General features: G+C 50.8%; 3 protein-coding genes and 3 long non-coding RNA genes across 11 annotated transcripts in view; 3 read left to right on the top strand and 3 right to left on the bottom strand.

Annotated features, from left to right (window-relative positions):
* Positions 1-8,041, top strand: part of LOC122173474 (C-type lectin domain family 4 member K-like) — an 8,566-nt gene extending 525 nt beyond the window's left edge. Inside the window, exons 2-8 of one of the 2 annotated variants that reach the window (XM_065597394.1) lie at positions 877-1,046; positions 1,204-1,396; positions 2,108-2,212; positions 3,203-3,352; positions 4,147-4,298; positions 6,587-6,705; positions 7,602-8,041. In XM_065597394.1, coding sequence (XP_065453466.1) covers positions 1,393-1,396; positions 2,108-2,212; positions 3,203-3,352; positions 4,147-4,298; positions 6,587-6,705; positions 7,602-7,752 — 681 coding nt within the window. In that variant the 5' untranslated portion in view covers positions 877-1,046; positions 1,204-1,392 and the 3' untranslated portion in view covers positions 7,753-8,041. The remainder of the gene's footprint in view (positions 1-876; positions 1,047-1,203; positions 1,397-2,107; positions 2,213-3,202; positions 3,353-4,146; positions 4,299-6,586; positions 6,706-7,601) is intronic. The other variant, XM_065597393.1, reaches the window with a different exon arrangement.
* An 11,725-nt stretch (positions 8,042-19,766) lies between these two features.
* LOC122172845 (C-type lectin domain family 4 member F-like) lies at positions 19,767-62,577 on the bottom strand. 2 transcript variants are annotated; one of them, XM_065598415.1, is made up of 7 exons: positions 61,927-62,561; positions 54,913-55,029; positions 45,070-45,177; positions 43,837-43,935; positions 42,895-43,046; positions 41,896-42,014; positions 38,641-40,996 (listed from the first exon to the last, which is right to left on the bottom strand). In XM_065598415.1, the coding sequence occupies exons 1-7, from the start codon at positions 61,985-61,987 to the stop codon at positions 40,858-40,860; spliced, it is 795 nt and encodes a 264-aa protein (XP_065454487.1). In that variant the 5' UTR covers positions 61,988-62,561; the 3' UTR covers positions 38,641-40,857. The 2 variants fall into 2 exon arrangements, with proteins under 2 accessions (XP_065454488.1, XP_065454487.1); XM_065598416.1 differs by lacking the exons at positions 38,641-40,996; positions 41,896-42,014; positions 42,895-43,046; positions 43,837-43,935 and adding exons at positions 19,767-20,340; positions 21,132-21,272 and having other exon boundaries at positions 61,927-62,577.
* LOC122172806 (C-type lectin domain family 4 member F-like) lies at positions 37,067-128,121 on the top strand. 4 transcript variants are annotated; one of them, XM_065598417.1, is made up of 7 exons: positions 37,067-37,217; positions 118,094-118,210; positions 119,373-119,480; positions 124,722-124,856; positions 125,648-125,799; positions 126,681-126,782; positions 127,680-128,121. In XM_065598417.1, exons 1-7 carry the CDS (start codon positions 37,157-37,159, stop codon positions 127,695-127,697), a joined length of 693 nt encoding a protein of 230 aa, XP_065454489.1. In that variant the 5' UTR covers positions 37,067-37,156; the 3' UTR covers positions 127,698-128,121. The 4 variants fall into 4 exon arrangements, 3 of the variants coding, with proteins under 3 accessions (XP_065454489.1, XP_065454490.1, XP_065454491.1); XM_065598418.1 differs by lacking the exons at positions 37,067-37,217; positions 118,094-118,210; positions 119,373-119,480 and adding exons at positions 84,813-85,104; positions 90,630-90,737 and having other exon boundaries at positions 126,681-128,121; XM_065598419.1 differs by lacking the exons at positions 37,067-37,217; positions 118,094-118,210; positions 119,373-119,480; positions 126,681-126,782; positions 127,680-128,121 and adding exons at positions 84,813-85,104; positions 90,630-90,737 and having other exon boundaries at positions 125,648-126,671.
* On the bottom strand, positions 69,549-72,529 carry LOC122173280 (uncharacterized). The gene is made up of 2 exons (XR_010601975.1): positions 71,366-72,529; positions 69,549-71,123 (listed from the first exon to the last, which is right to left on the bottom strand). It is a non-coding gene; the product is annotated as an uncharacterized LOC122173280 (long non-coding RNA).
* On the top strand, positions 93,746-97,832 carry LOC135984043 (uncharacterized). The gene is made up of 4 exons (XR_010601972.1): positions 93,746-93,882; positions 94,629-94,787; positions 96,622-96,891; positions 97,132-97,832. It is a non-coding gene; the product is annotated as an uncharacterized LOC135984043 (long non-coding RNA).
* On the bottom strand, positions 104,566-118,100 carry LOC135984044 (uncharacterized). Its single transcript, XR_010601973.1, has 2 exons — positions 109,574-118,100; positions 104,566-106,224 (listed from the first exon to the last, which is right to left on the bottom strand). It is a non-coding gene; the product is annotated as an uncharacterized LOC135984044 (long non-coding RNA).
* Positions 128,122-140,681: the final 12,560 nt, after the last annotated feature.

The following is a 140,681-nucleotide window of genomic DNA, read 5'->3' as shown; positions in this document are numbered from 1 at the left end:
TTTAGATAATGGCATAGAGAGGACACTGATAAAGTTTGCGGATGATACCAAGCTGGGAGGGGTTGCAAGTGCTTTGGAGGATAGGATTAAAATTCAAAATGATCTGGACAAACTGGAGAAATGGTCTGAAGTAAATAGGATGAAATTCAATAAGGACGAATGCAAAGTACTCCAAATGCAAAATGACTGCCTAGGAAGGAGTACTGCAGAAAGGGATCTGAGGGTCATAGTGGATCACAAGCTAAATCCGAGTCAACAGTGTAACGCTGTTGCAAAAAAAGCAAACATCATTCTGGGATGTATTAGCAGAAGTGTTGTAAGCAAGACACAAGAAGTAATTCTTCCGCTCTACTCCACTCCAATACGGCCTCAACTGGAGTAGTGTGTCCAGTTCTGGGCACCACTTTTCAGGAAGGATGTGGACAAATTGGAGCAACACAAATGATTAAAAGTCTAGAAAACATGACCTATGAGGGAAGATTGAAAAAATTGGGTTTGTTTAGTCTGGAGAAGAGAAGACTGAGAGGGGACATGATAATAGTTTTCAAGTACATAAAAATTTGTTACAAGGAGGAGGGAGAAAAATTGTTCTTCTAAACCTCTGAGGATAGGACAAGAAGCAATGGGGTTAAATTGCAGCAAGGGAGGTTTAGGTTGGACATTAGAAAAAACTTCCCAATTGTCAGGGTGGTTAAGCACTGGAATAAATTGCCCAGGGAGGCTGTGGAATCTCCATCATTGGAGATGTTTAAGAGCAGGTTAGACAAACACCTGTCAGGGATGGTCTAGATAATACTTAGTCCTGCCACGAGTGCAGGGGACTGGACTAGGTGACCTCTTGAGGTCCCTTCCAGTCCTATGATTCTTCTCTCCCAGATTTACAGGAATTGCCTTACCAGGGCAGGTCCATGGTCCTTCCAGCCCACTGAGCTGTCTCTGATGGTGGCCAGTTCCAGATGCTTCAGAGAAAAGTGAAAGAAACCCCATATTGGGCCGTTATGGGAAAAAGTTGCCCTGAGGGGACATTTCTGCCTAAGCCCAGACAGGTAATGGTTGGGTGATGCCCCCGAAGTGTTTTTAATCCCTTATATTTAACCGTAGATATCCATCTAACTGCAAACCTTCTTTAAATTATACTGAGCTCCTCCTACGTAAGTGCAATGTGGTTTTGACTTTCTATCGACTGGGATGTCTCCTCACTAGTGACGATGAGACCTGGCACTGCAGAGCTTAGATGGGCTTCAGCTCCCATGGAAATATTCCTCTTTTCCCCCACAAGCCAAACCTCCTGAGACGCCAGCTGCGCCATCTCGCAAGACCTCAGACATCCTCTGCGCCCTGCTCGTTGTTCTGAGCGTGGCTTTGGGCACCTCCCTCCTTGCAGTGACCGTCATGTGTAAGTTCCACCCAAGCGCAATGTTTAATTCCAGGTTCTTGTTTCGAAACACAAGCAAAAGGGATGTAACGTTTCTATTAATGGAAGGGGCAGGGGGGTGGGGATCCAGGCTCTCCGCAGCATCCATTCAGTAGGTGGTTCCCCGCCAGGTCAGACTACAATATCCACCTTGCTGAGCCGGGGAGATGTGAAGGTTCTTGGAGTGTTTCTATAGATACTTAGGGGCACATTATGTCTGGCCCTAACATGGGTTTGCAGCCGGCCCAGGGAGGGGAAATCATGCAAGGGCCAGTGTTCGGGGAGCACACGGCTGCTCTCTTGAAGTGTGTCTGCGGCTGCAGTTACCCCACAGGGGATGGAGAGGGATAGCGAAATCGTGAGCCACCGGCTCTGCCACACCTCTCTGCACGGCCCATGGACCTGGCTGGGCGTGCCAAGGAAGTGAGCTGTACCCCCAAAGGAACAGTGTCATGTGCACTCGCAGGGTGGGGGTGCCAGGGAATATTCTGGGGTTCCCCCTTCCCAATGCGGACATGAGGCTAAATGTCAGTGAGGCTCATGGGGAGGAATTTTACCGATTCTGGTGTTCGTGTTGCACAGACAGTAAAAACCTCTTAAAGAATAGAGAGCAAATCATTCCCCGCACGCCGAGAGTCTGTTCCCTTTCTCTCCTAATGAAGCGCTCTGATCCCATGAACATGCGATTCCTAGATTTCCAGGGACAGAAAACGCTACGAGACGTAGAAGAAGCGGTTCACAAAATCAGAGCCTCTCTGCAGCCCAACACCACCTTGGACACCTCAAAGGAGCTGGACAGTAAGTGGGGGAGCTAGGTGTGAGCTTTCTGCCTTCTCTAGCACGGGGACTTCTCCGGTCCCCATCACCGCAGTCTCCGAGCCCCTGGCACTCTCTGATGTATTTATTCTCACAACACCCCTGGGAGACGGAGCCCATTGTACAGATGGGAACTGAGGCACAGAGAGGCTAAGGGTGTGTCTACACTGCAGCTGGGGCCGGGCCTAACAGCCCAGGTAGTCAGATGTGTGAGCTCTGCTGGAGCCACTGCACTAAGACTAGCAGCATGGACATTGCAGGGTCGGCGCCGAGCAGGCCATGGGACTGGCTGGATAGAAATGAGCAAAACCAGTTTAGTGCGAGTCCGTCAGCTCTCAGCAGGACTTGGAGCGTGGCCAGTTTGTATTTGAACCACACTCTTCATACGGGAACTTTAAACTCACGCAGGCTATTGGCTTTTGTTTTGTCAGACATCACGGGTGATACTGGAAATGAGCTAAAGGCAAACCCAGTTCTGTTGGTGTGAATAGTGATGATCTGTGTTTAGTACAGCAGCCGCCAAGGTGTGCCGAGTGCTGCACAGACCCGGAGGCAGACCCAGTCCCCGCGGGAAGAGATCACAATCTGGGACTTGAACTTTCCTGTTCTGGAGCTCTGGGCGTATCTCACACAACCCGAATCGTACTGATGGGATCAGAGCACCTTCCAGCTGGGCTGAGTAAACATTCTTAACACTCTGGCAGTGACTGAGCGTAAAAGCCGATCTATGGATGAGATTTTTATGTGGCACACGAACAGGAGATGGGCCTGAACCAACACCCTGGTACTGACCAGGCCTGAACGCTGGCGGGTTCCAAATCCCGGCCTGGATCCCAGCTATTGAGAGCAGGGACTGTCCCCTCCTGTCCGTACAGCGCCTGTCACAGAGGGGCCTGCAGGTGCTGCTCTACCACATGTGCTAATAATCAACTGTTCTGCATCTCCACTGAAGTCGCTGTGACTTTCTTCTAGGTCTGCAGCTATTGGATGAAGCGCAGGCAGGAGTCCGGATGCTGAAAGCCCAGCTGGGTAATGTCAGTGCAGCGTATGGAGAAATCCAGATCCGTCTGGACAACGTCAGTGCAGCGTATAGAGAAATCCAGATACGTCTGGGCAACGTCAGTAAGTACTAGCTGCAGCGCTGGCTGGTGCCGTTTCTCCTGGTGCTGAGGATAAACGGAGGATTTCAGGCTCCAGGGCTGACAGCGCAGCGCCTTTCACCAGCACCGAGTTCTCGTCCATTAAAAATCACCGGTGGCTGCACCTGGGCCCACACCGTGGTGATCAGTGTGGAGTTAAATTACACCCTGGGCCTCGTTAGCCTAATGGGAGCACCCAGCTACCAGCTCTTCTTAGATGCTCCAAACCCATCAGCTCACAGGCAAAAAGTGATACTGGCATTTCAGCGTATGGGGCGTTACTTTCAGACCCATCACTGAGCCAGCGCCCCCGGCAGGGTGTTGGAGGGGGGACGCTGATGTGCAAATGACCCAAGACCTCAATTTCTCATTATCATTGAAAATATTTGATGCAGAACCAGGGGATTTTCCACCTTGGGCACCTATATTCCCCCTCCTGAATTCCCCCTGCCAGCTCAGCTGAACAGTGAGTCTCCCCTTTCCCATTACAGCCGTGCTGCTCTGTACTGGGACCAGTGCCCATGCTCCAGCCCAGATGCAGCTGCATTTCAGTGCTGGGGGAGTGACCCTGTGGTGTCTGCTTTCTGCAGCGCTCTTTGGGATCCATCATGTGGCCACAAATGTTCCTTATTGTGATGCTGGAGAACCAGGATTCAGAAGTTCCCTGAGCTTGGGGCAGCTGAAGGGCAGGGGAAATGCAGCACTAGAAACCCTGAGCTCCCTGCGTGTGTCCCTGTGACTTTAGCCCGGGCGTCTCACCTCAGTCTCTGCTCCTAGGTGACTTGCTAACAAAGGTCTCCAGGGGCTGGAGGTTTTTCGGTGGGAACCTCTATTACTTTTCACAAGAAAGGAAGTCGTGGGACGAGGCCGAGCGGTTCTGTGTGTCTCAGGACTCGCACCTGACCTCCGTCTCCTCCCAGGCAGAACAGGTGAGTGCAGGAAGCTCCTAGAGGCTTGGACAATGGGTCAGTGCCTTGTCTCATACCAGAAGGAGGTGGAAGGTGGCAGCTGAGGTTGGAAACCATCGGAGAGGATGCCAAGCCTTGGAACGTGACTCGGGGGATTCAGTTTAAAAGCAGAGATGGGCAGAGGAACAGTGCCAGGATCTGAACTTCCCGGAGTCTGGGGTGCCGGGGGAGGAGGGTTTGGGGTCAGGCTCATTTCTGATTTTCCCTACTTCCAATGTAGCATTTCCTGCAAACCCAATGACCTTTCCCAGTGATGACCCACTTTGATCCCTCTCCCCAGTCCGAGGGCTCAGACAGTGGTGGATTGTCCAATGGGCCGACAGGGCCTGTGCCCCGGGGCCCCAGAAAAATGGGTGCCCCACTCCCAGCAGAAATCCACCATGGGACGGCGGAAGCCCATAGCCTCGGCAGAAGTACCGGGCAGGCACGTGGGGCGGGAGAAGCCCCAGCGTCCCGACCCCGCTTCCCAGCAGGAGCACCAGGCAGCAGGGGAAACCCCCCACCCCGGCCCCCATGCTGTGGCCCTGGGACTGGAGGAGCACACGCTCCCTGTGAGGCCTCAGGGCTGGGGGAGCTCATACTCCCCACTTCAGCCCCAGGCCATGCTGAAGGTACAGAGCTTCTCCAGTCTTGGGGCTGCCATGCGGTGTTGGACAGAAAGGAGTAAACAGTTGCCGGGCCGCAGTTAGGGTTGACGGGTGTCTGGTTTCCGACCAGAACACCCAGTTGCAAAGAGACCCTGGTGGCTCCGGTCAGCACCACTGACTGGGCCGTTAAAAGTCCGGTTGGCACAGAGCTGGCAGACTCCCTACCTGGCTCCACACGGTTCCCGGGAAGCAGCCGCCATGTCCCTCCGGCTCCTAGGCATAGGAGAAGCCACGGGGAATCCTGAGTGCCGGCTCCGCAGCACCCATTGGCTGGGAACGACGGCCAATGGGAGCAGGGGTGCTGGAACAGTTTGAATAGTGGGGGTGCTGACAGCCATTGAACTAACCTTTAAACCCTGTACATAATGGAAGCCACTTGAAGTCAGGGGGTGCTGCAGCACCCCCCCACCTCTACTTCCAGCACCTATGAATGGGAGCTGCAGGGGGGGTGCCTGCGGGTGGGGGCAGCATGTATAGCCCCCTGGCTGCACCTGCGCCTAGGAGTCAGAGGTCATGCCGGCCATTTCCTGGGAGCCACCTCAGGTAAGCGCCACAGAGAGCCTGCTCCCCGCATCCCCTCCCATCCGCCAACCCTCTGCCCCAGCCCTGAGCCCACTTCCCCCATCCAAACTCCTGTCTGGAGTCCGCCCCCCACCCTCTAGTCCCCTGCCTCAGCCCTGAATCCCCTCCCACACTCCGAACAACTCGGCCCCAGCCCGGAGTCTGCTCCTGCACCTCAAAACTCTCATCCCCGGCCCTAGCAGGAGCCCTCACCCCCTCCCTCACCCCAGCCCCTACCCCAGCTTTCAGCCCTTCCTGCACTTTGAACCCCTCATTCCCGGCCTCACCTCAGAGCCCGCACTCCCAGCCGGAGCCCTCACACCGTCCCGCACACTCCACCCCAACCTCCTACCTCAGCCCGGAGCCCCCTCCTGCACCTGAATCCCTCATTTCTGGCCCTGAATCCTTCATTTCCGACACGTCTCTCTGGCCCCCCACTGGCTCTGGCCCAGGGCCCCAGCAAACCTTAATTCTCCTCTGGGCTCGGGCCTGAGCTCCTGCTGGACAATCTAGAAGCCTGTATCTGGAGGGCTTGTGTACAAGGGGCCATGCACCTCTCAGAGAATCCTCTCTCCAAATGTGCCCACTGTAGCCCTCACCCCAGGCCTCTGCGGCACTTTCGGAAGAGGAAAATCCCACCCTCCGGCAGGGCTAGACTTTGCACCCAGTTCTCTGCTCCGAGCTTTGTCTCCTCCAAGGGCAGGGCGCTGGTGTGAACTCTGAGGTGCCCGTCAGTCACGGCCGCAGCCCAGCTCTGAGGGGCTGTGGGGGGAGTGTTCTGAGACAGGTCGCTGCTGGTAGCCCCAGGCAGATACAGATGCAGACACAGACACAGAGATGCTCCAGGACTCCCTCAGGGTCTCCCAGCTAGTCACTGTCAGCGTTGGGGGCAGGACACCATGTCTCCCGCTGCCCAGTGCCCAGCTCCCACCACCAGACGCCCTTTCCTCTCCCCCCAAATCTGTTCAGCCCAGGCAGCTGCGGCTGCATCCTGCAGCCTCTCTTGGGTGACCTGGACATGCTGCAAACTGTGTTGTGCAGGAGTTTCTCTCCAACGAGACCAAGGGAGAAGGTCACTGGATTGGACTCACCGACCGGGAGACAGAAGGCAGCTGGCGCTGGGTGGATGGCACAGAATACAGAGCAGACGCAAGCAGGGGGTGAGTAAAGCTTGAGAGAAGTGATTATTTATTACACGTTTGGTCACAAGCTCTTTTGGGCAGCGTCTGTACGGCCCCTGGTATCTATGCAGCACCCAGCACAGCGGGTCTGATCCTGAGGGAGGCCCCCGGGCGCTGCCACAACAGCAATGAATCCTCTCAGGAATTACTGCTAATTCCCCTTTGCTCAGAGCAGGAGCCTAAACACGGAGCGTGTGTTCAGTGCCACTGAGACCCAGGGCCAGAGCCTCCACTGGGGTAACTCGGCATTGACTTGAATGAGCCACAGGGATTTACACCAGCTGAGGATCTGGCCCCAAGTCAACTCAGTACAGCCAGGTGAGTCTGGAGTGAGCGGCAGGTTCACGCTCTCCTTGGGATTGCACTGCGCTCTCCCCTCTGTCAGGCTGGGGAAGGGGAGGCTGTGGGGCGGGGGCATGGCCGGAGCCAGCTGCAGTCGGGGCAGTGACCTCAGTGGGCTGTGGACGAGGCCCATAAGCAGGGCCATGAGAAGTTAATGACTGACCCCCGCTGCCCTCTCTTCCCGTTCCTGCGTTCCCATCTCGGGGGTGCCTGGGACGTGCTGTGCCACGTGCTTTGGTTCTGGGCACTGAGATCGGGGTTGCTGCTGTCAGCATTTGGAGCCACAGACTGACTTGGGCTCTTTGCTGGCCTGTCAGGTTCAGGGCCGTTGCTACCCCCAGCCGTCAGAAGCCCTTCGTTACCATGGCCACAAGAGCTGTAGAGAACTCTGAGGGGTGGCCGGGGGGTGGATCGATTCACCGCGTCGTTGCTGGGTGTCTGGGTCCCCTGCCAACAACAGAGTCCACAGAGCAGAACTGAGCTCAGGAATTGGCTGTGGTTCTCCCCTGAGACATTAACACTCTGATCCGTAGGTTCTGGATGCAGAATGAGCCAAACAATGCCAATGGTGAAGAAGACTGTGTTCATACCGAGCCAGAAAAACGGAATTTGTGGAATGATAACAACTGCATTCGGCCTTTCAGGTGGATTTGTAAGCAGGCCCATGGACAGGCTGGGCTGTGATATGCAGGTCCCAGCACCTCAGAAAGCGCCTTCATTTCTAAGCTATGGAGCATGTTTTCCAGCCACCTGCCGATGAGGAGCCCTGTGCACTGGAGGGGGGCACATGGGATGTGCATCGCGGGGATGCTTTGTCTTGGTGTGATATTTCTGGCTGTAGCAGAGACAGCTGCCTGATGCCGCTCAGTGAGGCTGGCTCTGTAATTTGTTTGTTTCCAGGTCTGTCACTGAATAAAGTCCTTGGATCATGGAGTTATTGTTTCACAATCACCCAATAAATAATGATTTGCTTGACTTGAATTTCTAATTTTTGTAGCTTTGGATCAGATGTTATGATGATGTCAGAACCATCTATATATACATTTAAAACGTCCAGTTGTATCTGGTAAGCAAGGTATGTCGCACAATGTGTTTGAGCCACTGAGGAGATAAATTCAGGCTCAGCTGCGCGACCAGCTTCAACAGCTTTTCAAATTCTCCTATCCCTGGGCCTCGTTAGCCTAACCTGAGCACCCAGCTACCAGCTCTTCTTAGATGCTCCAAACCCGTCAGCTCACAGGCAAAAAGTGATACTGGCATTTCAGCGTATGGGGCTGGAAGGACCCCCCGCCGCAGAATTGCCGACAATGACCGGGAGCGCAGAAGGACCCCCGCCTAGGGCGCAAAAAACCCTGGCACCGCTCCTGAATCCAAAGATGTCAAGAGATGGAGAATCCACCACATTCCTCAGTAAGTTGTTCCAATGGTTAATTGCTTCTCCGTATTCAGCATTAACTAAGCTCTGAGATGACAGACAGGGGGTCAGAGTTCTTTAAAATACTCACATATTTTTGCTATTGTGTCCATTTGAAAGTAAAACAGAACACTGAGTGAAGTAGACTGCAGAGGTACCAAAAACTGCCCAATAAACAAAGAATTGCCCATTTCAGACACGTTTGAAAGGAAAAAAAGTTATTCTAAATTGGGCTGACCCTCATCCCAGCTATGCCCAACCTGCCCAGAACCTGCCCCAATAGCCAGAAGGCCATTAAAAGCATCCCCACGATTTTTGGAAGGGACAATGTCATGACACACTCCTTAAGGCTGCAACCCTCAGGCCAGGCTGCAATTAGATGGGAAAAGAATCCTGAGCTGGGTTTATACGCTGGGGGTCGGATTCTGGTCTCTCAGACACAGGAGTAACTCATGACAATAGAATGAGACTGGTGTGAGAACAGAACCCGGCCCTTGCTTTTCAAAGTAATAGCCCAGTGCCAAAGCCAGCACGACTGTGTCTTGACAGCAGAGTGAGTCTTCAGCATCCCTTGGAAATTCTTCTTCCTTGAGGATGTGCTGAGAGCTGCAGCGGTAACTGCTTTCCTTCGGGACATGGGAGGGGCTAGTTTCCTTAAAGGGCCAGGAATTAGACTGGAAATTGGTTGTATTTGGAGTCGGGTGACCATATTTCCCGGATAAAAGAATGTTATTGTCTCAGTGGAGAATCAAAGCCACTTTCTGAGCTGGGTTCTGCTGCGCAGACTCTGTTGTGAGCAGGGGACCAAGAGCCCCAGAAACAATGTGGCAAAACCTTCTGCCCCTTTATCTGCCCATTGCAGAGCTCGCTGGGATGAAATTCAATAGTGCACATGCAAGGTCATGCACTTAGGGACTAACAACAACATTAATCCCTATCTTCTCCAATTTGACTCATAATTCCCCATGTGGAACTGTATCAAATGCCACTGAAATCCAGATAGATGAGACCTGCTGCATTGCCTTTGTCTGAAAAATCAGTTATCGTCTCAAAGAAAGAGATCAGGTTGGTTTGGCACGATCTACCTTTTGTAAAACGGTGTTGTATTTTATCCCAATCACTGTTTACCTCTATGTGGCTAACTACTTTCTCCTTCCAAATTTGTTCCAAGACCCTGCATACAATTGAGATCAGACTAACAGGCCTGTAGTTTACTAGGTCACTTATTTCCCTTTCTTAAAAATAGGTAGGATGTTAACAATTCTCCAGTCACAGGGCACAACCCCCGCATTTATGGATTCATTAAAAATCATTGCTATTGGGCTTGCAGTTGCAAGTTCATTTAATAGTCTTGGATGGAGATTATTTGGTCCCCCCAATTAGGTCCCATTAAGCTGTTTGGGTTTGACTTCCACCTCAAAGGTGGTAATTTCTACTTCCATATCCCCATTTCCATTAGCCACCCTGCCACTACCCCGAAACTCATTTCCCTTATTAAAATCTGATGCGAAGTATTTGTTCAGGTGTTGGGCCATGCCTACATTGTCTTTAATGTCCACCTCATCCTCCGTGTTTGGCAGTCCCACTCCTTCCTTTCTTGTTTCCTTTTTGCTTATATGGCTATAGAACCATTTACTGTTGGTTTTTATTTCCTTTGCAAGGCCAAATGTGCTTGGCTGTTAAGAGTTCACGTTATCCCTGCACTTTCTGACCTCCAAGAGGTAGCTTTTCTTACTGATCCATCCCATCTTCCATTCCTTGTAGGATTTCTGCTTTCTCTTAATCACCTGTGTGAGATGCTTGTTCATCCAGCCTGGTCCGCAACCCTTCCCTAAGAAGTGTTTCCCCTTGCTTGGGATGCAGGCTTCAGAGAGCTTCTGCAACTTTGACTTAGAATTACTTTAAGCCTCCCCCATTTTCAGATCCTTGAGTTCTTCAGCCCAGTCCATTCCCCTAGTTAATTGCCTTAATAATTTAAAGTTTCCAGTTTTCAAATCAAGGCCCCTAGTTGCAGACCTAGTTTTGTTTATCCTTCCATTTAGTTGAAACTGAATTAGCTCATGATCACGCAAAACAAGGTTGTCCCCTACAGCCAGTTCTTCTCTGGAGGTCCTCCCTACTCACCAACACTCAATCTAAAATGGCATCACCTCTTCTTGGGATTTTTAGCCTGTGACGGACCACCTGGGGTTTTAAAGCTGCAAGCAAGTGCAGATTGCCCCTTAAGAGCCTGCAGCCTGCTTGAATCAACATTTAGAGTGAGAATTTGCTACTCATATCCAATCCCTTTAGTATATTAAGCTTAGATTGTGTTTTTGTTTATTTTCTAGGTAACCTGCTTTGATCTATTTGTTATCCCTGATAATCACTTACAATCTATCATTTGTAGTTAATAAACTTGGTTTGGTCTTGTCTAAAATCAGTGTGTGGAAATAATAAGTTGGGGCAGAAAGCTGTTGCATGCCCTTCTCCACCTTGAGGGAGGGGTCGAATTTCATGAGCTTATGCTGTACAGTTCTCTGTGCAGCACAAGACGGTATCATTTTGGGTGGACACTCCAGAGAGGAGGTGCGTGCCTTAGGAACGAGGAGGTGGCCTAGCTGTGCTTGCCATGCAGATCTGATTGCAGTGTCTGTATGTACTGCAGCTGAGTGTGTCCCTACCTGTATGTGTGCTGGTAAAAGTGAAGCCTGGGAAAAGTCTTGGCAGGCTGGTCATGGCAGTACAGTGTAAAGGGAGCCCAGGCTGGTGGGCCAGGGGGCCCAGTGGTACCCAGTTCCAGGTGGCACCCGGAGGGGGAGCCTGTCACAGTGGTGCAGCGAGCAGGGTAATATGCACAGCTTCTTGCTCTGAGTGAGACGTGCACTTCGCACACCGGTGGTGATTTTAATTGTGGTGGCTAGAGATCCGTCAAAGTCGTTACCAGTTTGTTATTTTCTCTTTGCTTATTTCGGGCGAGGGAAGTAGGGACAGAAAACCAGGAACATGAGTGAAAGTGGAACTAGAAAGAAGCTGGAGCTAGGCAGATTGCAGGCAGACGAGAGGGAGAATGAACACAAAAGAAAAATGGAATTAAACCAAATGGAGATTAATGCAAAAGAAGCTGCACACCAGAGAACCACAGAAGCAGCAGAGGCCAAGCAAAAAGCTGCCCTGGAACTGTAAGACAAAGAGCTGGAGGCTCGGAAGCTAGCCATGGAGGAGAGGGAAAACGGGAGAAAGCATGAACTTGACTTGATAGGGAGGTGGTGTGACGAAGTGGGGGGTTTTCTTGTTTGTTTTCTTGTTTTCGGTGGGGTTTCAATGGTTTGCATGCGGAGGGGGGGGGACTCAGTTTCCCTGGGTGTTACTGGTTTAACGAGGGGAGGGGAGAGGGAGTTTGTTGTTACAGAGGACCGGAGAGGGAACGTGGGACCCCAGCCAATGGCCTGGAGGATGGATACCCCAGAGACCAGTGACCTGAGACCCCAACCCGGAGACCCAGCTCAGGAGTTGCATCCGGTTCTGGACAGCGGGAGGACAATGGGCTGCAGAGTGAGAACCCAGTGACCTAACCAGCCGGTTCCAGCCAGAGGACAGAAGCGAGGAGAGGAGGCCCCAGTTTACGGCCCTGTTTACCTGGAGAGAAGACAATGGACAGAGGCGGGGCTTGGGGCCGGGCATCTCAGATGCCCAACTGGGAATCAGGGGGCTTGGGGCTGGAGGGGGGGAGCAGGCAGAGCCCACCTGGATGCAGAGAGACTGGGATGTGCTGGGCGGAGGGAGGCCAGGCCTGAGGCCCTGAGAGTTTCCTGTGCTGTGTTCAACTCTCAATAAATCCTCCTGTTTTATGCTGGCTGAGAGTCACTCCAGTCTAGAGAACAGGGTTGCATCAACCCCTTCGGGGGTGGAGGCCCGGGGGGTCAAGAGGGAGTAGACTCCCTGAGGGGGGCCCACGGCAGTGACAGACGTCCTAAGACTCAGAGAGGTGCGGCTCCAGGAAGTGGAGGGGCCTGACCCTGAGAGAGAGTGGACCCCCGAGAAGGGCTGTCGCACTGAAAGAGGCACCCCCCACAGACCACACAGGGCCAAGAGTGGGCACGATCTGTGAGTCCGTGATAGGCGGAGCCAGCACCCCCACACACCAGGAAGTCCCACCTCTCCAAAAATCCACAAATGTCAACGGTTGTGTTCTGCATACAGTGAAATAGGGGACATTGCTAAACATTTCATCACCTTTGAGAGGCCCCGAGGAGGAAAGTGGGGAAGGAATAGTGGGGATACAGGAATGTCTCCTCATTGGTCACTTGGGAGAGGATGCCCAGGACAGAATGGCTGATTCAGCATCTGGGCACCCAGGTACTCAGCCTGTGACTCAGAATTCGAGAGGGAAATGTGTAACTGATCTCCCGGAGGGGAGCAGTCACGCAACTGACCTCTCAGGGAGAGAGAGAGAGGTGACAGAGGGTACCTCAATCCAGGTCCTGATTTTTCAGGACGCTGTTCCTGATATGCTTGTGGAAATTAACTCTCTCTCTCTAAGACAGGATACAGATCCTACTGAAGGAATAGTGGTCTGTGAGGATGCAGATGACCCATCTCACAGAGGGGAGAAGGGAATTCCCTGGGCTGATAAGATACAGAAAGCAGCTAAGGGAGAGCTGCTAGGAAGAGTAGACACTCTTAGCCAAGACAGCACAGATCACAACCCTCTAGGAAAAGGGCACAGACAGAGAAGGTCCCAGTGCTGGGAATGGGGATCACAGGGTAACCCCAAGATGGGAGATGAGTTTTTTGCATGGCTATAACCTGGGGGTCTGGAGACAGCTACACAGGGCCAGCCAACATGCAGAATTCCCCTACACCCTTACCCTGTGACAGATTTGGGCCTGTAACAACCTCACCAGATCCTGGAATACCAAGGCCCCAGACATGCCAGAGGTTTGTAGCTTGTCACAGTACCACAGTGTGAGAGGAAGCCCAGTCTGGGGGGGGCAGAGGGCTCAGCAGTACCCCAGTTCCAGGTTGTACCCCAGGGATCCGGGCACAGCAGGGTCCCGTGGAAAAAGTAATATGTGATCATGTAACTGGAGCCTGCCCCCTAACTCAGCCTTCACGATGTTTGTGTGACAAACCAGGTTTGTATTGGTATGTGGGGGTGTTTGTTCTGCCTTTGCTCCAAAGCCAAAGACGATTCACTAGCTAACTAACAAGGGAGGAGAAACTGCTTCTGTGGTTGGCTAGCCATTCACAGTCTTCTCTCCAAAGAGAAACTGCTGAACTCCAGTTCATTTGCAAATTTGACACCATCAGATCAGGATTAAACAAAGACTGTGAATGGCTAGCCAACTACAGAAGCAGTTTCTCCTCCCTTGGTGTTCACACTTCAACTGCTAGAAGAGCACCTCACCCTCCCTGATTGAACTAACATCATTATCTCCAGACTGATTCTTGCCAGCATATTTATACCTGCCTCTGGAAATTTCCATTACATGCATCCGACGAAGTGGGTATTCACCCACGAAAGCTTATGCTCCAATACGTCTGTTAGTTTTAAAGGTGCCACACGACTCTGTTGCTTTCTAGAGTTGAGCCATTGATAGCAGTGATGCTGCTGTTCCTGACCCTCAAACGAGATCCAGGTTCATTTCAGGCTCCATTCAGTTCATGGGGTGATAAAAAAGTGTTTCTGAACAGAAGGGAACAAACTAAATGGGGGGAAAGTAGGCAGGTTAGTCCTTTCATCATCATTATCAACGACGATGGGAACATAGATGGGAACAACCCAAAACTGCATATTGACTATGCAGAGAAATATGAAGGTTTCTACCCGGGTGCAGTACAATCTAGTTTCTAGCAGAGAAAGTCACTCAAAATACAAGCCATTTCCAATTTAACTCCTGGCCCTTTTTGGAAACTAGCCCCTCCCACGTCCCGAAGAAAAGCAATTATTGCTGCAGCTCTGAGCACATCCTCAGGAAACATTCCAAGGAACGCAGGAAACTCCCTCTGCTGTCAAGACCCAGTGGTAACGGCTTTGGAACTGGGACAGTTCTTTGAAAACGTATGTACCTGAGACACAAATCAGAGCCTAAGAGTAGAAACCCAGTTCAGTTCTCCCCCATCTAGCTACCGCCGGCGGTTAGGGTTGCAACATCTAGAAATGTGTCATGATATTGCAACATCAAAAAAATATGGGGATGCTTTTAATGGCCTTCGGTCTATTCACCTAGTTTATGTGCAGTGCTAGAGGGCTTTCCCTCCACCCTCCCATTTCCCTGGTTCTTGTCACGCAGACACCAAGCAGCAAAAGACCAGAAGTCTGAAGTGCAGACCATGAGATGTTTATTGGGGTTAATTTCCAGCAAACATGATTCCAGTTTTCCTACCTACTTCCTGTTTGACCCCAGTTTATATATTAATATTCTCAGCTATACCTTAACCAAGCATTGTACTGAAATCTATCTAACCAATCCTAACATATTGTAACATAATTCTCTAACCAATTATATCCCACTACCCTAATTAACTTACACCTAGCAAAATTAATTATACAGCAGACAGAAACAATTAGAAAACCAGACAGATTAACAATAGAAAAGTGGGGGCCATAAAGATAAAACATACAGAAATGAGGGTTTCACAACCACAACCATTGATAAGAGATTTCTTGCCAGACAGGTGCTATCAAACTACGTTTTCTTTAGCCATCTTTATCTGGTGGTGATGGGCACTCTCAGGACAGGATTGTATTCCTAACAGCCCAATAGCACCTTATTTCACTGTGACTGGTTTGGGATGTGACCGGTCGCTTCCCGGCTTATGGCTGGCCTCTGCTGCTTAGCCAAAGGCCTTAGCCTAAGAACAAGGCCTCAGACTACCCGAGGGAGAGAAGGCCCATACACAGGTGGACTGTGATTTTGATTCTTTGTTTTATATCTCTATAACTAGCTAAGTGATAAAAATACACTTAAGTTCATAAAGCAGGGGTGGGCAAATTACGGCCTGCAAGCTGTTTTAAGCCGGCCCGTGAGCTCCGGCTGGGGAGCAGGGTTTGGGGCTAGTCCAGCTCCGGAGATCCAGCCAGGGCGCTGGGTCGGGGGCCACATCCTACGCGCTCCAATGGCCCCTCCTGCGCTCGAACGGGAGCTGCACGGGCGGTGCATGTGGATGGGGCAGCATGCAGAGCTGCTTGGCACACCTCCGCGTAGGAGCCAGAGAAGGGACATGCCGCTGCTTCCGGGAGCCCCTTGAGGTAAGTGCCGCCCAGAGCCTGCACCCCTGAGCCTCTCCCCATGCCCCAATGCCCTACCCCACCCCTGATCCCCCTCCTGCTCTCCAAATCCCTCGATTGCAGCCAGAAGCACCCTCCTGCACCCCACACCTTTCATTTCCAGCCCGAGCCCAGAAGCCGCACCCCCAGCTGGAACCGGCACCCCTTCCCGCACCCCTGCCCTGATCCCCCTCCCGCCCTCCAAACCCCTCGGTCCCAGACCAGAGCCCCCTCCTACAGCCCAAACTCCTCATCCCCAGCCCCGCCACAGAGCCCACACCCCCAACCAGAGCCCTCACCCCCTCCCGCACCCCAACCCCAATTTTGTGAGCATTCATGGCCTGCTATACAATTTCTATTCACAGATGTGGCCCTCAGGCCAAAAAGTTTGCCTACCCCTGTCTTAAAGTAAAGGCCTTTACAGGCAGGCCTGCATCTCTATATTCTAACAGGCAGGCTCTGTAATCTGGTATGGGGGTCAACCCAGTTTAGAATTAGATTTTTTCCTTTCAAAGGTGTCTGAAATGGGCAAATCTTCATTTCTTCATTGGGCAGTTTTGGTACCTGTGCTGTCTACTTCACTGGCTGTTCTGTTTTCCTTTCAAATGGGCACAATAGCAAAAATATGGGAGTATTTTAAAGAATTTTGACTCCCTGTCTCTCATCTCAGAGCTTAGTTAATGCTGAATACTGAGAAGCAATTGACCATTGGAACAACTTACTGAGCAATGTGGTGGATTCTCCATCTCTTGAGGTCTTTAAATCAAGATTGGATGGCTCTTTAGAATCCTTGTGTAGCTCAACCACAAGCTCCGGGAGCAGGATCTGGCTCGAATCTCATCGGGAAATGCCGTCCTTGCTCCTTGCCAGCAGCTCCATGGGCGGTAGCTGGAAGTGAGCTGGGAGCTCACCGCACCTCCCGCAGACTGGTGGGGCTAGTCCTTTGCCACATGTGCCCTGGAAGCCACTAGGAGGAATTCTGGCTGGGTCCTCCAGGATTCCTCTTAGGGGCTCCCCCTGCAACGCCGGTCCCACACGGCCCCTCAAGTGCACAGGGCTCCTCGGCAGCGGGTGGCTGGGAAATATTCTAGCTTGGAAATTAAGGCACTTTCTGAGGTGCTGGGATCTGCCTTCTCACAGCCCAGCCTGTCCATGGGCCTGCTTACAAATCCACCTGAAAGGCAGAGCGCAGTTCGCATCATTCCATAAATTCCGGTTGCTTGACTGGGTATGAACACAGTCTCTCCACCATCTTCCCCCGGATCATCATTGTTTGGCTGATTCTCCTCCCAGAACCTACAGATCAGAGTGTTAATGTCTCAGGGGAGAACCACAGCCAATTCCTGAGCTCAGTTCTGCTCTGTGGACTCTGTTAAGTGGAGACCAAGACACCCGAAATAACGTGGAAAAGTGATCCACAAACCCCCTCCAGCCACCCCTCAGAGTTCTCTACAGCACTTGTGGCCATGGTAACGAAGGGCTTCTGACGACTGGGGGTAGCAACTGCCCTGCGCCTGACAAGCCAGCAAAGAGCCCAAGTCAGTATGTGGCTCCAAATGCTGACAGCAGCAACTCCGATCTCAGTGCCCAGAACCAAAGCACGTGGCACAGCACGTCCCAGGCACCCCCGAGATGGGAACGCAGGAATGGGAAGAGAGGGCGGTGGGGGTCAGTCATTAACTTCTCCATGGCCCTGCTTATGGGCCACGTCCACAGCCCACTGAGGTCACTGCACCGACTGCAGCTGGCTCCGGCCATGCCCCGGACCCCACAGCCTCCCCTTCCCCAGCCTGACAGAGGGGAGAGCGCAGTGCAATCCCAAGGAGAGTGTGAACCTGCCACTCACTCCAGACTCACCTGGCTGTACTGAGGTGACTTGGGGCTAGATCTTCAGCTGGTGTAAATCCCTGTGGTTCATTCAAGTCAATGCCGAGTTACCCCAGGGGAGGCTCTGGCCCTGGGTCTCAGTGGCACTGAACACAAGCTCTGTGTTTAGGCTCCTGCTCTGAGCAAAGGGGCATTAGCAGAAATTCCTGAGAGGATTCACTGCTATTGTGGCAGTGCCCGGGGGCCTCCCTCAGGATCGGGCCCGCTGTGCCAGGTTCTGCATAATAAGTAATCACGTATCTCAAGCTTTACTCACCCCCTGCTTGCATCTGCTCTGTATTCTGTGCCATCCACCCAGCGCCAGCTGCCTTCTGTCCCCCGGTTGGTGAGTCCAATCCAGTGATCTTCTCCCTTGGTCTCCTTGGAGAGAAACTCCTGCACAACACAGTTTGCAGCATGTGCAGGTCACCCAAGAGAGGCTGCAGGATGCAGCCGCAGCTGCCTGGGCTGAACAGATTTGGGGGGAGAGGAAAGGGCGTCTGGTGGTGTGAGCTGGGCACTGGGCAGCGGGAGACATGGTGACCTGCCCCCAACGCTGACAGTGACTAGCTGGGAGACCCTGAGGGAGTCCTGGAGCATCTCTGTGTCTGTGTCTGCATCTGTATCTGCCTGGGGCTACCAGCAGCGACCAGTCTCAGAACACTCCCCCCACAGCCCCTCAGAGCTGGGCTGCGGCAGTGACTGACAGGCACCTCAGAGTTCACACCAGCTCCCTGCCCTTGGAGGAGGCAAAGCTCGGAGCAGAGAACTGGGTGCAAAGTCTAGCCCTGCAGGAGGGTGGGATTTTCCTCCTCCGAAAGTGCCCCAGAGGCCTGGGGTGAGGGCTACAGTGGGCACGTGGGGAGAGAAGATTCTCTGAGAGGTGCATGGCCCCTTGCACACAAGCCCTCCAGATACAGGTTTCTAGATTGTCCAGCAGGAGCTCAGGTCCGAGCCCAGAGGAGGATTAAGGTTTCCTGGGGCCCTGGGCTAGAGCGAGTGGGGGCGTCGTCTCACCCCTTCTGTCTGTGGCCCCACCCATGTTCCACCCACGGTCCTGTCCCATTCCACCACCCGCTACTGCGGCTAGGACTGTAAACTTTCTAATCGCACAAAACCGAACACCCTTGCAATGCCCTCTCTCCCTCGCCTTCTCCGAAGCCCCGCCCCCACTCATTCCATCCCCCTCCCTCTGTCACTCACTCTCCCCCACCCTCACTCACTCACTAATTTTCACCAGGCTGAAGCAGGGGTTAGGGTGCGGGAGGGCTGAGGGCTCCGGCTGGGGGTGCAGGCTCTGGGGTGAGGCCAGGAATGAGGGGTTTTGGGTGCAGGAGGGGGCGCCGGGGTGGGGCCAAGAAATTCAGAGTGCAGGAGGGGACTCAGGGATGAGGAAGGGGTATGGGAAAGGGTGGGGGGCGGGCTCCAGACAGGACTTTGGATGTGGTAAGGGGATTGGAGCATTGGAGGAGGTGTGGGGTGCAGGCTCCCTGTGGCGCTTACCTCAGGCGGCTCCCAGAAAGCGGCCGGCATGTCCCTCTGGCTCCTAGGCAGAGATGCGGCTAGGGGGCTATTCATGCTGCCCCCACTCGCAGGCCCCGCCCCCGCAGCTCCCATTCACAGGTGCTGGAAGTAGAGGTGGGGGGGTGCTGCAGCACCCCCTGACTTCAAGTGGCTTCCGTTATGTACAGGGTTAACAGTTTGGTTCAATGGCTGTCAGCACCCCGACTATTCAAACTGTTCCAGCACCCCTGCTCCCATTGGCCATCGTTCCCAGCCAATCGGTGCCATGGAGCCGGCGCTCAGGGTGAGGGCAGCACATGGATTCCCCGTGGCTTCCCCTATGCCTAGGAGCCGGAGAGACATGGCGGCCGCTTCCCGGGAACCGCGTGGAGCCAGGTAGGGAGCCTGCCAGCTCTGCGCCAACTGGACTTTTAACGGCCCAGTCAGTGGTGCTGACTGGAGCCACCAGGGTCCCTTTGGGACTGGGTGTTCTGGTCGGAAACCGGACTCCTGGCAACCCTAACTGCAGCCTGGCAACCGTTTGCTCCTTCCTGGCCAACCCCGCACGGCGGCCCCAAGACCGGAGAAGCTCTGTACCTTCACCATGGCCCTGGGGCTGCAGCGGGGAGTATGAGCTCCCCCAGGCCTGAGACCACACAGGGTGTGGGTCTGGGTGGGGAGGCCTTCTCCTGCTGCCTGGTGCTTCTGCTGGGAAGTGGGGTCGGGGCACTGGGGCTTCTCCCGCCCTGAGCCCTCGGACTGGGGAGAGGGATCTAAGCGGGTGGTCACTGGGAAAGCTCATTGGGTTTGCAGGAAATGCTACATTGGAAGTAGGGAAAAATCAGAAATGAGCCCGACCCCAAACCCCTCTCCCCTGACACCTCAGACTCCGGGAAGTTCAGATCCTGGCACTGTTCCTCTGCCCCATCTCTGCTTTTAAACTGATGGGTGAATCACCTGAATCAGGTTCCAAGACTTGGCATCCTCTCCGATGGTTTCCAACCTCAGCTGCCACCTTCCACCTCCTTCTGGTATGAAACAAGGCACTGACCCATTGTCCAAGCCCCTAGGAGCTTCCTGCACTCACCTGTTCTGCCTGGGAGGAGACAGAGATCAGGTGCGAGTCCTGAGAGACACAGAACCGCTCGGCCTCGTCCCACGACTTTCTCTGGTGAAAAGTAATAGAAGTTCCCACCATAAAACCTCCAGCCACTGGAGAGCTTTGTCAGCACGTCACCTGGGAGCAGAAACTGAGGTGAGACGCCCGGGCTAATGTCACAGGGACACACGCAGGGAGCTCAGGGTTTCTAGTGCTGCATTTCCCCTGCCCTTCAGCTGCCCCCAAGCCCAGAGAACTTCTGAATCCTGATTCTCCAGCATCACATAAGTAACTTTTGTGGCCACATGATGGATCCCAAAGAGCGCTGGAGAAAGCAGACACCACAGGGTCACTCCCCCTCACTGAAATGCAGCTGCATCTGGGCTGGAGCATGGGCGCTGGTCCCAGTGCAGAGCAGCACGGCTGTAATGGGAAAGGGGAGACTCACCATTCAGCTGAGCTGGCAGGGGGAATTCAGGAGGGGGAATGTAGCTGCCCAAGGTGGAACATCACCTGGTTCTGCATCAACAATTTTCAGTTATCTTAAGTGGTGAAAGTCTCGGGTCTTTTGCACTTTGACATCTCCCCAAACACCCTGCCGGGGGCGCTGGCTCAGTGATGGGTCTGAAAGTAACGCCCCATACGCTGAAATGCCAGTATCACTTTTTGCCTGTGACCTGACGGGTTTGGAGCATCTAAGAAGAGCTGGTAGCTGGGTGCTCCCATTAGGCTAACGAGGCCCAGGGTGTAATTTAACTCCACACAGATCACCACGGTGTGGGCCCAGGTGCAGCCACCGGTGATTTTTAATGGAAGAGAACTCGGTGCTGGTGAAAGGCGCTGCGCTGTCAGCCTTGGAGCCTGAAATCCTCCGTTTATCCTCAGCACCAGGAGAAACGGCACCAGCCAGCACTGCAGCTAGTACTTACTGCAGCCATCTTGCACTGCTCCTCGCGCTGCACTGACGTTGTCCAAACGGATCTGGATTTCTCCATACGCTGCACTGACATTACCCAGCTGGGCTTTCAGCATCCGGACTCCTGCCTGCGCTTCGTCCAATAGCTGCAGACCTAGAAGAAAGTCACAGCGACTTCAGTGGAGATGCAGAACACTTGATTAGCAGCACGTCTAGTAGAGCAGCACCTGCAGGCCCCTGTGTGCCAGGCGCTGTACGGACAGGAGGGGACAGTCCCTGCTCTCAACAGCTCACAGTCAAAATCGACTCTAGGTGGGAGAAATAAAGGATAATTTTCCCGATGGGGAACTGAGGTGCAGGGAGACGTGCCCAGAACTTGAAACCAAGTTACCCGAATCCCAACCCAGCACCCTATCCACACAGCCATCCTTAGCCTTAAACCACAGCCCCCAGCCAACCCAGGGCACAAGGAGATGAGCAGTGCCGCCTCTTCCCCACTCCCTCCTGCCTCTGGAACTCCGGGTGGGTCACCTGCAGCCTGCGGACAAACTGGGGCTACAGGAATGTCCCTGGGCCTGAGCCATCCAGGCCGGGATTTGGAACCCGCCAGCGTTCAGGCCTGGTCAGTACCAGGGTGTTGGTTCAGGCCCATCTCCTGTTCTTTTGCCGCATACAAATCTCATCCATAGATCGGCTTTTACGCTCAGTCACTGCCAGAGGGTTAATAATATTTACTCGGCCCAGTGCCTCCTGGACAGCTGAAGGGCACTCTGATCCCATCAGTACGATTCGGGTTGTGTGAGATACACCCAGAGCCCCAGAACGTGAAAGTTCAAGAACCAGAACCTAATGTCCCCAAGCTAGAGAAGGCAGAAAGCGCACACCTAGCTCCCCCACTTACTGTCCAGCTCCTTTGAGGTGTCCAAGGTGGTGGTGGGCTGCAGAGAGGCTCTGATTTTGTGAACCACTTCATCTATGGATGCTGCGGAGAGCCTGGATCCCCACCCCCCTGCCCCTTCCATTAATAGAAACGTCACATCAGTTTTGCTTGTGTTTCGAAACAAGAACCTGGAATTAAACATTGCGCTTGTGTGGAACTTACACATGACGGTCACTGCAATGAGGGAGGTGCCCAGAGCCACGCTCAGAACAACGAGCAGGGCGCAGAGGATGTCTGAGGTCTTGCGAGATGGCGCAGCTGGCATCTCAGGAGGTTTCGCTTGTGGGGGAAAAGAGGAATATTTCCATGGGAGCTGAAGCCCATCTAAGCTCTGCACTGCCAGGTCTCATCGTCACTAGTGAGGAGACATCCCAGTCGATAGAAAGTCAGAACCACATTGCACTTACGTAGCTATTATTGAGGCCAGGAGCTCCGTACAATTTGAAGAAGATTTGCAGTTAGATGGATATCTACAGTTAAATATAAGGGATTAAAAACCCTTCGGGGGCATCACCCAACCATTACCTGTCTGGGCTTAGGCAGAAATGTCCCCTCAGAGCAACTTTTTCCCATAACGGCCCCAATATGGGGTTTCTTTCACTTTTCTCTGAAGCATCTGGAACTGGCCACCATCAGAGGCAGCTCAGTGGGCTGGAAGGACCATGGACCTGCCCTGGTAAGGCAATTCCTGTAAATCTGGGAGGGCAGAATCATAGAATCATAGGACTGGAAGGGACCTCGAGAGGTCACCTAGTCCAGTGCTCTGCACTCTAGGCAGGACTAAGTATTATCTAGACCATCCCTGACAGGGGTTTGTCCAACCTGCTCTTAAACATCTCCAGTGATGGAGATTCCACAACCTCCCTAGGCAATTTATTCCAGTGCTTCACCACCCTGACAATTGGGAAGTTTTTCCTAATGTCCAACCTAAACCTCCCTGGCTGCAATTTAACCCCATTGCTTCTTGTCCTATCCTCAGAGGTTAAGAAGAACAATGTATCTCCCTCCTCCTTGTAACAACCTGTTATGTACTTGAAAACTGTTATCATGTCCCCTCTCAGTCTTCTCTTCTCCAGACTAAACAAACCCAATTTTTTCAATCTTCCCTCATAGGTCATGTTTTCTAGACTTTTCATGACCTTCATTGCTCTTCTCTGGACTTTCTCCAATTTGTCCACATCCTTCCTGAAATGTGGTGCCCAGAACAGGACACAATACTCATAAGAACATAAGAAAGGCCGTACCAGGTCAGACCAAAGGTCCATCTAGCCCAGTATCCTGTCTACCGACAGTGGCCAATGCCAGGTGCCCCAGAGGGAGTGAACCTAACAGGCAATGATCAAGTGATCGCTCTCCTGCCATCCATCTCAATCCTCTGACAGACAGAGGTTAGGGACACCATTCCTTACCCGTCCTGGCTAATAGCCATTAATGGACTTAACCACCATGAATTTATCCAATTCTCTTTTAAACTCTGTTATAGTCCTAGCCTTCACAACCTTCTCAGGTAAGGAGTTCCACAAGTTCACTGTGCGCTGTGTGAAGAAGAACATCCTTTTATTTGTTTTAAACCTGCTGCCTATTAATTTCATTTGATGACCCCTAGTTCTTGTATTATGGGAATAAGTAAATAACTTTTCCTTATCCACTTTCTCCACATCACTCATGATTTTATATACCTCTATCAGTTGAGGCCGTATCAAACTGGAGTAGAGCGGAAGAATTACTTCTCGTGTCTTGCTTACAACACTTCTGCTAATACATCCCAGAATGATGTTTGCTTTTTTTGGAACAGCGTTACACTGTTGACTTGGATTTAGCTTGTGATCCACTATGACCCCCAGATCCCTTTCCGCAGTACTCCTTCCTAGGCAGTCATTTTGCATTTGGAGTACTTTGCATTCGTCCTTATTGAATTTCATCCTATTTACTTCAGACCATTTCTCCAATTCGTCCAGATCATTTTGAATTTTAATCCTATCCTCCAAAGCACTTGCAACCCCTCCCAGCTTGGTATCGTCAGCAAACTTTATAAGTGTCCTCTCTATGCCATTATCTAAATCATTGATGAAGATACTGGACAGAATCACTTCCAATGAACTGAGAACTGACCCCAAGTCTCCCCATAAACTGACTCAGCTCTTGAAAAGTTCCCTCACATGTTTGGTTTGTTTGGAGAAGCTGATGGGGTTCGGGTTTCAGTGCGAGATGGGAGCGCAGCTTCCACACTCCTCCAGGGAGGAAGGAAAGATCAAGACCAGACCAAACCCCTCCTGTCCACTGCACGTGCTGCTGCTGCGTTCAGGGCTTAAGTTTTCCAAGAGCCGGACTGAGCTGTGGGTCTGTTCTCCCAGGCCAGCCAGTGCCAAGAATGGGGAGCCAAGAAAACAAGGCAAGTTGGCATAATGGATTCAGCATGTGTTGTCCTTACCTGGAGGCTGGAGAGGTGGTTTTCCAATATTCGCATTTATATAAATATTTTCGTCCTCCATTCTCTGTCCTTCCCTGTGAGCTGAACGCTTGAGAAATGGATTCCTTTAAGCAGCCTTTTCACAATGGCTGGTTAACACATTTGAATACGCCCAGAAATGGAAATGGACTGCAAGGTCTGTAATTGGGAGGGTGGAAAGCCTCAGGCCACAGAGTTTAAGGCTGGGCTTACGTACAGCCTTTGAATTAAATACAAGAGAGATAAGCCATTCTGAGTGCTAGGCAAATACCATGGGCCCATATTCACTTTAATATTAATAATCTTATCAAAACGGGACATTTCCCTTCTAGGGCACCGATTTGCCCATGTCAACAATGACCAAACGTTGTTCCCATCTGAGAGCTCTGTGGTGTCCTACGTGTGTTGAGTTGGTGGCTCTCAGTCCCATTTCTAGGGGACAGGTGTCCACATCACAATGAAACCATCACCACAATTAATATTATTTGTCACCTTGTTCGCAGTTCCCATAGAAAGTCAACGCTCTCCACTGGCCGTTACAGTCTCTTTGCCCTGTAGGTTGGTTGGGAACATTGGTCTCTCTGCTCTATAACGGGACACCTTTGTGTTTGCAGCCCAAATTTCCACTGGCCTTTTTTTTTCTTGACACCATGGCACATTGCTAACTCATGTCTAACTTGCTACCTTCCTTGGCTCTTTGGATTCACTGCCTAGCGGGTTCCTGCAGCCCATGGACTGTGGCGTGGATTATTATTCCCCAAATGGACTAATTTAATTTTCCACAAAAGAACTTCAGCCTGTTGTTTTCTGCCCAGGTTTCATAGATTTTTAAGGCCGGAAAGGACTGTTCTTATCACCCAGTCTGATTTCCTGCACAGCGCAGGCCAGAGATCTTCCCCATGCGATTCCTCCATCCAGCCCAGGACATCTAGTTCTACTACAGCAGATCTGTGAGAAGGAGCCATTCGCTCTGGATTTAAGACTCCAAGTGCTGGAGAACCCACCACCTCTCTAGGTAAGATGTTCTAATGGGCAGTTGCCCTTGTTTAAACTTTGGTGCTGTATTTCTCATCTGGATCTATCTAGCTACATTTTCCACTTCCACTGGGCACATCCATAACCCTTCCCATACACAGGGTATTCCTTCGTGTGGTCCTTAAAATCTTGAAGGTATCTCAGGTACTGAGAGAGCTTGCAGTCGGGCTGTGCAATAAAAGCACTGACTGTACAAATGGGATGGTGCTCACTGGGTGTCATATTCGTTCTCTCTCGTATGTGTTCCAGAACTTTACAGTGGTTAGGCAGTTGGTGTCCTGTTGCTGGTGCTTGTGACATTGCTCATAACTGTCTCCCTGTGACTTTGTGGTATTAGTTTTATCCACGTGTTTGTTGCCTCCTGTCCTACACTTACATTGTCAGCTATTTGGGGAAAGGATCATTGTTCTGTTCGTACAGCGCCTAGCACAATGGGGCTCTGAGTCTTGATTGGTGACCTCTAGACACTCCTGCAACACACTCACAATATGAGCTGGTCCCTTTTGCAAGTAAAAAGCTGATTCCTTTTCTAATTGGCAGTGCTACAAACTGCACTTGGGAATCTGAAAATCAGCTGAATTCTTTATCACTGTGTCTCCATGACCAGCAATACCGGTTCTGCAATCAGAATTTAGCTGGCAATTCTGCTAACACTGCATTAGTCAGTAGTAAAGCAAGTTCTGAAATGGTTTTTTTGTTCCCATTAAAATTTTTCCTGAAGACAAATGTCTTTGTTTACATTTTTCCTCATTTTTTTTTACAAAACCCCTAAAAACTGAAATATTTTTAGGTGATGGCAACTGAATATTTTTGGTTTGGTTTTGTTTTCAGATTTTTTTCAATGAAAACCCAAGTTGATTTGGTCAAAAAATCAAACTATCCCTGCGGAAATCTGTCTTGACAGAAAAGCCTATTTTCATTGGGAAAAAAAAGTGTTGATCAGAAGATGTTGACCACCTGTAGTCAGTAGAGAATCCGCTGTACTCTCCCACAGCTTCATTGGTCCCAGCAGCAAACATCACATTTGTGTCAGTAACAGGAGCAAATATGTTGTGACTCTTGGCAAAAGTATAATTGACACCAGACAATTTATCTGACAAATCTCGTCTCCCGTTCTATTTACGGGGTGTTTGCAAATAGCTTGTGGCTTTCTCAAGTGCTCTGTGGTGCAGTCACAAGAGTGGGGTTTATTCTCTCTCTCTTTACTGCTAATCTTTCAGATGGTTAAGTCCATTAATGGCTATTATCCGGGATGGATAATGAATAGTGTCCCTAGCCTCTGTTTGTCAGAGGATGGAGATGGATGGCAGGAGAGAGATCACTTGATCATTGCCTGTTGGTCCATTCCCTCTGGGGCACCTGGCATTGGCCACTGTCGGTAGACAGGATACTGGGCTAGAGGGACCTTTGGTCTGACCCGGTACGGCCGTTCTTATGTTCCTATGTTCTTATGACATAGAACCTGTCTTCATTGCCGTGGTCCTTCCATTCCCCGTCCATTCCGACATCTATCATGCTCACTTGGTGTCTCAGGCGCAAAAGATCCCTGATTTGGGGCCTCTACTAGTCAATTATACAGTGTGATAATGAATGAAATCAATAATTAAATCAAGTAAATAAATCAACATTTAATAACCAACAGATAATTTAGTCCATTTTCAAGGAATGCAATCCATGACATCTTGTTGCTGTTTGGGCCGGGCCTGGGGTCGTTCTAGGTGGTGGTTCTGCAAAGCTCCCTGCGCTGACTCAGGAGCATGGTACCAATCTCAGGGCGGGCTGTCAGAGAGCCGGGCACAAACCCCAAACGGGCTGTGAGGTCTAGACGTAGATTTCACCAACCAATGATCAAGTGCAAACTCCTCAGGCACCCTAACAGCCTCAACATGGAGTCACAGCCAGTCCCTTGGGTGCTCCGACCTGTCTTGCCACCCAGGTGAGCCGCCTCTGTCATAGATGGTCCCAAAGAATCACAGCAAGATTCAGGGTACTCCCAGTGCCAAAGGACCAGTCACTTACCCCATGGTCAGGAGAATCACCTTAGATCTCACACCAAAGACCACACTTGTAGCCAATCCTGTAATAAACTAAATAGAGATGTATTAACTAGGGAAAGGAAACAAGAGGGAGATTTACAAGGATAAAGCAGGTAAACACGTATAAACAGAAATAAGTTAAAATCTGAAGTTTCAAAAAATAATAGAAGCTGCTATAATAAGCAAGTGGTAGATGACCTTTAGGGCTAACCCATGCTAAGCATTGGGGAATCTCCGGCTTATGCCTAGAAACCTTGTCCCCCAGAGTCCAAGCAGTGCAGAGATCCAGTTCCTTCTTGTTAGGGGTTTTTATCCACCTCTTCCTTCGTGCTCTGAGCTGCAAACTCAGCTGATGGAAGGAATCCACTTGCATGACTCGTCTTCGGGGGGAAAGGGCAATGTCTTTTGTCCTCTTTCACATCCAACAATAGTCTGTCTGGTGTCGCTGGACCTTTCCTATGGAGAATGACATAAAACCTTCTGCTGGAGACCCACACTTCCCACCGGTTTATGTCCCTCTCCTGTCTGGTGATTTACACGGTCACAGAGGCTTACAAGACAACTGCTCAAATAGCACCTTACAATACGGGATACAGATGTTATGTCAGATTAACGCAGGCAGCAACTCACAAGTATTCAGTAAAGTCTAAACACTAAACACATTCGCACACAACTAATAGTTATGGTAACACTACTGCCACTCGGGTGAGCCACATTGATCCCAGCCATGGATTTGTCAGTGTTCCACTCAGACATGGGGACTTTGGCTTGAGCTGGCACCTGGTCTGCCTGCGTCACAAGTACCCAATAAAGGCCCTGATTTAGGAAAGCACTTAAACACAAGTTTAAATTAATCCCAGATCAGGACAGCACTTAAGCATGCAAACTTAATGTTAAGCTCATGCTTAAGTGCTGTCCTGGTCGCGCATGTTTTCCTGAACTGGGCTCCAGAATGGGGCCCTGATCCAGTAATAACGATACTCTTTATTCAAAACGATTTGCTGAATAATTTCTTTGTCTGCGGATTGTTCACTTGCAGACGGTTGTGAATGTTCCATCTTTAAAGTTCAATTACAGTCGCTCAGGTTTGAGTGGACAAATATGTCACATGGTATCCTTCTGTTCTCAGAATGAATGAAACTCTTAGAATCAGAATTCCGGGGCAAATATTTGTGCGTATCCATTTGATATTCTATTTCGGTCAATGTCTTCTAACATTTGTATAAATGTTTTTCTCTCTATCTACACTTCTCTCAGTAAACTCATTTGTTAGAATCTCTGCAAGAGCTGGTTAAATTTTTGCTATTGCAACATTTTTCCAGTGAAGTGGCTTTTTGACCAAAATGAAATGTTTTTGTGGGGGGCTGAAAGTCTGGGCGCTCAGCTCCCCAAGCAGCTGCCCTTGGGCTCCTGGCTTCTACTCTCCACTGGGAGCCTTGCTGACCCCTGAGCTCTTAGCTCCCCGCTCCCCACCAGGAGTGCGGCAACCACCCAGTTCCTGGCAGGGAGCTCCATGCCCAGAGACCGGGCGGCTGCCAGGCTCCCTGTGGGGACCAGAGAGCTGGGAGCCTTGGTACATCCGGGCTCCCAGTGGGAAGCGGGGAGCCAGGCGGGCACAGCCCAGCTCGCGGAGAGCGTGGGAAGCAAACAGGCTGGGAGCAGGGAGTCAGGATCGAAGGGGCAGCCCCGCTCCGAACAGGGAGTGGGGAGCTGGTCAGACACAGCCCAGCTGGGAGCCGGGATCCAGGAGTCCAGGGTGCAGCCGGGCTCTAGCTGGAGCTCTCCACCACTCCCGGCTTTCTTGTCTGTGAAATTGACATGAATGACAGCCAGCAGCCGATGTAAGTAACCCACAGTGTCTACACAGACACTGCATTGCCCTGATTGTACCGACATGAGCCCTACGCTTCTTGTGGAGATGGAGTTATTATCTCAGTGTAGTATGGCACTTACATCAATGGGACCACGTGGACCTAACACTGCAGTGTAGACCAAGCCAGAGGGTGATATTCTGCCACTTTTACTCACTATGAGAAATACTTTAATTTGCAGCTGGTCCCCTTGAAATGAATGAGGCTGCTCGTGGAGGAAGGTATAACCCAGTGTGGATTAGCATGGCAGAACTCAGCATAAGAAGATAAGAACTTTTTGCAATTCCAATATATCTTCTCTGAGATGAGGTGACCACATCTGCACACAGTATTCAAGCCCTACTGCATCGGGAGGTTTTTGTAAGCTAGCTTCCATCTTCAGCCGACATGAGAAACAACATTTTCAGAGGAGGTAAGCGGGGGGGTTTCCTGTTAAAAACAAGTTCCGCCCCAGCCTAGAGTTAACCTCAAGAGAACATGCATTCGGGCTCTCTTTGTACTCTGTGTACTAGGAGATTTCTGAGTTATTCAGGGGCACAGTCGGATCAGAAAATTGGATTTTCTTATCAGCAGGCTACATTTCAGGCAGAGCAGTTTCAGATTTATCATCCCCCAGTTGTCTCCTACTCTCTCCGTTGCATGTTTTGTTATTTGGGTTTAACCAAAAGATTCTAATTTTCATTAAAAGTCTTTCTCTCCATGCTAAGCAGTCCCCTGCAGCGCTCCTGAGCTCCGGATGGCCTCGTCTGGATGGGGAGAAAGGTTCGCCCTGAACTTAAGCGAAAACCTCGTGGAGACAAGGCAGGTCATATTTCTCACATGAGTTGTTAGGCTCCTCCACAGGCTTTATCTTGACTTGCTAACAACTCATGTGAAAATTACACACGGCCTTGTCTTCACTAGGATTTTACCTCAAGTTCGTTAACTCAAGTTCTATCTCCAGTGTTGTTCAACATCTTCAGTAATGACCTGGGTGCAGGTATGGAGAGCATACTGATCAAGTTTGCAGATGACACAAGGCTCGGAGGGGAGGGTTGCAACACTTTGGAGGATAAAGCTAAAATTCAGAGCGATCTTGCTAAATTGGAGAACTGGGCTACAGACAACAACATGAAATTCAAGAAAGACAAATGTAAGGTGCTACACATAGGGAAGAACAACCAAACACACAAATACAGAACGGGGGGAAACTGGCTTGGCAGCAGCACTGCCAAGAAGGATCTGGGAGTTGTGGTGGATCCCAACCTCAACATGAGTCAGCAATGCGATGCTGTTGCAGAAAAAGCAAATGCAATTTTAGGTTGCATTAACAGAGGCATAGCTTGCAAGTCACAGGAGGTGACAGTACTGCTCTACTCAGTGCTGGGGAGGCCTCAGCTGGAGTACTGTGTCCAATTTTGGTCACTAATGTATAGAAAGGATGTAGAGAAACTGGAGAGTATCCAGACGTGGACACAGATAATCAGAGGGATGGAATGCAATGCAAGGCATCTGAGCAAAGACTGAAGGAACTGGGTATGTTTGGTTTGGAGAAGAGGAGACTAAGGGGGGACATGACAGCAGTCTTCAAACACTTGAAAGATTGCCATAAAAAAGATGGAGAAAAGTTGTTCTCTTTTGCCACAGACGGCAGGACGAGAGGCGATGGGGTCAAACTACAGCACAACAGATTGAGATTAAATCTCAGGACAGACTTCCTCAGTGTACGAACAGTAGGACAATGGAACAGATGCCTGGGGGGGTTGTGGAAGCTTCGTCACTGGAGGGTCTGGTTTAGACACAGCAAACCCGGCATCTTGGCAGGGGTTAGACTAGATGACCCTTGCGGCTCCTTCTAACTCGATGGTTCTATGATTCTATGAGTTAACATCCCTCTTCTGCAGTGATGACCAGGCCTTAAGGGTTGGCTCCTGGCTCTCATTCAGGTAGCTCCAGCCAGGCCTTTCCCTCTAGCTGGGGTGGGGGAAGGTGCTCCTGATGCCTCCCTGACCCTGGATCCCCTCTGTGATACAGGAGGCTCCATTTTACAAGCAGCCCTGCCACTACCATCACATGATGCCTGATCCAGCCAGCATCCCAAACCCACCACCTTGGGGGGTGGAGCTAACTGCACACTGATTGGGCTGAGCCCAAATCCCCTAAAAGGGCCAGCCCGCCCCTGACACCACCCACCTAGCAGGTGAGGGGGAAGCCGCTGCCAGGAGTCAGGCCGTGCTGGACCAGTGGCGATGCTGGAGCAGGGCACAGAGATGCAATGGGCTGGGGGAGGCAGAGGCAGAATTATGTGTAACTGTGGCACCCCCCTTCCCTGCCCCCCGGCACAACTCCCTGCTGAACCGCAGGCCTGAGCTCTGTCTTTTCAGGACTTCAAAAAAGAAAAGTATTGCACAGAATTGAAGCTCAGAGCTACGGTACCAGCCCCTGCCTGTAGCTGCCAGTCAGCTCAGAGAGTCCCAGACAATTTCTTAGTGAGCGAACGTTTAACACACACACGGCCCCTCGCAGACAGTATTTGGGACACTTTTCAGTCCCTTCAGCAGCGCGGTTCGGCAGTAAATCTGTGGGGTTCCGTACAGAGACTCCCGGTGCTGTTGCTGTTACATGTATTTCAGTGCAAGGTAACAACACAACACTCACTTGTGGAGTTTGGGCCACATCTTCCGAGCATTCCCTCTGATCTCACACAGATCATTTCCCAGTCTCTGCGGGGGTGTTTGTGTGTGTGCTCCAAATGTATGTGTCCCCCCCTCTGGACTCTCCGGGGCCTGAGGAGAATGGCGGCGTCTCCGTCCCCGCCCAGCACCTCAGAATCTCCTCAGCAAACACCAGTCCAAAGATCCATCTGGCCAGCAGCAATTCCCGTCCCACGGCTAACAGACACCCATCTCCTCACTGTTCAGTGAGATGAGGATTCAGGAGCCTCTTACCCAGGTGGTTCAGGAACTGGGATGCAGCCGTCACAGCAGACACAGCTCTTGGTCCCGCATGGATCAGCCACCAAGCCCCCAGGGCTGTCTCTAGCTCCCATGTTTGTAACCTTTCCCCCTGAGCTCTGACCGGCTCAGCTCTCGGTGAGTGTGCGGAAGCTCCAAGGCTGCTTATCCTGCCTGGAAACTTCCTGTACAGCCCCAGAGATGGCTATCGAGGCCGTGTCTACGCTACAACGTTATGTCGGCGTTCAGCCACCCCAGTTTGTGTATCGCTGGGCATGTGCCCACTTGGCTGCTTGTATCAGTGCTGCTCATACTCACCAGGAGTGCTTGTGTAACACACTAACCTTTGCTTCCACACGTGCCCCCTCTCGTCCCATGTTACCGCCAGAGCAGTGAGCAGGTTCTGTCTCTTTGGACAGCAGATCTCCCACCTGTGGCTGGTCACACACAGGAAAATATGTGGATTTGGACAGTCGGACAGTCGTGGATGCCCATAGGATAGGGCCGGCCTTCGAGGCAGGCGATGTGGGTGACTGCCCAGGGTGCCGCGGTCGGGGTGGGGGGGAAGCGTGGTCAAGAGGCAAGGGGCAGGACGCAGGCCTGACCCCACACTGCCCCCAGCCTGCCCTTCACCGTGCTTTAGCGGGGTGACGCTGGAGGCCCCACAACACAAGCAGGCCCCGGACACAGAGCTGGACTGCCATGGCTGGGACAGAGTTGGGGGCAGCCCCGGAGGGGAGAGGGCACAGGCTTCCCCAGGCCCAGCCCCTCCACTGCATGACCTCTGACAGCCAACTCCACGCGCGGTGCATGGGGGTGAACCCTTAATGCTCTCGCCAGAGCCCCACCCATGAGAGGGGGGCCACAAAAGGCTGGGTACAGGGGGCTGGAACAATGTGAATAGTCGGGTGCTGAGAGCCACTGAACCGAACTGTAACCCCTGCATGTGATGGAAACCGCTTCCAAACAGGGGGAGCGGCAGCCCCCCTAGATCCAGCACCTCTGGGCAGGCGCTGCCGACAGAGTGCTGTCTTCCTCTTCCCTCACGCCTCCTTCCCCCATCCACCCGTGTCTCCCCTCCATGCCCTTCCCCTCCCCCTCCTTCCCCATCCAAGCATCTCCCCATCCCCCTCTTTCCCCCATTGAACGTGTTACCAGATTTGCCCATTACTTTGGGGTACGCTTATTTATTCGGGTTACTCTTATTGGGGGGAGGGGTTTCTGTAATTCTATCAATGTACTGCTTGTGTCTCGTGAGTTTTCATATGGAGCTCTACTTCTCCCTTCTGCAAGTCCCCTCCCAATGGAGCTATCCTGCAGGACTTAGGTTCCCTAGGGCTGGGTTCCCCCAGCCCCAGAACTGGATGCGCGCACTCACACAGACACACACACACACATATTAACAGAGCAAGTCTGAGCGGACCGGGTCAATGGGCTGGATCGAGCAGCACCTTCAAGCTGCCCCCCCTCATATGCCCCTGGGCTCAACGGACTGGGTCAAGCAGCACTTTCAAGCTGCCACCCTTATGTGTCCCAGATTCAGCACGTCTCTATCCCCACTCTCACATCACAATTGTACTGGCAGTAACCTACTTGACGACCAAACCCCACGGTATTTTGGGCGCTGCAGGATCTTTAGCTTAGGTACAAGAAGCGTTGCTGTAGAGTGAATGGGGGGAGCTAAAAACACAAAAGAGAAAAGTTCAGCCAGAGAGAGAGAAGCAACCAGCTGAACCATACAAGTTATTTAGTGAATAACAGTGATCACTACACAAGGAGGCTAAACCAACATAACACACATTATTAAAGGTTAATACCTAAGGTAGAAAGGAAAAGAGAGAGAGAAAGAGGGGATCTCACCCACACCATGAGGCTTGAACTGGTCGGGGTTCCCAGGTGATGGTGTTAGCTCAGGGTCCTGTGTGCTGGAGACAGGCAGAGCCCCCAGTACGATCAGTCAGGAGAAGATGGAGTCCCAGTGGAACTGATGCAGCGTTTGGATCTAAGCATCAGAACCCTGACTGGAGGGTGAGTAGGGATCTTTGTAGATGTAAGCAGAGTCAGGATGAGCTCTACCCTGACATCTGGTGGTGAATTATGGTGAGTGTGGGAAAGAACTCCAGGGGCTGATCTTGTTTGATAGGCACACCCACCCGCCTGGCATGAGACAACAGCAACTGATAGTGGTTGCTTTGGATGGGGTGGGATCCCCAGTTTCTCTGTTATTGGGGCAGGAGGAATAAAGTGTTGTTACCCTGATTATGTGAATCAAAGACAATGAAACTGTTTTATGACAGAGGGTCTCACCATCACCTAAGTAGCACTCGCTAGACAAGGGACATGGGTTCCACAACCCAGAGATTAGAGAGAGGGTGGGGGATAGGTATGTGTTCCTGCTGGTATGTGCCCCATCTGAGGGCCTGGAATGCCAATTGTGCTAGCTCTTTCTTTCCACTGTTGAATAGCAGAACTAAGTTTGCTTCTATTAGGAATCTAGCTAGAAGTTGCTGAACTGAATTCATTTTGGGCCAATGGTGAACCAGCACTGGGACTCCCCTATGACAAGCTGAGATCACTATAACACCTAAAATTGCTGAGGTAAGATCACTGAGTGCTGTGTTAACCAGTGGGGGAGCCTGAAGATATATTGCTAAGCAGCTGGCAGCACCGAGCAGTTTGTGGAGTGAGTGGAGTGGCGCAGAGCAGAGCTGAGCCATTTGCGGGGGCAGCTGGAGCGGTTCATGGGACGGCTGGTGGAGCGGAGTGGCTGGCAGAGCTGAGCAGTTTGTGGGACGGTTGGAGCGGCCCATGGAACGGGGAGCAGAGTGGAGCAGTTTGCGGGCACGGCTGGAGGAGCGGAGAGGCGCGGCGCGGCTGGTAGAGCGGAACCATTCGTGGTAAAGGCTGCAGCAGGACTCCACGGAGAGGTGGGGCAGTCGGCCTCGGACCATGTAAGGTGCCCCTTAACATCCTGTGTGCCCCCCCATTTCCACCCAGGCTGGGGGGGTAAAACTCTGCAGATAAACTTTTGAACTCTGGGGCGGCACTGACCAGGGACAGAGACTTTGGGGTTGTTGGACTTTGAGGTGATTGGACTTAAGACCCTGAGGGGAAAAGGACACTGCCAAACTTACTTGGAGGTGGGCCTTTGCTCATAGTCTGTGTTATGAATATTGTTTGTGGTGTTTCCCCAACTTAATGCCACATTATTTCCCTCCTTTATTAAAAGGCTTTTGCTACCCGCAGACTGTGCTTGCGAGAGGGGAAGTATTGCCTCCTAGAGGCACCCAGGGGGTGGTATGTAATTGTCCCAGGTCACTGGGTGGGGGCTCGAGCCGGTTTTGCATTGCGTTATTGAAACGGAACCCCTAGCTACAGAACTTGGCCCTTGTTCCTGCCAACTTAGATGAGCAGAAGGGTTACATAGAGAAAATACAATGGTTCAAGGGAGAACACAGGATTTGTTTATGGGTAAACTGATGACTCAAGGGTTTTCTTTAGGCTAGCCCAGGGGTTGGCATCCTTTCAGAAGTGATGTGCCGAGTCTTCATTCATTCACTCTAATTTAAGGTTTCATATGCTAGTCATACATTTGAACGTTTTTAGAAGGTCTCTTTCTATAAGTCTACATGCAACAATAGTTTAGTTATATATTATACAGTAAATAAGGTTTTAAAAAATTTTAAGAAGCTTCATTTAAAATTAAATTAAAATGCAGAGCCCCCCGGACCGGTGGCCAGGACACGAGCAGTGTGAGTGCCACTGAAAATCAGCTCGCGTGCCGCCTTCGGCACCCATGCCATAGGTTGCCTACCCCTGGGCTAGACAATAGCAGCTGATCACTCTTGGCTATGGGTGGTGTTTTCTTCCAGGGAGCTCACAATGCAACTAGGCTGCTTCAGTATTTTGAATATCAATCAAGGATTCATTACTAGAATTGGTCTGATAATTGCTGAGCTGGGTGTGAGCAGGCGTAGGTTCATTAGCATCTGGAGCAGAGATCCCCCATGATGCAGTGCTTCCCTGCTTTCCTAGTCCCAGAGTTCAGTGTGGTTCTCTGCTCTCCATTCTGTATGCTAATGGAGATGTCTTAGTCTTGTCACCCTTGTCAGGAGGGGTCTAGGTGTGTCTCCCATCCGCCCTTCACTGCTCTCTGCAAGTCTTTTCTCTGACGGGTTTTGATTTAAGCAGAGGCTGGTGTGTGCGGGGGTTTCTATCATCAGTCAGACAGGCTGGATACTGTGCCCTGCCTCCCCAAGAACACAGAGCTGACAGGTATCAAACCACCTCTCTCCTCCACCCCGTACCCTCCTTCCCACATCCAACTGTCTCTCCCCTCCACCCATCCTCCTCCCCTCCTTCCCCATCCAGCCACCTCACTCCTCCCCTCCCCTCCCCCTTCTTCCCCATCCGCCCGTCTATCCCCTCCCCTCTCCTGTCCTTCCCCATCCAACCACCTCTCCCTTCAACCCCTCCCTCTCCCCATCCTCCCCCATCTAACCACCTCTCCCCTCCCTCCTCCTCCCCATCCTTCCCCATCCAACCCCCTCCACCCCACCCCTTCCTTCCCCCATCCAACCATCTCTCCCCTCCCCCCTCCCCCGCGCCTCCCCTCCTTCCCCATCCAACCCCCTGCACCCCACCCCCATCCTTCCTCCCTCACCTCCCTGCCCCTCCCCCAGAGATGCTGTCAGAGGGAGGCTCTAACCCAGCAGGCTGCTGAAAGGACCCACAGGCCAGTGATCGGGGCTCGGCTCAGTGCGAAGGCAGGAGAATGGCGAGGGACAATGCCTATGAGAACATGCTGATGACGGAAGCTGCTCCCCAGCCCAAAGGTAAGCACAAGAGGCTGCACCGGACCCTGGACTCCCACTGGCCTCTCCTTGGCTTTGCGGTCTCTGCAGAGCGTTCTGGGCAGCGATCGCTTGCTCCACTGACCACGTCCCCAGAGCTCAGCCTTGTGCTGGCTAGACAGCCCCACGGGCAGTGGGCGAGGGTGCTCGGTCAGTGCTTCCCAGTGCATTCTCTCCCCTGCCAGTCCCCAACGGGAGAAGGGCACAGGGGGCAGAGATGGGAGTCCCTGCCAAGCATCCCAGCCTCCTGCTGGCCAGCGCAGTGCCATGGGCTGGCCATAAAAGCCATCCAGGGTCCCCCTCCCCAGCTCACTGTCACCATCAGCCTCTCCCAGCAGGAGATCACCAGGGTCGAATCCTCACAGCCCCCATCTCTGGGGACCAGCTCCCTCTCATCCCCCCATTTCACAGTGACACCTCCTTTCCTTACCCTCTGCCCCTTCCCGGCCCGAGCACATGCTTCTAACCGTGAGCAGGGGGAGGGAGATGCTAGCTGTGTTAGCAGAGAAGGGTTTTCCCAGGGCTTGGGGTGCGGGGGAGGGAACCTGTTCCTCCAAGGACAAGGAGCAAATGGAGCTGGAAATGCTGAGATAAGGACCAGGCTGTTTTCCTAAAGCTCCCAGCACAAGGGACCCCTCTCAGTGCTTTGGCTGGGTGACTGGGCAACAAAATGGCAGATGAAATTCAATGTTGATAAAGGCAAAGTGATGCACCTTGGAAAACATAATCCCAACTATACCTATAACATGTTGGGATCTGAATTAGCTGTTTCCACTCAAGAGAGGGATCTTGGAGTCATTGTGGAGAGTTCTCTGAAAACATCCACTCAATGTGCAGCGGCGTCAAAAAAGCAAACAGAATATTGGGAATAATTAAGAAAGGGACCGATAATAAGACAGAAAATATCATATTGCCTCTATATAAATCCATGGTACACCCACACCTTGAATACTGTGGGCAGATGTGGTCACCCCATCTCAAAAAAGACCTACTGGAATTGGAAAAGGTTCAGAAAAGGGCAACAAAAATGATTAGGGGTATGGAACAGCTGCCATATGTGGAGAAATTAATAAGACCAGGACTTTTCAGCTTGGAAAAGAAACAACTAAGGGGTGAGAGGGGTAGCCGTGTTAGTCTGGATCTGTAAAAAGCAACAGAGAGTCCTGTAGCACCTTTAAGACTAAAAGAAGTATTGGAGCATAAGCTTTCGTGGGTGAATACCCACTTCGTCAGATGCATGTAATGGAAATTTCCAGAGGCAGGTATAAATATGCTGGCAAGAATCAGTCTGGAGATAATGAGATTGTTAGTTCAATCAGGGAGGGTGAGGTCCTCTTCTAGCAGTTGAGGTGTGAACACCAAGGGAGGAGAAACTGCTTTTGTAGTTGGCTAGCCATTCACAGTCTTTGTTTAATCCTGATCTGATGGTGTCAAATTTGCAAATGAACTGAAGCGCAGCAGTTTATCTTTGAAGTCTGGTCCTGAAGTTTTTTTGCTGTAAGATGGCTACCTTTACATCTGCTATTGTGTGGCCAGGGAGGTTGAAGTGTTCTCCTACAGGTTTTTGTATATTGCCATTCCTAATATCTGACTTGTGTCCATTTATCCTTTTATGTAGGAATTGTCCAGTTTGGCCGATGTACGTAGCAGAGGGGCATTGCTGGCACATGATGGCATATATAACATTGGTGGACATGCAGGTGAATGAGCCAGTGATGTTGTAGCTGATCTGGTTAGGTCCTGTGATGGTGTTGCTGGTGTAGATATGTGGGCAGAGTTGGCATCGAGGTTTGTTGCATGGGTTGGTTCCTGAGTTAGAGTTGTTATGGTGCGGTGTGTGGTTGATGGTGAAAATATGCTTAAGGTTGGCGGGTTGTCTGTGGGCGAGGACTGGCCTGCCTCCCAAGGTCTGTGAAAGCGAGGGATCATTGTCCAGGATGGGTTGTAGATCACTGATGATGCGTTAGAGAGGTTTAAGCTGAGGACTGTAGGTGATGGCCAGTGGAGTTCTGTTGGTTTCTTTCTTGGTCCTGTCTTGTAGCAGGAGGCTTCTGGGTACACGTCTGGCTCTGTTGATTTGTTTCCTTATTTCCTCGTGCGGGTATCGTAGTTTTGAGAATGCTTGGTGAAGATCTTGTAGGTGTTTGTCTCTGTCTGAGGGGTTGGAGCAAATGCAGTTGTACCTCAGCGCTTCGCTGTAGATGATGGATCGTGTGGTGTGTCCGGTGTGGAAGCTGGAGGCATGAAGGTAGGCATAGCGGTCGGTGGGTTTTCGGTGTGGGTGGTGTTAACGTGACCATCACTTATTTGTAGTGTGGTGTCTAGGAAGTGGACCTCCCATGTAGATTGGTCCAGGCTGAGGTTGATGGTGGGGTGGAAGCTGTTGAAAGCATGGTGGAATTCTTCCAGAGTCTCCTTCCCATGGGTCCAGATGATGAAGATGTCGTCAATGTAGCGTAGGTAGAGAAGGGGCGTGAGTGGACGAGAGCTGAGGAAGCGTTGTTCCGGGTCAGCCATAAAAATGTTGGCATATTGTGGAGCCATACGGGTACCCATAGCGGTGCCACTGGTCTGGAGGTATATATTGTCACCAAATTTGAAATAATTGTGTGTGAGGATAAAGTCACAGAGCTCAGCAACAAGTTGTGCTGTGTCATCATCAGGGATACTGTTCCTGACAGATTGTATCCCATCTGTGTGTGGGATGTTTGTGTAGAGAGCCTCCACATCCATGGTGGCTAGGATGGTGTTTTCTGGGAGATCACCAATGCATTGTAGTTTTCTCAGGAAATCAGTGGTGTCACGGAGATAGCTGGGAGTGCTGGTGGCATAGAGTCTGAGTAGAGAGTCCACATATCCGGATACTCCTTCAGTGAGAGTGCCAATTCCAGAGATGATGGGACATCCAGGATTTCCAGGTTTGCGGATCTTGGGTAGTAGATAGAATAACCCCGGTCGGGGCTCTAAGGATATGTTGATTTGTTCCTGTGTTAGTGTAGGGAGTGTCCTGAGTAGATGGTGCAGTTTCTTAGTATATTCCTCAGTGGGATCTGAAGAAAGTGGCCTGTAGAATTTGGTATTGGAGAGTTGTCTGGCAGCCTCCTTCTGGTAGACTCCTGAGGGTCAAAATGACAGTCTGGATCTATACATAGAATGCTTCCGCCGACGCGCACAGGCAGAAATTGTGGAAAAACCACATCACTTGCCTCATAACCTCAGTCATGGAGAACGCAATGCCATCCACAGCCTCAAAAACAACCCTGACATTATAATCAAAGAGGCTGATAAAGGAGGCGCTGTTGTCATCATGAACTGGTCTGACTACCAGAAGTCAAGCAAATCATTATTTATTGGGTGATTGTGAAACAATAACTCCATGATCCAAGGACTTTATTCAGTGACAGACCTGGAAACATAGAAATTACAGAGCCAGCCACATTGATTGGCATAAGGCAGCTGTCTCTGCTACAGCCAGAAATATCACACCAAGACAAAGTGTTCCTGCAATGCACATCCCATACGGCCCCCTCCAGTGCACAGGGCTCCTCATCGGCAGGTGGCTGGAAAACATGCTCCATAGCTTGGAAATTAAGGCGCTTTCTGAGGTGCTGGGATCTGCATATCACAGCCCAGCTGGTCCATGGGCCTGCTTACAGATCCACCTGAAATGCCGAGTGCACTTGTTATCATTCCACAAATTCCGTTTGGATGGCTCGGTATGAACACAGTCGTAATTGTTTGGCACATTCGGCGCCCAGAACCTACAGATCAAAGAGGTTATTTGTCTCAGGGGAGAACCACAGCCAATTCCTGAGCTCAGTTCTGCTCTGTGGACTCTGTGGTCGGCAGGGGACCAAGACACCCAGCAATGACGCGGTGAATTGATCCACCCCCCGGCCACCCCTCGGAGTTCTCTACAGCTCTTGTGGCCATGGTAACGAAGGGCTTCTGACGGCTGGGGGTAGCACCTGCCCTGCGCCTGACAGGCCAGCAAAGAGCCCAAGTCAGTCTGTGGCTCCAAATGCTGATAGCAGCAACTCCGATCTCAGTGCCCAGAACCAAAGCACGTGGCACAGCACGTCCCAGGCACCCCCGAGATGGGAACGCAGGAACAGGAAGAGAGGGCAGCGGGGGTCAGTCATTAACTTCTCCAGGGCCCTGCTTATGGGCCTCGTCCACAGCCCACTGAGGTCACTGCCCCGACTGCAGCTGGCTCCGGCCATGCCCCCGCCCCACAGCCTCCCCTTCCCCAGCCTGACAGAGGGGAGAGCGCAGTGCAATCCCAAGGAGAGCGTGAACCTGCCGCTCACTCCAGACTCACCTGGCTGTACTGAGTTGACTTGGGGCCAGATCCTCAGCTGGTGTAAATCCCTGTGGTTCATTCAAGTCAATGCTGAGTTACCCCAGGGGAGGCTCTGGCCCTGGGTCTCAGTGGCACTGAACACACGTTCCGTGTTTAGGCTCCTGCTCTGAACAAAGGGGCATTAGCAGAAATTCCTGAGAGGATTCATTGCTGTTGTGGCAGCGCCCGGGGGCCTCCCTCAGGATCGGGCCCGCTGTGCCGGGTGCTGCATAGACACCAGGGGCCGTACAGACGCTGCCCGAAGGAGCTTGTGAGCAAACGTGTAATAAATAATCACTTCTCTCAAGCTTTACTCACCCCCTGCTTGCGTCTGCTCTGTATTCTGTGCCATCCACCCAGCGCCAGCTGCCTTCTGTCCCCCGGTTGGTGAGTCCAATCCAGCGACCTTTTCCCTGGGTCTCGTTGGAGAGAAACTCCTGCACAACACAGTTTGCAGCATGTCCAGGTCACCCAAGAGAGGCTGCAGGATGCAGCCGCAGCTGCCTGGGCTGAACAGATTTGGGGGGAGAGGAAAGGGCGTCTGGTGATGTGAGCTGGGCACTGGGCAGCGGGAGACATGGTGTCCTGCCCCCAACGCTGACAGTGACTAGCTGGGAGACCCTGAGGGAGTCCTGGAGCATCTCTGTGTCTGTGTCTGCATCTGTATCTGCCTGGGGCTAACAGCAGCGACCTGTCTCAGAACACTCCCCCCACTGCCCCTCAGAGCTGGGCTGCGGCAGTGATTGACGGGCACCTCAGAGTTCACACCAGCGCCCTGCCCTTGGAGGAGGCAAAGCTCGGAGCAGAGAACTGGGTGCAAAGTCTAGCCCTGCCGGAGGGTGGGATTTTCCTCCTCACAGAGTGCCGCAGAGGCTTGGGGTGAGGGCTACAGTGGGCACGTGGGGAGAGAGGATTCTCTGAGAGGTGCATGGCCCCTTGCACACAAGCCCTCCAGATAGAGGTTTCTAGATTGTCCAGCAGGAGCTCAGGCCTGGGGAGAGGGATCAAAGCGCGTCGTCCCTGGGCAAGGTCATTGGGTTTGCAGGAAATGCTACACTGGAAGTAGGGAAAATCAGAAATGAACCTGACCCCAAATCCCCCTCCCCCGACACTCCAGACTCTGGGAAGTCCAGATCCTGGCACTGTTACTCTGCCCAGCTCTGATTTTAAACTGATGGGTGAATCCCCTGAGTCACGTTCCAAGGCTTGGCATCCTCTCCGATGGTTTCCAAACTCAGCTACCGCCTTCCACCTCCTTCTGGTATGAAACAAGGCACTGATCCATTGTCCAAGCCCCTAGGAGCTTCCTGCACTCACCTGTTCTGCCTGGGAGGAGACAGATGTCAGGTGCGAGTCCTGAGACACACACAATCGCTCGGCCTCGTCCCATGACTTTTTTTCTTGTGAAAAGTAATAGAAGTTCCCACCGTAAAACCTCCAGCCCCTGGGGAGCTTTGTCAGCATGTCACCTAGGAGCAGAGTCTGAGGTGAGACACCCGGGCGAAAGTCACAGGGACACACGCAGGGAGCTCAGGGTTTCTAGTGCTGCATTTCCCCTGCCCTTCAGCTGCCCCAAGCTCAGGGAACTTCTGAATCCTGATACTCCAGCATCACAATAAGTAACTTTTGTGGCCACATGATGGATCCCAAAGAGCGCTGCAGAAAGCAGACACCACGGGGTCACTCTCCCAGCACTGAAATGCAGCTGCATCTGGGCTGGAGCATGGGCGATGGTCCCAGTGCAGAGCAGCACGGCTGTAATGGGAAAGGGCAGACTCACTGTTCAGCTGAGCTGGCAGGGGGAATTCAGGAGGGGGAATGTAGCTGCCCAAGGTGGAACATCCCCTGGTTCTGTATCAACAAATTTCAGTGATCATAAGTGGTGAAGGTCTCGCACCTTTTCACTTTGGCATCTCCCCAAACACCCTGCCGGGGGCACTGGCTCAGTGATGGGTCTGAAAGTAACGCCCCATACGCTGGAATGCCAGTATCACTTTTTGCCTGTGACCTGATGGGTTTGGAGCATCTAAGAAGAGCTGGTAGCTGGGTGATCCCATTAGGCTAACGAGGCTAGTGTATAATTTAACTCCACACTGATCACCACGGTCTGGGCCCAGCTGCAGCCACCGGTGATTTTTAATGGACGAGAACTCGGTGCTGGTGAAAGGCGCTGCGCTGTCAGCCTTGGAGCCTGAAATCCTCCGTTTATCCTCAGCACCAGGAGAAACGGCACCAGCCAGCGCTGCAGCTAGTACTTACTGCAGCCATCTTGCACTGCTGTTCGCGCTGCACTGACATTACCCAGCTGGGCTTTCAGCATCCGGACTCCTGCCTGCGCTTCATCCAATAGCTGCAGACCTAGAAGAAAGTCACAGCGACTTCAGTGGAGATGCAGAACACTTGATTATCAGCACGTGTGGTAGAGCAGCACCTGCAGGCCCCTCTGTGCCAGGCGCTGTACGGACAGGAGGGGACAGTCCCTGCTCTCAACAGCTCACAGTCAAAATCGACTCTAGGTGGCAGAAATAAAGGATGATTTTCCTGCTGGGGAACTGAGGTGCAGAGAGACGTGCGCAAGATCACACAGAAAGTTTGCAGCGGAGCTGGGAAGTGACCCCAGCTCTCCTGAATTCTAGCCCTGTCCCCCCAATCTCCCCAGCCTCCTCTTCCCAATCGCTCCCACCTTGTGAGCTGTGAGTGGGTCACCTGCAGCATGGGGCAGAACTGGGGCTGCAAGAACATCCCTGGACCCGAGCCATGGCCCTAGACTCCAGGCCGGGATTTTGAACAGCCCAGCTTTCCGGCGTGTTCTGTGCCGGGGTTTAGTTCAGGCCCATCCTCTGATTGGACGCTGAATAACCTGATCCATGGACCGGTTTGTATGTGCAGCCCTGGGCCAGACAGACAGAGCGTTGTGAGACGTGGCCACAAGGGGGCGCTCTGCCTCCAGCAATGGGACTGTGGCTGTTACCCAAATTATTGGCGCTGCATAGGAGGGGCTCAGGGACTGGGGGGAATTGAGACCCACGAGTGCAGCTCCACTGACGTCCTGCTTACACCAGGGTCTGAACTCGGCCCTGTGTGTCTCATGAGCTGCATCCGTCTGTCCCGCGAATGCAATCCTGACAATACAGGGCCATGGTGAAAACTCTGGAGCGAAGGGAGCAACAGGGAAAGGACAGAAGATGTGACCACTAGTCACCCTGCTTAGGAGCGTGGGGCGGATGCAGCCAGCCTGCCACTGCCAGGAAGGGAGCTAGGAGGGAACCTGGAGCAGCCGCCCGTCCCTGGGAACAGAGCCTCCGTTGGCAGAGGAATGGGCAGAGCAGCAGCTCATTAGACGGGGGCCGGGACCACCTGGCAGGGACGTCTATGGAGGGGAGTAGGAGGATGCCAGGCACCCACCATCCCTATAGGCCAGAGAGTGCTCAGCTTCCAGGCCAAGAGAGGGGAGCCGACCCTGATGCCTAAGACCCTCATCCTGCGACTTACTGTCCGATCCCTTTGCTGAGGCGTCCGAGGCGTTGTCAGGCTGCAGAGAGACTTGGAGTTTCTGCACCGCTTCTTCAACCCCTTGCAGCTTGATCTGTGCCCGGAGATCTAGAAATCACATGTCTGCAGGTCAGCGACCGAACTGAACTGCGGCTGGAGACCAGCCAGGCCCGGGGAAGGAATATGCTCTGAGTGCGAGCCTGTTCTCTATGAGTTCTTTCATTTTAATCTTGGAAACCTTCCCTCCCGAGGAGGGACACAGGCAAAGCCAAGGCCCCGTTCGGGGCTCTCTCCTGGTGTATGTTACACCGTGTTAACGTAGGGCGTCAGCTCTTTGGAGCAGGGAGCTACAAACTCCAGTAGAGCAGAATGAGATTAAATCTCAGGGAAAGCTTCCTCGCTATCAGACCAGCAGGACGATGGAACCAGAGCCGGCTCCAGGGTTTTGGCCGCCCCAAGCAGCCAAAAAAAAAAAAAAAAGAATTGCGATCGCGATCTGTGGCAACAATTTGGCGGGAGGTCCTTCGCTCCAAGCCGGAGTGAGGGACGGTCCGCCGAATTGCCGCCGAATAGCTGGACATTCCACCCCTCTCCGGAGTGGCCGCCCCAAGCGCCTGCTTGACAAGCTGGTGCCTGGAGCCGGCCCTGGATGGAACAGACGCCTCGGGGGGTTGTGGAAGCTCCTTCACTGGAGGTTTTCAAAAGGAGGCTGGAGCCATGTATCTGGGATGGGTCAGACACAACAAATCCTGCATCTTGGCAGGGGTTAGACTAGATGCCCCTGCGGTCCCTTCTCACCCGATAGTTGTGTGATTCTATGACCTCATTTTCCTGTGTGTTTGTGCAGCACCTAGCGCTATGGAAAGCAGGAACTGAGTGCAGCTTCTGGGCTCTGTGGCCGTCCAAGTGCTCCGCTCCTGGTGTGTCTCAGGGGCCTGTCTCCTAACTGTAGGCCCAGACCCTTAGAGGTGTTCAGGCCCCAAACTCCCAGTGATTCCAATGGAAACCAGGAGCCCAAATGCCTCTGAGGATCTGGGCTTGCAGGACTATTGGCCAGCTGCTCAGATGGTGTCAATCTGACTTCAGAGGAGCTACTTCGATTGACACCTGCAGAGCATCTGTCCCTAAAAATCAGCCTTCACTCCTCTTAGCGCTGCAGGGCCAACACGGCGATGCTCCGGGGAGCAGCTTCTCTTCCAGCTTCTGCATCATCAAGAGACTTGTGATCTAAGTGCTGTCTGCAGAACCTTTCCCGCGATCAGACGCGGGTGAGTCAAGAGTGTGCTCTTCTTACCAAGAAGGCTAACGGCATTTTGGGCTGTATAAGTAGGGGCATTGCCAGCAGATCGAGGAATGTTATCGTTCCTCTTTATTCGACATTGGTGAGGCCTCATCTGGAATACTGTGTCCAGTTTTGGGCCCCACACTACAAGAAGGATGTGGAAAAATTGGAAAGAGTCCAGCGGAGGGCAACAAAAATGATTAGGGGTCTGGAGCACATGACTTATGAGGAGAGGCTGAGGGAACGGGGATTGTTTAGTCTCCAGAAGAGAAGAATGAGGGGGGATTTGATAGCAGCCTTCAACTACCTGAAGGGGGTTTCCAAAGAGGATGGAGCTCGGCTGTTCTCAGTGGTGGCAGATGACAGAACAAGGAGCAATGGTCTCAAGTTGCAGTGGGGGAGGTCTAGGTTGGATACTAGGAAACACTAGTTCACTAGGAGGGTGGTGAAGCACTGGAATGAGTTTCCTAGGGAGGTGCTGGAATCTCCTTCCTTAGAAGTTTTTAAGGCCCGGCTTGACAAAGCCCTGTCTGGGATGATTTAGTTGGGAATTGGTCCTGCTTTGAGCAGGGGGTTGGACTAGATGACCTCCTGAGGTCCCTTCCAACCCTGATATTCTTGATTCTATGATCCGTCGTCTGTCTCTGGCTCCTTTCACTGCAGTATCTGAGCACCTCACAGGCTTTAATAAGATATTTAATGTCGCATGACACCCCTGTGAAGTAGGGAAGTCTCCTCACCCCGTTTTACAGGTGGGGAACTGAGGCAGAGACAGGTCTCATAGACCTTACAGCCAGAAGGGCCCATCATGATCATAATCTGACCTCCTGCAGGCCACAGAACCTCACCCACCCACTCCTGTAACAGGCCCATAACCTCTGGCTGAGTTACTGATTGAAAGACTTCAAGTTACAGAGAATCCACCATTTACACTAGTTCAAACCTGCAAGTGACCCGTGCCCCAGGCTGCAGAGGAAATAAACCTCAGTGTCTCTGCCAATCTGATTTGGGGGAAAATTCCTTCCCGATCCCATTGAAAGGTGGATCAGGACCCAGTTAAATGGGAGACTACAACGGGTCATGCTCAAAGGTGAACTCTCAGGCTGGAGGGAGGTTACTAGTGGAGTTCCTCAGGGATCGGCCTTGGGATAAATCTTATTTAACGTTTTCATTAAAGACCTTGGCACAAAAAGGGAAGTGCGCTAATGAAATCTGCAGATGACACAGAGTTGGGAGGTATTGCCAGCGTGGAGGAGGACCAGAATATCATACGAGTAGAGCTGGACGACCTTGAAACCTGGAGTAGTAGAAATGGGATGAAATTCAGTAGTGCAAAATGCAAGGTCATGCACGTAGGGATTAACAGCAATATTAACCCCCATCTTCTCCAATTTGACTCATAATTTCCCATGTGGAACTGTATCAAGTGTCCTGAAATCCAGACAGATGAGATCTGCTCCATTTCCATTGTCTAAAAAAATCAGTTACCTTCTCAAAGAAAAAGAAGGTTGGTCTTGAAAGATCTATCTTCTGTAAAACCATATTGTATTTTATCCCATTTATTGTTAACCTCTATGCCCCTAACTCAGGGGTGGGCAAACATTTTGGCCCGAGGGCCACATCTGGGTGGGGAAATTGCTTGCAGGGCCGGGGAGGGGGTTGAGATGCAGAAGGGGTGCAGCAGGGGGCTCAGGGCAGGGAGTTGAGATGCGGGAGGGGTGTGGCAGGGGTCTCAGGGCAGGCAGTTGGGTGCAGGAGGGGCGCAAGGTGCAGCAGGGGGCTCAGGGCAGGGGGTTGGGGTGCGGGGTGCAGGAGGGGTTCGGGCTTCGGCCCAGCACCACTTACCTGGAGCAGCTCCGGGGTGGCAGTGGCGTGCACTGGGGCCAGGGCAGGCTCCCTTCCTGCCTGCCGTGGCCCCAGCCCCGTGCCGCTCTGGGAGGCGGACGGCACCATGTTCCTGCGGCCCCCGGGGAAGGGGGGGGTAGAGAGCTCCGTGTAGTGCCCTTGCCTGTGGGTACCTCCCCCGAACCTCCCTTTGGCTGCGGTTCCCTGTTCCTAGCCAATGGGAGCTTCGGGGGAGGTACCCACAGACAAGAGCAACACACGGAGCTCTCTGACCCCCCACCCCCCCCCGGCCCAGGGGCTGCAGGGACGTGGTGCCGGCTGCTTCCCGGAGCGGCACGAGGCCTGCGGCACCACGTGGGGCAATCCCGCGGGCCGGATCCAAAGCCCTGAGGGGGCAGATCCAGCCCGCGGGCTGTAGTTTGCCCGCCCCTGCCCTAACTACTTTCTACTTCCAAATTTGTTCGAAGACCGAGCATACAATTGAGGTTAAACTAAAACGTCTGTAGTTTCCTGGCTCACTTCTTTCCTGTTTCTGAAAAATAGGAACTCCATCAGCAATTCTCCAGTCACTGGGTCTGACCCCTGAGTTTATGGATCACTAAAAAACCATGCTGGTGGGCTTTCAATTTCATATGCCAGTTCCTTTAATATTCTCGGATGGCGATTATCCAGGCCCCCCAGTTTGGTCCTATTAAGCTATTCGAGTTTGATTTCCACCTCAGATGTGGTAATTTCTACTTCCATATCCTCGTTCCCTTTAGCCAGCCTGCCACTACCCCTAACTCCTCATTCCATTTATTAAAAACGGAGGCAAAGTATTTGTTTAGGCATTTGCCCATGCCTAGATTATCTTCAATCTCCAACACATCCTCCGTGTTGGGCAGTCCCTATTTTTTTATATGGCTATAGAACCATTTACTGTTGGTTTTAATTCCCTTTGCAAGGTCCAGCTCTGCTTGGCTCTTGGCAGTTGTCACTTTTCCCTGCACTTTCTGATCTCCAAGAGGTAGCTTACCTTGGTGATCCATCCCATCTTCCATTCCTTGTAGGATTTCTGCTTTCTCTTAATCACCTGTGTGAGATGCTTGTTCATCCATCCTGGTCTGCAACCCTCCCTAGGAAGTTTTTCCCCTTGCTTGGGATGCAGGCTTCAGAGAGCTTCTGCAACTTTGACTTAAAGTAATTCCAAGCCTCCCCCACTTTCAGATCCTTGAGTGCTTCATCTCAGTCCATTCCCCTAGTTAATTGCCTTAATATTTTAAAGTTTCCCATTTTGAAATCAAGGCCCCTGGTTGCAGACTTAGTTTTGTTTATCCTTCCATTTAGTTGACACTGAATTAGCTTATGATCACGCAAACCAAGGTTGTCCCCTACAACCAGCTCTTCTCTGGAGGTCCTCCCTACTCACCAACACTCAATCTAAAATGGCATCACCTCTTCTTGGTTTGGTGACTATCTGGTGAAGAAATCTGTCAGTTCTCACACCCAGCAAAGTGTAGGGCCCTACCATTCTGATTAGCACTTGTCCTCCGATCTATACCTGGGAAATTAAAGTCTCCCATAATCACACAGCCCCCAGGAGTATGGTGCCACAAGTACTCCTGTTCTTCTTTTTGCGGATACAGACTAACACGGCTGCTACTCTGAAACCTGAAATATTTCATTAAAGGTATTCTGGAGGTCTCTATCCATATCCGCATAGGATCCTGGGGGTCTGTAGCAGACCCCAAGCACTATCTCAGGGGAGCCTCTGGAAGCTTTCTTCCCCAAAGTGATTTTGGCCCAAACAGTCTCTGATTTATCCATTCCAGCACTTCTAATTTCTTTACTGTCAGTCTATCTCATCATTAATGTAACCTTTCTGCCAGGCCGAGTTGACAGCAGCAAGGGCCGGGTTCAGTACATAGGGGTTCCCTTTCAACAATACAATGCAAAACTGGCTCGAACCCCCACCCAGTGACCTAGGAAATTACACACACACCCCTGGGTGCCTCAAAGAGGAAATACTTCCCCTCTCGCAAGCACAGAGTCGGTGTAGCAAAAATCTTTAATAACATGAGGTAAACAACTCAGCATTAAAACACCACAACTAGGGTTCATAAACACAAACCATAAACTAGAAGACCCACCCCCAAGCAGATGGGGCCGTGTCCTTCTCCCTTTGGTTCTTGAATCCAGCAACCCAAAAGTCACCCCACCCACAGTTTTTGTCCTTGGTCAGTGCAGCCCCCCCAGAGTTCAGAAGTTCATCTGCAGCGTTTACCTCCCAGTCTGGGTGGAAGGGGAGGAGGTATGGGGGCCACCTACATGCTCTGCTGCTTGTGTCGATGGCCGATTGCCACGCCTCTCCGTGGGGTTCTGCTGCAGTCTTCACCGCGGGCCACTCCTCTCCGCCAGCCGTCCTGTTAGCCGCTCCTCTCCGCTAGTTGTGTAACCCATAGGATTATTTTGCTAGCTGTTATACCCTATTAATCCACCCAGCCGTATGAATTAATGTTTCTTTTGTTGAAATTAATCCATTTTATTCTTATATTTTATCAGTATTAATTCCTTGGAATCTAGGATGTGTTGAGGCACGTGTTTCCTAATAATACGTTTTGCTGAAATGGAAGAAGCCTATCGGCCTGGAAGATCTGGACGATCTGCTGTATAGCAAAAAGTAGAATTAGTTTTATCCGGCTTCTATAACTGGTTGGTAACCGCAGGGTAAACCACAACTTGAGGTCATCATGATAGCCTAGGTTGGCAGTTTTGGAGTGAGATAATACTTATTAATCTATTTAGAAAGTAAGTGTCATAACCCACTAACCTATAGGAGAAGGGTCCCCATAAATTTCTTAGGGTACGGAAACAAGATTTGGGTATAGTAGGTTGGGCCTGAATTACATAGGTCAGGATCCTATAAAATACCTTGTAAGCGAGTTCTTGGGGGAGCTTCTTAGTTAGTTCTTTTCTTAAACTTTCTTCTTGTAGCTGCTTTGGAGTTAGTTCTTGTCTTCTTCTATCTATCTAGTCTATCTTCTATCACACTATCAGCTCAGCTTGTGCAGTGTAGTATAACCACTCAACATTCCTAACCATGGGGGAAGCCAGCACCATCGTGTAATCAGGCATGCCAGGAGTGAGGCTGGTCCTTCACCTCCTATTACTGGGTTCTCAAGGAAGGGTGTGAGTATGTTAGGTTAAGTTACTTATAATAGAAATGTTATCACCAGGAGTTTTGGAATACTTTTACTATTTTGCAGTTATAAGTTTCATTGCATTCCTTATTTTTCTGTTAATGGCAATAAAGATTTTATCAATTTGGTATTGTCCTCAGTGTATGTGTTCTTGCCAAGCACCCCGAGAATCCTCTCCCAAAACAGAACTCTCTGAGTTTTAGAACTCTGTAGTCTGAATTGGATAAGAACCTACGAATCTTCTGGTTGGATGCGATCAGTGGCAAGCCATAAAAACTAACCCATCAAATTCAGGTCAGCATATGGGGGGGCACCTTACATGCTCTGCTGCTCGTGCCAACAACCGATTGCCACGCCTCTCGGTGGGGTTCTCCTGTAGTTTTCACCATGGTCCACTCCTCTCTGCCAGCTGTCCTGCTAGCCACTCCTCTCCGCGAGCCATCCGGCTACCCGCTCACCAATATGTCTTCAGGTCCCCCCACTACTTAACACAACTCTCAGTGATTTCAGCTCTTAGTAACTTCAGCTGTTAGTAGGGGAGCCTCAGAGCTGGTGCACCACTAGCCCAAAGTAGATCTAATGCTGAGATCTAGGTATCAGTGAATTCAGCTCTGCAGCATATGTCAAGACTCCAGATGGAGTCAAAATTAGCTCTGTTATTACACCATGGACAGAGGAGACAAAGTGCTGTTTAGGGCCCTCAGACAGGACTCATCCTACTGGGTACAAACACCTGGCCCCAGCCTCTGTCCATGCACAGGGTTTTGGAACCCATGTACCTTGCCTTGCGAGTGCTACTTGATTGAGGGCGAGTCCCTCCGTCATAAAAGGTCTACTGTCCTTGATTCACCAGCATAACAACACTTCATTACTCCTGCCCAATAACAAAGAGACTGGGGATCCCACAGCAGCCAAAGTGACCATTTAGACCAGCAGTCCATCATGCTAGGCAGGGCGGGTGTCCCCATGCAAACGAGATCAGCCCCTGAAGTCCTTCTCCACAGCTCACCACCAGATGTCAGGGTAGAGCCCATTCTGACTCTGCTTACATCAATATACAATGCAACTGCACCACCTTTACCTTCATTTCTGTCTTTCCTGAACAGCACATACTCTTCATTGTCCGTACTCCAGTCCCAGCAGACAGCTCACCCTTCTGTTCTCTGGATCAGCTCTGGTGCCAGGCCTGTCCATTCTTCTTAGTAAGGAGTCACCAATCACGTAGACCTGCTTCTTCCTGGTGTTGGTGCCATTCTCTGGCCTTCCTCCTGTTCCTTCTGCATGCAAGTCCTCTTGTCTTTTGTTCTTCCTTGCGATCTACTGCAAGTCATCCTCTGTCCTCCTAGGGCTGCGAACTCTGGGTATGTACATTGACTCTTCCCGTCTTCTTGTAGGACTAGTTGCTCTTCTCTTCTTTCAGGCCCTCCCACCTTCTGCTACTCCCAGCTGCAAGTCTTCTTCATTTTCCAACTCAGCAAACCTATTCCTGAGCTCTAGTTCTCCTTCACTAGCTGGTCTTTTCCTCTACTCGGTTCTCATCATCACGTTTCCACTGGCCACTTTACTCACCCAGCAGTCTACCTTCTGAGTCCTCTAGTCCAGCTTCGGTCTGCCAGTCTTGAGTTTTCCCTTCACCCTCCTCTCGCCTTCTCTCCATCATCTGCTCGAATCCCCTTCAAAACTCAACCGTAGTTTCCACCTACATCTACAAATCTCGGCTCTTCTCATTCATCAGCTCTCTCAGGTGGCAATTCATGCAAACAAGCTCTTTTCAGGTACGTGCTCCAGGATCATGTACATCCTGCAGCTTCCACCTCTGGTAATCTTTACTGTCTCTTCCATTGCTTGGGTCACTATCACTGCTGCCTCTGTGTCTGTCACACCCTTCCCACCTAAGCGCCAGTTAAGCAGAAAGAAAACCCCACAAAACACAAAAACAGAATGCCACCGCCCCTCCCCCAAACTCTCCTTACAATCTCACACTCTAACTCCCCTGTTTCCAATTGTTTGCTGGCTTCTTTGCCACAGCTTGGCTAACCAGGGAAGCCCCACCCCAATCTGATGTGATCATAGACTCTGCATCTCTCAGCGCACTGCCCGTACCACCCTCTGCAAACTGAACACAACAACCCAGCAAGCAAACTCTCAAGAACCCACTTGCCAGAGGCGACGCATAGGAGTGTTGCAGAGTGAAGCGCCCCCCCAGCCCGATTTCTGCTTGGCATGTCGGGGGCGGGGAAGGAGGATTAGAGGCTCTGTCCTTCTCCTGCTGCAGCAGCCGGGGCCGGGCAGGGAGTCGAAGGGACAGGACCAGCCACTTCTCATGTCGGCCGCTCAGGGTCTCTGCTCTGTGCAGCGCAGCGGCTGCCTGAGAGAGCCTGGTTGGGGAGGTGGCGGGGGCTACCCCGTCCAGGCCAGGCTACCAGGGACAGGGGTCGAGCAAGCTTGAGTCCCCTCTCCCCCCGGCACGTTTCCGGCTCGCTCGGCCCCTGTCCCCAGCAGCCAGGCCCTGGTGGGGGTGACCCAGCGCCGCGCCCCCAGCCAGACTCTCTCATGCAGCTGCTGCGCTGCACAGAGCAGTGACCTGGAGCGACCGACTTCAGCTGCATGAGACGCGGCTCCCTCCTGCTCCTGGCCCCGGCCCGGCTGCCAGGGAGAGCGGCCGAATGTGCTGGGGGAGGAGGGAGCCGCAGCGGGAGAAGGACAGAGCCCCCCGCAGGTAACTCTGGTGGGCCTGGCAGTGCATGGTGGCGCTGGGCTGGGCATGGGGGTCGCTGGGCAGAGGAGACTTGGGGCAGTCACATGTCCTCCCCTTTAGATTGTGGCCCCCCAGCATTGGGAGGCACCAGTCGTCTGTGCCACTCACTGCCCCTACGGAACAGGGGCTTGTCTCCCCTCTCCTCCAAGAGCTCTCCACTCCAACTCCCTGTTTTCAGCTCTGTTTGCTGGCTCCAGGGCAGGGACTGTTTGGCAGAGCAGGGAATTAAAATCAGCAGTCTGAGCCCCCAGACAAGCGCCTGAACCACTGGGCCGTCCGGTCTCTCCGTAGGGCATTTCCATTGTGCCATAAGGAGACCTGGGGCTGAGGCTCACGCTGGTGATAGGTGGTCAGGAAAGGATCCAGCATGACCCTCAGAGCGCAGGTTGAACATGTGGGGCTGCCACATGTGATCTGAAGTCAGTGAGGTGATGCTCAGGCAGGATGAAATACACCCAGATCATCCCTGACAGGCGGTTTTCTTACCTGTCCTTAAAAACCTCCCGTGATGGGGATTCCACAGCCTCCCTAGGTGACCTGTGCCGGTGCTGCACCATCGTTAGACTTAGAAAGTTTGTGCTAGCATCAAACCAGCAGGGCAAGATCTTACAACTCCATTCGAACTCCCTGGAGTAGGAGATTTATTTGGGGGACAGACTGGAAACACGGTTGATATTCTGCTGAAATGTGGTGGTGCCCCCCACCACCACCCCCAGTCGAGCCAGCTGGCCTGTATGGAAGTTGGCAAACGTTGGGCTTGGAGCTGCAGTTGAACTTACATAGAAGCGTCACAGCCAGGAGGGACGTGGCCAAGGCCAGACTCAGGAGGAGAAGGACAGCAGTGACGATGCCCCTCGCCCTGGGCCGCCAAGGGGCCGGTATCTTGGGAGGATTTCCTTGAAGGAGAAGAAGAAACATATCCATGGAAAGTTACAGTTCAAATGCCACTGACCGAGGAAACTCCATCCCCCAAATCCAATAACTGCTCCGCCTCCTATTCCCTGACTGTGGTTAACAGCAACAGCGGAATCAGGCCAAATAAGGTCAGAACCGACCTGAACTCCAATGTGAAAAGCGACCCTCCCTAAATCAGGAGTGACTCTAGTGCCAGGCAGGCGTCCTGTGAGAGAGATCTGGGAGCAGGTTTTCCCCCTGCCTCAGCATTTCTTGAGAGGGACGTTTAGGGGTTGTGAAGTCCAGGCCCAAAGGAGCATTTTTAAATGAGAACAGGAACCTGAAACAACTTATGAAATATCAAAACAATGAGGCAGTGAAATGAGGGGAAATGATTCCTTGCAGGAGAAAAGTGAGGCTGACAGCAGCAGTGTGCCCAGAAGGGCCTTTCTCCAGCATCCCTGTCTAATAACCCATCCCCAGGAAGCTGGGCTCCTCACTGCAAGGCAGCCAAGGGGCGAATCACAGGGCAAAGCCAGAAGACTGTGTCTCCCCTGCACATTAAAGGGAGAAGACTAGAGCTGCATTCGAGCCAGGATCTATGTGTAGACAGAAGTAAGTGTGCTCTGTGTGGTCTGGATTTGGTCTCTCCAAGGTGAACGGCAGCTGCTTGGAGACGTAAGACTGTCAGATTCTCCTCTCACAGAAAGTCTCAGCCGGCCACACCCCCTCCCAATCTGATCTGGGCCTCAGCCATTAGCTAGCGCCGCTCCCCCATGGGAACCAGCAGACAACACTCAGGCCTGGTCTACACTAGGCGTTTATGTCGAAGTTAGCGCCGTTAAATCGAATTAACCCTGCACCCGTCCACACTGCGATGCTATTTAGTTCGACATAGAGGTCTCTTTAATTCGACTTCTGTACTCCTCCCCGACGAGGGGAGTAGCGCTAAATTCGACATGGCCATGTCGAATTAGGCTAGGTGTGGATGGAAATCGACGCTAATAGCTCCGGGAGCTATCCCACAGTGCACCACTCTGTTGACGCTCTGGACAGCAGTGCGAGCTCGGATGCTCTGACCAGCCACACAGGAAAAGCCCCGGGAAAATTTGAATTTGAATTCCTTTTCCTGTCTGGCCAGTTTGAATCTCATTTCCTGTCTGGACATCGTGGCGAGCACAGCAGCACTGGCAACGATGCAGAGCTCTCCAGCAGTGATGGCCGTGCAGTCTGGGAATAGAAAGAGAGCCCCAGCATGGACTGATCGTGAAGTCTTGGATCTCATCGCTGTGTGGGGCGATGAGTCCGTGCTTTCCGAGCTGCGATCCAAAAGAAGGAATGCAAAGATCTACGAGAAGATCTCTAAAGACATGGCAGAGAGAGGATACAGCCGGGATGCAACGCAGTGCCGCGTGAAAATCAAGGAGCTGAGACAAGGCTACCAGAAGACCAAAGAGGCAAACGGACGCTCCGGATCCCATCCCCAGACATCCCATTTCTACGAGGCACTGCATTCCATCCTCGGTGCTGCCGCCACCACTACCCCACCAGTGACCGTGGACTCTGAGGATGGGATACTGTCCACGGCCGGTTCCTCCGACATGTTAGGGGACGGGGAAGATGAGGAAGGAGATGAGGAGGGCGAGGCAGTCGGCAGCTCTCACAACGCTGATTTCCCCGACAGCCAGGATCTCTTCATCACCCTTACAGAGATCCCCTACGAAGCGTCCCCAGCCGTTACCCCGGACACAGAATCTGGTGAAGGATCAGCCAGTAAGTGTTGTAAACATCTAAACATTTATTTTTAACAAAACAGGAATATTAACAATTAAAAGAATGGGTTGTTCATGATTAGTGTGCCCTAGGCGCTTAACGGTTTAGTAAGGGGCAGTGCAAGTTTTGAAAAGAAATCTAGCAATGTCCGGTTTTCAGTGATTGTCCTGCACAAGCCGCTCTACTGTTTATTCCCTGCTACTGCAGCTACAGTAAAATGCGGTCTATGTGTCCGGGGATAGAGCAGTAATCCTCCTGGGACATCTCGATGAAGCTCTCCTGGAGGTAACTTGAAAGCCGTTGCATGAGGTTCTTGGGGAGAGCGGCCTTATTGGGTCCTCTGAAGTACGACACGTTGCCGCGCCACGAGAGTATCAAGTACTTGGGGATCATTGCTCTGCACAGCAGGGCGGCATACGGCCCTGGTCTTTGGAGGCTTTCCCGGAGCATTCTCTCTTTGTCGCTCTCGGAGATCCTCATCAGGGTGATGTCGGCCATGGTGACCTGCTTTTAATTAGGTAGGGGAATGTTAGTGTTGGGACTGCTTTCCCGTTCCTTTACAGAACTGTAACCGCTGGTTTGCAGCCACGCGGTGGAGGCGGGAGAGGGGCAGCCGAAAGGGATCGTTCCCGGGGACAGCCGCGAGGGGGTGGGACAGGGGCAGAGTTCCCGCTTGCCGGATTGCTGGCTGCAGGGACTGACATTGATTTAAATGTGAAATGAGGCCAGTGGTAATATAAAAGTTTTAGACTGCCACAAGTGTACGGCTTACCATGTCTGCCTGCAACAGAAATTCCATTGTGCTGCCTCGCTTCTCAAATGTGCTGTTCAAGACCCCAGGCACAGAATGCGAAGGCCGAGAATTCGACCTTGTGCTGAGTGCGCATGTGAAAGGTGCTGTGCATGGTCTTGTTCACAGAGAAAGACTATGTTCTTTGTTCACAACTACATTTATCTTTCTGAGGAATTCACTCCCTTTTTCCCATTTCCACAGCCCCGTCTGCGACTGTCTCACAACCTAGCCTGGAATCACACTCCCAGAGGCTAGCGTGGATTAGGCGTAGGAAGAAGAGGACACGGGAGGACATGTTCTCTGAGCTTATGGCCTCTTCCCAAGCCCAGGCAGCACAGCAGACCCAGTGGCGGGAGAACTTGACCCGAATGCACCAAGCCAACATGGATCGGGAGGAGAGGTGGCGGCAGGAAGACCAGCAGGCGACTCAAACGCTGCTTGGACTACTGAGGGAGCAAACGGACACGCTCCGGCGCCTTGTGGATGTTCTGCAGGAACGGAGGCAGGAGGACAGAGCCCCGCTGCAGTCCATCTCTAACCGCCCTCCCCCGCCACCAAGTCCCATACCCACCTCACCCAAAGTGCAAAGAAGGAGAGGCGGCAGAGTCCCTGCTAAGTCTCACTCCACCCCTGCAGAGAGCTCTAGTAGCAGAAGGCTCTCATTTCCCAAAATTTGAAAAGTTCTTTCCTTCCCGCCTGACACAAGCCCCCGTCCAAGTTTCACCTCCCAATGCCATGTGTAGTTGATAATAAAAAATTCGTTTCTGTTAACTACTGTTTCAATCATGTTCTTTTGGAGGAGGAGGGGAAAGGGGGTTGGTAATTGGACAGGACAGTCTCCTTTGGCAGGGTACATAGTCGGGGGCAGGCACAGCAGCAGGGCACATACACAGTGCAGTGATGCAGTGACTAGTTGCCCCGGGTAGCGGGGGAGGGCAGTTACAGATCTTAAGCGCCGGTCCTTAGGCAGGATCACAGAGCCACACAGCATGGGATCTGTAACCGTCCTCCCCCTGCCACAAAGTCAAATAGACCCCCCATACACACAGTCCCGATCAGGAGGGTTGACAGGCTCCGTTGAAACAAGCATCCCACCGCAGCGGAGCCTGTCAATCCTTGAGTTTAGAAGCTGCATTCGCGTCACAACACTACACCCGCCCCGCACCACAGTCTGCGTCCCAGTTTTAAAAAATTCCCGCGAAAACAGTATTAAAGAAAACGGTGTGCTTTAACAAAGTAGAACTATTTTTATTTCGACACGTGTGTTGGAGGGGGGGTGAAGGGGGTATGTAACTGGATAGGATAGTCAACATTACCTGGGTAAAGAAACGGGGGCAGGTTTAGCTTCTCAGTACACAAACTATAAAGTCACAGGTTACCCTGCTCACTCAGGAACTTTGCTTTCAAAGCCTCCCGGATGCACAGCGCTTCCCGCTGGTCTCTTCTAATCGCCCGGCTGTCTGGCTGTGAGTAATCACCAGCCAGGCTATTTTCCTCAACCTCCCACCCCGCCATAAAGGTCTCCCCCTTGCTCTCACAGAGATTGTGGAGCACACAGCAAGCTGCTATAACAATGGGGATATTGGTTTCGCTGAGATCACAGCGAGTCAGTAAGCTTCTCCATCTCCCCTTGAGACGGCCAAAAGCACACTCCACCACCATTCTGCACTTGCTCAGCCGGTAGTTGAAGAGTTCTTTTTCAGTGTCCAGGGCGCCAGTATAGGGCTTCATGAGCCAGGGCATTAGCGGGTAGGCTGGGTCCCCGAGGATGACTATAGGCATCTCCACATCCCCAACAGTTATTTTGTGGTCCGGGAAGTAAATACCTTGTTGCAGCCGTCTAAACAGACCAGAGTTCCTGAAAACACGAGCGTCATGAACCTTGCCCGGCCATCCCACGTAGATGTTGGTAAAACGTCCCCTGTGGTCCACCAGTGCTTGCAGCACCATGGAAAAGTAGCCCTTTCGGTTAATGTACTGGGTGGCCTGGTGGTCCGGTGCCAGGATAGGGATGTGAGTTCCATCTATGGCCCCACCGCAGTTTGGGAATCCCATCGCTGCGAAGCCATCTATGATCGCCTCCACGTTTCCCAGGGTCACTACCTTTGGCAGCAGTACATCAACGATTGCCTTCGCTACTTGCATCACAACAACCCCCACGGTAGATTTGCCCACCCCAAACTGGTTCGCGACTGACCGGTAGCTGTCTGGCGTTGCAAGCTTCCAGAGGGCTATGGCCACTCGCTTCTGTACACTCAGTGCAGCTCGCAACCGGGTGTCACTGTGCTTCAGGGCAGGGGACAGCAACTCACAAAGTTCAAGGAAAGTTCCCTTCCGCATGCGAAAGTTTCGCAGCCACTGGGATTCATCCCAGACCTGCAGCACTATGCGGTCCCACCACTCAGTGCTTGTTTCCCGTGCCCAGAATCGCCGTTCCACGGCATCAACATGACCCATTGCCACTGTGATGTCCTCGGCGCTGGGTCGCCTGCTTTCTGACAGGTCTGTGCTACTCTCAGACTTCAGGACATCACCGCGGTGCCGTAGCCTCCTCGCCTGACTTTTCTGCATCTGCCTCAGGGAAACCTTTATGATAAGCTGCGAGACGTTGAGAGCGGCCACAACTGCAGCGATGGTCGCAGCGGGCTCCATGCTCGGAGTACAGTGGCGTCCGCGCTGTCAATGACTGGAAAAGCGCGCGAACTGTTTTCCCGCCGGCGCTTTCAGGGAGGGAGGGCGGGAGTGATGGACGGATGACGACAGTTTCCCAAAAGCACCCTCGACTCATTTTGTTACCCAGAAGGCATTGCCGGCTACACCCAGAATTCCAATGGGCAGAGGGGACTGCGGGAACTGTGGGATAGCTGACCACAGTGCACCGCTTCGAATGTCGACGCTATCACCGTTAGTGTGGACGCACAAAGTCGAATTACTGTCCTTAGTGTGGACACACACGTTCGACTTTGCAATATCGATTACAAAAATTCGATGCAAGTAAAATCGAACTACTCTCGTAGTGTAGACAAGGCCTCAGATGCCCAGATAATCCCCTTACATTGCAGAAGTGGCTTCTCTCACGCTAACCAAAGGGTGAAGCTGCCTCTCACGAATGTACTGAGTTTACAGTTCTCAGCCTTTCCTGAAACAGATTCTGGGAGGAGCTTCTCTGTCACCCAGCGCAGGCTACATTTTCCCCTTGTGTTTTCCTTTGTCGCTGCAGAGAGCCTAGCTGAGCTCGGTGCGTAGCTGCAGCTGCCTACTGAACCTCACATCCTCACCCGCACCCTCCACTTCCGTCAGCCCCGTCTCCCTGCCTGTCTCCAGACCCTTCCTGGGCGTCTTTCATGTGCTTGAAACCAGAACAGCTGGCACACGGCATCTGGATTGCACTGAAACCAAAGGGGATAAACAACCCCCGGAGCAGGCCCTTGTTCAGCTGACACCTGCCCAACCAAACATAAGAACATAAGAGCGGCCAGACTGGGTCAGACCAAAGGTCCATCCAGCCCAGAGTCCTGTCTGCTGACAGTGGCCAGTGCCAGGTGCCCCAGAGGGAATGAACAGAACAGGGAATCATCAAGTGATCCATCCCCTATTGCCCATTCCCAGCTTCTGGCAAAGAAGCTAGGGACACCATCCCTGCCCATCCTGGCTAACAGCCAATGATGGACCTATCGGCCTGAACTTATCTAGGTCTTTTTTGAACCTGTTATAATCTTGGCCTTCACAACATCCTTTGACAAGGAGTTCCACAGGTTGACTGTGCATTGTTTGTTTTAAACTGGCTGCCTATTTATTTCCAATTCCAATATATCTTTTTTGGGATGGGGGGACCACATCTGCACGCAGTATTCAAGGTGTGGGTGTACCGTGGATTTATATAGAGGCAATATGATATTTTCTGTCTTATTATCTGTCCCTTTCCTAATGATTCACAACATTCTTTTTTGACTGTCACTGCACATTGAGTGGATGTTTTCAGAGAACTCTCCACAATGACTCCAAGATCCCTCTCTTGAGTGGAAACATAATTCAGATCCCATCATGTTATAGGTATAGTTAGGATTATGTTTTCCAATGTGCATCACATTGCTTTTATCAACATTGAATTTCATCTGCCATTTTGTTGCCCAGTCACCCAGCAAAGCACTGAGAGGGGCCCCTTGTGCTGGGAGCTTTAGGAAAACAGCCTGGTCCTTATCTCAGCATTTCCAGCTCCATTTGCTCCTTATCCTTGGAGGAACAGGTTCCCTTCCCCCCATCCCTGAGCCCTGGGGAAAGCCAAGGAAAGGCCAGTGGGAGTCCAGGGTCCGGTGCAGCCTCTTGTTCTTACCTTTGGGCTGGGGAGCAGCTTCCATCACCTCCATGTTCTCATAGATATCCTTATCCGCCATTCTCCTGCCTTCGCACTGAGCCGAGCCCCTGATCACTGGCCTGTGGGTCCTTTCAGCAACCTGCTGGGTTAGAGTCTCCCTCTGACAGCAGCCCTGGCAGAGTGGCAGGGATGTGAGGGAGGAAGGATGGGGGTGGGGTGTAGGGGAGAGGCGGTCGGAGGGGGAAGGATGGGGCGGGGAAGGGAGGCGAGAGGCGGTTAGATGGGGGAAGTTGGGGGCGGGGGAGGAGCGGAGGGGAGATGTGGTTGGATGGGGGAAGGAGGGGGAGGGGATTGGGAAGGTGGGTAGATGGGGAAGAAGGGGGAGAGGGAGGGAGGGGAGTGGGGAGGCGGGCGGATGGGGAAAGAAGGGGAGGGAGTGGAGGGGAGAGACGGGCGGATGGGGGAAGGAGGGTGAGGGGAGTGGTTCAGGGGAGAGGTGATTGGTTGGGGAAGGAAGGGGAGAGAGGGGAGGGGAGGGGAGAAACGGGCTGATGGGGAAGGAGGGGAAGGAGAGAGGTGGAGGGAGGGGGAGGGGAGAGATGAATGGGGAAAGAGGGGGAGGGGAGAGGCGGTTGTTTGGGGAAGGAGGAGGAGGGAGTGTAGGGGAGAGGCGGTTGGATGGGGGAAGAAGGGGAAGGGGAGAGATGAGCGAATGGGGAAGGACGGGGAGGAGTGGAGGGGAGAGACGGGCAGATGGAGGAAGTAGGGAGAGGGGGAAGGGAGTGCAGGGGAGAGGCAGTTGGATGGGGGAAGGAGGTGTGAGGGAAGAGTAAGACAGCGCTCTGTCGGCAGCGCCTGGTCCTAGGTGGTGCATCTAGGGGGGCTGCCGCACCCCCTGGCTGGAAGCGGGTTCCATCACATGCAGGGGTTACAGTTCGGTTCAGTGGCTCTCAGCACCCCACTATTCACACTGTTCCAGCCCCCTATGCCCAGCCTTTTATGGCCCCCTCTTGCAGGTGGGGCTCTGGCGAGAGCGTAAAGGCACATCCCCGAGCACCGCGCGTGCGGTTGGCTGCCGGAGGTCATGCAGCGGAGGGGCTGGGCCTGGGGAAGCCTGTGCCCTCTCCCCTTCTGGGCTGTCCCCAGCTCCGCCCCAGCCATGGCAGTCCTCTGTGTCCTGGGCCCATTTGTGTTGTGGGGCCTCCAGCGTCATGCCGCTAAAGCACGGTGAGGGGCAGGCTGGGGGCAGTGTGGGGCCAGGCCTGCGTCCTGCCCCTTGCCTCTTGACCACGCCCCCCAACCATGGCACCCTGGGCAGTCACCCACATCGCTGGCCCCGAAGGCCAGCCCTATCCTATGGGCATCCACAACTGTCCAAATCTGCATATTTTCCTATGTGTGACCAGCCACAGGTGGGAGATCTGCTGTCCAAAGAGACAGAACCTGCTCACTGCTCTGGCGGTAACATGGGACGAGAGGGGGCACGTGTGGAATCAAAGGTTAGTGTGTTACACAAGCACTCCTGGTGAGTATGAGCAGCACTGGTACAAGCAGCCAAGTGGGCACATGCCCAGCGATACACAAACTGGGGTGGCTGAACGCCGACATAACGTTGTAGCGTAGACACGGCCTCGGTAGCCATCTCTGGGGCTGTACAGGAAGTTTCCAGGCAGGACAGGCAGCCTTGCAGGTTCCACACACTCACCGAGAGCCGAGCCGGTCAGAGCTCAGGGGGAAAGGTTACAAACATGGGAGCTAGAGACAGCCCTGGGGGCTTGGTGGCTGATCCATGTGGGACCAAGAGCTGTGTCTGCTGTGACGGCTGCATCCCAGTTCCTGAACCACCTGGGTAAGAGGCTCCTGATTCCCCATCTCACTGAACAGCGAGGAGATGGGTGTCTGTTAGTCTTGAGACGGGTTTAATACCCAAAGAGATGACCTAGATTCCTGGGGCTCTGTCTGCTGGCAGCTCAGGGAGAGGCGCACTGTCCCTGGTAGAAACGGGAGTCAAGGCAGACTCAGGGAGTGACATGCCCCTCCCAGGGAGCACAGGAAAGCGGAGAAGCCATTTCTTGAGTCAGTCTGGAGCCAGCCAAGGCAAGGGCAGGACTGGCTGTGTCGATCTGGTGAGTCCGAGGCTTGCAGGGAGGGTTCCCCCTGAGAACTGGCCTCTAGGGACCTGACAATAAGATCCCTCAGCTGGGCTTTTCCTTCCCAGTTTGTAGTGTTTTGCTGGCGTAAGCAGAGTCAGGATGAGCTCTACCCTGACATCTGGTGGTGAATTATGGCGAGGGTGGAAAAGAACTCCAGGGGCTGATCTTGTTTGCATAGGCACACCCACTCGCCTGGCATGAAACCACAGCAACTCAAAGTGGTTACTTTGGCTGGTGTGGGATCCCCAGTTTCTCTGTTATTGGGGCAGGAAGAATAAAGTTTTGTTACCCTGATTCTGTGAATCAAGGCCAGTGGAACTGTTGTATGACAGAAGGACTGAGTGAGTCATTCACCATTACCTAAGTAGCATTTGCTTGTCAAGGGGCTTGGGTTACAAAACCCAGTGAATTGAGAGAGGATGGGGACAGGTACTTGTACCTGATGGTGTGGCCCCCTCCCTGAGGGGGGTTGAAACACCAATTGCACTACCTCCTCTCTCCACTGTTGAATGTCAGAGTTAACTTTGATTCCCTCAGGAGTCTAGTTACAGACTGCTGAGCTGAGTTCACTTTGGGCCAATAGTGCACCAGCACTGGGGCTCCCCTACTACGAGCTGAAATCACAAAAGAGCTAAAGCTATTTAAGAGCTGAGATCACTGAGGCTGTGTTAGCTAGTGGGGGAGCCTGAAGCTATATTGCTAAGCTAACTTAGCTTAGCCGGAGGGGAGCGGAGCGGCTGGAGGAGCAGAGCAGAGCCTTGTGGGAGCGGCCCAAGGGACGGCTGGAGCGGCTCACAGGTCAGGGAGCGGAGCGGCGCAGCTCACAGGTCAGTGAGCGGAGCGGCTCACAGGTCGGTGAGCGGAGCGGAGCAGCTGCCAGAGCAGTTCGTGGGGCTGCGGGTGGAGTGGAGCAGTTCGTGGTGAAGGCTGCGGTGGAACCCCACGGAGAAGCAGCCGGTTGGCCTCGGATCACGTAAGGTGCTCCTTAACACCCTGCTCAACCCCCCCCTTTGAACTCTGGGGCTGCACTGATCATGGACAGAGACTTTGGGGGGTTGTCGGACTTTTGGGACTTTTGTGATTCTTGGGTTGCTGGACCCAAGAGACTTTGGGATTGGTGGACTTTTGGGACTTTGGTGATTCTTGGGTCGCTGGTTTCAAGAACCAACGGGAGAGGACACGGCCCAATTTGCTGGGGTGGGTCTTCGCTCATGGTTTGGTCTAAAAACTCTAGTTGTGGTGTTTTTTCCATTTAATGCTGATGTTGTTTACCTCATGTTATTAAACATTTTCTGTTACACTCAGACTCCGTGCTTGCGAGAGGGGAAGTATTGCCTCTTAGAGGTGCCCGGGGGGTGGTATGTAATTGTCCCAGGTCACTGGGTGGGGGCTCGAGCCGGTTTTGCATTGCGTTATTGAAACGGAACCCCTAGATACAGAACCCGGCCCTTGTTGCTGCCAACTTAGATGGGCAGAAGGGTTACACTGGGAAACTTTCCCAGCCAGGCTGAGTTTGCCCTCCAGCCCCCTAGGAAGACCAATCCCCACAGGGTCAGCTCTGCTCTGGCTGCTAATCCAGGGCTGCTGCCTACTGGGAGTGTGTCTGGACGCTGGGCTAGGAGACAACAGTTTGGATGTTAGTGTAGTTGTGTAACCTGCACCTTCAGCGCTGCACCCCTTTGTGGTGAGGGGAAATCCTGGGACCGACGCAGCCTGACTCCTGCCTGAGGAGGATCCCAGCCAGCAGAGCTCAGCCCCTCTGCAGTGACCGAGGGGTCCAGAGTCAGCTCTGAACCTGAGGATCATTCATGGAGTTTGTGAGTGCACCATCTTTTAGCTAGTCAGTCAGGGAAATTGTTTTGGGGACCCCCTGAACTGTGTCCTCGAGCCAGGGAGTGAGGGTTTGGGGGTTTTATAACCTGCTGCCTATTAAACCTGTGGAGGGACTTACCACCTCCTCCCACTTGTGAGTCCTTTGGGCTGTAGTGAACCCAGTCAGCCACACTGCTAAACCGCTGCAGAGAAGACATCGTGGTCATCGGTCATCAAGGGCCCCAACAAAGTACGGTACCGACAGGACACTGATTTTACATTTGCTACCTCAAGTCATGTGACTGGGGAATGTCACGGGTATTATCAGCCTTGGGACCGGTGACCCTAAGAGTAGTGTTTTACCCTGTTATGTTATATTTGTCTGCTGTTTAATATAATTATTGTGTTGACTACATTGTATGTGTTTCTGTTGCAAAATTGCCACCTTTAAATCTGTTACTGAATGGCCAGAGAGGTTGAAGTGTTCTCCTACTGGTTTTTGAATGTTCAGATTCCTGATCTCAGATTTGTGTCCATTTATTCCTTTGCGTAGAGACTGTCCGGTTTGGCCAATGTACATGGCAGAGGGGCATTGCTGGCACATGATGTCATATATCACATTGGTAGATGTGCAGGTGAATGAGCCCCTCATGGTGTGGCTGATCTGGTTAGGTCCTGTGATGGTGTCGCTGGTGTAGATATGTGGGCAGAGTTGGCATCGAGGTTTGTTGCATTGATTGGTTCCTGAGTAAGAGTTGTTATGGTGCGGTGTGTGGTTGCTGGTAAGAATATGCTTAAGGAGCGAAGGAAGCAACAGGGAAAGGACAGAAGAAGTTGACCACTAGGCATCCTGCTTAGGACCATGGGACAGATGCAGCCAGCCAAGTAAATTTGTTAGTCTCTAAGGTGCCACAAGTACTCCTGTTATTTTTACCATGTTATGTTTGATTTGACTCCTGCTTAATATAATTACTGTGTTGAATACATTGTATGTGTTTGTGTTATTTCTTGGGAGTCTCCAATGATCTGGCAAGTAAGTGGGGGTTACCCTGTGGTTAGAATTTTCCTCCCAAGCTGCCCTGGTGACCCTGCCAGGAAGGAGCGAGGGGGGTGGAGGCACCGCTAAATACATTCATAGGGAAACTAAAGAAGATACACCCAGCTGAGTGGGTGGCGGAATCCAGAAGAACCCAGGCCTGTCCATCAAAACCTGTAAGCCAACTGGCAATGAAGAAGGTAACCGGGTGGAGAGGGGGCGCTACATGGGAAGTGCTGCTGGCCAGATGGATCTTTGGACTGGTGTTTGCTGAGGAGATTCTGAGGTGCTGGGCAGGGATGGAGACGCCGCCATTCTCCTCAGGCCGTGGAGAGTCCAGAGGTCACACACATATATTCTGCCTCCACCTCCCCCAGCCCATTGCATCTCTGTGCCCTGCTCCAGCATCGCCACTGGTCCAGCACGGCCTGACTCCTGGCAGCGGCTTCCCCCTCACCTGCCAGGTGGGTGGTGTCAGGGGCGGGCTGGCCCTTTTAGGGGATTTGGGCTCAGCCCCATCAGTGTACAGTTATCACCCCCCCCCCCCAAAGGTGGTGGGTTTGGGACACTGGCTGGATCAGACACACGTGATGGTAGGGGCAGGGCTGCTTGTAAAATGGAGCCTGCTGTATCACAGAGGGGAGACAAGTGGCACAGAAAGACATAGGGGGCTGGTGGGTGAGGCCTAGAGTCTTGCAAGGGGCTGGTAGAGCTCCCTCCCTTAGAGAGAGCTGGTGTCTGGTGCCCTGATAGAAGGGTAAAGGGCAGAAAGAGACCTGTGGAGGATCCAGAGGGGATCCAGGGAGCACCTTCCCCCACCCCAGCTAGAGGGAAAGGCCTGGCTGGAGCTACCTGAGTGAGGGCCAGGAGCCAACCCTTAAGGCCTGGTCGTCAGTGCAGAAGAGGGATGTTAACTCATAGAATCATAGAAAAATTGAGTCAGAAGGGGCCACAAGGGTCATCTAGTCTAATCCCTGCCAAGATGCCAGGTTTGCTGTGTATAAACCATCCCAGACAGTCGGCTAGCCTTTGAAACCCTCCAGTGAAGGAGCTTCCACGACCCCCCTACGCATCTGTTCCATTGTCCTACTGTTCTGACAGTGAGGAAGTTTGTCCTGAGATTTAATCTCAATCTGCTGTGCTGTAGTTTGACCCCATCGCCTCTCGTCCTGCTCTCTCTGGCAAAAGAGAACAACTTTTCTCCATCTTTTTTATGCCAATCTTTCAAGTGTTTGAAGACCGCTGTCATGTCCCCCGTTAGTCTCCTCTTCTGCAAACCAAAATACCCAGTTCCTTCAGTCTTTGCTCAGACGCCTTCCAAAGCATTCCATCCCTCTGCCCATCTGTGTCCACCTCTGTATACTCTCCAGTTTCTCTACATCCTTTCTATACATTGGTGACCAAAATTGGACACAGTACTCCAACTGAGGCCTACCCAGCGCCGAAGAGAGCAGTACTGTCATCTCCTGTGACTTGCAAGCTATGCCTCTGTTAATGCAACCTAAAATTGCTTTTGTTTTTTCTGAAAAAGCATCACATTGCTGACTCATGTTGAGGTTGGGATCCACCACAACTCCCAGATCCTTCTCGGCAGTGCTGCTGCCAAACCAGTTTCCCCCCATTCTGTATTTGTGTGTTTGGTTGTTCTTCCCTATGTGTAGCACCTTACATTTGTCTTTCTTGAATTTCATGTTGTTGTCTATAGCCCAGTTCTCCAATTTAGCAGGATCGCTCTGAATTTTAGCTTTATCCTCCAAAGTGTTGCAACCCTCCCCTCCTAGCCTTGTATCATCTGCAAACTTGATCAGTATGCTCTCCATGCCTACACCCAGTGTACGGGGAGATTTTGGCAAACCAGTAAAGTGCCTGAAACCACTATGGCTTATTTCTAAAAAGAACCAAGTCAGCAGGGGAGGGGGTTTGGGGGCCACAGAAAGGGCAGCTTGACCCGTGTCCTTCCTGATAAGAATAGTGTTCAAGTTGCTGATATATGCATTTTAGAGGAGCAGGAATGTGTCTGACAGGGTCTCAAGGCTGCAAACTCTGGAGAAAACCCACACCTGGTTAATCAATAATCAGAAGGAGAGACCAGTCCCAAAGAGTCCCACTACCTCAAACTTTTCCCCTTATTTATAATACAATGACATGTCCCTTAAAGAAAACTTGTAAAGCAAGCAGTTTGAATGGTCCAGCAAGAGGTTTCCTTTACTCACTATGAGAAGTACCTTAAGTTGCAGCTGGTCCCTTTGAAATGAATGAGGCTGCTTGTGGGGGAAGGTATAACCCACTGTGGATTAGCATAGCAGAACCCAGCCCTATTGCATCGGGAGTTTTTTGTAAGCTAGCTTCCATCCTCAGCCAACGTGAGAAACAACATTTTCAGAGGGGGAAAGGGGGTTTTCCTGTTAAAACCAAGTTCTGCCCCAGCCTAGTGTTAACCTCAAGAGAACATGTATTCGGGCTCTCTTTGTGCTTGTTAGAGGAAAGGGCAGAAAGAAATATATGTGGGGTAAGGAAAGAGATTCCTATACTTCCTGTTTCCTTAGATTCGACCCTCCATATCCAGCATCTGTCATCTGGTAGGGTTGATCTTCCCATAAAAAGTCCTTCCCACGTGAATAACGAGGAGTCAGTCCTGATAAGTTGAAAGACAAATGAAGTGTATTGCGGGATTGGTGTACAATAAATGGGACAAAGAAAAGGAGGGAATAAACAGTAAAATTATGTAAGCCAGTGATTTTCCCCAAATAAACCCTATAAACAGGTAAGTAAACCCCTTAATAGAAACCTCCTTCTATAGATCAAGCGTCGATTGTTGCCTGGGACCTCAATCCTCCGGCTAGTTGAAAGCCATTGGAGAGGAGCTCCAGGGAGTCCCTTGATGTTCCTCTGGGTCTGTAGAAGAATAGATGGTCCGTCGGGGGACAGCAGCTGAAGGTGGATGATGGTAAGAGGGATGTGGCTGTCTGTCCTTCTCTTCTCCTTGCAGGTGATGACAAAGTAGAAGCAGAGCTGTGGAAGGAAAACCCGAGCCCCCTCTACCACTAGGATGGGGAGGTGAGTGCAAGTCAGACCCTTACTGTCACTCAGATGGACAGCAGCTGAGCAGTGGTCAGGGCAGATTTATATAATCTGGCCCGAGAAACCCCGTAGAAGGAGCAGAAAACCCCTTCTGGGAAACCCTGTGGAAAAGGCGGTAAAAAACAGGTCTATCTAGAAGTTGTTTACCACTTCTGAGGAGAAATAAAAGGCGGGAAAACTGTGATCAGCTGGATGACATGGGCACAAAGACCATTTTGCAAATCAATATGGGATCCTGAAATTATACCAAACATACAAAACGGACATTACCTAACAGTCCCCTCCTTGTAGGAGTTATAGCGATAAGCGTAAGTACTACAAACGTATAAAACAGATACTTAAACTAACAATCCCAAGGCATTAATATCAAATTGTACCCCGGGTGTCCTCTTACCATTTCCTTTTTTATACATACAGAAACCAATAATTAACATAATCAGATAGAGTCATAATCAGTTGTAACAAGTATTTTATTCCATTTACTGATTGTAAAAGACAAAAGAAAACACTTTGTGACTGCATGACGCTCAGAGATAGCCTATCTGCAGAACATCCCACCCCTTAACTTTTCCTCCTTTATCTGTCGGTTTGATGATTTCATCTGAAATGCTATTTGGGTCCTGGGCCTCTGTCACTTTCTCCACCAATTCTGCCCCTAGAGCTAAATGTTCCTGGGTTAAACAGAGGCACTGCAGTGCGTATCCCAATGTGATGATGATATTTAACACACTCTCCAGACACAAACTACTGCTAATGTCTTTAATTTTACAGTTTACATCTAAAGACCAGTACACGCAGTCGTGATGCCTTTGACCGGGGGCATTTATGCTGCACCCAGGACAATCTTCATTTTGTTTCTCTCTCAGGCAGTGCTTGATGATTCTGTGCACAGCCGCTCGCACAATTGCATGCATCACGGTTTTACGGTTATGAACTCGCACCGGCTTAATACCGAATTTCCCCCTCAACGTTAGATAGTACAGGCCTATAGAATAAGCATCCGCCGCTGTTTCGGCATTCTGTTGAGCGTCTGGTTCTGGGTCTGGGCCAAAACAGATCAGGCCCAATCCGCTGGACCCTTCGCAGCTCTCGGTGTCCAGAACCGCCAAGTCCTCTGAAGAACCATCGCTCAGCTGCTCAAAAATTTAGAGGAAGAAATATGTGTAAGGCATTTTTGTACTTTTTCATAACATGCTTTAAAACCTTTTACATGGTGTGTCAAGAGACCCCTTCCACATATGCTTTTAAAAACAACAAACAACAACAAATGCAATATGTCTCTGTGCAGGCGTGATACAAAAGGCTCTAGCCAACCGAGCACCGGTGACTGGGTCCCTGCCAAACCATCCCTTGAACATTCTTACATACAACGTACCTGTGCCTCGTCTCCGGACAGCCCTTTGTTTGATTCGTTTGGATTCTCCTGGCTGGGGTCCAGAGTCTCAAAGAAATCTTGGCCCAGCGGTCTGGCCTCGTGTTTCTCCACCGCGTCGTTCTTGTGGGTACAGGCGTTGTTCACTATCCCTGTCTCCCCGCTCCCGTGACCCGTCTCAAGCACTCTTCAGGTCCCATAGATACGTCTCTTCAGAGAGGCTTGACTGCCAGTGTTGGCCAGGGCCTTCGAGGTGCAGCCATCTTTAATCATCAGACCTGTTTACATAGAAGCTCCTTCTTATCTTATCTTATCTCTGATCCACTGGCTCACAAAGGCTGTTTTTGCTAATGGGCTTTGCTGAAGAAGCACGCTGCTTCAAATTGTCCTAACTAAAAAATGACCAATGTTAGTCTAAAACATAGGGGAAAACTTTTGTATCACTATAAATTGCTTTCATAAACAGGTTCTCTGTGTTTTTAACCCTGGGATGTTTCTGCAGGCACACTTCTTATTGAAATGCATATGCAAAAGTGCTAAATGAAGGAATGTGTCTTCAGATAGGCTTCTCTTTTAAAGTGTTTATTCCTTTACAAAACTTAATATAACTTTCACTTCTATTTTTAAAAAGTGGGTAGGAAGCAGCCTTCTTATCTCTGATCCACTGACTCTCAGATGCTGTTTTTGCTAACAGTGGCTTTGCTGAAAAAGCATGTGTCATGGACTGTGGGGGAGACAGGGCCCTGCACCCCCCACTTCCTGCGATTCACCGTGACTCTCAGCCAACCAGGAAAACAGAAGGTTTATTAGACGACAGGAAAACAGTCCAAAACAGAGTGTGTAGGTACAGAAAACAGGACCCTTCAATCAGGTGCTAAATAAAGGGATGTGTCTTCATATAGGCTTGTCTTTTAAAGTGTTTATCCCTTTACAAGACTTAATATAACTTTCACCTTTATTTGTTAAAAAAAGTGGGGGAAGAAGCAATCTTCCTCTCTCTGATCCACTGGCTCACAGACGCTGTTTTTGCTGCTGCTTCAAATTGTCCTCACTAAAAGCAAAGGGAAAAGCTTTTAAAAACTTTTTGTTAGTAAGGGTTTGTGGGTTTAACCCTGGGGTGTTTCTGCATGCTCATTTTTTATTAAAACACATGCAAAAGTGCTAAATAAAGGGCTGTCTCTTCATATAGGCTTGTCCTTTCAAGTGATTATTCCTTTACAAAACTTAATATAACGTTTACTTGCTTTTGTTAAAAAGTGGGGAAGAAGCAGCCTTCTTATCGCTGATCCACTGACTCACCAGATGCTATTTTTGCTAACAGCCGCTTTGTTGCAGCTTCAAATTGTCCTCACTAAAAAATAACCAATGTTAGTCTAAAACATAATGGAAAACTTTTAAAAATTGTTTGTTACTAAGGGTCTATGGTTTTAACCTTTATTAAAGTCCCTATATAAGAGGACAACATGGTGGGAAAGATGCTTGGGGTCTGCTTTTTTAGATAAGAATAAGGCAGTTAAAGGGGGTGGGAGTGGGAGATGGCTCCTTTTTAAAAACCTTGGGACTGTAGGATTGGTTCAGGAAAATGTAATCTATGACCCAGCTGTAGAACAGCCTCTGGTGGAGATAACTGTCCTGAGGGGGGCTGTGAACCTGGGAAGTTGCCTCTTTCCCCAGGAACAGCCGCAAGGGTAAGATCTCTCTCTCTCTCTGACTCAACCACGTGCTGTCTATTTGCCCTTTGTAAAGGGGCTTTCTCCCCCCCCCCCTTTTCTTGCCCTGTTCTCTCTTTTAACCAAACTTTATATGTTTCTCTTTTATTTAAGACTTTTTAAATGCTCTTTTCTTAACCTGTCCTTGTATTTAATAGTTTAAATGAATCTTTCTTAACCAACCTTTATAGTTTTACCATGTGCTCACTAAATAGTCTCTGCCTTAGTAAATGGCATTTTGCCATGTGTTCTTTTTTAGCCTATTTTTCAATATTATTTCATGTTTTTAAATGCTCTTTTCTTAACCTACCCTTATATTTAATACAACTTTTACATTTACCTCAAATATTTTTATTCTTTAATAACATAGCAAACTAGTCCTTTAAAAACACCTCTCCTTCTCATACTCACCAAAAATGTCTTTTCTTTAATAACTTGCCTCTCTTCTTTCAAACTAACCCTTTAAAAAGAAAAATCTTTATTCTTCTTTAAGTTCTCTTTCTATTCTTTAATAATATGTCAAACGACACCTTTAAAATAATCTCTTCTCACTAAACCTAAGCAAACAATCTTTCTTTGCTTTTTTCCCCTCTAACCCTTACCAAATCTTTCTTTCTTTAATCTTTAAGATCTCTCACTCTATTCTTTCAACCTTTTTTTCTAAACAATCAACCAAATGTTTCAAAGCACAGACACGCAACATTCCCCCATCCAAACAAAAAATAATCAAACTTTTTTTTTCAAAATGGCCAACAGCTCCAAACCTTGACACCAACAGAAACGAGAACAGAGGGCAGGACATAAGCCCTAAATGGAGCATGGAAACCTGTCAAAAATACATGGTGATGAATACTATCGAGGTATATACTATTCATAACCCAGCCTGTCCATGGGCCTGCTTACAAATCCATCTGAAAGGCAGAGTGCAGTTGGCATCATTCCACAAATTCAAGTTGCTTGAGCGGGTCTCAACACAGTCTTCTCTGACTTCTGTCCCCTGATGCCAGTTATCTGGCTGATTCTCCTCCAAGAACCTACAGATCAGAGTGTTAATGTCTCAGGGGAGAACCACAGCCAATTCCTGAGCTCAGTTCTGCTCTGTGGACTCTGTTGTTGGTACGGGACCAAGACACCCAGCAATGAATCTTTCTTAACCAACCTTTATATTTTTACCAGGAGCTTACTAAATAGTCTCTGCCTTAGTAAATGGCATTTTGCCATGTGTTCTTTTTAACCTATTTTTCAATATTATTTCATGTTTTTAAATGCTCTTTTCTTAACCTACCTTTATATTTAATACACCTTTTACATTTATCTCAAATATTTTTATTCTTTAAAAACATACCAGAGTCCTTTAAAAACACCTCTCTTTCTCAACCTCACCAAAAATCTCTTTTCTTTAATAACTTGCCTCTATTCTTTCAAACAAACCCTTTAAAAACAAAAATCTTTATTCTTTTTAAAGTTCTCTTTCTATTCTTTAATAATATGTCAGTCTACACCTTTAAAATCATTTCTTCTTATGAAACAATCTTTCTTTCCTTTTTTCTCCTCTAACCTTTACCAAATCTTTCTTTCTTTCTTTCTTTCTTTCTTTCTTTAATCTTTAAGCTCTCTCATTCTATTCTTTCAACCTTTTTCTCTAAACAATCAAAGAAATGTTTCAAAGCACAAGCACACACCATTCCCCCATCCAAACAAAAAATACTCAACTTTTTTTTTTCAAAACGGCCAACAGCACCAAACCTTGACACCAACAGAAATGAGAATGGAGGGCAGGACATAAGCCCTAAATGGACCATAGAAACCTGTCAAAATATATGGTGATTAATACTATTGAGGTATATACTACTCAGAGCCCAGCCTGTCCATGGGCCTGCTTACAAATCCACCTGAAAGGCAGAGTGCAGTTGGCATCATTCCACAAATACAGGTCACTTGAGCAGGTCTCAATATAGTCTTCTCTGCCTCCTGTCCCCTGATCCCAGTTATCTGGCTCATTGTGTGTCTAGAAACTACAGATCAGAGTGTTAATGTCTCAGGGGAGAACCACAGCCAATTCCTGAGCTCAGTTCTGCTCTGTGGACTCTGTGGTCGGCAGGGGACCAAAACACCCAGCAATGACGCGGTGAAGCGATCCACCCCCCGGCCACCCCTCAGAGTTCTCTACAGCTCTTGTGGCCATGGTAACGAAGGGCTTCTGACGGCTGGGGGTACCAACTGCCCTGCGCCTGACAGGCCAGCAAAGAGCCCAAGTCAGTCTGTGGCTCCAAATGCTGACAGCAGCAACTCCGATCTCAGTGCCCAGAACCAAAGCACGTGGCACAGCATGTCCCAGGCACCCTCGAGATGGGAACGCAGGAACGGGAAGAGAGGGTAGTGGGAGTCAGTCATTAACTTCTCCAGGGCCCTGCTTATGGGCCTCGTCCACAGCCCACTGAGGTCACTGCACTGACTGCAGCTGGCTCCGGCCATGCCCCCGGCCCCACAGCCTCCCCTTCCCCAGCCTGACAGAGGGGAGAGCACAGTGCAATCCCAAGGAGAGCGTGAACCTGCCACTCACTCCAGATTCACCTGGCTGTACTGAGTTGACTTGGGGCCAGATCCTCAGCTGGTGTAAATCCCTGTGGTTCATTCAAGTCAATGCCGAGTTACCCCAGGGGAGGCTCTGGCCCTGGGTCTCAGTGGGCACTGAACACACGCTCCGTGTTTAGGCTACTGCTCTAAGCAAAGGGGCATCAGTAGAAATTCGTGAGAGGATTCATTGCTGTTGTGGCGTTGCCCGGGGGCCTCCCTCAGGATCGGGCCCGCTGTGCCAGGTGCTGAATAGACACAAGGGGCTGTACAGACGCTGCCCGAAAGAGCTTGTCACCAAACATGTAAAAAATAATCACTTCTCTCAAGCTTTACTCACTCCCTGCTTGTTAGACTGGATGCCCTTGCAGTCTCCTCTCACCCGATGGTTCTGTGATTCTATGACCACATTTTACTGTGTGTTTGTGCAGCACCTAGTGTTATGGAAAGCAGAGCCTGTGTGCAGCTTCTGGGCACTGTAGCTGTCCATGTGCTTATTAACAATCCTGACAGCTCCGCTCCTGGTGTGTCTCAGGGGCCTGTCTGCTAACTGTAGGCCTAGATCCTTAGAGGTGTTTAGGCCCCAATCTCCCAGTGATTTCAATGGAAACCAGAGACCCAAATTCCTCTGAGGATCTACACTTGCAAGACTAATGGCCAGCTGCAGTTCAGTTCGGTCGCTGACCTGAGGACATGTGATTTCTAGATCTCCGGGCACAGAGCAACCTGAAAGTGGTTGAAGAAGCAGAGCAGAAGCTCCAAGTCTCTCTGCAGCCTGACAACGCCTCGGACGCCTCAGCAAAAGGATTGGACAGGAAGTCGCAGGACAAGGGTCTTAGGCTTCAGGGTCGGCTCCCCTCCCTTGGCCTGGAAGCTGAGCACTCTCCGGCCTATAGGGATGGTGGGTGCCTGGCATCCTCCTACTCCCCTCCATAGACGTCTCTGCCAGGTTGTCCCATTCCCCGTCTAATGAGCTGCTGCTCTGCCCATTCCTCTGCGAACGGAGGCTCTGCTCCCAGGGACGGGCGGCTGCTCCAGGTTCCCTCCTAGCTCCCTTCCTGGCAGTGGCAGGCTGGCTGCATTCACCCCACGCTCCTAAGCAGGATGCCTAGTGGTCACCATCTTCTGTCCTTTCCCTGTTGCTCCCTTCGCTCCTTAAGCATATTGTCACCAGCAACCACACACCGCACCATAACAACTCTTACTCAGGAACCAGTCAATGCAACAAACCTTGATGCCAACTCTGCCCCCATATCTACACCAGCGACACCATCACAGGACCTAACCAGATCAGCCACACCATGAGGGGCTCATTCACCTGCACATCTACCAATGTGATATATGACATCATGTGCCAGCAATGCCCCTCTGCCATGTACATTGGCCAAACCGGACAATCTCTACGCAAAGGAATAAATGGACACAAATCTGAGATCAGGAATCATAACATTCAAAAACCAGTAGGAGAACACTTCAACCTCTCTGGCCATTCAGTAACAGATTTAAAGGTGGCAATTTTGCAACAGAAAAGCTTCAAAAATGGACTCCAAAGAGAAACTGCTGAACTTCAATTGTTATGCAAACTAGATTCAATCAACTTAGGCTTGAATAGAGACTGGGAATGGCTGAGCATTTACACACATTGAATCTATTTCCCCATGTTAAATATCCTCACAGCTTCTTATCAAACTGTCTTAAATGGGCCACCTTGATTATCACTACAAAAGTTTTTTTTCTCCTGCTGACAACAGGTCATTTTAATTAATTAGCCTCTTAGAGTTGGTTGGGCAATTCCCACCTTTTCATGTTCTCTGTATGTATATATATCTCCTCACTATATGTTCCATTCTATGCATCCGATGAAGTGGGCTGTAGCCCACAAAAGCTTATGCTCAAATAAATTTGTTAGTCTCTAAGGTGCCACAAGTACTCCTGTTCTTTTTACCCTGTTATGTTGTATTTGTCTCCTGTTTAATATAATTACTGTGTTGAATGTGTTTGTGTTATTTCTTGGGAGTCTCCAACTATCTGGCAAGTAAGGGGGGGTTACCCTGTGGTTAGAATTTTCCTCCCAAGCTGCCCTGGTGACCCTGCCAGGAAGGAGTGAGCGGGATGGAGGCACCACCAAATAAATTCATAGGGGAAAATAAAGAAGATACACCCTGCTGAGTGGGTGGCGGGATCCAGAAGAACCCAGGCCTGTCCATCAAAACCTGTAAGCCACCTGGCATTAAGAAGGTAACCAGGTGGAGAGGGGGTGCTACATGGGAAATGCTGCTGGCTGGAAGGAGCTTTGTACTGGTGTTTGCTGAGGAGATTCTGAGGTGCTGGGCAGGGACGGACAGGCCGCCATTCTCCTCAGGCCACGGAGAGTCCAGAGGGGGGACACATACGTTTGGAGCCCTACCCCCCCCCCCCAGACTGGGAAATGATCTGTGTGAGATCAGAGGTGAATGCTGTGAAGGTTTGGCCCATATTCCACAAGTGAGTGTTGTGTTGTAGCCTTGCACTGAAATACATGTAACAGCAACAGCACCGGGAGTCTCTGTACGGAACCCCACAGATTTACTGCCAAACCGCACTGCTGAAGGGACTGAAAAGTGTCCTGAATACTGTCTGCGAGGGGCCATGTGTGTGTTAAACATTCGCTCACTAAGAAATTGTCTGGGACTCTCTGAGCTGACTGGCAGCTACAGGCAGGGGCTGGTACCGTAGCTCTGAGCTTCAGTTCTGTGCAATACTTTTCTTTTTTGAAGTCCTGAAAAGACAGAGCTCAGGCCTGCGCTTCAGCAGGGAGTTGCGCTGATGGGCAGGGAAGGGGGGTGTCACAGTTACACATAATTCTGCCTCCTCCTCCCCCAGCCCATTGCATCTCTGTGCTCTGCTCCAGCATCGCCACTGGTCCAGCATGGCCTGACTCCTGGCAGCGGCTTCCCCCTCACCTGCCAGGTGGGCGGGGTCAGGGGGCGGGCTGGCCCTTTTAGAGGATTTGGGCTCAGCCCCATCAGTGTGCAGCCCAGAGTCTTGCAAGGGGCTGGTAGAGCTCCCTCGCTCAGGGAAAGCTGGTACCTGGTGCCCTGATAGAAGGGTAAGGGGCAGAGAGAGACCTGTGGAGGATCCAGAAGGGATCCAGGGTCAGGGAGGCATCAGGAGCACCTTCCCCCACCGCACCCAGAGGGAAAGGCCTGGCTGGAGCTACCTGCAGTGAGGGACAGGAGCCAACCCTTAAGGTCTGGTTGTCAGTGCAGAAGAGGGATGTTAATGCATAGAATCATAGAACCATCGAGTTAGAATGGGCCCCAAAGGTCATCTAGTCCAACCCCTGCCAAGATGACGGGTTTGCTGTGTCTAAACCATCCCAGACATTCGGCTAGCCTTTGAAACCCTCCAGTGAAGGAGCTGCTACATCCCCCTAGGCATCTGATCCATTGTCCTACTGCTCTTACAGTGAGGAAGTTTGTTCTGAGATTTAATCTCAATCTGTAAAAAGCAACAAAGAGCCCTGTGGCACCTTATAGACTAACAGATGTATTGGAGCATAAGCTTTCGTGGGTGAATATTCACTTTGTCAGATGCATGTAATGGAAATTTGCAGAGGCAGGTATAAATATGCAGGCAAGAATCAGTCTGGAAATAATGAGGTTAGTTCAATCAGGGAGAGTGAGGCCCTCTTCTAGCAGTTGAGGTGTGAACACCAAGGGAGGAGAAACTGCTTTTGTAGTTGGCTAGCCATTCACAGTCTTTGTTTAATCCTGAGCTGATGGTGTCAAATTTGCAAATGAACTGGAGCTCAGTGGTTTCTCTTTGAAGTCTGGTCCTGAAGTTTTTTTGCTGTAAGATGGCTACCTTTACATCTGCTACTGTGTGGCTAGGGAGGTTGAAGTGTTCTCCTACAGGTTTTTGTATATTGCCATTCCTGATATCTGATTTGTGTCCATTTATCCTTTTACGTAGGGACTGCCCAGTTTGGCCAATGTACATAGCAGAGGGGCATTGTAGGCATATGATGGCGTATATCACATTGGTAGATGTGCAGGTGAATGAGCTCCTGATGGTGTGGCGATTGTGATTAGGTCCTATGATGGTGTCACTTGAATAGATATGTGGACACAGTTGGCATCGGGCTTTGTTGCAAGGATAGGTTCCTGGGTTAGTGCTTTTGTTGTCTGGTGTGTGGTTGCTGGTGAGTATTTGCTTCAGGTTGGGGGGCTGTCTATAAGCGAGGACAGGTCTGTCTCCCAAGATCTGAGAGTAAAGGATCATCTAACACTACTCTTAGGGTCACCGGTGCCCACGCTACTAATACCCGTGACTTTCCCCAGTCAGACCTGATGTAGCAAATATAAGATCAGTGTCCCGTTGGTTCGTGTACTTTGTTGGGGCCCTTGATGACCAATGACCACGATTTCTTCTCTACAGTGGTTTAGCAGTGTGGCTGACTGGGTTCAGTACAGCTCAAAGGACTCACAAGTGGGTTGAGGTGGTAAGTCCCTCCACAGGATTAATACACAGCAGGTTATAAAATCCCCAAACCCTCACTCCTTGGCTCGAGGACACAGTTCAGAGAGTAGGGGGTCCCCAAAACAAGTTCCCTGACTGACTAACTAAAAGATGGTGCACTCACAAACTCCATGAATGATCCTCACGTTCAGAGCTGACTCTGGACCCCTCGGTCACTGCAGAGGGGCTGAGCTCTGCTGGCCGGGATCCTCCTCAGGCAGGAGTCAGGCTGTATCAGTCCCAGGATTTCCCCTCCCCACAAAAGGGTGCCGGGCTCAAGGTGCAGGTTACACAACTACACTAACATCCAAACTGTCGTCTCCTAGCCCAGCGTCCAGACACACTCCCAGTAGGCAGCAGCCCTGGACTAGCAGCAGGAGCAGAGCTGACCCTGTGGGGACTGGTCTTCCCTAGGGAACTGGAGGGCAAACTCAGCCTGGCTGGGGAAATTTCCCAGCAAAACTCTACAAACTGGGAGTCATCTGTGGGGAAGGAAAAGCCCAGCTGAGGGATCTGCTGTCAGGTCCCTAGAGGCCAGTTCTCAGGGGGATCCCTGCTTCCTGGCCTGGGACTCCCCAGCCCCCCGCAGCCAGTCCTGCCCTTGCTCTGGCTGGCTCCAGACTGACTCAAAATGGCTTCTCCCCTCTCCTGAGCTCCCTGGGAGTGGCATGTCACTGCCTGGTGATTGCCGGGCAGACTCTGAGTTTGCCATGGCTCCCCCGAGCTGCCAGCAGACAGAGCCCCAGGAATCTAGGTCCTCTCCTTGGGGGTTACACCCATCCCACAGCTAATAGACACCCATCTCCTCGTTGTTCAGTGAGATGGGGAATCAGGAGCCTGTTACCCAGGTGGTTCAGGAACTGGGATGCAGCCGTCACAGCAGACACAGCTCTTGGTCCCGCATGGATCAGTCACCAAGCCCCCAGGGCTGTCTCTAGCTCCCATGTTTGTAACCTTTCCCCCTGAGCTCTGACCGGCTCAGCTCTCAGTGAGTGTGTGGAACCTGCAAGGCTGTTTGTCTTTCCTGGAAACTTGAAAACAGCCTCAGAGATGGGTTATGTCGGCGTTCAGCCACCACAGTTTGTGTATGGCTGGACATGTGCCCACTTGGCTGCTTGTACCAGTGCTGCTCATACTCACCAGGAGTGCTTGTGTAACACACTAACCTTTGCTTCCACACATGCCCCCTCTCGTCCCATGTTACCGCAGGTGCAGTGAGAAGGTTCTGTCTCTTTGGACAGCAGATCTCCCACCTGTGGCTGGTCATACACAGGAAAAGGTGCGGATTTGGACAGTCATGGATGTCCATAGAATAGGGCCGGCCTTTGAGGGCGGGTGCGCCACGGTCAGGAGGGGGTGCCGTGGTCCAGAGGCAAGGAGCAGGACGCAGGCCTGACCCCACACTGCCCCCAGCCTGCCCCTCACCGTGCTTTAGTGGGATGACGCTCTCACCAGAGCCCGACCCACGAGAGGGGGCCATAAAAGGCTGGGCATAGGGGGCTGGAACAATGTGAATAGTGGGGTGCTGAGAGCCACTGAACCGAACTGTAACCCCTGCGTGGGATGGAAACCGCTTACAGCCAGGGGCTACGACAGCCCCCCTAGATCCAGCACCTATGGCCAGGCGCTGCCGACAGAGCGCTGTCTTCCTCTTCCCTCACGCCTCCGTCCCCGATCAAACCGTCTCTCCCCTACACACTCTCCCCCTCCTGCTCCTTCCCCCATCCAAGCGCCTCTCCCCTCCCCTTCCCCTACATCCCCCTCCAACCACCTCTCCCCTCCACCCCCATCCTTCCTCCCCCTCCTTCCCGCCTTTCCTCAACTCACCTCTGCCCTTTCCCCAGGGTTCCCAAGAGGTCTGGCGTTCAGGGCTGTCAGAGGAGAACAACAGGGATGCTGGCCGGGGGGGAGGTTGGAACCAGAAACCCAGGGATGGGCGGCCACCCCCGGGGGAGCTCAAGTCACCTCTGACCATCCTGCTTGTTTTGGGGTGGTTGGGTTTGTTTTTGAAAGGCAGGGTCGCATATTTATCTCGTGAGACGTGGCAACTTTGGTTGGCTTTTACCCATCTGCCTTGAGGTGAAGGGCTCTGTAGGCCTTTACCAAAGCCCTGCTCCACCCTGATCCCCCTCCTAGTTCCTGAGACTGGTAAATAGAGGGGGGAAACTGAGGCACAGAGGGGTGAGGTAACTTGCCCACGGACTCCCAGTGAGTCAGGTGCAGAGAAAGGAATAAGAACTGGGAGTCCCTATGGCCAGGGCTTGTCAGGGACGGGAGCAGCGGGGACAGCTGCTGGCCGGCTCTCTGAATCACTTCACTGCTAGACAACCTATAAGGCCATCTGCTCTTCCTGGGACCTGCCGGAGGAGCCACACCACTGGCTGGCTGCTGGTTCACCAGCCTGCTTCGAAGCCTGGCACCAGCTGAGATCAGCGGCTGCTCAATGTGTATCTTGCTCACTGCAGCTGTGCTTCCTCTTCGCCCAGTCCCTGCTCCGGCCGGCGTCCAGGCCCTGCTCCTGCTCTGCTCCAGCCCCTGCTCCCCTTCGGCTTCAGACGTCTGGTTTGATGCCCAGCCCTGCCCCTGTCTCACTACACTGCTTGGCCCCCACTTCTGGCTTGGGCTTCTGTCTCTCTGGTACTGATCCCGGGCTCCACCTCTGGCTGAGGACTCTGCTGTACCCCCCACCCTGGCGCTGGCATTTGGCTTCTGACCCTGGGCCCATTTCCTGGATGCTGCCCACGCTGGACCCAGCTCTAGCCCATTGGCTGAACTCTCCCTTCCACCACTACGGCTGATCACACATGGCCCCGCTGGTGACAGGGTGGCTCTCACCACCAGGCATCACTTCCCATTTCTATTTCTGGGCCAGGGCAGCTGTCAGAGGGAGGCTCTAACCCAGCAGGCTGCTGAAAGGACCCTCAGACCAGTGATCCGGGGCTCGGCTCAGTGTCAAGGCAGGAAAATGTCGAGGGAGAATACCTATGAGAACATGGAGATGACGGAAGCTGCTCCCCAGCCCAAAGGTAAGCACAAGAGGCTGCACCGGACCCTGGACTCCCACTGGTCTCTCCTTGGCTTTGCGGTCTCTGCAGAGCGTTCTGGGCAGCGATCGCTTGCTCCACTGACCACATCCCCAGAGCTCAGCCGTGTGCTGGCTAGACAGCCCCACGGGCAGTGGGCGAGGGTGCTCGGTCAGTGCTTCCCAGTGCATTCTCTCCCCTGCCAGTCCCCAACGGGAGAAGGGCACAGGGGGCAGAGATGGGAGTCCCTGCCCAACATCCCAGCCTCCTGCTGGCCAGCGCAGTGCCATGGGCTGGCCATAAAAGCCATCCAGGGTCCCCCTCCCCAGCTCACTGCCACCATCAGCCTCTCCCGGGGGTTCTAGCAGGGTTCAAAAAAGAACTAGATAAGTTCATGGAGGATAGGTCCATCAATGGCTATTAGCCAGGATGGGCAGGGATGGTGTCCCTAGCCTGTGATTGCCAGAAGCTGGGAATGGGCGACAGGGGATGGATCATTTGATGATTCCCTGTTCTGTTCATTCCCTCTGGGGCTCCTGGCACTGGCCACTGTCGGCAGACAGGACACTGGGCTGGATGGACCTTTGGTCTGACCCAGTCTGGCCGCTCTTATGTTCTTATGTTTGGTTGGGCAGGTGTCAGCTGAAGAAGGGCCTGTTCCAGGGGTTATTTATCCCCTTTGGTTTCAGTGCAATCCAGATGCCGTGTGGCAGCTCTTCTGGATTCGAACACATGAAATACTCCCAGGAAGGGTCAGGAGACAGGCAGGGAGACGGGGCTGACGGAAGTGGAGGGTGCCGCCGTAGGCAGCTGCAGCTACACACAAGCTCAGCTAGGCTCTCTGCAGTGACAAAGGAAAACGCAAGGGAAATGTAGCCTGCGCTGGGTGACAGAGAAGCTCCTCCCAGAATCTGTTTCAGTAAAGGCTGAGAACTGTAAACTCAGTACATTAGTGAGAGGCAGCTTCACCCTTTGGTTAGAGTGAGAGAAACCACTTCTGCAATGTAAGGAGATTATCTGGGCATCTGAGTGTTATCTGCTGGAACCACACCCGATAGGGGAGTGGTGCTAGCTAATGAGGCCCAGATCAGACAGGGAGGGGGTGCGGCAGGCTGAGACTTTCAGGGAGAGGAGAATCTGACAGTCTTGTGTCTCCAAGCAGCTGCCGTTCACCTTGGGGAGACCAAATCCACACCACACAGAGCACACTTACTTCTGTCTACACATCGATCCTGGCTCGAATGCAGCTCTAGTCTTCTCCCTTTAATGTGCAGGGGAGACACAGTCTTCTGGCTTTGCCCTGTGAGTCGCCCCTTGGCTGCCTTGCAGTGAGCATCCTGGGGATGGGTTATTAGACAGGGATGCTGGAGAAAAGCCCTTCTGAGCCCACTGCTGCTGTCAGCCCCACTTTTCTCCTGCAAGGAATCATTTCCCCTCATTTCACTGCCTCATTGTTTTCATATTTCATAAGTTGGTTCAGGTTCCTTTTCTCATTAAAAAATACTCTTTTGGGCCTCGACTTCAGAAGCCCTAAACTTCCCTCTCAAGAAATGCTGAGGCAGGGGGAAAATCCTGCTCCCAGATCTCTCTCACAGGACGCCTGCCTGGCACTGGAGTCACTCCTGATTTAGGGAGGGTCGCTTTCCACATTGGAGTTCAGGTCGGTTCTGACCTTATTTGGCCTGATTCCGCTGTTGCTGTTAACCACAGTCAGGGAATAGGAGGCGGAGCAGTTATTGGATTTGGGGGATGGAGTTTGCTCGGTCAGTGGCATTTGAGCTGTGACTTTCCATGGATACGTTTCTTCTTCTCCTTCAAGGAAATCCTCCCACGACATCGGTCCCTTGGCGGCACAGGACGGGGGGCATCGTCACTGCTGTCCTTCTCCTCCTGAGTCTGGCCCTGGCCACGTCCCTCCTGGCTGTGACGCTTCTATGTAAGTTCAACTGCAGCTCCAAGCCCAACGTTTGCCAACTTCCATACAGGCCAGCTGAGTCGACTGGGGGGGGGGGGGCACCCCCACATTTCAGCAGAATATCGACCGTGTTTCCAGTCTGTCCCACCAAATAAATCTCCTACTCCAGGGAGTTCGAATGGAGTTGTAAGATCTTGCCCTGCTGGTTTGATACTAGCACAAACTTTCTAAGTCTAACGATGATCCAGCACTGGCACAGGTCACCTAGGGAGGCTGTGGAATCCCCATCACGGGAGGTTTTTAAGGACAGGTTAGACACCCACCTGTCAGGGATGGTCTGGGTGAACTTCATCCTGCCTGAGCATCACCTCAGTGACTTCAGATCACACGTGGCAGCCCCCCATGCTCAACCTGCGCTCTGAGGGTCACGCTGGGTCCTTTCCTGACCACCTATCACCAGCGTGAGCCTCAGGCCCAGGTCTCCTCATGGCACAATGAAAATGCCCTACGGAGAGACCGGACGGCCCAGTGGCACTTGTCGGGCGCTTGTCTGGGGGCTCAGACTGCTGGGTTTAATTCCCTGCTCTGCCAAACAGTCCCTGCCCTGGAGCCAGCAAACAGAGCTGAAAACAAGGGAGTTGGAGTGGAGAGCTCTTGGAGGAGAGGGGAGACAAGCTTCCCTGAGTAGGGGGCCTATAACAGCAGCCAACCAGTGGCAAAGAAGCCAGGAAACAACTGGAAACAGGGGAGTTAGTGTCCACGATTGTAAGGAGAGATTGGGGGAGGGGTGGTGACATTCTTTTTTTGTGTTGTGTGGGGTTTTCTTTCTACTTGACGTGCGCTTAGGCAGGAAAGCTGTGACAGTCACAGAGGCAGCAGTGGTAGTGACCCAAGCAATGGAAGAGACAGTGAAGATGACCAGATGTGGAAGCTGCGGGATGATCCTGGTGCAGGTACCAGAAAAGAGCTTGTTTGTATGAAGTGCCACCTGAGAGAGCTGATGGAAGAGAAGAGCCGAGGTTTGGAGATGCAGGTGGAAACTATGGTTGAGTTTTAAAGGGGATTCGAGCAGATGATGGAGGGAAGGCGAGAGGAGGCTGAAGGGAAAGCTCAAGACTGGCAGATCCACGCTAGATTGGAGATATCGGAGGAGAGACTGCTAGGTGAGTAAAGTGGCCAGTGGAAATGTGATGATGAGAACCAGGCAGAGGAAAAGACCAGTTAGTAAAGGAGAAGTAGAGTTCAGGAATAGGTTTGCTGAGTTGGAAAATGAAGAAGACTTGCAGCTGGGAGTAGCAGAAGGTGGGAGGACCAGGAAGAAGGGAAAAGCAGCTAGTCCTACAAGAAGAGAGGAAGAGTCAATGTACATACCTGTACATACCTAGAGTTTGGAGCCTCAGGAGGACAGAGGATGATTTGCAGTAGATCGCAAGGGAGACCAAAAGACACGGCGACTTGCAGGCAGAAGGAACAGGAGGAAGGCTGGAGAATGACGCCAACATCAGGAAGAGGCAGGTCTACGTGACTGGTGACTCCTTATTAAGAAGAATGGACAGGCCTGGCACCAGAGCTGATGCAGAGAACAGAAGGGTGAGCTGTCTGCCGGGAGCTAAATTATGGCGTGTGAACCTGAGGCTGAAGAAGATCCTAATCGGAGCAGAAAAGAATCCACTGATTGTCCTTCATGTGGGAACAAATGATATTGCTAGATTCTTGCTGGAACGGCTCAAGGGAGATGATGCCAGGCTGGGGAAGACACTTAAAGAAATGGAGGCTCAGGTGATCTTCTATGGGATTCTACCTGTCCCTAGAGGAGGAGAATGGAGGTGATACAAGATGATGATTATCAACAGACGGCTCAGGCAGTGGAGTTGTAAGGAGGTCTTTGGGATGTTCCACCACTGGGAGGCATTCACAGACATAGGACTGTTCTCATGAGACGGACTCCAGCTGGGTAGGGTGGGAAATAGATTCTGGGATGGAGGGTGGCACAATTGATTAAAAGAGCTTTAAGCTTGGAATTCAGGGGAGACAGTTGAGAGATGCTCATGGAATCTCTACCTCTGATTCTAATATTGATCAGGAGAAAATCAAGTAAGAGCAGATACAACAATGGAAAAAGGAACAGAAGAGGGTAGGAGAATGGACATCAAGGGGAAAGATAGTTCCTATACCATGATGCTAACATGATCTACTGGTGCAGGAAGTGAAACCAGATGTTACAGGGATAACAGAATCATGGTGGAATAGTAGCCACGACTGGAGTAGAGACAATGAACAATGTTGTTCAGGAAAGACAGAAATGAAGTGAAGGTGGTGCAGTAGCATTGTATATTAACGATGAGGTAGACTGACTGTAAAGAAATTAGAAGCGCTGGAATGGATAAAACAGAGTGTGTTTGGGTCAAAATCACTTTGCGGAAGAAGGCTACCAGGTCTGCAACCGGGGGCCTTGATTTCAAAACGGGAAACTTTAAAATATTAAGGCAATTAACTAGGGGAATGGACTGGGCTGAGGAACTCAAGGATTTGAAAGTGGGAGAGGATTGGAATTACTTTAAGTCAAAGTTACAGAAGCTCCCTGAAGCCTGCATCCCAAGCAAGGGGAAAAACTTCCTAGAGAAGGGTTGCAGACCAGGCTGGATGAACAAGCGTCTCGCACTGGTGATTAAGAGAAAGCAGAAATCCTACTAAGAATGGAAGATGGGAGGGATCAGTAAGGAAACCTACCTCTTGGAGATCAGAAAGTGCAGGGAAAAGTGAGAACTGCCCAGAGCCAAGCAGAGCTGGACCTTGCAAAGGGAATTAAAACCAACAGTAAATGGTTCTATAGCCATATAAAAAAATAGGGACTGCCCAACACGGAGGATGTGTTGGAGAGTGAAGAGAATCTAGGCAGGGCAAATGCCTAAACAAATACTTTGCCTCCGTTTTTAATAAATGGAATGAGGAGTTAGGGGTAGTGGCAGGCTGGCTAATGGGAACGAGGATATGGAAGTAGAAATTACCACATCTGAGGTGGAAGTCAAACTCAAAAGAGCTTAATAGGACCAAACTGGGGGGCCTGGATAATCTCCATCCAAGAATATTAAAGGAACTGGCACATGAAATTTCAAGCCCACCAGCAAGGATTTTTAGTGATCCATAAATTCAGGGGTCAGACCCAGTGACTGGAGAATTGCTAATGGAGTTCCTATTTTTTAGAAACAGGTAAAAAGTGATCCAGGAAACTACAGACATTTTAGTTTCACCTCAATTGTATGCTAGGTCTTCGAACAAATTTGGAAGGGGAAAGTATTTATGGGCATAGAGGTTAATAGTAAATGGGATAAAATACAACATGGTTTTACAAAAGGTAGATCATGCCAGACCCACCTTCTCTTTCTTTGAGAAGATAACTGATTTTTTTGACAAAGGAAATGCAGTAGATCTCATCTATCTGGATTTCAGGGCATTTGATACAGTTCCACATGGGAAATTATGAGTCAAATTGGAGAAGATGGGGATTAATGTTGCTGTTAATCCCTATGTGTATGACCTTGCACTCTGCGCTACTGAATTTCATCCCATTTCTACTACTCCAGGTTTCAAGGTCGTCCAGCTCTACTCATATGATATTCCGGTCCTCCTCCATGCTGGCAATACCTCCCAACTCTGTGTCATCTGCAGATTTCATTAGCGCACTCCCCCTTTTTTGTGCAAAGGTCGTTAATAAAAATGTTAAATATGATTTGTCCTAAGCCTGATCCCTGAGGAACTCCACTAGTAACCTCGCTCCAGCCTGACAGTTCACCTTTGAGCATGACCCATTGTAGTATCCCATTTAACCGGGTCCTCATCCACCTTTCAATGGGGTCAGATTGGCAGAGACCCTGAGGTTTTTTGCGTCCACTGCAGCCTGGGGCACGGGTCACTTGCAGGTTTCAACTAGTGTAAATGGTGGATTCTCTGTAACTTGAAGTCTTTCAATCAGTAACTCAGCCAGAGGTTATGGGCCTGTTACAGGAGTGGGTGGGTGAGGTTCTGTGGCCTGCAGGAGGTCAGATTATGATCATGATGGGCCCTTCTGGCTGTAAGGTCTATGAGGCCTGTCTCTGCCTCAGTTCTCCATCTGTAAAACGGGGGGAGGAAACTTCCCTACTTCACAGGGGTGTCATGTGACATTAAATAATATATTAAAGCCTGTGAGGTGCTCAGATACTGCAGTGAAAGGAGCCAGAGGCGTACGACGGATCGCGGGAAAGGTTCTGCAGACAGCACTTAGATCACAAGTCTGTTGATGATGCACAAGCTGGAAGAGAAGCTGGCTCCCTGGGGCATCGCCGGGCTGGCCCTGCAGCGCTAAGGGGAGTGAAGGATGATTTTTAGGGACAGATGCTCTGCAGGTGTCAATCGAAGTAGCTCCTCTGAAGTCAGATTGACACCATCTGAGCAGCTGGCCAGTAGTCTTGCAAGCCCAGATCCACAGGGCATTTGGGCTCCTGGTTTCCATTGGAATCACTGGGAGTTTGCGGCCTGAACACCTCTAAGGGTCTGGGCCTACAGTTAGCAAAGAGGACCGAGGGACATGATCATTCCCCTCTATTCGACATTGGTGAGGCCTCATCTGGAGTACTGTGTCCAGTTTTGGGCCCCACGCTACAAGAAGGATGTGGAAAAATTGGAAAGAGTCCAGTGGAGGGCAACAAAAATGATTAAGGGGCTGGAGCACATGACTTATGAGAAGAGGCTGAGGGAACTGGGATTGTATAGTTTGCAGAAGAGAAGAATGAGGGGGGATTTGATAGTTGCTTTCAACTACCTGAAAGGGGGGTTCCAAAGAGGATGGATCTAGACTGTTCTCAGTGGTGGCAGATGACAGAACAAGGAGTAATGGTCTCAAGTTGCAGTGGGCAGATTTAGGTTGGATATTAGGAAAAACGTATTCACAAGGAGGGTGGTGAAGACCTAAAATGGGTTACCTAGGGAGGTTGTGGAATCTCTTTCATTAGAGGTTTTTAAGGCCCGGCTTGACAAAGCCCTGGCTGGGATGATTTAGTTGGGAATTGGTCCTGCTTTGAGCAGGGGGTTGGACTAGATGACCTCCTGAGATCCCTTCCAACTCTGATATTCTATGATTCTATGATTCTATGCAGGATTTGTTGTGTCTGACCCATCCCAGACACATGGCTCCAGCCTGCTTTTGAAAACCCCCAGTGAAGGAGCTTCCACAACTTCCCGAGGCGTCTGTTCCATCGTCCTGCTGGTCTCACAGGCAGGAAGTTTGTCTTCAGATTTAATCCCAATCTGCTCTGATGGAGTTTGTAGCTCCCTGCTCCAAAGAGCTGACGCCCTACATTAAGACTGTATAACATACACCAGGAGAGAGCCCCGAACCGGGCCTTGGATTTGCATGTGTCCCTCCTCGGGAGGGGAACTGTCAAAGATTAAAATGAAAGACGTCATAGAGAACAGGCTCGCACTTGGAACATATTCCTTCTCCGGGCCTGGCTGGTCTCCAGCCGCAGTTCAGTTCGGTCGCTGACCTGCAGACATGTGATTTCTAGATCTCCGGGCACAGAGCAAGCTGCAAGCGGTTGAAGAAGCGGTGCAGAAGCTCCAAGTCTCTCTGCAGCCTGACAACGCCTCGGACGCCTCAGCAAAGGGATCGGACAGTAAGTCGCAGGACGAGGGTCTTAGGCATCAGGGTCGGCTCCCCTCCCTTGGCCTGGAAGCTGAGCACTCTCCGGCCTATAGGGATGGTGGGTGCCTGGCATCCTCCTACTCCCCTCCAGAGACGTCCCTGCCAGGTGGTCCTGGCCCCCGTCTAATGAGCTGCTGCTCTGCCCATTCCTCTGCCAACGGAGGCTCTGTTCCCAGGGACGGGCGGCTGCTCCAGGTTCCCTCCTAGCTCCCTTCTGGCAGTGGCAGGCTGGCTGCATCCGCCCCACGCTCCTAAGCAGGGTGACTAGTGGTCACATCTTCTGTCCTTTCCCTGTTGCTCCCTTCGCTCCAGAGTTTTCACCATGGCCCTGTATTGTCAGGATTGCATTCGCGGGACAGACGGATGCAGCTCATGAGACACACAGGGCCGAATTCAGACCCTGGTGTAAGCAGGACGTCAGTGGAGCTGCACTCGTGGGTCTCAATTCCCCCCAGTCCCTGAGCCCCTCCTATGCAGCTCCAATAATTCAGGTAACAGCCACAGTCCCATTGCTGGAGGCAGAGCGCCCCCTTGTGGCCACGTGTCACAACGCTCTGTCTGTCTGGCCCAGGGCTGCACATACAAACCGGTCCATGGATCAGGTTAATCAGCGTCCAATCAGAAGATGGGCCTTAACTAAACCCCGGCACGGAACACGCCGGAAAGCTGTGCAGTTCAAAATCCCGGTCTGGAGCCCAGGGCCATTGCCCGGGTCCATGGATGTTCTTGCAGCCCCAGCTATGCCCCATGCTGCAGGTGACCCACTCACAGCTCACAAGGTGGGAGCGATTGGGAAGAGGTGGCTGGGGAGATTGGGGGACAGGGCTAGAATTCTGCTGCAAACTTCCTGTGTGATCTTGGGCACATCTCCCTGCACCTCAGTTCCCCAGCAGGAAAATCATCCTTTATTTCTCCCAGCTAGAGTCGATTTTGACTGTGAGCTGTTGAGAGCAGGGACTGTCCCCTCCTGTCTGTACAGCGCCTGGCACACAGGGGCCTGCAGGTGCTGCTCTACTACATGTGCTGATAATCAAGTGTTCTGCATCTCCACTGAAGTCGCTGTGACTTTCTTCTAGGTCTGCAGCTATTGGACGAAGCGCAGGCAGGAGTCCGGATGCTGAAAGCCCAGCTGGGTAATGTCAGTGCAGCGCGAGGAGCAGTGCAAGGTCGCTGCAGTAAGTACTAGCTGCAGTGCTGGCTGGTGCCGTTTCTCCTGGTGCTGAGGATAAACGGAGGATTTCAGGCTCCAAGGCTGACAGCGCAGCGCCTTTCACCAGCACCGAGTTCTCTTCCATTAAAAATCACCGGTGGCTGCACCTGGGCCCACACCGTGGTGATCAGTGTGGAGTTAAATTATACACTAGCCTCGTTAGCCTAATGGGATCACCCAGCTACCAGCTCTTCTTAGATGCTCCAAACCCGTCAGCTCACAGGCAAAAAGTGATACTGGCATTTCAGCGTATGGGGCGTTACTTTCAGTACCATCACTGAGCCAGCGCCCCCTGCAGGGTGTTGAGGGAGATGCCAAAGTGCAAAAGACCCAAGATCTTCACCACTTATGATCACTGAGAATAGTTGATACAGAACCGGGGCATGTTCCACCTTGGGCAGCTACATTCCCCCTCCTGAATTCCCCCTGCCAGCTCAGCTGAACAGTGAGTCTCCCCTTTCCCATTACAGCCATGCTGCTCTGCACTGCGCCCAGCGCCCATGCTCCAGCCCAGATGCAGCTGCATTTCAGTATTGGGGGAGTGACCCCGTGGTGTCTGCTTTCTGCAGCGCTCTTTGGGATCCATCATGTAGCCACAAAAGTTACTTATTGTGATGCTGGTGTATCAAGATTGAGAAGTTCCCTGGGCTTGGGGGCAGCTGAAGGGCAGGGGAAATCCAGCACTAGAAACCCTGAGCTCCCTGCGTGTGTCCCTGTGACTTTAGCCCGGGCGTCTCACCTCAGTCTCTGCTCCCAGTTGACGTGCTGACAAAGCTCTCCAGGGGCTGGAGGTTTTATGGTGGGAACCTCTATTACTTTTCGCAAGAACGAAAGTCATGGGATGAGGCCGAGCGGTTCTGTGTGTCTCAGGACTCGCACCTGACCTCTGTCTCCTCCCAGGCGGAACAGGTGAGTGCAGGAACCTCCTAGGGGTTGCATAATGGGTTAGTGCTTTTTTTCATACCCAAAGGAGGTGGAAGGTGGCAGCTGAGGTTGGAAAGCATCGGAGAGGATGCCAAGCCTTGGAACGTGACTCAGGGCATTCACCCATCAATTTAAAATCAGAGATGGGGAGAGGAACAGTGCCAGGATCTGGACTTCCCAGAGTCTGGGGTGCTGGGGGAGAGGGATTTGGGTCAGGAGCATTTCTGATTTTCCCTACTTGCCATGTACCATTTCCTGCAAACCCAATGACCTTTCCCAGGAAGGACCCACTTTGATCCATCTCCCCAGTCCTGAGCTGCTGCTGGACAATCTAGAAGCCTGTATCTGGAAGGCTTGTGTGCAAGGGACCATGCACCTCTCAGAGAATCCTCTCTCCCCACGTACCCACTGTAGCCCTCACCTCAGGCCTCTGGGGCACTTTCAGAGGAGGAAAATCCCACTCTCCTGCAGGGCTAGACTTTGAACCCAGTTCTCTGCTCCGAGCTTTGCCTCCTCCAAGGGCAGGGTGCTGGTGTGATCTCTGAGGTGCCTGTCAGTCACTGCCGCAGCCCAGCTCTGAGGGGGCTGTGGGGGAGTGTTCTGAGACAGGTCGCTGCTGTTAGCCCCAGGCAGATACAGATGCAGACACAGACACAGAGATGCTCCAGGACTCCCTCAGGGTCTCCCAGCTAGTCACAGTCAGCGTTGGGGGCAGGACACCATGTCTCCCGCTGCCCAGTGCCCAGCTCACACCACCAGACGCCCTTTCCTCTCCCCCCAAATCTGTTCAGCCCAGGCAGCTGCGACTGCATCCTGCAGCCTCTCTTGGGTGACCTGGACATGCTGCAAACTGTGTTGTGCAGGAGTTTCTCTCCAAGGAGACCGAGGGACAAAGTCACTGGATTGGACTCACCGACCTGGGGACAGAAGGCAGCTGGCGCTGGGTGGATGGCACAGAATACAGAGCAGACGCAAGCAGGGGGTGAGTAATGCTTGAGAGAAGTGATTATTTATTACACGTTTGGTCACAAGCTCCTTCGGGCAGGATCTGTACGGCCCCTTGTGTCTATGCAGCACCCAGCACAGCGGGCCTGATCCTGAGGGAGGCCCCCGGGCGCTGCCACGGCAGCAATGAATCCTCTCAGGAATTTCTGCTAATGCCCCTTTGCTCAGAGCAGGAGTGTGTGTTCAGTGCCACTGAGATCAAGGGCCAGATCCTCTCCTGGGGTAACTCGGCATTGACTTGAATGAACCACATGGATTTGCAGCAGCTGAGGATCTGGCCCCAAGTCAACTCAGTACAGCCAAGTGAGTCTGGAGTGAGCGGCAGTTTCACACTGTCCTTGGGATTGCACTGCGCTCTCCCCTCTGTCAGGCTGGGGAAGGAAAGGCTGTGGGAACTAGGGGCATGGCCGGAGCCAGCTGCAGTCGGTGAAATGACCTTAGTGGGCTGTGGACGAGGCCCATAAGCAGGGCCATGGAGAAGTTAATGACTGACCCCTGCTGTCCCCTCTTCCCGTTCCTGCGTTCCCATCTCGGGGGTGCCTGGGATGTGCTGTGCCATGTGCCTTGGTTCTGGGCACTGAGATCGGAGTTGCTGCTACTCAGCATTTGGGGCCACAGACTAACTTTGGCTCTTTGCTGGCCTGTCAGGCGCAGGGTAATTGCTACCCTGACCTCAGAAATTGGCTGTGGTTCTCCACTGAGACATCAACATCTTATCTGTAGGTTCTGGGCATTTAATCAACCAGACAACTGGGATCAGGGGACAGGAGGCAGAGAAGACTGTGTTGAGACCCACTCAAGCCACCTGAATTTGTGGAATGATACCAACTGCACTCTGCCTTTCAGTTGGATTTGTAAGCAGGCCCATGGACAGGCTTGACTGTGAGTAGTATATACCTCGATAGTATTCATCATCATGTATTTTTGACAGGTTTCCATGCCCCATTTAGGGCTTATGTCCCGCTCTCCATTCTCGTTTCCTTTGGTGTCAAGGTTTGGCGGCATCAGGCATTTTAAAAAATATTTTTGATTATTTTTTATGTTTGGATGGGGCAATGTTGCATGCTTGTGATTTGATACATCTGGTTGATTGTTTAGAGAAAAAGGTTGAAAGAATAGGGTGAGAGAGCTTAAAGATTAAAATAGAAAGCTTTGGGAAGGTTTAGAGGGGAAATAAGGAAAGAAAGATTGTTTGGTTAGGTTTAGTAAGGAGAGATGATTTTAAAGACCTAGCCTGACATGTTATTAAAGAATAGAAAGAGAAGTTTAAAAAAATGGAGCTATATGTTTTTAAAGGGTTAATTTGAATGAATAGAGGCAAATTATTAAAGAGAAGAGATTTTTGTGAGGTTGACAAGGAGAGGTGTTTTTAAAGGACTAGTTTGGTATGTTATTAAAGAATAATCATTCTTAGATAAATGTAATCTTAGATAAATATAAAGGTAGGTTAAGAAAAGAGCATTTAAAAACATTAAATAATATTGAAAAATAGGTTTAAAAAGAACACACATGGCAAAAAAAGGGTATTTACTAAGGCAGAGACCGTTTAGTAAGCACATGGTAAAAAGTATAAAGGGAGTTTAACAGAAAAGCATTTAAAGTATGAAATAGGATAGGTTAAGAAAAGAGTATTTAAAAAGGTTTAAATAAAGAGTTAAGTAGTTAAATAAAAGAGAAAATAAAGAGAGAACAGGGCAAGAAAAAGGAAAAGAAAGCAAAAATAGACAGCACATGGTTGAGTCAGAGAGAGAGAGAGAGAGAGAGAGAGAGAGATCTTACCCTTCCAACTATTCCTGGGGAAAGAGGCAACTTCCCAGGTTCACAGTCCCTCAGGCTAGTTATCTCCACCTTTGGATTAGACCAGTCAGTTGCTGTTCTACAGCTGGGTCATAGAATGCATTTTCCTGAACCAATCCTATAGTCCCAGGAGGGGGTTGGGACCAGGTGACACCTTCTGTCCAGGAAACTGGATAAAAGCTGGAGGAGGAGCCGGGGGGCGAGGGGGTGGCTGGGTGAGACGGCTGGAGGGGATTTCAGTTTGGAGCTGGCTGGGGAAATGGAGGGAGGTCCAGAACCAGGGTCTGGGCTCCCTGCCCCCCAAGATGGAGCTGACTGAAGGGTCCTGTTTTCTGTACCTACTAGCTCTGTTTTGGACTGTGTTCCTGTCATCTAACAAACCTTCTGCTTTACTGGCTGGCTGAGAGTCACGTTGAATCACAGGAAGTGGAGGGGTGCAAGGCCCTGTCTCCTGCACAGTCCGTGACACGTGCTTTTTCAGCAAAGCCACTGTTAGCAAAAACAGCATCTGAGAGTCAGTGGATCAGCGATAAGAAGGCTGCTTCTTCCCCCAATTTTTAACAAATACAAGTGCAAGTTATATTAAGTTTTGTAAAGGAATAAACACTTTAAAAGACAAGGCTATCTGAAGACACATTCTTTCATTTAGCACTTTTCCATATGCATTTCAATAAGAATTTTGCATGCAGAAACATCCCAGGGTTAAAAACACAGAGAACTTGTTTATGAAAGTAATTCATAGTGATAAAAAAGTTTCCCCCTATGTTTTAGACTAACGTTGGTCATCTTTTAGTAAGGACAATTTGAAGCAGCGAAATTCTTCAGCAAAGCCCCTGTTAGCGAAAACAGCCTTTGTGAGCTAGTGGATCAGAGATAAGATAAGATAAAGATTTTATTTAAATGTGTCTGATGATTAAAGGGCTGCACCTAGAAGGCCCTGGCCAACACCGGCACTGAATCCTCTCATGAAGAGACATTATACAGTCGCTGCTATGGGATCTGAAAAGTATTTGAGATGGGTCATTGGAGCATGGAAAGAGGGGTAGTGAACAATGCCTGTACCTACAAGAACGGACCGGTGGAGAAACACAAGGCCAGACCACTGGACCAAGATTTCTTTGAGACTCCGGACCCCGGCCAGGAGAGCCCAAACGAATCAAACAAAGAGCTGTACGGAGATGAGGCACAGGTACGTTGTATGTAAGAACGTTCAAGGGATGGTTTGGCAGGGACCCAGTCACCGGTGCTCGGTTGGCTAGAGCCTTTTGGATCAAGCCTGCACAGAGACATATTGCATTTGTTGGTGTTTGTTGTTTTTAAAAGCATATGTGGAAGGGGTCTCTTGACACACTGGGTAAAATGTTTTAAAAGCATGTTCTGAAAAAGTACAGAGATGCTTTATACATATTTTTTATTGTACATTTTTCAGCAGCTGAGTGATGGCTGTTCAGAGGACTTGGCAGTTCTGGACACCAACAGCTCCAAAGGGCCGATTGGATTGGGCCCGATCTGTTTTTGCCCAGATCAAGAACCAGATGCTCAACAGAATGCCAAAACAAAGGGCGATGCTTATTCTATAGGCTTCTACTATCTAAAGTTGAGGAAGAAATTCGGTATTAAGTCTGTGTGAGTTCACAACCATTAAACTGTGATGTGTGCAATTGTGCGAGCAGCTGTGCACAGAATCATCAAGCACTGCCTGAGAGAGAAACAAAATGAGGATTGTGCACCATAGCTGCCCCCGGTCAGAGGCATCACGACTGCGTCTACTGGTGTTTAGATGATGTGAACTGTAAAATTAAAGAAATTAGTAGTAGTTTGTGCTGGTAAGCATGTTAAATATCATCATCACGTTGGGATACGCGCTGCAGTGCCTCTGTTTAACCCAGGAACATTTAGCTCTAGGGGCAGAATTGGTGGAGAAAGTGACAGAGGCCGTGGACCCAAATAGCATTTTAGATGAAATCATCAAACCGACAGATAAATGTTTAATGCGAAATGTAGAACGTCTTCTTCGTTCAGCAAATTACAAAATCTTGCTAAGACAAAACACTAAAAGTCAGAGTGTGTTTTGGGAACAAAACAGGGCTTGTTGTAAAATAAAATGTCAGTTGAAAATAACTGTGTGAAGTGTAAAAAGCAACGGATGGTCCTGTGGCACCTTTAAGACTAACAGAAGTATTGGGAGCATAAGCTAGAAGAAGTGAGGTTCTTACCCACGAAAGCTTATGCTCCCAATACTTCTGTTAGTCTTAAAGATGCCACAGGACCTTCTGTTGCTTTTTACAGATTCAGACTAACACGGCTACCCCTCTGATACATGATGTGTGAAGTGTGTTTTTATGGAGTTCCAGGGGTGTGGGGTTTGTCAAAAGGGAAGTAGGTTGCCTCTGTAGTATACATGCAGTTAGGTTACAGTTTGTCAACAACAAGAGGTATATGAGCGGCCTGTTCCTCTAACAAAGACCCACCCATCCCTGGCACTTGTGCATGAGGGATATAGGCTGTTGGGGCATCCGGACCATTGCAAAGCAGCCCCAGAACCCCTCTTAAATCATACCATCTTCTGTTTCGGTTGTACCTTTTCATTTTCCCCCCAGGCCCTCTGCATTAGGTCTTAATCATGGCCCCTCTGATTTCAACAGTGTCTCAGGTCTCTTGTCTACTGGCTCATATTATTTAATACTGTACAGCATCTAGGGTTACAGTTTGCATAAAAGTGTTTTATAAAAACAAAACAAAAAAATTCTCTAGGGGCTTAGACAAGATAACGATAAACAAAATTGTAATTGTTGCTTTGCAGGCATTGATACAAAGTATCTTTAAGTTTGTTTCTGTTAATATTTCTGATAGGCTGTAGGATGGGGGAGATAATACCTCATAAAGTGAGAAAGTGCTTCCGAATGACAAACGCTTGCCCGTGCTAAAGCATAACAACTAACACAGAATGGCTGCCTACAAAACTGTTTCACTAAAGGAGTTATCCACATTCCCCCTAAAACTCAGGACAGCTTTCTTACCCCCATGGCTTGATCTCTGTGACTGTGGGTTTTTTTTAAATTTGTTTGTCCCCCCCTATTTTTTAAAAGGATAGGCTAGTATCTTAAGCCTTTTTAGTTCACTAAACTTCTACACAATATCCCTAAGCGTAGCCTTGTTTTGTTACAGCTCAGTCAATATTGCTTTTTCATGTTAAACTTTTTAAAAACCAAACAAACATAATGCTTCAAATAGGCCTCATTGAAAACAGAATATCCTTTAAAAAGGTCAAGTTATGTTACCTCTCGGTCAATGCTGTATTTTCATGTTAAATGTTAAAAATACCCTATATATATAGCAAGTGACAGAGGCCGAGGACCCAAATAGCATTTTTGGTGAAATCATCAAACCAACAGATAAAAGGGGAAAAGTCAAGGGGTGGGGTGTTCTTCAGATAGGCTATCTCTGAGCTTCATGCAGTCACAAAGTGATGGTTTTTGTCTTTTACAATCAGTAAATGGAATAAAATACTCGTTATAACTTTCACAGTGTGTCTTTCAATGCAATCTCACCATTTCTTAAATCTTTAACAGTGTTTAAGACTTTAGGAAAGAAGTCTGTGTAAAAACCAAGCAAACTGAAGGGGTGACTCGTAGAGCATTGCTAAGGCAGACTACAGTGCATGGAGCACTGACTAGCCTTATTAGTCTTATCTGTTTTTAAAATGTAGAGAAAGCCACAGCTCCAGCCTGTGATGTATTATTTTAATAAAATCCATGGACCCAAAACAAACATAGGAGCTTGTACCTGTGTCTCAGCACATGGGTTGCAAACATTTAAAAACAAAGACATTCTGATAATGCGACAGAAAAATTAAATCTAAAAGTCCTAAGAAAATGAAAGATTAATATAACGTTTACTTGCTTTTGTTAAAAAGTGGGGGAAGAAGCAGCCTTCTTATCTCTGATCCACTGACTCCCAGACACAGTTTTTGCTAACAGTGGCTTTGCTGAAAAAGTCTAATTTTTCTTACTAAAAAATGACCAATGTTAGTCTAAAATATCGGTGGTAACTTTTTCATCATTATAATGTACTTTTATTAACAGGTTCTCTGGGGGTTTAACCCTGGGATGTTTCTGCATGCTCACTTTTTATTGAAACATTCAGAAGTGCTAAATGAAGGGATGTGGCTTCAGATAGGCTTGTCTTTTAAAGTTTTTATTCCTTTACAAGACTTAATATAACTTTCACATTGACTTGTTAAAAAGTGGGGGAAGAAGCAATCTTCTTCTCTCTGATCCACTGGCTCACAGACGCTGTTTTTGCTGCTGCTTCAAATTGTCCTCACTAAAAGCAAAGGGAAAAGCTTTTTAAAACTTTTTGTTAGAAAGGGTTTGTGGGTTTAACCCTGGGGTGTTTCTGCATGCTCATTTTTTATTAAAACACCAATAAATAAAGGGCAGTGTCTTCATATAGGCTTGTCTTTTCAAGTGATTATAAAACAGAACTTTATTCCTTTAGAAAACGTAATATAACTTTTACTTTCTTTTGTTAAAAAGTGGGGAAACTTTTTTTTAAAAAGCAGCCTTCTTATCTCTGATCCACTGACTCTCAGATGCTGTTTTTGCTAACAGTGGCTTTGCTGCAAAAGCACAATGTTTCAAATTCTCCTCACTAAAAAATGACCAATGTTAGTCTAAAACATAGGGGGAAAACTTTTAAAAACTGTTTGTTACTAAGGGCTTATGGTTTTAACCTTTATTAATGAACCTATGTAAAAGTGCTACATGGCTGAAAAGATGCTTGGGGTCTGCTTTTTTAGATAAGAATAAGGCAGTTAAAGGGATGGGGGTAGTGAGGGGAAGGGAGGGAGATGGCTTGTGTTTAAAAATCTTGGGACTATAGGATTGGTTCAGGAAAATGTATTCTGCTGTAGTACAACATCTGATTGGTCCAATCCAAAGGCAGAGATAACTAGTCCAAGAGATTGTGAGCCTTGGGAGCTGCCTCTTTCTCCAAGAACCGTTGGAAGGGTAAGATCTCTCTCTCTCTCTCTCTGTCTCTCTGGCTCAACCATGTGCTGCCTATCTTTGCCCTTTGCAGAGGGGCTTTCTATTCCCTTTTCCTGTCCTGTTCTCTCTTTTAGCCTATCTGTATATGTTTCTCTTTTATTTAACTCTTTAAATGCCCTTTTCTTCACCTACCCTTGTATTTAATATTTTAAATGCTTCTTTATTAACCAACCTTTATATTTTTACCATGTGCTTACTAAAAAGTTTCCTTTATATTTTTCTTTTATTTAACTCTTTTTACTTGCCTCAATTCTTTCAAACTAACCCTTTAAACATCTTTATTTTCTTTAAGTTCTCTCACTCTATTCTTTCAACCTTTTTCTCTAAATAATCAACCAAATGTATCAAAGCACAAGCACGCAACATTGCCCCATCCAAACAAAAAATAATCAACATTTTTTTTTTCAAAATGGCCAACAGCACCAAACCTTGACACCAACAGAAACGGGAATGGAGGGCGGGACATTAACGCTAAAGAGGGCATGGAAAACTGTCAAAAATACATGGTAATGAATACTATCGAGCCACATACTACTAACAACTTTTCTCCATCTTTTTATGGAAATCTTTCAAGTGTTTGAAGACTGCTGTCATGTCCCCCCTTAATCTCCTCTTTTCCAAACCAAACATACCCATTTACTTCAGTCTTTGCTCACATGCCTTGCATTGGGATTGGAGACGTGAATGGAGAGAAATAAGACATAAGGAAAAGGAATGGGCTACGTTATCTGCATATAAACCAAAAGGATTGTGCTGTCTAGCTGTCACCAAACATCTGCAGCATTCAACCCAGGTTTTTGGCCCTATACGCTAATCTCTCCCAGAATGTGTATGGCAGGTCCCCACAAAGACTTTTTCTAACTGTTCTAGGGACCTCACTAGATGCTCTTTATTAAATATCATATCCCCATTCATGGTATCACCTGGAGAAATGTCTTTGTCTGTCATAATACATCATCAAGATGCTCAGATAAAATCTGGGAATATCCATATAAAATCCCCTAATCATGATGACATGAACTTGATTTGTACTTACCGTGAGTTTAACTACAATATTTCCATGAAAGAGTATATTAAATCTAAATGTTGTTCAGTAGAAGATGTTAATATTCCGTTTGCTACGTTATGTTCTAATACATTAACATTGAATATTTCCTTGAACCATTCTGGAGAATGGACATTTGAACCTCCTTTCGAACATAGGGTTGGGAAAGAGATCAAGTAATGCCTTCACCATCTAGGTACCAAGTAGGACCATTCGTGGTAAAGAGGGACATTACTAGAAGTCTAATGATAAATCTGCAATACTTTATAAAACAATTAATCATACCAACTCAATTATCTATGTCACACCGTTTGCCCCTTGTGCCCATTTTATCTCTCTGCTACTTATGGGGTGGAGAGCGTGGCTAAAGGGATGTTGCCTCCAACTTCTTCAGTAATCAAGAGGAAGAAGCGAGATTTGGGAGCAACCTTATTAGGCGGAATGGGAGCTGTTTTGGGGGTACCTAATGCTGTGGACCAGCAATACTTGGCCAAGTGTACAGGAGAATTGGGCCATGATGCAGCCCCCCTCCCAGAACCCCTCACTCCAGCATTCCAAAGCCTGGCATCTATCACATTTGACATAGTGACTATTCTTCCACGCTGGCTCGAGATGCAGCAGCAAAACCACTTCCAAATATTGGGTGCTCTGAGCGGGTTGCAATCAAATCGCTCAGAAGCTCTTCGTGCATCGAGGCTCAGCAGTGGTTAATTAGTGTGGCAAAGTCACTTGTACGAGATGGTTTCAATCAACAGCTGCCAAGAGAGTTAAAGAAAATAATTTACGAACATGCTAGTGACTTTGAAAAGTTATATCACTAATGGTGGCGATTGCTCACATTTACTTATTTTCCCCAAAATGACACTCTCGTGGTTACAACAAGTCCTTACTTGTGCCTATCAAAGAACATAAATGGGTGCGTATAAATAAGGAAAATAAGTACACTCCCATTAACCTACAGGCCTGTGTTAACCAATTAAATCTGGGATACACTTGCACCACTCAAGTGTGGGACGGGGATGAAACATGTTTAAGCCCTGAAGAAGGTACCTGCTTATCCGAGGTTTCTCATCATTCTGTCAGCCATGCCTCTGCAGTAGATCAACATTGCTTTTGTACTTGGAGCCTGTGTCCTTATTTCTTTGTAAATAATTTCTACAAGGTTAGTCATGTTAAAAGAGGAAACCTATGTCTATGCCAAGTGATACAAATCTATGGGTGGGATGTTAATGTTACCACACATAGCGTGACTACGGAAACCATCCTGGCAGTTTCCTTTATATTTTTTCTCTTTTATTTAATTCTTTTTAAATGCTCTTTTCTTAACCTACCCTTATATTTAATATACCTTTTAAATTTATCTCACATTTTTTATTCTTTAATAATATGCCAAACTAGGCCTTTTAAAACACCTCTCCTTACTAAACCTCACCAAAAATCTTTCCTTTCTTTAATAACTTGCCTCTATTCTTTCAAACTAACCCTTTAAAAACAAAGATCTTTATTTTCTTTAAGTTCTTCCTTGCTATTCTTTAACAACATGCCAAACTAGGCCTTTAAAATCATGTCTCCTTACTCAACCTCACCAAAAATCTGAGCACGGAGTGGGGAGCTGGGCAGGTGCAGCCCTGCTGGGATTGGGGAGCCTGGGCAGCAGCTGAGCTGGGAGCAGGGGCCGAGACCCTAGGGCGTAGCCGGGCTCTAGCTGGAGCTCCCCGCACATCCCGGCGTTCTTGTCAATTTCACGGCTCCATGAATGACAACCAACCACTGATGTAAGTAACCCGCAGTCTCTACACAGACAATGTGTTGCCCTGACTACACTGACATAAGGTCTATGCCTGTCGTGGAGGTGGGGTTATTATGTCAGTGTAGTAGGGCACTTACATCAGTGGGACCAAAGCTGTGGTGTGTACACTGACATGAATAGCTCGACGTAAGGCAGCTTACGTTGACCTAACTCTGTAGTGTAGACCAAGCCAGAGGGTGAGATTCTGCCAATTTTACTCACTATGAGAAATATTTTAATTTGCAACTGGTCCCCTTCAAATGAATGCGGCTGTTTGTGGGGGAAGGTATAACCCAGTGTGGATTAGCATGGCAGAACCCAGTCCTACTGCATCAGGAGGTTTTTGTAAGCTAGCTTCCATCCTCAGCCAACGTGAGAAACATTTTCAGTGGAGGTAAGGGGGGTTTCCTGTTAAAACCAAGTTCCGCACCAGCCTAGCGTTAACCTCAAGCGAACATGCATTTGGGCTCTCTTTGTACTCTGTGTGGCAGGAGATTTTTTCATTTGGGTTTAACCAAAAGATTCTAATTTTCATTAAAAGTCTTTCTCTCCATGCTAAGCAGTCCCCTGCAGCGCTCCTGAGCTCCGGATGGCCTCATCTGGATGAGGAGAAAGGTTTGCCCTTAACTCAAGCTGAAACCTCGTGGAGACCAGGTAGGTCATATTTTTCACAGTAGTTGTTAGGCTCCTCCACAGGCTTTAACTTGACCTGGTAACAACTCATATGAAAACTACACATGGCCTTGTCTTCACTAGGATTTTACCTCAAGTTCGTTAACTCAAGTTCTAGCTCCAGTGTTGTTCAACATCTTCAGTAATGACCTGGTGTTACCTGGCGTTCTTTCAACCGAAAGCTCTTGGTAACATTTACTCCATGCGAGGTGGTGTCAGGAAATAAATCAGGGAGACACGGCCGTCCAACCGATAGATGGCCGGCACAAACAGGACAACAGAAAGAGTCCCACTACCTCAAACTTACCCTCCCTTATTTATTATACAAGGACATGTCCCTTAAAGAAAACTTGTTCAGCAAGCAGTATCAATGGTCCAGCAAGAAGTTCCTTCTGATTATTGATGAACCAGGTGTGGGTTTTTCCCAAAGTTTGCAGCCTTGAGACCCTGTTAGACACATTCCTGAAGGCACATCCTGCTCTTCTAAAATGCATGCATCAGCAACTTCAACACAATTCTTATCAGGAAGGACACAGGGTAAAGCTGCCCATTCTGTGGCACCCAAAACCCCTTCCCCTCCTTCCTTGGTTAACTAAGGCTGCTGCATGACCACTTTACAGCCTGCTGACTTGGCTGCTTTTACCAATATGCCATAGTGGTTTCAGGCACTTTACTGGTTTGCTAAAATCTCTCCATACAGTTCCCCGCCTTAAAGGTCAAGGGGGCCTTTACATGGTCGCTGTCACACCTTTTCTGGATGCACTTGTATTGAGATCCAGTGAAAGCTCAAGGCTCTCAGCCGCGACCGAGCAAATGATCTTCTTGTTGGCATCTCATACTTAGCACACCAGCACAGCAATTGACCAGCAATCGTTTTAACCTCCTTTCCCGGGGGTACGAGTGCCGGTGGCAGTAACCACTGACTCATCTGTCGGGGGATTTTGCACCAGGTCCATCATGTCATTAGGCAGGTAATAAAAACCACTTCTATTTGGCACCCCAATATTTCTATGATGGGGTGTAGGGCCAAATTCAGGATGTGCCAGTGGGGACCATCCCGATAACACTTCCCACCAGTGGTGTGACAGGTCTTTGGCCAATTCTTGCAAATACCCATTTAATTTCATTGGCATTATGATGTCCGGTAACCATGACTCTGTGCCCTTCCTGTTTAGCAGTATGTAGCTGGTTCTGTAAATCGGGGTGTACAAGCAATGTTTGTAAAGCAGTTAAATCCATTCCAAGGGGCACAGGTGTTACAATAGAATACAAAGTATAAGACACTTTTAACTGACTACATTGAAATTCGGGTACATGAAAGTCAAAATCACATCCCCTGATTGCTAGAATATGACAAACATTTATTCTCATAAGGATGATGATTTACTTTATGGACAGAACTTGGTTTGTTTGCCAATACCTCTATGTTAGTAGCATCCAGCACTCCAACTTCTAATCCATTTCCACCCAACGCAGTTCAATACGTTTCCTGGGAGCCTTTTCTTTAGGCTGCCCACCCCTCCAGGCTGCCAGGGAACTCCAGTAACCTTCAGTAGTTCACATTGAGATAGTATTAGGGCAGCTCTACCTTCCCTGGGCCTTTACTGTACTGCCCCTTATAGGAATCAGGGACGGTGTTGCAATGGCTTTTCTTTCCTTACATCCAATTTTATACAACACCCAGGTGCATTCAGCTGGGCTTGCGTGCCGGCAGTTGACTAAGAAGTAACAATTGGCAAGTCTTATTCTTTTAGTAACCAATGTTTTTACATCCCCTTTTTTCCCTTGGTAATTTCACTTTGTGCTTTAAAAATAATAATTTATGTCCATCCTTTTATTCCCAGCAACAGATAAACCTTGTGTCTCATGCATATTTTGCCTTTAAATGTGCCTTTACCAGCTAAGGATGTTTCCCTGTTAACAGACTGGCGTTTCTTGACCTCCGCCCTTCTGCAGCGTTGGTTTCTGTGAATACAGTTAAAATGTTTGTTAATCTTTTTCTGCCTAATGCCGTAGTTTCTTTTTTGTAACACAATACACAACAATACTAGCCACAAGACAAACAACACAAGACAGAACGTAAAACACACAAAACACAATCTTTGTCACGACAATAGATCCATGGTATTCTGCGTTGCTCTTCAGCTGGTACCAACTTTTCCTGATTTTCTGAAAGACAAAAAGAACATATTTCTCCCCCTTTTGGGGGGCAGATTATTGCTTAAAATATCCCTTCCTTTTACAAATCCCCTTGCTGATTGCAGGCAACACAGAGGAATTACCCCCATACGTTCCTGTGTTTTTGTTCTATAGGCAGACCAGGTTTCAATGGCTCCGACCTTTTAAGGGTTTAGGGGCATTATTATCCCACAGTTCAGTCATTACATTCATGAGATGGTGTACCTCAGTTTTCCTTCTTATACAGCAGACCAAGTTTGTAATGTTTCTCTGCTGTGCTAAGCTCTAAGTGTATTCACAGGTAATAGCCGAGAAGCATCATTATCATATGACCTTAAAGGTTTTTCCAAAAATCATACACACTGTACATTGTTACAGGGGTACTTATTAACATTCAATTTATCCCAGTGGTTAATATTAAGATCAAATCTATTAAAAGTATCTTGTTAAACCAGACCTTTTATTTAGACAATTTGTTTTTGAGGCCAGTGTGTTCAATGTTCTCTTGAAATCTTTCATAGGCCTTTAAATTTAGTTCTATCCTTAGGGTTTGGGTGAATTAAAACGTAGGGGTGTCATGCATATAAGCAGACACCTTTCGTACCTGTCTTCAGATTTCAGCCCTGCACACACACACAAAGTATATTTTTTCCTACTTAGGGTTAACCTGTCCCTCTCATTTTTAGGTTTGAATTCTTTTTCCACCTTCCTCTGGAGGGTCAGAATTTGAGCCTTTTGGTTTCAGGTAGTTTGTTTGCTGACCAGGCGTGTTCATTATCGGCAGCTCCTTTGTGCCTTCTACAGTATACACTGCACATGTCCTGGGAAAAATGCACCTTCCTTTCATAGTTTAACTTCTATAACATTATATTAGCCATAGCAATTTTTACATAAGGTGTAACTGTTTCTTTTGTGCTCACAGAGTTTTCATGTACCTTCATCAAAGTACAATCTGATGACTCAGAGCCGCCTTAAGGCTCAGTGTTTCTAATGTTGCTTCTTTTTTTTGTGCACCTCACCCCTGCTGTTGCTCCAGGGGGGCACTGTCTTTTTTCCCCTATTTCTTTTCCTACAGCTCTTATCTGCTATTTTCTTACCAAAAAAAAAAAAGAAGAAGGCTCCAGAATTTCTTCCCCTTCTCCTGGGTTTGACGGCCCTGCTGCAGCCACGACTTCAGATATTGAATGTTATAAAGCATTGAGGTGCCTTAAGGGTTAAGTGCTAAATACCAAAGCCAAACAACACCAGTTACCTGTGTCTGGCAAAAACTGTCTGGCAGTTTTGCAACTTTGAATGAAAGATTCAGATGGCTTTTAGTGGTGTTAGTTAAAAACAAAACAAAACAAAAACCAATTTAAACACTCCATATATTTACACAATATGTTTATACACACACACACACACACACACACACACACACACACATCCTCTTTTGTTTAACATCCCTTACACTGCTTTAATCTTTAATCTAAGCTGCACATAGATTACATTGGTGTACATTTGGGGGCAGGTAAGTTCCAATAGAAACCCCTTATGTTCTTTTAGCGAATTTGACTAAATTGTTCAGTCAAATGATTCAAAGCAGACTGTCGTATTGCCTGGCTTATTTACAGACTTTCCTTTAGAAAAGGGCCCATTTTCCCTTCAGAATGGCTGCAAAGACACCAAGAATTCTCTTCCTATAACACTTTTCTTTCATTAATATTTCAGAAGGTTCAACTGCTTAATTCCCTCCAGCCTGTGCAGAGTTAACGTCTCACTCTCTTTCCTTAACACACTTGTTTGTCTCCCAGAATGACGCCTCCATCAACTCAGATTTCACCATTCCAAGTATTGTCCCAGGGATCTGAATTGCCCAGGCCTGGACTTACTGCTTCCCTTACTCCTGCCACTCTGGCCTCAGGGCTCCCAGCCTGTTTTCCAATCTCTATCTGTTGCCTGCCTGCTTGTCTGGGCCCGATCCTGCTTTCCTCGCAAACCGCCCCTTCCCCTGGGCACAGGCTTTGTCCCACTAACCATCCTCAACTAGCCCCCACCCCTCCTGGTCCCTTTTCTTTGTTCCCTTTCTCTCTTGTTGCTCTGGGGTGGTCATTCTGCCAGATGGGTAGTGACCCTTTCTGACACAAGGCACAGGTACTTTGCTATTGTTAATGTCTTAGGCTCTATCAGTTCAGCCCAAAAGCCCTTAGGCTGCCTGCATTCTCTCCACCAAAATTGTTACCTGCACAAAATTCTCTGTTACTCACACATTCAAGGGCACCCACTTTCCCCCCAGTTCCTAGGGCCCCAGGCGAAAAGCACCTAACTTTACCCCTCCGTGGGCTCCAGGCTCTACTCCTCCATGGGCTCTGGACAAATACGCTTTCCCTGTGGATTCAGAGGAAACACCCTTTCCTTGTGGACTCAGGGCTTAATCTTTTGTGGGTTTACGGGGTCTTTTACCAGTGACAGAGCCTTACACAGTAACACCCTACGTAACCTCTATTTCTTAACAATCACCAAAAACAGACTGCACACGCGACACATACAGTGCTCACCACTCCCAATAAGACAGATGAACTTTTCTTCATGGCCAGTCAGAATCAGGTCCATCTGGGGTCTCCAGTTTCTGCACGGTGTCATTGGCAGAGTATTAAGGTCTGGCAGCTCTGATCTTTGGGGCTGTGTCCTAGAGTTGGTTCCCTGTCTCTGGACATAATTTTTTCACTCGAGCAGACAATCAGCATGAGTTCTGAGTCCCAGTAATGGAATGTATCCATAAATTAACTCACAAACTACGACATGGGAACTTGTAGGGAGCGACCCCACCCCGTCATCTTTTACCTCCTATTGCAATGGACAAACTACAAACTGTTTGTACCATCCGTCTCCTTCCTCTCCACCACTCCTCGCTGGGGCCTCCAAATTCTCTTCCCCGGGGTTCTTTCAACCCAAAGCTCTTGGTAACTTTTACTCTGTGTGAGGTGGTGTCAGAAATAAATCAGGGGACACACGGCTGTCCGGGGCGTCCGACTGAGAGATGGCTGGCACAACACAAGGGTGCTTTCACTTAAAGCTAAACTTTACTTAGTCTCACGTCTTTACTTACACACGTCTGCAACAGGTTAGTAAAACACCCCCACCCCTCGATAATTACCGAAGCTGAGCGTGGCTCTCGAGTGGCACAGTGGCAGCCCGTCTGCCCGTGGGGGAACACAAGATGCATCCAGAGGGAGAGACCAGTCCCCAAGAGTCCCACTACCTCAAAGTTTTCCCCCTTATTTATAATACAATGACGTGTCCCTTAAAGAAAACTTGTTAAGCAAGCAGTTTCAATGGTCCAGCAAGAGGCTTCCTTCTGATTATTGATGAACCAGGTGTGGGTTTTTCCCAGAGTTTGCAGCCTTGAGACCCTGTCAGACACATTCCTGAGGGCACTTCCTGCTCCTCTAAAATGCATGCATCAGCAACTTCAACACAATTCTCATCAGGAAGGACATGGGGTCAAGCTGCCCTTTATGTGGCACCCAAAACCCCTTCCCCTCCTTCCTTGGTTAAGCTAAGGCTGCTGCATGACCACTTTACGGCCTGCTGACTTGGCTGCTTTTAGCAATAAGCCATAGTGGTTTCAGGCACTTTACTGGTTTGCCAAAATCTCCCCATGTATGTGTAGGCATGGAGAGCAAACTGATCAAGTTTGCAGATGACACAAGGCTAGGAGGGAAGGGTTGCAACACTTTGGAGGATAAAGCTAAAATTCAGAGGGATCTTGATAAATTGGAGAACTGGGCTACAGACAACAACATGAAATTCAAGAAAGACAAATGTAAGGTGCCACACCTAGGGAAGAACAACCAAACGCACAAATACAGAATCGGGGGAAAGTGGTTTGGCAGCAGCACTGCCGAGAAGGATCTGGGAGTTGTGGTGGATCCCAACCTCAACATGAGTCAGCAATGCGATGCTGTTGCAGAAAAAACAAAAGCAATTTTAGGTTGCATTAACAGAGGCATAGCTTGCACGTCACAGGAGATGACAGTACTGCTCTCTTCGGTGCTGGGGAGGCCTCAGCTGGAGAACTGTATCCAATTTTGGTCACCAATGTATAGAAAGGATGTAGAGAAACTGGAGAGTATCCAGAGGTGGACACAGATGGGCAGAGGGATGCAATGCAATGCAAGGTGTCTGAGCAAAGACTGAAGGAACTGGGTATGTTTGGTTTGGAAAAGAGGAGACTAAGGGGGGACATGACAGCAGTCTTCAAATACTTGAAAAATTGGCATAAAAAAGATGGAGAAAAGTTGTTCTCTTTTGCCAGAGAGAGCAGGATGAGAGACGATGGGGTCAAACTACAGCACAACAGATTGAGATTAAATCTCAGGACAAACTTCCTCAGTGTAAGAACAGTAGGACAATGGAACAGATGCCTAGGGGGGTTGTGGAAGCTTTGTCACTGGAGGGTTTCAAAGGCTAGCCGACTGTCTGGGATGGTTTAGACACAGCAAACCCGGCATCTTGGCAGGGATTAGACTAGATGATCCTTGTGGCACTTTCTAACTCGATGGTTCTATGATTCTATGAGTTAACATCCCTCTTCTGCACTGACGACCAGGCCTTAATCGTTGGCTCCTGGCCCTCACTCAGGTAGCTCCAGCCAGGCCTTTCCCTCTGGCTGGTGTGGGGGAAGGTGCTCCCTGATGCCTCCTTGACCCTGGATCCCTCTGGATCCTCCATAGGTCCCTTTCTGCCCTTTACCCCTCTATCAGGGCACCAGGCACCAGCTCTCCCTGAGCGAGGGAGCTCTACCAGCCCCTTGCAAGGCTCTGGGCCTCACCCACCAGCCCCCTATGTCTTCCTGAGCCCCCGTCTCTCCTCTGTGATACAGGAGGCTCCATTTTACAAGCAGCCCTGCCCCTACCATCACGCGTGTCTGATCCAGCCAGTGTCCCAAACCCACCACCTTGGATAACTGTACACTGATGGGGCTGAGCCCAAATCCCCTAAAAGTGCCAGCCCGCCCCTGACACCACCCACCTGCCAGGTGAGGGGGAAGCCGCTGCCAGGAGTCAGGCCGTGCTGGACCAGTGGTGATGCCGGAGCCGGGCACAGAGATGCAATGGGCTGGGGGAGGCAGAGGCAGAATTATGTGTAACTGTGACACCCCCCTTCCCTGCCCCCCGGCACAACTCCCTGCTGAACCGCAGGCCTGAGCTCTGTCTTTTCAGGACTTCAAAAAGGAAAAGTATTGCACAGAACTGAAGCTCAGAGCTACGGTACCAGCCCCTGCCTGTAGCTGCCAGTCAGCTCAGAGAGTCCCAGACAATTTCTTAGTGAGCGAATGTTTAACACACACACGGCCCCTCGCAGACAGTATTCGGGACACTTTTCAGTCCCTTCAGCAGTGCGGTTTGGCAGTAAATCTGTGGGGTTCCGTACAGAGACTCCCGGTGCTGTTGCTGTTACATGTATTTCAGTGCAAGGTAACAACACAACACTCACTTGTGGAGTTTGGGCCACATCTTCCGAGCATTCCCCTCTGATCTCACACAGATCATTTCCCAGTCTCTGCGGGGGTGTTTGTGTGTGTGCTCCAAATGTATGTGTCCCCCCTCTGGACTCTCCGGGGCCTGAGGAGAATGGCGGCGTCTCCGTCCCCACCCAGCACCTCAGAATCTCCTCAGCAAACACCAGTCCAAAGATCCAGCCAGCCAGCAGAAATTTCCAGGTAACGCCCCCTCTCCACCCAGTTACCTTCTTCAATGTCTGGTGGCTTAAAGGTTTTGATGGACAGGTCTGGGTTTTTTTTGATCCCGCCACCCGCTCAGCTGGGTATATCTTCTTTATATTCCCCTATGAATTTCCCAGCAAAACTCTACGAACTGGGAGTCATCAGTGGAGAGGAAAAAGCCTGCGAGGCTGCTTGTCCTGCCTGGAAACTTCCTGTACAGCCCCAGAGATGGCTACCGAGGCCGTGTCTCCGCTACAACGTTATGTCGGCGTTCAGCCACCCCAGTTTGTGTATGGCTGGGCATGTGCCCACTTGGCTGCTTGTACCAGTGCTGCTCTTACTCACCAGGAGTGCTTGTGTAACACACTAACCTTTGATTCCACACGTGCCCCCTCTTGTCCCATGTTACCGCCGGAGCAGTGAGCAGGTTCTGTCTCTTTGGACAGCAGATCTCCCACCTGTGGCTGGTCACACACAGGAAAAGATGCAGATTTGGACAGTCGTGGATGCCCATAGGATAGGGCCAGCCTTCGGGGCGGGCAATGTGGGTGACTGCCCAGGGTGCCACGGTCGGGAGGGGGGTGCTGTGGTCCAGAGGCAAGGAGCAGGACGCAGGCCTGGCCCCACACTGCCCCCAGCCTGCCCCTCACCGTGCTGCAGCTGGATGATGCTGGAGGCCCCACAACACAAGCAGGCCCCGGACACAGAGCTGGACTGCCATGGCTGGGGCGGAGCTGGGGGCAGCCCAGGATGGGAGAGGCCACAGGCTTCCCCAGGCCCAGCCCCTCTACTGCATGACCTCCAACAGCCAACCCCACGCGCGGCACATGGAGATGACGTCTTTACGCCAAAGCCCCACCCACGAGAGGGGGCCATAAAAGGCTGGGCACAGGGGGCTGCAACAACGTGAATAGTGGGGTGCTGAGAGCCACTGAACTGAACTGTAACCCTGCATGTGATGGAAACCGCTTCCAGCCAGGGGGTGTGGCAGCCCCCCTAGATCCAGCACCTATGGCCAGGCACTGCCGACAGAGCGCTGTCTCCCTCTTCCTTCACCCCTCCTTCCCCCATCGAACCGCCTCTCCCATCCACATCTCCACCTCCTTCCCCATCCCCAAACAATCACCTCTCCCCTCCCTCTCCTTCCCCATCCACGTCTTCCCCATCCCTCCTTCCCCATCCAAGTGCCTCTCCCTTCCCCATCCTTCCCCCCAACCGCCCCACTCCTACCCCCTGCTGCCCCCTCCAACCGCCTCTCCCCACCACCCCCATCCTTCCTCCCCCTCCTTCCTGCCCTTCCTCAACTCACCTCTGCCCCTCCCCCAGGGTTCCCAAGAGGTCTGGGGTTCAGGGCTGTCAGAGGAGAACAACGGGGATCCTGGCTGGGGGGGAGGTTGGAACTAGGAACCTGGGGACAGCTGGCCACCCTCGGGGGAGCTCAAGTTACCTCTGACCAACCTGCTTGTTTTGGGGCAGTTGGGTTTGTTTTTGAAAGGCAGGGTCGCATATTTATCTCGTGAGACGTTGCAACTTTGGTTGGCTTCTACCCATCTGCCTTGAGGTGAAAGGCTCTGTAGGCCTTTACCAAAGCCCTGATCCACCCTGTTCCCCCTCCTAGTTCCTCAGAATGGTAAATAGAGGGGGGAAACTGAGGCACAGAGAGGTGAGGTAACCTGCCCACGGTCTCCCAGTGAGTCAGGTGCAGAGCAAGGAATAGGAACCGGGAGTCCCTATGGCCAGGGCTTGTCAGGGACCGGAGCAGCAGCTGCTGGCCGGCTCTCTGAATCACTTCACTGCTAGACAACCTATAAGGCCATCTGCTCTTCCTGGGACCGGCCGGAGGAGCCACACCACTGGCTGGCTGCTGGTTCACCAGCCTGCTTCGAAGCCTGGCACCAGCTGAGATCAGCGGTTGCTCAATGTGTATCTTGCTCCCTGCAGCTGTGCTTCCTCTTCGCCCAGTCCCTGCTCCGGCCGGCGTCCAGGCCCTGCTCCTGCTCTGCTCCAGCCCCTGCTCCCCTTCGGCTTCAGACGTCTGGTTTGATGCCCAGCCCTGCCCCTGCCTCACTACACTGCTTGGCCCCCACTTCTGGCTTGGGCTTCTGTCTCTCTGGTACTGATCCCGGGCTCCACCTCTGGCTGAGGACTCTGCTGTACCCCCCACCCTGGCTCTGGCATTTGGCTTCTGACCCTGAGCCCATTTCCTGGATGCTGCCCACGCTGGACCCAGCTCTAGCCCATTGGCTGAACTCTCACTTCCACCACTGCGGCTGACCGCACATGGCCCACCTGGCGACCTGGTGGCTCTCACCACCAGGCATCACTTCCCATTTCTATTTCTGCGCCAGGGCAGCTGTCAGAGGGAGGCTCTAACCCAGGAGGCTGCTGAAAGGACCCACAGACCAGTGATCAGGGGCTCGGCTCAGCGCGAAGGCAGGAGAATGGCGGATGAGGATATCTATGATGACATGGAGATGACGGAAGCTGCTCCCCAGCCCAAAGGTAAGCACAAGAGGCTGCACCGGACCCTGGACTCCCACTGGCCTTTCCTTGGCTTTGCGGTCTCTGCAGAGCATTCTGGGCAGCGATCGCTTGCTCCACTGACCACGTCCCCAGAGCTCAGCCTGGTGCTGGCTAGACAGCCCCACGGGCAGTGGGCGAGGGTGCTCGGTCAGTGCTTCCCAGTGCATTCTCTCCCCTGCCAGTCCCCAATGGGAGAAGGGCACAGTGGGGAGAGATGGGAGTCCCGGCCCAGCATCCCAGCCTCCTGCTGGCCAGCGCAGTGCCATGGGCTGGCCATAAAAGCCATCCAGGCTCCTCCTCCCCAGCTCACTGCCACCATCAGCCTCTCCCAGGAGAAGATCACCAGGGTCTAATCCTCACAGCCCCCATCTCTGGGGACCAGCTCCCTCTCATCCCCCTGTTTCATGTGACACCGTCTTTCCTTACCCTCTGCCCCTTCCCGGCCCGAGCACATGCTTCTAACCGTGAGCAGGGGTATGGAGATGCTAGCTGTGTTAGCAGAGAAGGGTTTTCCCCAGGGCTCAGGGACGGGGGGAAGGGAACCTGTTCCTCCAAGGACAAAGAGCAAATAGAGCTGGAAGTTTTGAGATAAGGACCAGGCAGTTTTCCTAAAGCTCCCAGCACAAGGGGCCCCTCTCAGTGCTTTGGCTGGGTGACTGGGCAACAAAATGGCAGATGAAATTCAATGCTGATAAAGGCAAAGTAACGCACCTTGGAAAACATAATCCCAACTATACCTATAACATGATGGGATCTGAATTAGCTGTTTCCACCCAAGAGAGGGATCTTGGAGTCATTGTGAAGAGTTCTCTGAAAACATCCACTCACTGTGCAGTGGCATCAAAAAAGCGAACAGAATATTCAGAATCATTAAGAAAGGGAGAGAACATATCATATTGCCTCTATATAACTCCCTGGTACACCCACATCTTGAATACTGTGGGCAGATGTGGTTGCCCCATCTCAAAACAGATATATTGGAATTGGAAAAGGTTCAGAAAAGGGATTAGGGGTATGGAACTGCTGCCATATAAGAAGAGATTAATAAGACTGGGACTTTTCAGCTTGGAAAAGAAATGACTAAGGGGGATATGACTGAGATCTATAAAATCATGACTAGGATGGAGAAAATAAATACAGAAGTGTTATTTACTCCTTTTCATAACACAAGAACTAGGGGTCACTAAGTTAAATGAATAGGCAACAGGTTTAAAACAAACAAAAGGAAGTATTTCTTCACAAAATGCACTGTCAACTTGTGGAACTCTTTGTCAAAGGATGTTGTGAAGGCCAAGACCATAACAGAGTTAAAAAAAGACCCAGATAAGTTCATGGAGGATAGGTCCATCATTGGCTGTTAGCCAGGATGGACAGGGATGGTGTCCCTAACCTCTTTGCCAGAAGCTGGTAATGGGCGACAGGGGCTGGATCACTTGATGATTCCCTGTTCTGTTCATTCCCTCTGGGGCACCTGGCAGTGGCCACTGTCAGCAGACAGGATACTGGGCTAGACGGACTTTTGGTCTGACCCAGTCTGGCCATTCTCACGTTCTTATGTTTGGTTGTACAGGTGCCTGCTGAACAAGGGCCTGTTTATCCCCTTTGGTTTCAGTGCAATCCAGATGCCGTGTGGCAGCTGTTCTGGTTTTGAACACATGAAAGATGCCCAGGAAGGGTCAGGAGACAGGCAGGGAGACGGGGCTGACGGAAGTGGAGGGTGCGGGTGAGGATGTGAGGTTCAGTAGGCAGCTGCAGCTACGCACCGAGCTCAGCTAGGCTCTCTGCAGCGACAAAGGAAAAGATGGATATGAGTCAACTGTGTGCCCTTGTTGCCAAGAAGGCTAATGGCATTTTGGGCTGTGTAAATAGGGGCATTGCCAGCAGATCGAGGGATGTGATATTTCCCCTCTATTCGGCATTGGTGAGGCCGCACGTGGAGCATTGTGTCCAGTTTTGGGCCCCACACTACAAGAAGGATGTGGAGAAATTGGAAAGAGTCCAGCAGAGGGCAACAAAAATGATTAGGGGGCTGGAGCACATGACTTATGAGAAGAGGCTGAGGGGACTAGGATTGTTTAGTCTGCAGAAGAGAAGAGTGAGGGGGGATTTGATACCTGCTTTCAACTACGTGAAGTGGGGTTCCAAAGAGGATGGATCTAGACTGTTCTCAGTGGCGGCAGATGACAGAACAAGGAGTAATGGTCTCAAGTTGCAGTGGGGGAGGTCTAGGTTGGATATTAGGAAAAACTTTTTCACTAGGAGGGTGTAGAAGCACTGGAATGGATTACCTAGGGAGGTGGTGGAATCTCCTTCCTTAGAGGTTTTTAAGGCCCAGCTTCACAAAGCCCTGGCTGGGATGATTATTTGGGGATTGGTCCTGCTTTGATCAGGGGGTTGGACTAGATAACCTCCTGAGGTCTCTTCCAACCCTGATATTCTATGATTCAATGAAAACACAAGGAAAAATGTAGCGTGCGCTCAGTGACAGAGAAGCTCCTCCCAGAATCTGTTTCAGTAAAGATTGAGAACTGTAAACTCAGTACATTAGTGAGAGGCAGCTTCACCCTTTGGTTAGCATGAGAGAAGCCACTTCTGCAATGTAAGGGGATTATCTGGGCATCTGAGTGTTATCTGCTGGAACCACACCCTGTGGGGGAGCAGCGCGAGCTAATGGCTGAGGCCCAGATCAGATAGGGAGGGGGTGCAGCAGGCTGAGACTTTCAGGGAGAGGAGAATCTGACAGTCTTGCGTCTCCAAGCAGCTGCCGTTCAGCTTGGGGAGACCAAATCCACATCACACAGAGCACACTTACTTCTGTCTACACATAGATCCTGGCTCGAATGCAGCTCTAGTCTTCTCCCTTTAATGTTCAGGGGAGACACAGTCTTCTGGCTTTGCCCTGTGAGTCGCCCCTTGGCTGCCTTGCAGTGAGGAGCCCAGCATCCTGGGGATGGGTTATTAGACAGGGATGCTGGAGAAAGGCCCTTCTGAGCACACTGCTGCTGTCAGCCCCACTTTTCTCCTGCAAAGAATCATTTCCTATCATTTCACTGCCTCATTGTTTTCATATTTCATAAGTTGGTTCAGGTTCCTTTTCTCATTTAAAAATACTCCTTTGGGCCTGGACTTCACAAGCCCTAAACTTCCCTCTCAAGAAATGCTGAGGCAGGGAGAAAATCCTGCTCCCAGATCTCTCTCACAGGACGCCTGCCTGGCACTAGAGTCACTCCTGATTTAGGGAGGGTCGCTTTCCACATTGGAGTTCAGGTCGGTTCTGACCTTATTTGGCCTGATTCCGCTGTTGCTGTTAACCACAGTCAGGGAATAGGTGGCTGAGCAGTTATTGGATTTGGGGGATGGAGTTTCCTCGGTCAGTGGCATTTGAGCTGTGACTTTCCATGGATACGTTTCTTCTTCTCCTTCAAGGAAATCCTCCCAAGACATCGGTCCCTTGGCGGCCCAGGTCGGGGGGCATCGTCACTGCTGTCCTTCTCCTCCTGAGTCTGGCCCTGGCCACGTCCCTCCTGGCTGTGACACTTCTATGTAAGTTCAACTGCAGCTCCAAGCCCAACGTTTGCCAACTTCCATACAGGCCAATTGGGTCGACTGGGGGGGGAGGGGCACCCCCACATTTCAGCAGAATATCGACCGTGTTTCCAGTCTGTCCCTCCAAATAAATCTCCTACTCCAGGGAGTTCGAATGGAGTTGTAAGATCTTGCCCTGCTGGTTTGATACTAGCACAAACTTTCTAAGTCTAATGATGGTCCAGCACTGGCACAGGTCACCTAGGGAGGCTGTGGAATCCCCATCACGGGAGGTTTTTAAGGACAGGTTAGACACCCACCTGTCAGGGATGGTCTGGGTGAACTTCATCCTGCCTGAGCATCACCTCAGTGACTTCAGATCACACGTGGCAGCCCCACATGCCCAACCTGCGCTCTGAGGGTCACGCTGGGTCCTTTCCTGACCACCTATCACCAGCGTGAGCCTCAGCCCCAGGTCTCCTCATGGCACAATGAAAATGCCCTACGGAGAGACCAGACGGCCCAGTGGTTCGGGCGCTTGTCTGGGGGCTCAGACTGCTGGGTTTAATTCCCTGCTCTGCCAAAGACTCCCTGCCCTGGAGCCAGCAAACAGAGCTGAAAACAGGGGAGTTGGAGTGGAGAGCTCTTGGAGGAGAGGGGAGACAAGCCTCTGTTCCTTAGGGGCAGTGAGTGGCACAGACGACTGGTGCCTCCCCATGCTAGCGGGCCACAATCTAAAGGGGAGGACACTTGACTGCCCGACGTGTCTCCTCTGCCCAGCGACCCCTGCGCCCAGCCCAGGGCCACGATGCACTCCCCACCCTGCCAGAGTTACCTGCGGGGGGGCTCTGTCCTTCTCCCGCGTCGCCTCCCTCCTCCCCCAGCACATTTGGCCGCTCTCTCTGGCAGCCGGGCCGGGGCGGGGAGCAGGAGGGAGCCACGTCTCATGCAGCTGAAGCCAGTCGTGCCAGGTCACTGCTCTGTGACATACACCAAGAGAGAACCGCGAATGGGGCCTTGGCTTTGCCTGTGTCTCTCCTCGGGAGGGAAGCTGTCCCAGATTAAAATAAAAGATGTCATAGAGAACAGGCTCGCACTCGGAGCATATTCCTTCCCCGGGCCTGGCTGGTCTCCACCACAGTTCAGTTCGGTCGTTGACCTGCAGACATGTGATTTCTAGATCTCCGGGCACAGAGCAAGCTGCAAGTGGTTGAAGAAGCGGTGCAGAAACTCCAAGTCTCTCTGCAGCCTGACAACCCCTCGGACGCCTCAGCAAAGGGATCGGATAGTAAGTCGCAGGACGAGGGTCTTAGGCATCAGGGTCGGCTCCCCTCCCTTGGCCTGGAAGCTGAGCACTCTCCGACCTATAGGGATGGTGGGTGCCTGGCATCCTCCTACTCCCCTCCATAGACGTCCCTGCCAGGTGGTCCCGGCCCCCGTCTAATGAGCTGCTGCTCTGCCCATTCCTCTGCCAACGGAGGCTCTGTTCCCAGGGACGGGCGGCTGTCACAGAGTGTGGGGGAACACAAGGCCCTGCACCCCCGGCTTCCTGCGATTCACCGATGTCAGCCAGCCAGTAAAGCAGAAGGTTTATTTAGACGACAGGAACACAGTCCAAGACAGGTCTTCCAGGCACAGACAACAGGACCCCCCCCAATTAGGTCCAGCTTGGTGTCCCAGGGGCACCACAGCCCCGTTGGGGGGTCAGAGCCCCATCTGGGCTCCCCTCCATTACACCAGCCAGCTCCTGAAACTCCAACTCCCTCCAGCGTCTCTCACCCAGCCTCTCCCCGGCTCCTCCCCCAGCCTTTGTCCAGTTTCCTGGGCAAAGGTGTCACTTGGCCTCCAACCCCCTTCCTGGGTTCTCATGTTGCGTGCTCCAGTATCCTCTCTCAAGGCCAGTCTCCCATCCCCCCATGCAGAACGAGCCCAGGAAAACTCCCCACTCAGCATTCAAAGAACACATTAAGAACAGTCCTTGTTCGTCACATCTCTCCCCACTTCAAGACCAAACTGAGAGGGTCACTTCAGCCAGTGACCTGGGGAAGTTCGAACCTACCCACGTTCCCATGGATGCTCCCATTCCTTGGTGAGAATTACACCAGGCCCTTCCAGTTTCATGCCCCCCCTTAGGTCGGGGGTGCTCGATGCCACTTGTAGTTCGCATGTGGGGAGGTTTATGTGGTTCATGCCCGTTTCCCACCCCAATACCCCTGGGGTTCCAACTGGGCTGGGGTCTTCTCCCAGCATTCCAGTCTGGAGGTTTGTGATTCGGGCTCTCTTGGTACAGAGCCCCCCTTTTGACCCTGGCCACCCTCTAGAAAGGCTCCTCTATGATGGGCAAGGGTCCTAAATCCATTTTCCCCTTGTCCCAGTCCTTTCTCCACCTCTGACAGGGGTGACAGGATCGGCAGTACTGTCGGACAGTAATAAAGAACCCAGGCCAGTAAAAGTTTCATAGCAGCCTCTGTTGGGTACGCCAGGTTCCCTGGTGCCCTGAGAGGGGAATGTCGTGGGCCCGGCACAGCAGCTGGCGGCGATACTTCCAGGGTACCACCAGCTGCCTCCTGATCCCCCCTGACTCCATTTTCCCTGGGGGAGCCCATTCTCGGTACAGGAACCCCTTCTCCCACAGGAACCTTTTCCAGCCACCTCTCCCCATGGTCTGTACCACACTGAGGTCGGCCAGGTCCCTTATTTTCTGCAAGGAGGGATCTTTCTGCAACTCTGCCTGGAACTCAGCAGCTGGGATAGGGATGGGCACCTGCTCTCTCTCGCTGGCTGGGTCTGAAGCTGCAGCCTCCCTGAGCCATGCCCCTAGGCGTTCCCTCCCCAGCAGGTTAGGGTCCTGTGCCTCGGGCAAGGTACCCTCCCCGTTGTCAGGGTGCACTGCCCCTCGCCAGCTCTGGCTATGCGTCATGACCAGGGCACCCTGGGAGTTGCTTGGCCAGTCCTCCAGATCCCCCCCATTAACACCTCAGTGGGCAAATGGTGGTGCACCCCCACTTCCTTGGAGCCCTCCTTGGCCCCCCACCTCAGGTGTACCCTCGCCACGGGCACCTTGAATGGGGTCCCGCCCACCCCCGTCAGAGTTATATAGGTGTTGGGCATCACCTGATCTGGAGCTACCACCTCAGGCCAGGCCAGCGTCACCTCAGCGCCCGTGTCCCAGTATCCATTGACCTTCTTCCCATCCACCTTCAGGGGAACAAGGCACTCACTCCACAGGGACAGCCCCACGTCCACCCTGTAAATGGAGAACCTTGAGTCTGGAGCATCCAGCCCCCAAGAGGAGCTGGCCTGGGGCCCTTCTCTATCTTGAGCAGTTGGGAAGCTGTCAGCCCCCCTTGCCTGGGCCATCTTCCCCTCGTCCGGCTGGATCTCTACCAAGTTGACCCTCTGTGGGTTCGGTCTGCTCAGTCTGTCCCTGAGCCTGGGGCACTGGGTCCGTATGTGGCCTCTCTGGCTACAGTGATAGCAGCCCATGTCCCGTGGGTCCCCTTGAGCCAGTCGGTTGGCCCTGATGCTGGGCGTTCCCCTTGGGAGGGGGTTCTCCATGTTTCCCCTTTGGGAGATCCCAGGGTCACTCTCTTTCTGCATCGTGGCGGGCCTGTTCCTTTGGGACTCCTCCCTGTCATCCCCTGCCCGACTGTCCACAAACTCGTCGGCCAGCTGGCCTGCGTGCTATGGGTTCTCTGGCTTCTGGTCCATCAACCATCGCCTCAGGTCGGATGGGCACTGCTCATACAGGTGCTCCAGTCCAAATAGGTCAAGCAGGTCCCCTTTAGCTTTGGCCCCAGCTTTCCACATGCGGGCATACCCATGCATCCAGTTGGCCAGTTGTAGATATGTGACCTCACGGGTTTTGCGCGGACTCCGGAATCTTTTCCGGTACATCTCAGGAGTCAGTCCAAACTCGCATAGCAGGGCCTTTGTGAACAGTTCGTAGTCCCGTCTCCGCCCCTTTTATTCGGCTGTACACCTCCATTGCTGTGGAGTCCAGTAAGGGGGTGAGAAACTGAAGCCTGTCTGCAGGGTCAACCCTGTGCAGCTCGCAGGCATTCTCAAAGGCCATCAGGAAGGTATCCATGTCCTCCCTCTCCTTACACTGGGCCAGGAAGCCCTTATCAAAGCTCTTTGCAGTCTTGGGTCCCCCCCTCACTCACCGCAGCTGGGGCCCCACTGCTCCTCAGCCTGGCCAGCTCCAGCTCATGCTGACGCTGTTTTTCCCGTTCTTCCCGTTCCTGCTTCAGTTTTTGCTTCCTTAACTCGAGCTCTTCCCATTTCAGCTCCCTGTCATATTCCAGCCACCTCCGTTCCAGGGACGAGGAGCTCTGCTGGGACGATCCCCTGCTGGCCGCCGGGGTCAGGGCGCCCTCGGTATTCGCTGGGCTTCCCCCAACCCCTCCTCTAGGTATAGGTAGGCAGGGTCTTGGGATGTCCTCCGCCGCAGTCTGACCCCTCCCAGCCAGGTCAGGCCCCAGGGCCCACGCTGTGTCCGCCGGGCGGCTTCCCTCAGGGACAGGGCTTGGTTCATCCAAGCGATCTCTCTCCTCCAGCTGGGCAATGAGCTGTTCTTTGGTGAGCCTCCCAATGCGCCGCCCCCTCTGCCTGCACAGCTCCACCAGGTCGCTCTTAAGGCGTTTAAAATCCATCCTCCTGCTGGCCACTCGCCGGCCTGTGCTCTCCGCTTTCCACTGTTCCAGGGGGACCCCGAGTGTGCCAGCCCTTCTTCAGGTCACCACCTCTCTGCCAAGGTCGAGCTGCAGACTCCTCCGCCCTTGGGACTGCTTGCTGCGATCCCCCGGGGGACCCTGTTACTGCAAAAGTCCTTCTCACTGGTCACACACTCCCAGGGGTTAATTGCCCCCTGAAACCGTCTCTCTCTGACTCTTCAGCACGCCTGGTTCCCGTCAATCCCCCTTCATTTACTTCTCCCCAGTCACTTACTGCAGGAAGCGCCGTCCCCGGGGTGCAGTAGATCCCACCGATGCCACCAGTTGTCACGGAGTGTGGGGGGATATGGCTTCCTGCGATTCACCATGACTCTCAGCCAGCCAGTAAAGCAGAAGGTTTATTTAGATGAGAGGAACACAGTCCAAGGACTTGTCTTCACTTACCGGAGGGTCCGGCGGCACGCAATCGATGTTCTGGGATCGATTTATCGCGTCTGGTTAAGACGCGATAAATCGATCCCGGATCGATCCCGGAAGTGCTCACAGTCGGCGCCGGTACTCCAGCTCGCCGAGAGGAGTACGCGGCATCGACTGGGGGAGACTTCCTGCCGCGTCTGGACCGCGGTAAGTTCGGACTAAGGTACTTCGAATTCAGCTACGTTATTAACATAGCTGAATTTGCGTACCTTAGTCCGAAATGGGGACTTAGTGGGGACCAGGCCCAAGACAGGTCTTGCAGGCACAGACAACAGGACACGCCCCCCCCCCCATTAGGTCCATATTGAGGTCCCAGGAGCACCACAGCCCCATTGGGCGGTCAGAGCCCCATCTGGGCTCCCCTCCATTACACCAGCCAGCTCCTGAAAACTCTCACTCTCCCCAGTGTCTCCTCTCCCAGCCTTTCTCCATTAAGAACAATAAGAACAGTCCCAGTTCGTCACAGTGGCTGCTCCAGGTTCCTTCCTAGCTCCCTTCCTGGCAGTGGCAGGTTGGCTGCATCCGTCCGATGCTCCTAGGTGGTCAACAACTTCTGTCCTTTCCCTGTTGCTCCCTTCGCTCCAGAGTTTTCACCTTGGCCCTGTATTGTCAGGATTGCATTCGCGGGACAGATGGATGCAGCTCATGAGACACACAGGGCCGAATTCAGACCCTGGTGTAAGCAGGACGTCAGTGGAGCTGCACTCGTGGGTCTCAATTCCCCCCAGGCCCTGAGCCCCTCCTATGCTGCTCCAATAATTTGGGAACTGCCACAGTCCCATTGCTGGAGGCAGAGCGCCCCCTTGTGGCCACATGTCACAACGCTCTGTCTGTCTGGCCCAGGGCTGCACATACAAACCGGTCCATGGATCAGGTTATTCAGCGTCCAATCAGAAGATGGGCCTGAACTAAACCCCGGCACGGAACATGCCGGAAACCTGGGCTATTGAAAATCCCGGCCTGGAGCCCAGGGCCATGGCTCGGGTCCATGGATGTTCTTGCAGCCCCAGCTCTGCCCCATGCTGCAGGTGACCCACTCACAGCTCACAAGGTGGGAGCGATTGGAAAGAGGAGGCTGGGGAGATTGGGGGGACAGGGCTAGAATTCAGGAGAGCGGGGGTCACTTCCCAGCTCGGCTGCAAACTTCCTGTGTGATCTTGGGCACGTCTCTCTGCACCTCAGTTCCCCAGCAGAAAAATCATCCTTTATTTCTCCCACCTAGAGTCCATTTTGACTGTGAGCTGTTGAGAGCAGGGACTGTCCCCTCCTGTCCGTACAGTGCCTGGCACACAGGGGCCTGCAGGTGCTGCTCTACGACACGTGCTGATAATCCAGTGTTCTGCATCTCCACTGAAGTCGCTGTGACTTTCCTCTAGGTCTGCAGCTATTGGATGAAGCGCAGGCAGGAGTCCGGATGCTGAAAGCCCAGCTGGGTAATGTCAGTGCAGCGTATGGAGAAATCCAGATCCGTTCGGACGGTGCAGCACGAGGAGCAGTGCAAGATGGCTGCAGTAAGTACTAGCTGCAGCGCTGGCTGGTGCCGTTTCTCCTGGTGCTGAGGATAAACGGAGGATTTCAGGCTCCAAGGCTGACAGCGCAGCGCCTTTCACCAGCACCGAGTTCTCGTCCATTAAAAATCACCGGTGGCTGCACCTGGGCCCACACCGTGGTGATCACTGTGGAGTTAAATTACACCCTGGGCCTCGTTAGCCTAATGGGAGCACCCAGCTACCAGCTCTTCTTAGATGCTCCAAACCCGTCAGCTCCCAGGCAAAAAGTGATACTGGCATTTCAGCGTATGGGGCGTTACTGTCAGAACCATCACTGAGCCAGTGCCCCCGGCAGGGTGTTTGGGGAGATGCCAAAGTGAAAAGGTGCGAGACCTTTACCACCTATGATCACTGAGAATTGTTGATACAGAACCAGGGGCTGTTCCACCTTGGGCAGCTACATTCCCCCTCCTGAATTCCCCCTGCCAGCTCAGCTGAACAGTGAGTCTCCCCTTTCCCATTACAGCCGTGCTGCTCTGCACTGGGACCAGCGCCCATGCTCCAGCCCAGATGCAGCTGCATTTCAGTGCTGGGAGAGTGACCCCGTGGTGTCTGCTTTCTGCAGCGCTCTTTGGGATCCATCATGTGGCCACAAAAGTTACTTATTGTGATGCTGGAGTATCAGGATTCAGAAGTTCCCTGAGCTTGGGGCAGCTGAAGGGAAGGAGAAATGCAGCACTAGAAACCCTGAGCACCCTGCGTGTGTCCCTGTGACTTTCGCCCAGGCGTCTCACCTCAGTCTCTGCTCCTAGGTGAAGTGCTGACAAAGGTCTCCAGGGGCTGGAGGTTTTACGGTGGGAACTTCTATTACTTTTCACAAGAAAAAAAGTCATGGGACGAGGCCGAGCGGTTCTGTGTGTCTCAGGACTCGCACCTGACCTCCGTCTCCTCCCAGGCAGAACAGGTGAGTGCAGGAAGCTCCTAGGAAGTCGGACAATGGGTCAGTGCCTTCTTTTAAACCAGAAGGAGGTGGAAGGGGGCAGCTGAGGTTGGAAACCATTGGAGAGGATGTGAAGCCTTGGAACGTGACTATGAGGATTCACCCATCAGTTTTAAAGCAGAGATGGGGCAGAGGAACAGTGCCAGGATCTGGAGTTCCTGGAGTCTGGGGTTCTGGGGGAGGGGGATATGGGGTCAGGCTCATTTCTGATTTTCCCTACTTCCAACGTAGCATTTCCTGCAAACCCAATGACCTTTCCCAGGGACGACCCGCTTTGATCCCTCTCCCCAGGCCTGAGCTCCCGCTGGACAATCTAAAAGCCTGTATCTGGAAGGCTTGTGTGCAACGGGCCATGCACCTCTCAGAGATTCCTCTCTCCCCACATGCCCACTTTAGCCCTCACCCCAAGCCTCTGGGGCACTTTCTGAGGAGGAAAATCCCACCCTCCAGCAGGGCTAGACTTTGCACCCAGTTCTCTGCTCCGAGCTTTGCCTCCTCCAAGGGCAGGGCGCTGGTGTGAACTCTGAGGTGCCCGTCAATCACTGCCGCAGCCCAGCTCTGAGGGGCTGTGGGGGGAGTGTTCTGAGACAGGTCGCTGCTGGTAGCCCCAGGCAGATACAGATGCAGACACAGACACAGAGATGCTCCAGGACTCCCTCAGGGTCTCCCAGCTAGTCACTGTCAGCGTTGGGGGCAGGACACCATGTCTCCTGCTGCCCAGTGCCCAGCTCACACCACCAGACGCCCTTTCCTCTCCCCCCAAATCTGTTCAGCCCAGGCAGCTACGGCTGCATCCTGCAGCCTCTCTTGGGTGACCTGGACATGCTGCAAACTGTGTTGTGCAGGAGTTTCTCTCCAAGGAGACCAAGGGAGAAGATCACTGGATTGGACTCACCGACCGGGCGCTGGGTGGATGGCACAGAATACAGAGCAGACGCAAGCAGGGGGTGAGTAAAGCTTGAGAGAAGTGGTTATTTATTACACGTTTGGTCACAAGCTCTTTCGGGCAGCGTCTGTACGGGCCCTGATGTCTATGCAGCACCCAGCACAGTAGGCCCGATCCTGAGGGAGGCCCCGAGGCACTGTCACAACAGCAGTGAATCCTCTCAGGAATTTCTGCTAATGCCCCTTTGCTTAGAGCAGGAGCCTAAACACGGAGCATGTGTTCAGTGCCAGTGAGACCCAGGGCCAGAGCCTCCCCTGGGGCAACTCGGCATTGACTTGAATGAGCCACAGGGATTTACACCAGCTGAGGATCTGGCCCCAAGTCAACTCAGGACAGCCAGGTGAGTCTGGAGTGAGCGGCAGGTTCACGCTCTCCTTGGGATTGCACTGCGCTCTTCCCTCTGTCAGGCTGGGGAAGGGGAGGCTGTGGGGCGGGGGCATGGCCGGAGCCAGCTCCCATTGGTGCAGTGACCTCAGTGGGCTGTGGACGGGGCCCATAAGCAGGGCCCTGGAGAAGTTAATGACTGACCCCCGCTGCCCTCTCTTCCCGTTCCTGCGTTCCCATCTCGGGGGTGCCTGGGACGTGCTGTGCCACGTGCTTTGGTTCTGGGCACTGAGATCGGAGTTGCTGCTGTCAGCATTTGGAGCCACAGACTGACTTGGGCTCTTTGCTGGCCTGTCAGGCGCAGGGCAGTTGCTACCCCCAGCCGTCAGAAGCCCTTCGTTACCATGGCCACAAGAGCTGTAGAGAACTCTGAGGGGTGGCCGGGGGGTGGATCGCTTCACCGCGTCATTGCTGGGTGTCTTGGTCCCCTGCCAACAACAGAGTCCACAGAGCAGAACTGAGCTCAGGAATTGGCTGTGGTTCTCCTCTGAGACATTAACACTCTGATCTGTAGGTTCTGGATGCAGAATGAGCCAAACAATGCCAATGGTGGAGAAGACTGTGTTCATACTGAGCCAAGATACCGGAATTTGTGGAATGATAACAAGTGCATTCAGCCTTTCAGGTGGATTTGTAAGCAGCCCCATGGACAGGCTGGGCTGTGACTTGCAGGTCCCAGCACCTCAGAAAGCGCCTTAATTTCCAAGCTATGGAGCATGTTTTCCAGACACCTGCCGATGAGGAGCCCTGTGCACTGGAGGGGGCCGCATGGGATGTGCATTGCAGGGACGCTTTGTCTTGGTGTGATATTTCTGGCTGTAGCAGAGACAGCTGCCTTATGCCGCTCAGTCTTGCTGGCTCTGTAATTTATAGGTTTCCTGGTCTGTCACTGAATAAAGTCCTTGGATCATGGAGTTATTGTTTCATAAATACTCAATGAATAATGATTTGCTTGACTTGAATTTCTAATTTTTGCACCTTTGGATCCGAAGTTATGATGATGTCAGAACCATCTATACATACATTTAAAATGTCCAATTGTATCTGGTAAGCAAAGTATGTCGCAAAATCTGTTTGGGCCACCGAGGAGATAAATTCAGGCTCAGCTGGGAGACCAGATTCAACAGCTGTTCGAATTCTCCTATCCCTGTGCCGCTGTGCCACGTATCAAAACGTGTCTGTCCCTTCCCCTTGGGGGGAGGGATAGCTCAGTGGTTTGAGCACTGGCCTGCTAAACCCAGGGTTGTGAGTTCAATCCTTGAGGGGGCCACTTAGGGATCTGGGGCAAAATCAGTACTTGGTCCTGCTAGTGAAGGCAGGGGGCTAGACTCAATGACCTTTCAAGGTCCCTTCCAGTTCTAGGAGATGGGATATCTCCATTAATTTTTAGGGGGGAGGGATAGCTCAGAGGGGGGAGGGATAGCTCAGTGGTTTGAGCATTGGCCTGCTAAACCCAGGGTTGTGAGTTCAATCCTTGAGGGGGCCACTTGGGGATCTGGGGCAAAATCAATACTTGGTCCTGCTAGTGAAGGCAGGGGGCTGGACTCGATGACCTTTCAAGGTCCCTTCCAGTTCTAGGAGATGGGATATCTCCATAAAATCTAAAAAAAAAAAAAAATCTTCCAACCCAACAGGAGCAGTCCCTCCCCAATCTGGTGTTTTTCTGCATCTCAGGCTGCTCTTCCTTCAAAGACGTGTTAATATTTATTTCCAAGGGCATTTAGTACTGGGAGAAAGATGACAGCACTGAGGATTGATGTCTACAGCAAGTATCTCTGCCGATGGACCTCTACCAACACCCCTCCCCTCACTGGAGATGGGGCAGCTCCATCTCTGAGACCCACACAGTTCTTAACCAATAAGCTACCAATAACGGTGGTTTGGGGGCACCTCTCTACCGGGACCATGAGATTCTTTCCACAGAAGATGATGAACCGCAACCAGCTGGCAACAACCTTCAGCCATTACCAGCCAGTTACCACTTGCCCAAGTCAGCCTGGCCCTCGGTTAGTAACCCTGCTATTGGTAATGTGTGTTATATATATTCCAAGGCTAGAAGGGACCATTGTGATCATCTAGTCTGTCCTCCTGTATAACACCGGCCAGAGACTGTCACCCAGTGACCCATCCATAGAGCCCATAGCTTGTGGTTGAGCTACAGCATGGATTGTAAAGAGCCATCCAATCTTGATTTAAAGACATCAAGAGATGGAGAATCCACCACAGTGCTCAGTAAGTTGTTCCAATTGTTGTACTTAAAGTACTGCACAGGATCTTTTCAGGGGGAATAAGGCAAAACACCACATTTATTAGTAATACATGTATTCATTAACACTGTATTATATGCATATAATATATTACACTTACACTCACACACACACACAAACACACTCCGTCTTGTTGTTACCAATTAGTTGCTCCCCTTAACTTCACTGGCCAGGTGAGTTAGATGGGGGAGGGGGTGGAGCCGGGCTTCTGCCGATCCGGATCGATGCTCCCATGTTGACAAGACGAGACCCGGGGTCCTCTGCAAGACACCTCACTTTTATAGCAGCTTTCCTCTTATGCAAATCTATACCAGATTCAAACTCTGTGTCTGTGTCCATTGGTCCTTTGTGCTGCTTTCTTTTGAGTGTTGTCCCAATGCTGCAAAGAGGGTGTTTCCAAAAGAAGGTGCTCGCTTCTAACCCCCGAGGCCGTCGGTGTGTCTGCTTGTCTTTAATGAGCCCACTTGACACGTTTTATTGTCATTGGGTCTGGCTTCCAGCCCCTCTCCAACAGTTGAGGCTGGCTGGAGGTGCTGCCTTCCATGCCTTGCTCATTCACACCTCATTCATTCAACAGGGCAATTGATTAAGAGTGTGGGGGGAGAGCTCTTGTTCTACTGCTAGCAAAAAGAAATTTTTCTTCTATCTTATTCTATCCTTAGGGGCTATAATATTCTACCAAGGGCAATGCAAAGTTTCTAAATGAGGCTTTGATACAAAGTCCCATGAAAACAGAGGTCACACGTAGGTAGACCCACCACAAGGTTATATGAAGAGGCACAATGTAAAGTGATATGAAAATTATCAGAGATTTATCTACACAATGGTTAATTGCTTCTCCATATTCAGCATTAACTAAGCTCTGAGATGACAGACAGGGGGTCAGAGTCTTTAAAGTACTCACATATTTTTGCTATTGTGTCCATATGAAAGGAAAACAGAACAGCAAGTGAAGTAGACAGCACAGGTACCAAAAACTGCCCAATAAATAAAGAATTGCCCATTTCAGACATGTTTGAAAGGAAAAAAAGTTATTCTAAATTGGGCTGACCCTCTTCCCAGCTATGCCCAACCTGCCCAGAACCTGCCCCAATAGCCAGAAGGCCATTAAAAGCATCCCCACAATTTTTGGAAGGGACAATGTCATGACAGAGGGGTAGCCGTGTTAGTCTGAATCTGTAAAAAGCAACAGAGGGTCCTGTGGCACCTTTGAGACTAACAGAAGTACTGGGAGCATAAGCTTTCGTGGGTAAGAACCTCACTTCTTCAGATGCAAGTAATGGAAATCTCCAGAGGCAGGTATATATCAGTGTGGAGATAACGAGGTTAGTTCAATCAGGGAGGGTGAGGTGCTCTGCTAGCAGTTGAGGTGTGAACACCAAGGGAGGAGAAACTGTTTCTGTAGTTGGCTAGCCATTCACAGTCTTTGTTTAATCCTGATCTGATGGTGTCAAATTTGCAAATGAACTGGACCTCAGCAGTTTCTCTTTGGAGTCTGGTCAGGACCAGAAAATGGTCCCTTTTCCCTGGTCAGGACCAGACTCCAAAGAGAAACTGCTGAGCTCCATTGAACCCGGCCCTTGCTTTTCAAAGTAATAGCCCAGTGCCAAAGCCAGCACGACTGTGTCTTGACAGCAGAGTGAGTCTCCTGCAACCCTTGGAAATTCTCTCTTGAGGATGTGCTGAGAGCTGCAGCGGTAACTGCTTTCCTTCGGGACATGGGAGGGGCTAGTTTCCTTAAAGGGCCAGGAATTAGACTGGAAATTGGTTGTATTTGGCGTCGGGTGATGATATTTCCCGGATAAAAGAATGTTATTGTCTCAGTGGAGAATCAAAGCCACTTTCTGAGCTGGGTTCTGCTGCGCAGACTCTGTTGTGAGCAGGGGACCAAGAGCCCCAGAAACAATGTGGCAAAACCTTCTGCCCCTTTATCTGCCCATTGCAGAGCTCACTGGGATGAAATTCAATAGTGCACATGCAAGGTCATGCACTTAGGGACTAACAACAACATTAATCCCCATCTTCTCCAATTTGACTCATAATTCCCCATGTGGAACTGTATCAAATGCCACTGAAATCCAGATAGATGAGATCTGCTGCATTTCCTTTGTCTGAAAAATCAGTTATCGTCTCAAAGAAAGAGATCAGGTTGGTTTGGCACGATCTACCTTTTGTAAAACCGTGTTGTATTTTATCCCAATCACTGTTTACCTCTATGTGCCTAACTACTTTCTCCTTCCAAATTTGTTCCAAGACCATTCATACAACTGAGATCAGACTAACAGGCCTGTAGTTTACTGGGTCACTTTTTTCCCTTTCTTAAAAATAGGTACAATGTTAACAATTCTCCAGTCACAGGGCACAACCCCCGCATTTATGGATTCATTAAAAATCCTTGCTATTGGGCTTGCAGTTGCAAGTTCCTTTAATAGTCTTGGATGGGGATTATTTGGTCCCCCCAATTAGGTCCCATTAAGCTGTTTGGGTTTGACTTCCACCTCAAAGGTGGTAATTTCTACTTCCATATCCCCATTTCCATTAGCCACCCTGCCACTACCCCGAAACTCATTTCCCTTATTAAAATCTGATGCGAAGTATTTGTTCAGGTGTTGGGCCATGCCTAGATTGTCTTTAATGTCCACCTCATCCTCCGTGTTTGGCAGTCCCACTCCTTCCTTCCTTGTTTCCTTTTTGCTTTTATGGCTATAGAACCATTTACTGTTGGTTTTTATTTCCTTTGCAAGGGCCAAATGTGCTTGGCTATTGAGAGTTCACGTTATCCCTGCACTTTCTGACCTCCAAGAGGTAGCTTTTCTTACTGATCCATCCCATCTTCCATTCCTTGTAGGATTTCTGCTTTCTCTTAATCACATGTGTGAGACACTTGTTCATCCAGCCTGGTCCGCAACCCTTCCCTAGGAAGTGTTTCCCCTTGCTTGGGATGCAGGCTTCAGAGAGCTTCTGCAACTTTGACTTAGAATTAGTTTAAGCCTCCTCCATTTTCAGATCCTTGAGTTCTTCAGCCCAGTCCATTCCCCTAGTTAATTGCCTTAATAATTTAAAGTTTCCAGTTTTCAAATCAAGGCCCCTAGTTGCAGACCTAGTTTTGTTTATCCTTCCAGTTAGTTGAAACTGAATTAGCTCATGATCATGCGAAACAAGATTGTCCCCTACAGCCAGTTCTTCTCTGGAGGTCCTCCCTACTCACCAACACTCAATCTAAAATGGCATCACCTCTTCTTGGGATTTTTAGCCTGTGAAGGACCACCTGGGGTTTTTAAGCTGCAAGCAAGTGCAGATTGCCCCTTAAGAGCCTGGAGCCTGCTTGACTCAACATTTAGAGTGAGAATTTGCTACTCATATCCAATCTCTTTAGTATATTAAGCTTAGATTGTGTTTTTGTTTATTTTCTAGGTAATCTGCTTTGATCTATTTGTTATCCCTGATAATCACTTACAATCTATCATTTGTAGTTAATAAACTTGGTTTGGTTTTGTCTAAAATCAGTGTGTGGAAATAATAAGTTGGGGCAGAAAGCTGTTGCATGCCCTTCTCCACCTTGAGGGGGGGGTCGAATTTCATGAGCTTATGCTGTACAGTTCTCTGTGCAGCACAAGACGGTATCATTTTGGGTTGATGCTCCAGAGAGGAGGTGCGTGCCTTAGGAACTAGGAGGTGGCCTAGCTCTGTCTTCCCATGCAGATCTGATTGCAGCGTCTGTATATACTGCAGCTGAGTGTGTCCCTACCTGTATGTGTGCTGGTAAAAGTGAAGCCTGGGAAAAGTCTTGGCAGGCTGGTCACGGCAGTACAGTGTAAAGGGAGCCCAGGCTGGTGGGCCAGGGGGCCCAGTGGTACCCAGTTCCAGGTGGCACCCTGAGGGGGAGCCTGGCACAGTGGTGCAGTGAGCAGGGTAATATGCACAGCTTGTTGCTCTGAGTGAGATGTGCACTTCGCACACCGGTGGTGATTTTAATTGTGGTGGCTAGAGATCCGTCAAAGTCGTTACCAGTTTGTTATTTTCTCTTTGCTTATTTTGGGCGAGGGAAGTAGGGACAGAAAACCAGGAACATGAGTGAAAGTGGAACTAGAAAGAAGCTGGAGCTAGGCAGATTGCAGGCAGACGAGAGGGAGAACGAACACAAAAGAAAAATGGAATTAAAACAAATGGAGATTAATGCAAATGAAGCTGCACACCAGAGAACCACAGAAGCAGCAGAGGCCAAGCAAAAAGCTGCCCTGGAACTGTAAGACAAAGAGCTGGAGGCTCGGAAGCTAGCCATGGAGGAGAGGGAAAACGGGAGGAAGCATGAACTTGACTTGATAGAGAGGCGGTGTGACGAAGTGGGGGGTTTTCTTGTTTGTTTTCTTGTTTTCGGTGGGGTTTCAATGGTTTGCATGCGGAGGGGGTGGGACTCAGTTTCCCTAGGTGTTACTGGTTTAACGAGGTGAAGGGAGAGGGAGTTTGTTGTTACAGAGGACCGGAGAGGGAACGTGGGACCCCAGCCAATGGCCTGGAGGATGGATACCTCAGCGACCGGACCCGGTGACCCAGCTCAGGAGTTGCAGCCGGTTCTGGCCAGCGGGAGGACAATGGGCTGCAGAGTGAGGACCCAGTGATCTGACCAGTCGGTTCCAGCCAGAGGACAGAAGCGAGGAGAGGAGGCCCCAGTTTATAACCCTGTTTACCTGGAGAGAAGACAATGGATAGAGGCGAGGCTTGGGGCCGGGGATCTCAGATGCCCAGCTGGGAAGCAGGGGGGCTCGGGGCTGGAGAGGGGGAGCAGGCAGAGCCCACCTGGATGCAGAGAGACTGGGATGTGCTGGGCTGAGGGAGGCCAGGCCTGAGGCCCTGAGAGTTTCCTGTGCTGTGTTCAACTCTCAATAAACCCTCCTGTTTTATGCTGGCTGAGAGTCACTCCGGGCTAGAGAACAGGGTTGCATCAACCCCTTCGGGGGTGGAGGCCCCGGGGGTCCAGAGCGAATGGACTCCCTGAGGGGGCCCACGGCAGTGACAGACGTCCTAAGGCTCAGAGAGGTGCGGCTCCAGGAGGTGGAGGGGCCTGACCCCGAGAGAGAGTGGACCCCCGAGAAGGGCTGTCGCACTGAAAGGGGCACCCCCCACAGACCGCACAGGGCCAAGAGTGGGCAGGATCTGTGAGTCCGTGACAGGCAGAGCCAGCACCCCCACACACCAGGAAGTCCCACCTCTCCAAAAATCCACAAATGTCAACGGTTGTGTTCTGCATACAACGAAACAGGGGACATTGCTAAATATTTCATCACCTTTGAGAGGCCCCGAGGAGGAAAGTGGGGAAGGAATAGTGGGGATACAGGAATGTCTCCTCACTGGTCACTTGGGAAAGGATGCCCAGGACAGAATGGCTGATTCAGCATCTGGGCACCCAGGTACTCAGCCTGTGACTCAGAATTCGAGAGGGAAATGTGTAACTGATCTCCCGGAGGGGAGCAGTCACGCAACTGACCTCTCAGGGAGAGAGAGAGGTGACAGAGGGTACCTCAATCCAGGTCCTGATTTTTCAGGACGCTGTTCCTGATATGCTTGTGGAAATTAATTCTCTCTCTCTCTCTCTTTAAGACAGGATGCAGATCCTACTGAAGGAATAGTGGTCTGTGAGGATGCAGATGACCCATCTCACAGAGGGGAGAAGGGAATTCCCTGGGCTGGTAAGATACAGAAAGCAGCTAAGGGAGAGCTGCTAGGAAGAGTAGACACTCTTAGCCAAGACAGCACAGATCACAACCCTCTAGGAAAAGGGCACAGACAGGGAAGGTCCCAGTGCTGGGAACGGGGATCGCAGGGTAATCCCAAGATGGGAGATGGGTTTTTTGCATGGGTATAACCTGGGGGTCTGGAGACAGCTGCACAGGGCCAGCCAACATGCAGAACTCCCCTACACCCTTACCTTGTGACAGATTTGGGCCTGTAACATCCTCACCAGACCCTGGAATACCAAGGCCCCAGAAAGGCCAGAGGTTTGTAGCTTGTCACAGTACCACAGTGTGAGAGGAAGCCCAGCCTGGGGGGGTAGAGGGCTTGGCTATACCCCAGTTCCAGGTTGTACCCCAGGGATCTGGGCACAGCAGGGTCCCGTGGAAAAAGTAATATGTGATCATGTAACTGGAGCCTGCCTCCTAACTCAGCCTTCACGATGTTTGTGTGACAAACCTGGTTTGTATTGGTATGTGGGGGTGTTTGTTCTGCCTCTGCTCCAAAGCCAAAGACGATTCACTAGCTAACTAACAAGGGAGGAGAAACTGCTTCTGTAGTTGGCTAGCCATTCACAGTCTTCTCTCCAAAGAGAAACTGCTGAGCTCCAGTTCATTTGCAAATTTGACACCATCAGATCAGGATTAAACAAAGACTGTGAATGGCTAGCCAACTACAGAAGCAGTTTCTCCTCCCTTGGTGTTCACACTTCAACTGCTAGAAGAGCACCTCACCCTCCCTGATTGAACTAACATCGTTATCATTGGAAATCATCTGCAAACACTTGGAAGGTGGTAAGGTGATAGGGAACAGCCAGCATGGATTTGTGAAGAACAAATCATGTCAAACCAATCTGATAGCTTTCTTTGATAGGATAACGAGCCTTGTGGATAAGGGTGAAGCTGTGGATGTGGTATACCTAGACTTTAGTAAGGCATTTGATACGGTCTTGCATGATATTCTTATCGATAAATTAGGCAAATACAATTTAGATAGGGCTACTATAAGGTGGGTGCATAACTGGCTGGATAACCGTACTCAGAGAGTTGTTATTAATGGTTCCCAATCCTGCTGGAAAGGCATAACGAGTGGGGTACCACAGGGGTCTGTTTTGGGATTGGCGCTGTTCAATATCTTCATCAACGACTTAGATATTGGCATAGAAAGTACGCTTATTAAGTTTGCGGATGATACCAAACTGGGAGGGATTGCAACTGCTTTGGAGGACAGGGTCATAATTCAAAATGATCTGGACAAATTGGAGAAATGGTCTGAGTTAAACAGGATGAAGTTTAACAAAGACAAATGCAAAGTGCTCCACTTAGGAAGGAAAAATCAATTTCACACATACAGAATGGGAAGAGACTGTCTAGGAAGGAGTACGGCAGAAAGGGATCTAGGGGTTATAGTGGACCACAAGCTAAATATGAGTCAACAGTGTGATGCTGTTGCAAAAAAAGCAAACATGATTCTGGGATGTATTAACAGGTGTGTTCTGAGCAAGACACGAGAAGTTATCCTTCTGCTCTACTCTGCTCTGGTTAGGCATCAGCTGGAGTATTGTGTCCAGTTCTGGGCACCGCATTTTAAAAAAGATGTGGAGAAATTGGAAAGGGTCCAGAGAAGAGCAACAAGAATGATTAAAGGTTTTGAGAACATGACCTATGAAGGAAGGCTGAAAGAATTGGGTTTGTTTAGTTTGGAAAAGTGAAGACTGAGAGGGGACATGATAGCAGTTTTCAGGTATTTAAAAGGGTGTCATAAGGAGGAGAGAGAAAACTTGTTCACCTTAGCCTCTAAGGATAGAACAAGAAGCAATGGGTTTAAACTGCAGCAAGGGAGGTCTAGGTTGGACATTAGGAAAAAGTTCCTAACTGTCAGGGTGGTTAAACACTGGAATAAATTGCCTAGGGAGGTTGTGGAATCTCCATCTCTGGAGATATTTAAGAGTAGGTTAGATAAATGTCTATCAGGGATGGTCTAGACAGTATTTGGTCCTGCCATGCGGGCAGGGGACTGGACTCGATGACCTCTCGAGGTCCCTTCCAGTCCTAGAATCTATGAATCTATGAATCTCCAGACTGATTTTTGCCAGCATATTTATACCTGCCCCTGGAAATTTCCATTCCATGCATCCGACGAAGTGGGCATTCACCCACGAAAGCTTATGCTCCAATATATCTGTGAGTCTTGAAGGTGCCACAGGACTCTGTTGCTTTCTAGAGTTGAGCCATTGATAGCAGTGATGCTGCTGTTCCTGACCCTCAAACGAGATCCAGGTTCATTTCAGGCTCCATTCAGTTCATGGGGTGATGAAAAAGTGTTTCCGAACAGAAGGGAACAAACTAAATGGGGGGAAAGTAGGCAGGTTAGTCCTTTCATCATCATTATCAACGACGATGGGATCATAGATGGGAACAACCAAAAACTGCATATTGACTATGCAGAGAAATATGAAGGTTTCTACCCGGGTGCAGTACAATCTAGTTTCTAGCAGAGAAAGTCACTCAAAATACAAGCCATTTCCAATTTAATTCCTGGCCCTTTTTGGAAACTAGCCCCTCCCACGTCCCGATGAAAAGCAATTATTGCTGCAGCTCTGAGCACATCCTCAAGAAACATTCCAAGGAACGCAGGAAACTCCCTCTGCTGTCAAGACCCAGTGGTAACGGCTTTGGAACTGGGACAGTTCTTTGAAAACGTATGTACCTGAGACACAAATCAGAGCCTAAGAGTAGAAACCCAGTTCAGTTCTCCCCCATCTAGCTACCGCCGGCGGTTAGGGTTGCAACCTCTAGAAATGTGTCATGATAGTGCAACATCAAAAAAATATGGGGATGCTTTTAATGGCCTTCGGTCTATTCACCTAGTTTATGGGCAGTGTTAGAGGGCTTTCCCTCCATCCTCCCATTTCCCTGCTTCTTGTCACGCAGACACCAACAGCAAAAGACCAGAAGTCTGAAGTGCAGACCATGAGATGTTTATTGGGGTTAATTTCCAGCAAACATGATTCCAGTTTTCCTACCTACTTCCTGTTTGACCCCAGTTTATATATTAATATTCTCAGCTATACCTTAATCAATCATTTTACTGAAATCTATCTAACCAATCCTAACATATTGTAACATAATTCTCTAACCAATTATATCCCACTACCCTAATTAACTTACACCTAGCAAAATTAATTATACAGCAGACAGAAACAATTAGCGAACCAGACAGATTAACAATAGAAAAGTGGGGGCCATAAAGATAAAACGTACAGAAATGATGGCTTCACAACCACAACCATTGATAAGAGATTTCTTGCCAGACAAGTGCTATCAAACTAAGTTTTCTTTAGCCATCTTTATCTGGTGGTGATGGGCACTCTCAGGACAGGATTGTATTCCTAACAGCCCAATAGCATCTTATTTCAATGTGACTGGTTTGGGATGTGAGGCTGTGACAGTTTGCTTCCTGGCTTATGGCTGCCTCTGCTGCTTAGCCAAAGGCCTTAGCCTAAGAACCAGGCCTCAGACTACCCGAGGGAGAGAAAGACCATACCCAGGCAGACTGATTTTGATTCTTTGTTTTATATCTCTATAACTAGCTAAGTGATAAAAATACACCTAAGTTCATAAAGCAGGGGTGGGCAAATTACGGCCTGCAAGCTGTTTTAAGCCGTCCCGTGAGCTCCCGCTGGGGAGCAGGGTTTGGGGCTAGTCCAGCTCCGGAGCTCCAGCCAGGGCGCTGGGTCGGGGGGCTGCATCCTACGTGCTCCAATGGCCCCTCCTGCACTCGAATGGGAGCTGCAGGGGCGGTGCATGTGGATGGGGCAGCGTGCAGAGCTGCCTGGCCACACCTCCGCATAGGAGCCAGAGAAGGGACATGCCGCTGCTTCCGGGAGCCCCTTGGGGTAAGTGCCGCCCGGAGCCTGCACCCCTGAGCCTCTCCCCACGCCCCAATGCCCTACCCCACCCCTGATCCCCCTCCTGCTCTCCAAATCCCTCGATTGCAGCCAGGAGCACCCTCCTGCACCCCACACCTTTCATTCCCAGCCCGAGCCCAGAGCCCGCACCCCCATCTGGAACCTGCACCCCTTCCCGCACCCCCGCCCCTGCCCTGATCCCCCTCCCGCCCTCCAAACCCCTTGGTCCCAGACCAGAGCCCCCTCCTACAGCCCAAACTCCTCATCCCCAGCCCCACCCCAGAGCCCGCACCCCCAACCAGAGCCCTCACCCCCTCCTGCACCCCACCCCAATTTTGTGAGCATTCATGGCCTGCTATACAATTTCTATTCACAGATGTGGCCCTCAGGCCAAAAAGTTTGCCTACCCCTGTCTTAAAGTAAAGGGCTTTACAGGCAGGCCTGCATCTCTATATTCTAACAGGCAGGCTCTGTATATCTGGTATGGGGGTCAACCCAGTTTAGAATTAGATTTTTTCCTTTCAAAGGTGTCTGAAATGGGCAATTCTTCATTTCTTCAGTGGGCAGTTTTTGGTACCTGTCCTGTCTACTTCACTGGCTGTTCTGTTTTCCTTTCAAATGGGCACAATAGCAAAAATATGGGAGTATTTTAAAGAATTTTGACCCCCTGTCTATCATCTCAGAGCTTAGTTAATGCTGAATACGGAGAAGCAATTAACCATTGGAACAACTTACTGAGCAATGTGGTGGATTCTCCATCTCTTGACGTCTTTAAATCAAGATTGGACGGCTCTTTAGAATCCGTGCTGTAGCTCAACCACAAGCTCCAGGAGCAGAATCTGGCTCGAATCTCATCGGGAAATGCCATCCTTGCTCCTTGCCAGCAGCTCCATGGGCGGTAGCTGGAAGTGAGCTGGGAGCTCACCGCACCTCCCGGAGGCTGGTGGGGCTAGTCCTTTGCCACATGTGCCCTGGAAGCCACTAGGAGAAATTCTGGCTGGGTCATCCAGGATTCCTCTTAGGGGCTCCCCCTGCAATGCCGGTCCCACGCGGCCCCTCCAGTGCACAGGGCTCCTCAGCAGCGGGTGGCTGGGAAATATTCTAGCTTGGAAATTAAGGCACTTTTTGAGGTGCTGGGACCTGCATGTCACAGCCCAGCCGGTCCATGGGCCTACTTACAAATCCACCTAGAAGGCAGAGTGCAGTTCGCATCATTCCACAAATTCCAGTTGCTTGACTGGGTATGAACACAGTCTCTCCACCATCTTCCCCCGGATCATCATTGTCTGGCTGATTCTGCGCCCAGAACCTACAGATCAAAGAGTGTTTTTGTCTCAGTGGAGAAGCACAGCCAATTTCTGAGCTTGCTTCTGCTCTGTGGACTCTGTTAAGTGGAGACCAAGACACCCGAAATAACGCGGAAAAGTGATCCACAAACCCCCTCCGGCCACCCCTCAGAGTTCTCCACAGCACTTGCGGCCATGGTAACGAAGGGCTTCTGACGGCTGGGGGTAGCAACTGCCCTGAGCCCAGGGCCAGCTCCAGGCACCCAAGCACATGCTTGGGGCGGCACCTGGTAAGGGGCGGCGGGGGGAGTGCGGTGTGGCAT

Source organism: Chrysemys picta, chromosome 5 (genome assembly GCF_011386835.1).
Source record: "Chrysemys picta bellii isolate R12L10 chromosome 5, ASM1138683v2, whole genome shotgun sequence".
Taxonomy (NCBI): domain Eukaryota; kingdom Metazoa; phylum Chordata; order Testudines; family Emydidae; genus Chrysemys; species Chrysemys picta.
This window is presented reverse-complemented; position numbering and strand designations above follow the sequence as displayed.

What these genes read in the sequence shown, in the direction of transcription:
- LOC122172806 (XM_065598417.1), top strand. Translation starts at nt 37,157, where the DNA reads ATGGCGAGGGACAATGCCTATGAGAACATGCTGATGACGGAAGCTGCT. An exon ending in CCTGGCTGTGACACTTCTAT is followed by an intron (nt 118,211 to 119,372) that starts GTAAGTTCAACT and finishes TGTGATTTCTAG; the next exon opens with ATCTCCGGGCACAGAGCAAG. An exon ending in CTCAGCAAAGGGATCGGATA is followed by an intron (nt 119,481 to 124,721) that starts GTAAGTCGCAGG and finishes ACTTTCCTCTAG; the next exon opens with GTCTGCAGCTATTGGATGAA.
- LOC122172845 (XM_065598415.1), bottom strand. Translation starts at nt 61,987, where the DNA reads ATGGCGGATAAGGATATCTATGAGAACATGGAGGTGATGGAAGCTGCT. An exon ending in CTCAGCAAAGGGATCGGACA is followed by an intron (nt 43,936 to 45,069) that starts GTAAGTCGCAGG and finishes ACTTTCTTCTAG; the next exon opens with GTCTGCAGCTATTGGATGAA. An exon ending in AGAGCAGACGCAAGCAGGGG is followed by an intron (nt 40,997 to 41,895) that starts GTGAGTAAAGCT and finishes TTTGATCTGTAG; the next exon opens with GTTCTGGGCGCCGAATGTGC.